Source organism: Metopolophium dirhodum, chromosome 1 (assembly GCF_019925205.1).
Source record: "Metopolophium dirhodum isolate CAU chromosome 1, ASM1992520v1, whole genome shotgun sequence".
In the NCBI taxonomy this organism is placed as follows: Eukaryota; Metazoa; Arthropoda; class Insecta; order Hemiptera; family Aphididae; genus Metopolophium; species Metopolophium dirhodum.
In genome coordinates, this window is record NC_083560.1 from 50,017,528 (window position 1) to 50,161,706 (window position 144,179).

Genomic DNA, 144,179 nt, shown 5'->3' on the forward strand with positions numbered 1-144,179 from the left:
CGAAATATACGCTTTGGTATTCGACGTAACACGACGGCATTAGGCTGCTATATTATTATAATTTATAACTGCAGTGCGCGGTGTGAATAGTGTTTGCGTTTTCTCGGAAACGTTTTGCTACAGCATCTCGTCACGACTACATATAATATAGCGTCATTCATATTACTATATACTTTACATTCATTAAAAAAAAGTAGTAGCATATTGCATATCTAGAATTTTTTCACATGGTGGGGGGGGGGGTTGATGTGAATTCAATAGACATGTTCAGTATACACATATATTGATATTATTATACACATTTTGTGTATAGTGCAGAAATTTTGGTCCCGGAAGGGGGAGGACATTACCCCAAACCTCCTCCCCCCACCATAGATACGCCACTGTGTACGTACAAATAATATGTTTGATACTATGCTAGTTCAGTAGTTGGTTTCTATAATATTATCATTATTATCTAAAATGATGAAAATACGTGGCACCAAAAACCGCAATGCACTATATAATAATTATAAAATATATAATATTATAATTACATAGTGGTTCGCGTGTACGTTTTATATCGTGTGTTATTATAATACCTAATAAAATATTATCATCACCCTCGCGAGAGTTTTGATTTCGCGGTCGCGTGCACGTGACTTCTCCGAGTCGCCAAACGCGTTGGTTTTTGGTTCCCGAAAAAAAAAAATAAATAAATAAAAAACCACTGCATAATATTATATACCACGCTCACGCGTACACACGAGTATACCGCATACCCGGTATCAGTATTGTAATACGTGTCGGCGGAGCTGAGCAGGAATAACGTCGTCGTCGCCGATAGCTTCCGCCGCCGATCACCTGCGTACCGGCGACGGCGGCGGAAATGCGCAAACCGCGCGCCGAGTCGGCGGCGAATGCGAGAGCGCGCCGGCGGCCTGTGGGCGGGTGGACTCGACGGTGTGGGACTGGCCGGCGGACACTCCGGCACGGCCGCCCCCCCGTTTCGGTTCGCGCGCGCATAACGCCTGGGCGAGCCGTCGCGACGAGGCGAGAGCGCGCGTGCGTGCGTCAGTGTAACATATTATACACGCCGCGGTGTAGTGGTCGCTGCCGCCGTCCGTCCACCGTCTGCTTCTCCGTCTCGCTACTCTCGTCCGCGTATCGCCGCGCCACGAGCGCTTTTCCGCTCGTCGACCGTCTCGCTCGCACACTACCGCCGCCCGTTTTACGCACACACGCACACGCACTACTACTACTTACTGCTCACCACTACTACTACGGTACTACTACTACAGTACTACTACTACTACTACTCTACTACACTACTACTATAATACTACCACTACAACAACTACTACTGCTGCCGCCGCCGCCGAAGCTGCTTACTACTACGACGACGACTCATTTCCGCGCGCGCGTTTCGTGATAACACGACGACGACCACCTCCGCCGCCGCCGATGCCGCCGTCGGCTATGCGCTCAGTACGCGTTTGATATCCGTCCCCGGTGCAACTGCAGCCGTTCCGTGTTCTCCACACGTGACCACGCGTTGCCGGCCCGGCCGTGCGAATAATATTGTACACTAATAATATTTTAATCAATATTAATAACAATAACAACAACAACAACAACAACACGACGGTGTACGTAGTATTTTACACATGCGAACCATACGTCGGCCCGGTGCCTTATCGTTTGGAATTTTTTTTAAAAAGAAAAAGACTACCACCGCCGACGGGACGGACACCGTAAAACCGCACGGCAGTGAAATATCATAATTTTATTACTGTTAGCGTTCATCAATTTTTTTTCAAATTTAAATCTTTATCAGATCGCGAATTCCCTGACGGGAAATCCCGAAACGGCTACACGCTGCAGCCGTTGTCGCCACCGACGTCGCCTACTCCGCCTTCACCATTTCAACGTAGTAGTTCACACGCCAAGGTAAAAAAATCGGTTAAAATTTGAAATTGAAACATTATTCGAATGATTTTTCAAGCGCGTTCGTTGCCTTTCTATAATATAATATTATACCTATCATAAATTAATAATAATAAATGAAATTACAATCTGAGCATTTCATGATTGGGATAAGCATATCGGCAAATATCAACTTCAAAGAAATAAAAAAAAATTTTGTTTAGCTTAGATAAAATTTCTTAATATTGTATCTAAATAAACAATTTTTCAGAAGTTACTTATACTTAAAGAAGATACTTTCTTAAGACTTAACAGTAGGTAACTAATTGCATTATGTTTTCAGGTATATAAATTGCTTAATTAGCTGTCTACAAGTTTTAGTTCTTTGGTATCTACCTACCTACAATAAAATAATACCTTTTTTTATTTTATTTGTTAATGACATTATCAATATCTAGTTTACCGTTTTATTGGGGTGATAAATATGTTTGAAGCTAATTCAAAGACAAAAATATTGTTACTGAAATACGTCGGTAATATGTATACAGTTATCGTAAGATTTTAATTTCTTATTAAGTATATTAAACAGTTGCACTTGCATATTTTGTTTAAAAAAAACTTATAGGTAGGTAGGTGGTATAACAATAATTGTAAAACAAAAATAAACTATAAATTCATTTTTGTATTATAATTTATGAAATTCACGTGATACGTAAAAACACACGTTTTTGTCTATAAAATCAAATTAAGGAGAAACACAAAATATCAAGTCACAATTATTAATATATTTATAACGTCTTATAAAAATAATTTATGGTAACATCACCCAAATATCATTTAGTACTTACTCAGATAATAATAATTGTGTTTATAATTTGTAATATAATATAATATGTGTATAACGTACTTAGGTATAGGTATAATTATTGTACAAAATAAATATTTGAGTTATTATTACAAACAAAATTACTATATAATTTAAAATTTAAGATTATAACCATTTTATAGAATTACTCACAACACATAAGTCACTATTTATCTTGTTTTAATGAGATAATAAGTTCCAAAACACCTAAGTAGGTTATAGACAGGTTATCAGTAATGATAATATTTGATATTTGAATCTGGAATTCATTTATTTTCTGAAACCACGAACAGCTACTGTAGGTTTCTAATTTTCTGTTTTAATTAATTTAATACTTCACTTGTTGTAACTAAACATAATGTCGACTTTAATACTTATTTCACTTTTAGGCCTTGTCATATTATATTGTTTACATTATTTTTAGATATAGTTTTTGTTTTTTTTCGTTCATACAAAACAGGATGATTGTATTTAAAAGTAGCTCTATTTTCAATAACTAAAATATTTGTTAACATGCTAATTTTATATTGAAAAGTGGTGGATAAAATAGTGTTATACATTATACTAATACTCTAAAATATCGTCTACCTACATACAATTAGATAAAAACTATAATAAGCTAAAATAAACTAAATATGTAGACTGATTTCTACTTGATTATTTGTTTAGTCTATATCTACCCTTGTTTATAATAATTATTTGTTCAAAACAAATTCATCTTTGTTAAAAGAAAAAACTATATTTTAAAACTGTCTTAAATATTACTCAAACGTCTTATAACAGTTAGTAGGTAGGTAAGCCTAATTTATTTTACGTGGTAATTTAGTTACTTTAATAGTACAATAAATTACCGGTGTTGGTACAAATTAAATGTATTAACGTATATTTTCATTTGGAATGCTAAATCTAGTAGATCTGACTCTAATCGTCAATTATAGATCATGGTATCTACTTTGCAGTATATTCACAAGTAATTAATAGACTATACAATCAACATAAAAATTGTCGTGTAAACAGTGTTATGAATACAGTTAAGAAATCAAAAATATGTAATGCTTTAACGCATTTAATAAGGTTAAAAATGATAAATTTAAGTTTTTGACATTATTAGTACACTTGATTTAAGTTCTAATTATGGTGGGCGGTGGCCAACCAGAGAATATATACAACTTGAGGGCCCACCGATTAAAAGTTGGTGGGCATAGATAGTTCGTTAAGAAAATCAAAAATTAACATCTGGATGGTCGGATGCATAAATGGAATTGTCTAATTGGCCATTTTACGAGTTATTTAGAAAACCTCGATTGGCAGTATACTTTCGTCTAACTCGTATAATATATTATACCTATATAGGTACTTCTACTCTCTAGATTGTAGTGGAAATAGTGCAATACGAGTTTAGGACATTTCTAGATATGGAAAGATATCGAAGTTATGAATTATTTAATCTATATCCGCTATAACTATACCTATACCTACCTAAGTGACTTTATTGGGCTCGTCCCGTTTCCTTCATAAATAAATATATTACTTATATATTGCTTTACCTCTTAACCGATGTGGCCTATTATTTGTAATTTAGTAATTATTTGGAATGGAACACTCATTTTAATTACCTAGCTATATTTCTTTTATCGAGTTACAACATGAACAATACTATATGCAACGACGGAGAGTTAATTTAACTTCAGAGAGTAAACAAACGTTGAAGTAAAAATTAGTCAAATATTGTATTATCTTATATGGCCGTTTGTCTTATATAGTTTGTCTCTTGCTTTTGGTTCACAACTCTTAATGACTCACAGTTGGCAATAATATATAAAATGTCGTGTTTCGGTTCTGATCCAGAAATAATGACCCTGAAACATTTATACACCTTGAAAAACATCATCACTTCCGTTTTTGGAATTAGAGCACTGAAAAAAAAATACACATGATATATTTATGAGTCAATGAAACCATAAACTGAGATTTTAACTACCACACGTCTATGTAGTGTTGATATGCTTATGCCTTATTCTGCTTTTCTTCATACTTCCATTATACTATTGTGCACACTTTACCATGCAAGGGACAAATAATGCGAATTACTGTTTATTATGGTGTAATAGTTACAGAACTATTCAATTCGTATCTACTTATTTAGGCAATTATTTTTTATAACTTTTTCAATATCTTAGACATTTCAATTTCAACGACGACTATCCGCGTTTTCAGATCATTAAATATGTATTGTTGCCTGCTTTATTCATACGATAAATTGTCGGTTATTGATAGTTTATAAAATTTACTTACAGTATTTTTATAATACTAAACAATTATATTCGTGTCAGGCATAAGTATAAGTAATGATAAAATAGGTACTAAATAATAACATTTCGATGATAAAACAATACGATAAATAGTAACAGGTAGGTATTAATATAACTTTGTATACCTATAATTAATAATATTAATTCTAAGTCTTTTCTGGTAATATCATGGCTGGTGGGATATATTAATATGATAAACAGTCTTCGCCCGATAATTTTCGCTAAGTCGATGGACTATTATTATCTATTAAACGATTAATACTCTAATATTATTTTCAGATGGAGCATTCACCGTATTCGCAAAGCCCGAGTCCATCATCGTCATTGGTAAACTTTCCAACACCGACAAACTTACCAGATATCAGATTACACAGACCATTTAGTCAGGTAAATATTATACAATTTTCACTATACACTAATTAACGATAACAAAAGCTCTCTAGTAATAAATTGTAGTTTGTACAATATGACTAAATTACAACACTACATAAGTGTACATAATATAGCTTATCTTTACTTTGAAGCTTAACAAATGGGAATGTCACCACTCTAAAATAAAGTACTTAAGAACTTCTCGAGTTCTAAATCGATTTAAAAATTATGTAATGTATTGATAACTAGTTAGATGTCATGTTTAAGAATCATAAAACATATTATTCAGTTACAAACATTTTTTTTTTTGTTTAATGGCATTATTACAACACGAAAAAATAAACATATTATTTTAAAACTCAAAAATTAACAAGATAACACTATGATAAAAATTTAAAATAGTCAGTTCAATATGTTATATTACGTTGTTATTATAATACTTTACAAACGTAGTTTATGATCTTACAACTACATATTTTCTATTCGAAACACGGTTACATAGAGAACCATGATTAGGAATCAACATAACATAGATATATTTAGGACTATTTTTTTTGTAAAATTAAGGTAAAACCACAAAATAAAGCATATTATACAGTATTTTACCGTTTTTCATTAAGCCAACACGAGAATACGAGTTATCCACTCTCCATGGTACCTACATAATTTGTCGTTGATTAGCTAACTTGTAATACCTATATTATATGTAAATATGAAATTCCTAATGTATTTTTATTAATGAAAATAAATATTAAATTATGTATAAAGGTACCAAGTAGGTATAATACATGTATTGAAAATAATACATTTAACAGTATTATATGAATACAAACTATATGGGCATTGAAGTTTTTTCAATATTTATTCAAAATAAACTTTTTATCAAATCATTCGTAATATTAAAATCTGATTAACAATTATTGAATAACTAACTGGTTTAAAACAATTTTGATGTTCTTATAATATTGTTTTTATAAAAAAAAGTATAAGTTTTCTTAGGTACCTAATTTTGTTTATGAATTACAATTTTTTGTTGTGTACATTTGTATAAATACATGACCATGTCAAGGATTTTTTGTTGAAAAATACCTAATATTACCGTCAAGAACTTCTCAAGTAGGTAGGTACTAGGTACCTAAATGTTGTTCAACCCATCAAATCACTAGAATTATTAGGGCCTTAACCTTTGATAAGATAATTTAATGTAACGAAAAGTATTATATTTTATGCTGTTAAACTACTTACTTTTTATGAACATGTAAAATGTTTTATTTGTTTTAATTTATATTTATAATACGAAAATATTAATATTTGATAAATAGCAATATACTAAGGTACTTAATTTTACAAAAATAGTATAATATAACTTATAAGTGGATAAATATTATAGAGTACCTATACATTAATACACATTATGAAACATTTTAGATTAGTGTTCACGATAAAAAGTATTTAAACAATGAATGGTGTTGAATCAATCATTACATAATTAGATAATGACTTGTTAGAAATACAATCGAATACGAGCAAGATAATGTTATGTAACTATATTTTGTGTACCAAATTTATACTACCAATAACAATAATTATTAATTTCTAACGATAATATAATTAGGTATTATGTTTTACGCCAAGTCGATGAATTCATTTCGGGTAAAAAGAGTTTTTTTTTTTTTAACAAATTATGACAGTATGATCTATAAAACTATTAGGCTTTCTGTAACTTTGAGCCAACCCTCTTAGGTATCCAGTAAACTGCTGTGCAAATCCACAAGGATTTATCCATTTGCGCAAGGCTACAATCATGTACATGTATGTTTTATGTAAACATTTGTGTTATTTCCATACAAATAGTATTTGGTTCGGTATGTGGCCATTTGTTCTGGCATTTTTATCTTGTCGACGATCCGTAAATCTTTCTAAAACTCCGTTCACTTTCGCCGTTGTTATCACTGGCACAACATCTTCCTTCTCGTTATCCTACACAATATTCGCTGTAATCAATCTTGTCCACTGCATATGACCCGCCACCCTTTTCGCGTTCAAATAAAGCAACTACTATATGTACGTTGATCGTTTCCTTGTAATAGGCACTGTAGGTATGACACTGCAGTGGTGCATTTGTCCAAATATAAACGTATTGGTTAAAAATTAAAATGTAAAATAGAAGGTAGATATTGTACGTGTTTCGCGCCAAATAAATTATGTCGAGAATTTGCATAAATTATTGTTTGAAAATTATACTAATAAATTATTGTATATGCTCGTTTGACGTCACGAAAGTGTCATTACGATAATTGCATTTTGTATTATACTTATAATAATAGTATTTTTATTTAAATTTACAATACACAATAATTGTTTTAGGTTTTGATTACAATAGTTGTATGGACAAATTACATTTATAAATTAATAATGAAAATAAAATTTTATAAGGTTGAGTTAGTGTCGATAAATAGTATAAGTAACATTAAATTTTATCTTTATAATTTAATATCATCGTAATTTGTAGCTGATTAATAAAACGCTTGCATAAAACATAGCTTGTATTTGCATGTTATAGTAGCTAATAATAGTTTTGTGGCTGATGGTCAGTATAATAAAGCTAGTAATAAAATTGTATACATGATGACAGAATTCAAATTTCAAATGTTCATTGTAATGAATCGATACTTCGGCAGAAGATATTTCAAAAGTATTACAATGCATACTATTGACATTAATAATGTATTGATACTAAATGTTAAATCCAATTTTGAACGCGTGTGTAGGTCAGTGGCAATAATCAACAAACACTATAAGTATAGCTGAATATCTGATCTGTGATTATTTGGATATTTGATTTGTGATGTATAGGTAGGTATAATATTATGAGTATACTGAGCTAATTAGTACTGTTGAAATTAAGTACTTTAAATTAATTGTGCTATGAGTAGGTATATAATATTATTATGTAGGTACCTAATACCTATACAATTATGTAACACTAAATAAATAAAAATCATATATAATTATGTATAATAAATATAGTAATATAATTATATATAACTATTCATGATTAATATACAATTAATTACAAACATTAAATCACGAATACGTCAATTTAATTTTAGAACACAATTTTTTGGTACAAATAATTGGTTTTTTGTGTGAACATTTTGACTTTAATACAACTTTAGACACACAAAAACTGTAAGTGTACACTTAATACTTTTTATTGTATTAAACTGAATTTAACGAATTATTAAAATATAGTAAATAATATAGGTACCTATGTTTATTTTATAGTTAAACTTAGCGTGTGATTCTTAGAAAACGATATGCAGTTTAACATAAATAATTAAAACTTTATAGTATACCTATACCATATATTATACTTGCTATAGTAGCATAATCAGTTATGTTTGTGGTTTGTCCTAGGTTATAGATCAGAACCTGATGCGTAAATGCACAAAATAGAATAATATTGTTTGTACATATAATTTTTATTTTTATTAAACGCATCGACAATAGCTACGGCCATTGTATAGATAACAAAATAGAGTGTTAGTTTAAGCAATTAGATGTAAATTGCGTTACATTTTGTATGTTATGGTAGGTACAGATTAGAAAGTTTGAGATATTTGAATAACTTGATTGTATAGCAGTGTGGTCTGGACTAATAGTTACTTTGAGTTGGGTAGAGGAAAGAGTTTCTTCCGATTCTTGCTAGAAAAAACGGCATTTTTGTTTACGAAAACTTTCGGCTTTACCGCGAGTTGTTCGCCACATGTGTTTTGGATGGCTGGATTGTCCCTTGAGATAAGGTACGGTGGGCGAGTTTGTGTGTTATTTTCTGAGTCGGTTGATTATTGTTTCTTTTTTTCTGGATAAGTCGTTGTTGGATGGCCAGGGGATGATTATGACCTTTAATTTGGTTTAGTTTCAACCAAATTTATCAAAAATTTGAGAGTATATAACTCATTTATAATTTTTGAACGTTTAAGTAAAATGATTAAGTATAATGAGAATACGTGAGCAAGTTTAGCAAATTGGTCGGCCAGCGATATCAGGATTCCTGTGTCCTGAAATCCACATAAGTTATTATGGACATTTCATGCAATATCGGTTGGGGGGTAAGTGTTGTGATTACTGGTAAACGCACCAAGAGAGTCACTGAGTAGGACTCGATTATCTTAAACTGATTTAATTGTACATTTGATGGCCTCAAGTATTGCTAAAAGTCTTCTGCAGTATATACTGAGCATTTATTTAATAATTTTAGTTGAATTTCAGTATCAAACAAATGATTGCTGCTCCGACTCTATATGGTCTACTATCGATGCATCTGTAAACATCTGAGTGAGAGGGCTTGAGCTCATCGTATAATAATCGTTATACAATTTTGGACAAGTAGATTTGATTAGTTATTAGATTCCTTAGGAAGCTGGTAAAGTTCGAGATAAATTTCTGGTGAAATGGACCCTGACGGGAAATTTCTAACTTCTAATGATATTACGTGTTTGAAGCTTAATTTTTTCACTAAGGTTTTTATAATTGCATTTAGGTGTTGAAAAAATTCGTAGCGGAGTACACGAAATTTTGGCAACAAGTATAGATATTTGTTCTAACCATCGTAGGGTTAGAGAGGGTATTACTGCAATATTCTGAATGGTGATTAAGAAAAGGGTTACGTACAATGTTTAACCTCGAGAACTCTATTTTCTTTTATAGGTAGATACGCCAAGGGTATCTTGACCTTTTTAATTGAAATGTGAGACCATGTAAAAAATTGTGTATAAAGTTAAACAATTCCTCTTTGGGTACTACATTATTTTGTTTGTGTATTATTCTAAATCTCCAGACAGGGTTATAATTTTTGGCAATGTCATAGCTGATCATACCTTTATTTTTTATTCTCCTTGGCTATTTCAATCTATGCATTTTTTATACTCATACGATTATTTGAGGTACTTATATTTTGGTGGAAGTAATTTTGTTCTATGGTGAAGAATTTTCTTATTTCAAGGAACCAAATTAGACAGCGATTAATCATTTTCTCAAGTAATTTGCATAAGATATTAAGGAGGGTAGTAGGGCAATATCGTTCTATTGTAAACCCGCTCTTGTTTGGTTTGAGAATAGGGGTGACATGTCCGTGTCCCCAAGCTTTTGGTTAGGTAAGTCCAAATATTTAACGTTTTGTTTTTGTTTTTAAGTTTTTAAGATTAATAAAATAAAAGAATCCATTCATTTAAAACACCTTTTAATTTAATTGATAAAAATAGAACTGTTCAACACAAAACACACTATTTTTTTTTTATTGATCAAAATAACATCGACAACAGAGGCCATTAGTTACACTATTTTAACTGTTTCTATAGTGCAATTTTTTCATTTTGCAAGTGTATACCTCACTATTGTAAAAAAGATTAGGTACAATATAAATTTAATATTAAATCATTTATTATATTGAGATTTTTTGATTATTTTTGCATGTTTTTCTAATTTTGAAGAGAGTATTTGTAAGTTTTTTTAGAAAACTTTAGCATTATATTTAAGGTGTATTAAGAGAAAAGATCTAGACTAAAGTTATTAGTTATTAGTTATTACTTTATACATAATCATTAACATTCTATATCACAATATCCAACTTTATATTTTAGATTCTGAGTGGAGCGATGAATGCATTGATTTTTTTCCTCTGTCATAATCTTTTGGCCTTTTGGGGCTTTAATTTTCTACTTTCTACTTCAGCATTTTTTCCGGTATAAAAGTGAATATAGTTAGTTAATACCTACTACGTTTAAGGGTCAAAATTAAAAATTCTTAGTGTATATAAGTGTAGAGAAAAACAATTAGAAAAAACGAGAATTTTTATGCAAAACCCTAATAACTTCATAATTTTAAAATATTTAGATTCTGAAAAAAAATCTAGATAAATCGGTGTAAAATCAAACAAATACAATCAGTTCGTGTAATATAAGATATATTTTGGAGCTGTCCAGTTTTTGATTTTATGGTTAAAACCAGGAGCTCCAGGTAGCTACAAAATTGATTCCTGTATATTATTTTTAAATATTGTTGTCTGGATTTTCCACAGAGCCCTTCAATTTTACAACAAAATTAATTTTGTTTTTTTTTTTGTGTAGCTCAACAACAACGAATAACCATAGATACTTAACTTACTAAATTCTCACCAAATGTTTATACCCCATTTTCCACAAACATTTTATAATTTTCAAAATGTTTTGACTCTTTTTGAGCTATATACAGGGTGATTCACTAAGCATTTTTCTTTAATAATGAATTTATTTAAATTCAGATTTTTTTAATTTTTAAAATACTCATTCACCATATTTTCAAATTCTTGATTTGTTTGTACTACTTAAGGAGTCACAGGGCACAGACTTCAGTTCTTGAAATGAAAACCATCCTTTTTTACTGTAAATTATTTAGTGGATATTTTTTTTTTAAATGTGGATGTACCTAATTCAAAATTTGAATGAGTAGTTTCTTAGTTATTAAAATGTAAAAGGATAATAGTCCCTAATAATGGTTTTACATAAATATAAAATAGACGTAAAACTGGATCTAGTATTTATTATACCTACTATTGGGCCATTTTTACGAATGATTAATACTGATAGATTAATATTAATGATTACAATTTTTAAATCACCATAACCTCCATATCTTATAAACCTATTACCATGGACCTTTTATCCGTAGAACACAAAGTTGAATATCTCAAAAACTACCCGTATGAATTTTGATTCTGATACGTAAAATATTTCAGAAAAAGTAACCACTGTATAATTTACAGTTAAAAAGTTGTGTTTTCATTTGAAAAACAAAAGTTTGTATCTCCATAGGACAGTTCTTGAGTAGCACAAAAAATCTTAAGAATATGAAATTATGGCCTTCAAGTAAATTTAAAATTTCCAAAAATCAGATTTTGAATAACTGCATTATTCAAGAAAAAAGGGGCGAGCATGATTGGTGAATCGCCCTGTATACTATTTATATCTATATAGACATGATAAATGTTTTTAAGTTTTTTTTACAATTATTGTCAACGAATAATTTTACTGTGCCAAAAAACTTGTATATTATATAATAAAAGGCTTATAATAATTTTTATTAGGAAAATACAAATAAAAATTAAGTGTGAATTTGCAATCATTTTTATGAGCTACTTTAGAGTTAAGATAGAATTTTGACAAAATTCATCAAAATCACGAACATTATCAAATTATTTTGAGTTAGAATTTCATCAAAATTGTCCTTTTTATGTCTAAGATTTGAAAAATTAATACACCTCATATAAATGTTTCTACTTTTAATGGAACAAAAAGTTTACCGGAAAATCACATCAAATTTTTATGAGTGTTTGAAGTGCATATTTTTACGATATTAGATATTCACTAGGTAAATTTATGATTTCTCATTGAATGGTTTTCTTATTTTTTTTGTAATTTAAAGACGAAAACCCGAAGATATTTAAAATTTTCACCAAATGTTTATAGGTATGACCATTTTCTATCATGGTTTAAACTCTTTTTGATTTATTTACTTTCATGTTCAATTTTTTCAATTTGTTTTGTATAAATATCTGTAAAAAAATATCTGGGGTTTTGGGGTCAAGAAAATGTAATACAAGGTTCCTCATAAGTTTTTATAATAGCAGTTCAAAACTATTAAAGATACATAAAATGCATGATTTTTTTTCATAATCAATTAATGTTCAAATTTTGACAAAATCTATAAAAATTATTAACATTTATAAAGTATTTTGTAGTAAAATATTTATAAGATATTTAATATTTAATATTTTAAAAAGTTGCTTAGATAATTAGGAAATAGTTTAGTTATATTCATTGGCCGAGAAGTTCATATTTGGAAAATATTTTATAAAAAAATTTTAATTTATTTTAATCATATATTTTCAAAAAACATTATCATCGAAACTTTATAAAAATATTTAGTCAACATTTTTATGCAATCATATAGTACAATGTTATCATGGAAGAAAATATTTATGCAATATTAACTGTCAAATTCATTATTCAAGCACTTCAAAATATTCACAAAATATTATTATTTCCCAAATGCTGCAGCGTTATTTTCCAAGACGAATAGAGAGATACGATGAGATATTTGCCTTTCAAAATTATTATCGTTCACTGGCAATATAATATTATCATCGCGTTAGTGTATGACGTGTCTTTATCGTAGGTACCTACCCCTAAACATAATTTTTTTGGCTATGTTGTTTTTCGCGACTTTGAAATAATATGCAAATGTAAAATCACTGTACCTGCCGTCACGATTACGTATTGTTGTTATGTGTGTCGACAGATGCACGACCTCAAGCACCTACACAGCCCGTTCAATCTGCGGTTCATGGAGAACTACCCGGCGCTGCCCGCGCACCTGCTGCACCATCTGCAGTCGCCGTTCTTGCACCCGGCGCTGGACCCGCGGGTGTCGTTTTCGCCGGCGGGCGTGTTCCAACCGCTCGGCCCGCCGAGTCCGCACCACCAACACCCGCACCACCAACACCATTCGCATCACGCGGCCGCTGCGGCCGCGGCCAGCCTCAAGGGGTTCACTTCAGCGTTCGCGCCGCCGTCCAAATGCTACAAGATGGACGACAAACAGGCGTCGCACGCCGAGGGAGCGGCGCAACAACAACAACAACAACAACAGCAGCAGCCGCCGGGTTCGCACCAACAGCATCATCAACAACAGCAGCATCAACTCCAGCAGCAGCAACAACAACAACCGGTACCGCCGTCGTTTCCGTATCCGCCCAGGAGGAGTCCTTGTTCGCCGGGCAACATGCCCGTGTCGCCGCCGTCGTCCAGCGCCGCTGCGACAATGCACCAGCAGCACAAGGACGAGTGCTCGGACAGGGACACGCCGAGTTCCGGTGCGGTATCCGAAGACGGCAGGATGATCAGAAGTAAGTGCATTTTATATATTAAGTACAGTCAAGAACTTCGGCAAGGCAGACAAATTGGACGGTCCCAAGCGATTCCGTCTTGGCGAGGTTTTATACTGCAGTTGGTTAGGTTCGTATCGCGCCGGAATCCGGGGGCCATAATTTTATTTGATAAACGTTGACTTAGGTGATATCGTTTGCGTGATATACGCGCGTATAATATAATATCGTGTCCGTCGCCCGTTTTGCACGCGAATTTCGTTTGTTTTTCGGTAAGTAAGTACCTATACCAAGTATAATCACGACAAGCGACCGCAGCGTATACCGTACCTACTTAAGAGGGGCTACACCCCTCGACAATATTATATTATGCCCCTGGATATGGGTTGTCGTCGTCATACGTCGTCTGCAGCAGACAGCAGTCGTACGCGCAGGTTAACGTATACTTAATAATAATAATAATAACAATAATAGTAGTAGGCACTCGAAGGGGGTGACCGAGAACTCGGAAGTGAACGTAGTATAATATTATTATGTGCGTTTATAGGCAGATAATAATATAATAGTCGCGGAGTGTATGATATAGACTCGACGGCGTAATGCTATATGTCTATATAATATAATAATAATATTATAACGACCGACCCCGCCCGCGAAATACTCGGGTAGAAAGCCGTTGTTGTCGGTCTCGGACGAGTAGTATTATTGTGGGCAATGGAAAAACGATCGATATAGTTTTACCGTTGAAAACCCGTATAACATACAATGGTATGTACCTAACGCATATTGCGGTATACCGGTAATTTTCGTCATACTGTCCCGCGTGGTCTTAGCGTAGATAGGTAATACTTGGGTATTAATGTTTCATAGTTCTGTAACGTATATATCATTATGTGCCGTATAGATAACTTACGGTTATCCGTCTATTTATGTATACTATGTAAGTAGGTACGTACTACGCGTGAATCTTGTTATTTTGCAATCACTTTTCGACAGTATCGGATCACATTACATCGGATTACAGTATCATGAATCATGGCATTATGATGTAGAAGTATTTTAACGTTTAGTGATTGCAAGACAATTGATATACCAAGTATAATATTATGCGTATTCCATACGGGGATTGAGTTATGATAATATGTTCTTGATTGCAAGTTAGCAGCGCAATGTAAAAATCCTTAGTAAACATTTCGAAAAACAAAATGTTTTGATTCGCTAAACAAACACATGTGGACCTATTTTTTTTATGACATGATAATGATTTAAGTACACAGATTCTTCCATTATATTTGCGTAGTTATTTAAAATTGTATTTACGTATACTGTTATAAGTTTAGAGCAAAAATGACTATAGCTATACAGCAAATATATGTTTAATAATATTATTATAACATTAAAATAAAATTATTCGTGATTATAATATTAATATAACGTTATTAAATTAATATTATAATATATATACATATATTTCTTTAAACACAAAATTCAGGTGTTGAATGTCTGACATGATTTATATTTATTCATTATTATCATAAACACATAATACAGTATTATACTGTTATTAGGATAATTATAAGCAATAAACATAATATACTCAACTGCAGACCAACTATAGGTATACCTATACGTTTTAATTTTTTAGTTATTACTTAAATATTAATGGTATAATACAATTATTATATATACATATATTATTTAGTAATATTTAACTTTATGTGAAAATCTATGAGCAATTTACAAATAATTATTAAATATTATTCAATAAAAAACGCATCCAAACAAAACTGCAGTATCTGCAGCAATACATCCATACTTAAATCAATATAATAACTAGAGATCTGCGATTATCAACGGTTTGAACGGTTCACACATCACACTGGGTTACGGGAAAATAAAAATATACAAATACGATGTACGGCGTGATATAAATTATATATAAACAACATTATAATAATATGCTCTCGGTTTGTGATCTTGTAGGTCTTGCACATTTTTTTTTTTCAGACATATTATAGTCTGTTGTACCTGTATAGAGTTTAATGGTTTGTCGGAGAAAACGCGTATATCGTAGGAATTCACAGATAATCTTGTTGTTTTGTGTAAAACTTTCCGGTAACGAGATTGAAGGGTGAACCGGTATATATAGCGACGTGAACGGTAGGGGAGGGGCGTACACTAACAAGCGTGACATTACGTGCCTCATCAATAGCACATGTGTCGCCGGAAAACTTTATTATAGGTTAACATCAACTTTTGAACGCAAACTATTACACGGGTACAATTTACCCCTTTCTCTGTACAAAACTTCCATGCAACTGACTTCCGGTGTCCCTTAACCGGTATACCGACACAAGTGGCTAATATTCCAGGTCGTTATGCATTGTAACAAACAAAAACCGCTGTCGGCCGTCTGTCTCTTGCAAACTGGACACGACAACGGCTTGTCGGTTTATAATGACCGTTTTGATAACCGCGTTCGAAATTGCACCGTGAACTACAACTACTGTGCCGCCGAGTCGGAGCCTTTCTTCGATATATCATACGGTCTACATTCTGTTCTTACACAGCAGTTGACGAAAACTTATGCTTGCGTTCAGCTGTTGCTGTTGCCGATGGGGAGGCTCATACCGTATTTCCAAAATGATTATTCGGGCGAGACCCGCGAGGCAATTTCTCATATCGAGGTATACCCATTCAGTCGAAAGGGTACCTACCTGACACGTTAATATATTATAGTATTCATAAAACGTCCGAGTGGAGAATTTGGCTAGATAATTATAAGTCCCGTTCTCTTTTCCGTTGGCAACAGCTTTCCGGATTATTATACAAGTCGAAGTCATATTATGCCATTATGGGATATACTTAATACATCGTCATTCGTGTACACTAATAGCTCCCCTCGTCGGCATGCAGTTATTAAGCTGTTTATGATACTTAACACCCTATTGATGCAGTACATAGAAGTGTACTTGAATATACTGTACGCCTAGTACTCTGCACTTTGCAGTGTACATCGATGCAATTGAAATACATGGTTAATATCTAGTAGTAGTAACCAGTAGTTATTGATCTCACTCCATATTCATCTTAATAGTATATAAAACAGTAAATAAGAAATAAAATAATGTAACTTTAAACTAATTCGATCACTAATACCATAATTGCAGTTTTTTATATTTGTATGATGCCCATGGGTATACTCAGTTTATCATCTGACGATCAAATAAATTGTACACGGATTAACGTATATAATATTTCTTAAATTATGCACAGCTTCTACAGTTCTACTTGAATAAACCAAACACTATTAAATATTTTTTCTTATAATATCGAAAAATTAAAATGAAATACATATTAATACATATATTATAATATATTTGAAACATATATACTATATAAATAAAACGATAATCAAATATAATATATAAATAAATATGCTTATAAAAATATTATGGCAACCAGTAAAGTAATGTAAAAAACTATGAAGTAGACTTTCAAGTTTTAATAAGAAATAAAATACCTATAATGATTATTAACAATATAAACCGGCAACCTGCATAATCTAAAACTGTGCAAACACTGTGTTTCGCAAAATAAAAATAAACTAATTCGGTGATTTTAATATTAACTCTGTGCAATGTGCATTACGAATGTCTAACTAAACGCAAGCATTAGGTACTATACCTACTTGATAAAATATATAGTAGGAATACAAGATTATCTAAAACAACAAGGAAAATCATAAATAACGTAATCCAGCTAACCCTGCTTCTTATTTGAATAAGAATCGAGTCTTATCTTTTATTTATACTATTTTCAGTAACTTGTAAATTAGTTACCTAGGTATAATATACTTAGACATAATATATACATCTTAAAATCAAATAATAGACATTTTCTATACAACGTCACTTAAAAATATAATCATGTAAAGCGAGTTACAAATTTGATGATTATATACAACAAGATTAACTGTTAGTGTTTGTTAACTAAATCTACTTGTATAGCATAAACACTTAACTGCGGATAATAAATATATTATGCAGTCATCAAATGTGTAGTTTTAGATATAGTACTTAAGATTTAGTGTTTAATAATTTTCTTGCAAAAAAAGGCTTTATTCATATATATTTAATCGTGTTAAGTTTTTATATTTTGAGTGACTATGAATATAGATTATTGTTTTCTAGAAAGCTATTTGTTTTACCGTGTGCAATTTATTCTACGACTTTGAATTTAAGACATGCTCTAAAAGTTTTATATCTATATAGAATAGATACATTTTACAAATTCCCAGTGGTTAACGAAAACATATATTTTAGCATCTGAAATTTTTCAATTAAATTATCTGGTATGGTTGTACTTTGGTTTTTTGTTTTGATAAAAAAATTTGTTTAGTTTGGACTGGAATGTTTGTTTGGTTAAGTGGTTCATCAAATTATAAATAATTAATACATTTGACAAGAATTTTCAAAAAATGCCGACTATTTGTGATTTTAAAATGATTTTAGTTATTATTGGAGTCTAATCAACGAAATTTAAAGCACATTCATTATTAGGGTTCGAAAGCGTAAGAAACTGTTATACTAACGACAGTATACATCGAGCTTCGAGTATAAAGTTTCTTTCGCAAAATTATGCGATGAAATTACTACCTACACCATAATAATGTCCTCTACGGGCTTTCAAAATTCATTTTAAGTCGTTATAATACAGCTATTAGTTATTACGACGTTCGCAGCAATTGGAGTGGCTGTTCCTATAATCAATAACAAAGGCAGGCATTAACCAGTTAACAAACCTACAAACCATAGCTCATTAATTAATTAGGTATTTATTTTGTTATTCATGCTGTACACGCTGTGGTTTAAATAAAAAACGAACAATTAAATATTAAATATTAAATAATAATAAAAATATTCCTTGATTTAGATACATAAACGCGTAATTTTCTAAACCAGTGTGGTTCAACCTTTTGTAGTTGGCGGGCCAATATTTACACTTCAAAATATACTGGGGGCTGCCAAAAGAAAAAAAATCTCCCACCACGAGAATTCTGATTTGCTGTGGCTGCTATACAAACACGATACCTACATACGTACGTAGAAAGACGAATTGAATCATGGGTTTAAACATTCTTTCATCCCCTAACGTTTTATAGTAATTTTTAGTATTTTTCGAAAAAAGTTAGTTTTTCAATACTAGCTTTCGAGGGTCGGGGGTTGAACAACCGTGGTCTAAACCATTACGTGTAACAGATGGGTTATACATGGGTACACATGCATTTCTTATAAAATTATTAAACAATTATTTTTTTTTTTTCAAACCGATGACATTTACGCATATTATTCATATAACAACCGAACTATTACACAAGTACCTACCTAACACAAAATAATCATTTTATAGTTTTTATACCCTAAGTAGGTACTTTATATTAATTATTATCATATGCTGTCAAATCACTGGTTTTACTGCAATCAGTAAAATCATTATACATTTAAAGGAATTGTAGTCAAAAATGTAAAATTGTATTAACTTATAATAGTTTACCCAACGGATTTTACTTTTCTGTTAGCTCGTCCAAATTTTGTCTGAAGTTTTTTATATTTATATTTGCACTGCCATCATGGTCAGATAAGGCAATAAGAAGGAGTAAGTAGTAGGTCAGCACGATGGAATTTCAATTATTATTGAAAAATTGTTAAAGTTGCACTATAGGTAAAGTAATAAAAAAAAAATGAACTAACTGGTTTTTAACTGAGTATCGGTAATTAAAGGTAACTTTTCTCTCCATATATATATTAATGCTACACTTTTAGAGTTGAACGCATTGTTTTATTAACTGTTAACTTAAAACTTGACGCTGCCCCAACTTCACTAAGTCAAATTAATTCCGTTTATAAACTTGGTCGTCTTTGCCCAACACCGCTAGGTTGAACGGCGTGCGTGTCGATGTCGCCCCCCGCCGATCATAATAATATAATAATTCTATATGTGCGAAGTGGCGGATCGATTAAAAACCAGTGCAGTGGCATACTATTATTATGTCCCTAAATGGGTCACAGGGAATATCGCTCTGCAGCGTAATAAACATAATAATAATATTATAACGGTGATTACAACATTATGTTAATATTATCATAAAATATTATGTTATTATGCGTAATACAATGATAACAATGATGGTAATAATAGTAATAATAATAGTAATAATAGTAATATAGTGTCGAGGGACTTGACACCTGGTGGAACGCCGCGACGGCCACTTGTAGCGCACGGCACACAAAATAATAATAATATTATATACCTACCTACTACATCATATTATTATTATTATTATTATTATTATAATACACGGTCGGTCGCCGGAGCGGCGGCGGCGGCGTTTGACGGACGGTCGTCGTCTTCGTCGGTCGGCGGCGGCCGAACACGTCGTCCTGTCATTTCGAACCTCGTCCGCACGGACCGGGACGGGAGTCGCGTTGATAATAATAATTATTACGTTGTTTCACGACGCGTTTTGCATAGCACTGCTCATGTACACGCGCGCGCGTGTGTGCGTGTGTGTGTGTGTGTGTGTGTGGGTGTGGGTGTGCGCGCGCGAGTTTGACGGCGGCGGAGCGTCCCAAAGGACTCGTGTGCGCAAAACATTAAATTGTCAAGCACGACGACGTATAGACGTATAGTGTACACGGCATCAGAGGTATATTTTGCGTATATATTATTATGTGTGGAGTGTGTGTGTGTGTGTGTGTGTCGTACTATAATGTAAGGCCGCTGCCGCAGTACCGTAGTCGTATATATATATATATATATATATATATACAATATACATATGTAAGTATATATGTATTATAATATATAAGTCGTATGTATGTATTATAATATATAAGTCGTATATATGTATTATAATATATAAGTCGTATATATGTATTATAATACGTAAGTCGTGCGCATAGTGTTGGCTTGTTTCCTATACGTATACACTCAATCGGGAGCAGCGTTTTATTCCACGTTTTGTTTTATTCACTGCGTTTGGTTTTCTTTTTTTTCGTCTTTTTATCCATTCGTTACGTTTGGTTTGGTTTTTTTTTTTTTTTTATTTTTTTTTTTTAATAGTATTCGCGGCTCTGGTCTTACAATGGTTTTTAACAAGCTGTGGGTGATGGAGAGTTCTCCGCATGTCGTGGAATGTCGTAGAATGCTAAACGCCGCCGCCGCCACCGCCACCGCCGCCGCCACCGCCGCCACCGCGACCACGGTCATGTGTGGTGTCGTCGTGTACTTTTATATATACCTACCTTGGTTTTATTATCGTGTATTCTGTTATTGAATCGTATGCCGCGCGCGTACATCTCGATTTTCTTCAATGTTTTTATTTTTTGACGTCTTAATATAATATCATTATATTGCCTTCCCCTATCCCCTCCCCTCGCCACTACTCTCTCACCATAGAATCGGTTTTATTGCGCGGCTGGAATAATATGTCAACGCTAAATAATTACTCCCTAGTCCCTATACAATACCTATTACCGACGTTTCATTTATTTTGGACTTGCGGTAATCTTAAACTCGGCTGGAATACGCGCTTTTGCTCCGTTTGAATTGTCCACGGCACGTTCGTAGGTATAATGATATTTTTAAAATTACAATCACACTAATTCTCTGTGACCTTTTATTTTGTGATTTTATTTGCACGATAAAGGTGCCTTTTTAACGGTATAAGGATTATAAGGTTATAAGGATATCAACCGTGGCATTATGCGTCCATTTCAATACAACTGCACGATCATAAAAACGTTTTACCGGTCATAATTATGTTGGTTTCCGTGAACGTTTTGAAGTTCTCTGTAATACGAAAGATGTGACCATCTGTAGCATGTGCGTTTTAAAATAAATACAAGGTTTGTGCCTTGTGGATATTCATTATTTTGATCAGCCCCAAAATTAAATACATGACTGGTGGTACTTACCCTTCGATTTCAATATATCATGACGTGGTTGTCTAATAATCTTCTCGCAAGACATATTTTGTGGTTTAAATAATTTATGATCAGCTATTATAAACATAACCTACCTTAACATTTTTATATTATCACCCACGTATTTTAATGATAAAAGTGTCATAATTAAAATGTATTAATAACTATATTAACAATAAAAAATTAAATTATTATTATAAGAGCTTTATGTTTATCAAACTCAAAGATTCAATGATAATTATTATGAAAACACTAATAATTAAAAATTTGAATCCATTAGAAAATATAACGCGAAACAACTATTACAAGTAGGTAACTACCTACCTATATATTGTTATCGTTTTATTGGTAGTTATACCATTATTGTGTACAGTTGAAAACTATTTTACATATTATATGATTTATATAACTTTATTTAAAAAAGGCTGGGCTTTTAACTTGTAAGAATTTAGTTAAAAATCAGTTAAATTATTTTTAATTGGATATTTAAAATCTATTACAAAGTACAATACACGAATTGATATGTTATACCCACAACAACAGAATTATACAGTAAAGATAATATATTATATATTTAGTAAATTACAGAAAAATAACACGAATGGAGGCCATCCAATGAGATCAAATGAGAACAGGTTAGAACTTTACTTACCAAAGTTATAAGTTATTTAGGTTAGTTTGTGGTCAGTTAATTTTTAAGATATCATGGCAACAACGTATCTTTAACCGTCAAACTAGGTTATCTGTTAGTGTATTTAGTTAATTTTAATCATCCATGGGCATTTATATGGTTCTATACTTGCATTCATAATTTATATATGACGTGCTTACGCTATTTTGATCCCTATGGCCTATCAACATTTAGAAATGCATTTAGAGTCTACAATTTATTATTTAAATTACATACAATATTATAATATATTGGCATATTTTTTTTCTGTAGAAAGAATAATTTACATAAAACAAAATGTATTTTAAACCTATGGCGTTTTTATTATAAGAAAAAAATAACTTAACTTGGCTATAAAATTAGTTAGTTGATATACATATTATCATCAATAAACACATAACTCGTAAAGTTAGAAGTTAGATACTTTAAAGAAAAAAATTCTTTTAGTTAAAACATTAACAGTAACTTGACTTTGGTTTTAGATTCTGAGTGGAGTGATGAATGTATTGATTTTACAATGATGTGTGTGTTTTTTTTTTGTGTCCCTTTTGGAAAGTAAGAATACTTTGAATCTTTTCAACAGCATATTTTCTGATAGGAAAGTGAATCTAGTTGGTACTTTGGTGGGTCGAAAGTAAAAAATTCAAAAAAGTTATCAAAACCATCAGGCAGAACATACAAAAAATTAACGATGAACTGAGATTTTTAAGCAAAACCAGTTTTAAAAAAAATTGATTTGGTTTTTTAGTGTAACTCTTAAAATAATTAGCGTCGATACATGACATTTTTACTGAATGTTAATATATTAGCAATTTCTATGCACCATAGAATTTTCGAAATATTGCAATAAATCTTTAAGAACTATTTATAGGCATAATCAAATTTTGAGTTTTATTAGTTTTTTCAAAACTATTTTGGATAAAAATTGTTTGCTCAGTAAAAATATTTAGAAATGTAATTTAACATCTCTCATAAGTTATTGTTAATGTAAATTTTAAAAAAAAAGGTGAGCGTAAATCCAGTTATTTTTGACGAGTGTTTGAAGTTAGACATTGGATATTGGACATTGGACCCGTAAAATAACAAATTAACAACAATTTTCTTATTTTGTAGTTATTCAAAAACTATTAACCGTAGGTACTTGCATTTTTTATCAATCGTTTATTTTATCATTTTATATAGATGATACAATTTCCAAATATTTTGACTCGTTTTAAGTTATTTATAGACATTTTTAATTGTTTCAGTTTTTTATTCTGTAAATTTCAATAAAATTGTGTTCGTTTGGTCAAAAAGCTTCAAAATTTGATACAAGGTTCGTTATAAGTTGTTATAATAGTTGTCGATAAATATTAAAGATCCAATTATGCATGATTTGTTTTATAAGTATTCAAAGTTCAAATGTTGACAAAACTACATAAATTAAAACCAAGAATAACGATTTTAGTTATTTTGTTGTGGTTTGAAATGATTAGGTATTTGTGGGTGTATGAAAATTTTAGAGTACATTATTATATTTTATGGTTAATTAGCTCAATGCCATTTTCAAAAGTAATTTTTTAGACAAAAATTATACAGTTGTAAATACTAATGCCTGATAGTAAAATAAATTACTTTAATCTCAATAATATTATACTTAGTAATACCATAGGCTCACTGATTGTCTTTGCTCAGAATCGTTTTTCGTATACAATGATTTTATATCATTGAATTCAAATTTAACACCATCACCCATTACCCTAATGTACAGCAGAGCGACAGCCACTTACCCGCTTTTTTAACTCATTTATGGCCTGCCTTGCAATATTATGCATTTATAATATGAGCAATGACAACAATTCGATTACATTTTACTATTTTAGTTTATGTTTTGTATCCAAATATAGGTATTACATAATGCATACGTTTAGGTATGTTTTAGATTATTTTTAAATGTTGAAACTTTTATTATACATTTACAACTGTGTTCATCTTAATTGGTGAAATGAGCCATTAAATTGCATGGCGTTTAATTAAGACCGGGGATCATGGGTTAAACGAAACGGATTACAGGCTCTTTATAAAACAGGATTTATTTAGTGTTACCCTCTTCCTACCTTTCATTGCAATTTGGAACACCGTGTTTTGTGGACCGAGTATATATGTCTTGTCATCGGTTGTCTGCCAACCCCATGAATTATGCAAGGCATGAAACACCATATAGTAGTTTATAAAACGAGGATTAATATGTGATGGTGGTAGTTGGTGTTCAACTACTGGTCATTTGGAGACCCGCAGTACCGCCGATAAGCGCCGTAATTCCTTGCGATTAACCGACCACAAGATTACTTCGACCCTTGTCGGGTAACGTCAAAAAGCTCCAATGATCTGTGCCAAAACGCCCTTATTCCCTCTTAGTAAAGTATTACCTTTTTTTTGGCATCCTGCGTCATCAAGGTCATCAATAAATTATATGTCCCTCGGATGAACACATGTATATGGTACATACTCACACGTGGATTATTAATGTGGCTTATTTATTTCTTCTATTGGATTTATAAAAACTTTGTTATTTGGCAAGTCATCCGTTCTCGCTCCATATTCGTAGTTGATTCATTTGATTTCAAAAATAGTTATACGGATCACTTTCAGCCATAGTAGGTATTTATTCTAAACCGTTAATTTTTTACAACTATACGGTTTTGGAGATTTAGGAAAAATAAAATACTATACGTATATAAAAAATATAGTAATACTTTATTGCGGCATATCGTATTTTATACAATATATTATTAATTCATTTTATTACCACTCATTCATGTGATCAAAACAATATTTCTTTTGCTCAAAAAAATCAATGATTTATGTCAAGCGATAATAGTCAATATTTTCACTTTTTAAATTTAAGTTGCTTATTAGTTGTTAATTATTATGTTTGATATTTATATCCTGCAACTATGTTGACTTAAATTCAATTCGAATAAAATATTAAATACCTTTATTATTAAAATTTAGAAATATTTAAATATTTATTCAGGTAGGTTTAATATACAATATATATTATGATACATCATAATATTATGCATTGTTGAAGTATAAAACATACTTGCATGTCAGCTGCATCTAAAAAATTTGAAATTTTCTTATTTGTTTGCTAAAAACTTGATGAGTTGACTCTATCTTTGAAGTTTAAAGTTTAAACTATAAATTATAAGTTATAACTAACAATTATGTAGGTAACACATTTGTTTGATATATATATATATTGTTATTATATAATATGTAACTTAACTATAACTACTATATAGTAATATTACGTTAGATGTTAATACATAAGTCATAAATTATCTTATTTTAAAATAGATACCTATAATACTATAGATATAATTGCTTATATTTTACCTTTGTAATATATATCAATTTTTCAGGTGATGTGATTTTTTAAATCATTCATCGTTTTTCTTCAACACCGAGTGACAATAATAGTGAACAATAAATTAAACTAGTCGCTGCACGAGTGAATTTTGTTACGTACGATATGTACCTATAATTACCTACTACAGATATAAAAAAAACCCGCACCTATATGTATGCACATTCGACAGGTATTCCCCTCTGCTAACCCCATAGAGCTTACCGAGAGATTATAAATTTTATAATATATTTTTTAGTATGACTATTAAAAGTTATAAACGTATTAAACTGTTAAAGTTAACTAATACAAAATACAAATAAATAATAATATAGTTAAAGTAATTGAAAATTACTTTTTATTATGTTTATTGACACATTAAAAATGTTTGAATTTAATTAAATGAACCTTCTCCATAAAAAATATAATATTATATTCTTTCAAAGTATTGAAATAACTTAAACTAAAACTAAATATAATCGAATGATTAAAAAATGCACAAACATGAAGCAAATAAACAATATAATAAATACTTATGTAGGTGCATAATTACATATTAAGTACTATGTGGTATAATTATAAACATTTAGTAACGTTTTAGCTGCATATATATATTATAATCTATAAACAGCTATATACGAAGTACAAATATTTAAGATGGTATAAAGAAAATTACAGTTGCAAAATATTAATAATATGTCATGATAAACATTTTTAATTTCGAAGACTTTCGTATGCGTTTAATTTGTATTTATATTTTGTGCAGTCCACGTTTTGATTTGTTTTGATTACGCAGATATAATTTGTTATGCACTTGAGTTGTTTTCCACTGCAGCGGCGCTTTTTCCGGCCCTCCGACCACATTCATAGAACACGACGGGGGAAAGGAAAGGGGCAACGGGCCTTTTATGGTTACTCGATATTAATATTGACGGGTCGGTTTGGCACTGTTTAGCGGAACACATCACCACCACCGCCACGCAGATTGCTGTGCACCAGAGGAGCTTTTTAGAGGCCACATTGATTACCCGACTGGAACGATATGCCGGGAATGTATCTGGGGGTGTTGCTATATTATTTTCATATTTCCAACAACGTTTTGTTATTATTCAATTTTCCAAACGCCGTCCCCATCGCGTTTTTACTCGTCGTCGTGCAAAGTGCATTCGACTGATAATTTCATCAAACGGTATACGTCACGATGTACATATTGCAGTGTACCTACAACCGTTCTCGGTTCAATACGTCGTATTTTCTAATAAGCCGGGGTTACCGAATTGGCTAACCAATTTCAACCATAACAACAGTATAACAATTGTATCGATATAATCTCCCGTGTTTTAATAATGTTATAGAGTCGAGAGTGACTCGGTGCGTTTGTAGGTTTGAAACGTCGTGCAGTCTGCACAATTTAATATTATGATGGACCTGCATCGCAGATTGGAGATGGACCTAACTGCGTGATTGACGTCCACAGTTCTGATTGTTTACAATAATAATTGCCCTCTTACTCGATAGTTATCGCGATGCGTATATAGGACGTTGGTACCTGTTATGTAATCTTCCCCGCTTTTTCTCGACGCAAATTAGGTGACAATTAATTATTGTTATCGACTATGCAGCTACTACGATCATCAAAGGGTTTCCTCGCTCGCCTCATAGAATAATATACATATTATATATATATATATACTATACACGCCATGTTTATATTATGTGTACACTGCGAGTGTGTAGGATGGCATTGTAATAATAATAACGACTATATACACACATATTGTGTTATGCAAAACACACCATCCCTACGGTGCACGCGTTGTTCACGCGTCGTTGACCCCGTATCGGCGAAATTTCCTGTCGACCGTGGTGCAAACAATCGTTATTACCTCCTTAATCACAATCCCGCTCCCACAGTTGATAATTAATAATAATTGGAGCTTAATCATATCAGAGTCTTTGATGCCCAATATAATATTATAACTGGTCACATAATATAATATTATGCCGTCACGTTGTACTCTAACATAATACGAACTGTGTCTGAAAACGTTCAACTGATAAAATAATTATATAATACAATAGGTACAACGCACTAGCCGTGTATTTTGGGCGTTAATTAACCGTCTTTGCAGCATATACCAGGGAGAAGTGTCTGAAATCCAATAAATAATAATATGGGTATATTAATACACCGCGATTTTATAGGTAATCACGATTTTACTGTAATTAACCATTTATAATTAATAGGGTTTCTTTATTGAAATAAAATATAATGTTCCACTTGAACATAATATTAAGATTATTATCAAATACTTATACTTATTATCTAATTATTATTTATTTTACTATTGGACATTTTAAAAAGCGATGACATTCATAATATGATGTAATAATAATTATATTACGTTAAAAAAAAGAAGTGAATTAATGAATGGTTGACACAGAATTTCTTCATGGTGTTCTCATCTTATATTAGTACAGGTATACGTAATGTTTAATGACTGGTTTTTATCACTGTTAATGATATAAAAATATATTATATTATCATTAATATTTTATTGTTTTGCCTATATAGTTTAAATTGGTGTCTGTATTTTCGTCCAAGGCTATTATTTCGGAATAAAATAAAATAAAAATGTGTACGTAAATAATATTAAACACGGTTGTTTATATTATGCGGACAACAATGTTTTATTTTAAATACCTACTTATTAAATGTTAACACTGTTGTTTGTATTTGTTTGGTTACGTGTTATTTACTTATTCATTAATGGTTAAAGACTTGAAGATATTAGGCCTATATCATGTCTGTCATTTGCAAATACCTGTGTCATATTATATTCTAATTGTATGCTTGTTTAAGTGATAACTGATAAGTTAATAAGTTCTGCACATACCTCAAATATCGTTTTATAATAAATAAATGTAACAAATAAAAACTTTTAATTCACTTAAAATATTATTAGTGTATCATTTAGCATGGTTAGTGGTAGTCTCAAAATATTTCTTTTGTAGTTATCTAAAATAGCTTTACGTAGATAACTATACAAAACGACGAATTACAGGACATTTGTATGATTGATGACATTGTTATTATATTTTCTATTAATATCGTTTCATGAAATAATCATTCATCGAATTATTCCTAAGGTATATTCTATTAAATTAAAATTTTTAAAAATATTTATATTAATGATATTGATAAATTGATTTAATGTACAGGTAGGTACTACAAGATCACACACATAGTGAACTAAAAAGCATCCTCATCGATATTGCTTATTTAAAGTTTTAATTTAGAAATGTATTTATTAGTACAAATATTAAGTACAAAATCACATAAAAAAAAATTACGATAAATATAGAAAACATGTTTTATGTCTTATGTTTCATACAGTGTTATACTGTTTATTGTAATTTGTATAATATGGTATAGCACAATTCAATTTAGTTACATTTTAATTGTTCTAAATCAATGTAGATGATAATATTATATTGTGTGTAAACAGCCAGTTAATTTTATTAAAATATTTTCTATTTTATTTTACACGATGTGATAACCTATGTGTGATCTTTTAAAATTAAATTAGTAAATCTTGATGTTCACAAATTTAGACTTATTTTTAATAGACCACCTACGAAGTATATTACTTTACGTCTATTACTTCTAATAAAAACGTAATTTACCACTAAGTAATTCGCATTAAATAAAATCAATAAAAAACGCGATTATAAAAATCCTGTTTTTTTTTATCAGTTACAGAACAGGTTTTTAGGTACAACAAAAAGGAAATAAAATACTCAAAATTTAATTGTTTTATTCATATATAAACTTTAACAGTCATATGCATGGTCCGACATAGAATTGAAAAAATTACATAGGGCATAACTTAAAATCAGTATATTCTACTCTAAATATAGTATACTCAAACATGGTTTACGTTCCCATTAAATTTGGTCTATTTGAAAATTAAGCTAGGAATTATAATTTACAGTAACAATGACCATAATATAATAATATTATTTTAGATAATTGCTGGATTTGAAGACTAAATCATTATAATATCTAAATGTTTATTAGAAATGTAAGGGAGAGGATCCGGGTACCTATTCTTAAATATTAAATTCTGATTTCAAAAATACAATTAATATTCTATACCTCCACGATTTGATAACAAACATTTTTTTCTCATATAGGTTGCAATTTATTTAAAAAAAACTACATTGTATTATATTTTCTAAAATGAATTGTTTCTGAACACGCAAATGTGCACATTATGTATAATTTCCATTGGACGTATCCAAATTCAAATTAAAAAAAAAAAATAATAATAATAAACAAATAAAATATATTACCATAGATTTTCTATTAGCTGTTACAATAATTGTTTTTTTCTCTTGCTTTTCGTATTGTAACCGTTGCGCGCCACAGTACCATAATAATATTACCCCTATATACTGTTATAATAAAATGTTAGCATGTGCAGTTAGTATAGGCTTACCGATTATTACGCGTAAAAAAAAAAAAAAGTCCAACGCGCTTGTATCTCCGTCGTGTGAAATCCGCACTTGTTTACACATTGATTGGCGATAAATCCTCGGGACTTTCAAGACCGCATGAAGGGGGAGTGCGAAAAATAAAAATAAAATAAAACACATCAAATTATACGCATAATACGAACGAATGGGCTTTACAGGGCGGATGTGTTGCACCACTCGAGCGGGCGAGAGAAGACAAGATTTATTAACGGGCGACCGCTAAAGTTTAATAACGTGTGAAAACAGTGTTCCAACAGCGGACCCTTATTAAAAACCGAAATTTATAAGCGTATTATGCTAACGATTTATCGGAAACCAATAACTGACTGGGACGAGTGGTCGGAGTGTAAGCCCGGCGAAACGTGCGGGGAAAAGGAAAACGTATACATATATTATTATATATTATATATATAAGCGCAACGTGCGTGCACAGTTTTTAGTTTCCCGTTTTGTTGATGCAACTTATATTATTTGGCTGCATCCCAAAACCGTGTGTTGCACTGTCTTGTTATAATTTAACGATCAAAACGCGCGAACGGCAATATGCAGTAATAATAATAATAATAATAATAATAATAATAATAATAATAATAATATGTAATAATATAATACGCGATGACAAAACAAAGGTATCTCTATATTATAATATGTCTACAGTACAGATATATCGCAGGTGGCTCGATCACGTACCAGCAGCAATAAGATAATAATTTTAGAAATATTGAAGTAAATAACTATACTGAAATACTATAATATGATATCTCCGAGAGCTGTAAAAAACATTTTGGATTTTATATGAATTTAATATATATAATTGTATTATTTATGATACTATAACATTTTATAACCACCGAGCATATTATTCTACGATGTTTTAAATACGATTAATTGAAATATTTCACGTTTGATACATACATGCACGTGGGGTTTAAATTTGAAATATTTAATTATATATTTTAAGTGTTTTTATTTTGTGGTAAAAAGCTCTGTTCTGTAATTTGTTTTTGAATATTTTCCGGGTATATATCATTAGTATCTACATAACTGTCAATACTGTTTTGATTCGACATTTTATTTTAGATACAACTAAAGGCAAATCAAAATATATTTTATGATTAACAATATTTATAATCCCATATCAATAAATATTGAAACTTTTAATACCTAGTCTTATTCAAGTATAATCAAATTTAAATCACTCAATTAAATAAAAGCTGAATAGATGATAAATATTATTTAAACCTCAAAAGAATAGTCTTTTACACATAAGGCTATAACTATTTAGGTATACTAAAATGTATTCAGTCATTAGTGCCCGACAACTTTTTATTAAAGTATTTTAAGAAAACAATTTTAATTATTATAATATTTCTTAATAATTGAACTTTAGTTTAGGTTTTGTAATTTTACTAAATTTAAAATATATTGTTGGCATACAACTATCAGTTATTTATAAAATAAAAATCGTTGAACTTTTCCAAAGAATGTTTTGATTCATCGTTATTCTCGTTTAATTGTATGCATCTTTACTCGTGTTGGTTCATAGTATTTATTATGAACACAATATTATAATACTTATATTATGTAGGTACAGGATGACACGGCTGACGACACCTTAAATCTCTACAACGTCGATATGGTAGGCATTTCAACGTTTGATTTGTAAGAGAAACCCGTTTCTGCGTCCTGTGATTGGTTAGATTACACTGTTACAGGATGAATGCTCGTCGCCACAATTTTACGGCTCAACAGACACATTGGATAGCTTGGCAGTGACCGATGGTAAAAATGTATAAACCGCGTACGAATCATATAAATGCATTATTATTATTTTCTTTTTGTTACTTATAAGTTCGGAATTTCGTCTGCGCACAGGTCGCTCAGCCAATTAGACAGACCTCCGTCACCCCAGCACGTGCTGCAATAAACTATATTATTATTGAGAAATATCAAAAGCATCGTACCCACACCATATTGCGTCTAATGTATAATAAGAGTGGGAGACTTACTATAGAGCTACGTTAATTTTCTCGAGTTGATATATGCGCACGTAATACGTGTAAGCTATAAACCCGCCTTGTTGTGCACGTTAATCTTTTTAATCGTCATTGATAATCGTTAAAGTAAATAATCTTGTACCTACTGAAAATCGAGACGAATTACGTTTTTATTCTATTCAAGTTGAAACTTATTTGATTAACTAATAAAGATAATACAATATTGTAATTTATAACTGTACTGAACTAAAATAATTTTAATAAGTAAAATAAAATATTTTATATAAATGCGATGTGGAAAGTGCTGTATATGCGCACGCATATAATATACGCAGGTACATTATCACAGTTTTATATTTTATGTTGTATTTAACTGAAATTAGACGCAAATAATGAATGCGCGTGAAAGTGCGAATAATAATAATAATAATAAGTGAGTGAGTGAGGGGTAGTTGTCATCATCGGTTTTTTCGACATCACAGGTTCCGACATTTTTTCACCCTATTCATGTTGTACTCGCATGTAATAAAAATGTTAATTAATTTTGTACGAATGGACGTAAAATCGTCTACCGATTTAATGTTTCTATAATTGCATGGCAGTCTGCGGTCCATAAACGAAATGGAAGTGTCACAAACACTAAACAAACGCATCGGAATTGATGGGACATTTGTATCTAAATGAGTCGAGAGAAACTCAATATAAGGGGGAAGAATGTTTTGATTTTGTTACTTTATGAATAATTAATGTAACGCATGTACAATCGGTTTATAATACTGTTATTTCAAACCACTGATTAACATATTAATAATATATAACGTTACAATCTGTAAAGATAATTGAATTGACATCATAGATGGAAAATTATTTGTTTCAATGAAACGGTTTCATCAAGATTTCAAAATCACGTCAGTTCAATATCAACGATTAGGGTCTCTTAACAACCATGTTTTGAGTAAATTGCATACCTAGAAAGCTCCTTACTCTTATAATGTAACGTGTACGTAAATTATATTTTATATCTGAGAACAAAATTATAAATTCCTATTACGAATCTTAATTTCTACAATATTGGAGAAAAAAAATGAGGCAAACGCGATGTGGACAAATGATTTTTAGATATAATTACATATTGTAACTCATACAATAATACGAATTATTGTTTTTCAAACCAACCAAAGTAATTCATTATTATAGTAAATATATTTTTATTTTATTTTTTGGAGGGGGGGGGGGAACATAATTGTAGATATAGTTTTTAATTTTTAATTGCAGATATTTTATGAAAGTGAAAAAAAAGAGATGGGCCAGTGGGTGTCGCTCTGCTGTAAATTTAAGTATTCAACCTTAATGTTATACAAATCATGGTTATAATAGTACTCAAATCGCGTTACAATAATTAATTTGAATTAGTTTTGACATTATTTACATAAAAGATGCAAGAGTTTTTATCTTGAAAACAAGAAACGCAAGCATTTTCATTATTTTATTTTTTAACAATTCAAAAAACTCACATCGATATTCAATTGCATAGTGCAGTAATGCAGTAGTACTTACACCTTGTAAGGAATAAATAATACCTACTGCGTTTTACTTATTATAAGTTTTCAATATTTTAATTGAATAATTTTAGTTGAAAAATTCTCGTTTACGACTGGGTATATGGTGAAACGAATATCATTGTATCGTAAACGAAAAATTCCATTTTAGCCATTCGACTATGATCGTAAAGCGCGAGAAGAGTCGCCTGCAGTAATGGCGTTAGATAGATAGATAATATGAACATTATTTCTTCTTAAAAAGCTCTCGTGACGACAATGCACGCACACGCACACGCACACGAACACACATACACACGCACACGCACACACACACACACACACACACACACACACACACACACACACACACACACACACACACAGCAAGTATCACAATTCGTTACAATGTTTTTAACGTTCGACATAAACGAAATTTGCATGGCCTTTGAGCTATTAAAGCGTCGCGCGCGGAGACGTAAAAAAAATATAATAAATATATATATGTGTGTGTGTGTATATATGCGTTTATATTAAAAGTGTTATGTTTGGCGTTTTAGTGGCGGCGCGTAGGGGTTGAAATGGAAATGGTCCCGTTTAAGTATTTATATACGACGCATAGCGTCTCGCTCGGAGCCGTAACCGCGTGTCGTGCGGACGCTGCAGCGGAGAAACGGTCGTTTTCAATTGGCCGACCGAGGTGGTTGCCGGTCCTCAAACGGATGTATTTATTATATATACGGCGTGTCGGGCTCGACAGTATTTAACATTGTCTGTGAACGAGAAGGGAAGAAAAACGCGTAGAAGGGTCACGATAACGGAGCATACGGAATGAGGACGAGTGAGGTATGTAGTAGGTGTGTAATATATCTATATATGTGTAAGTGTATATACGCGTATAATATTATATATGTGTGTGTGTGTGTGTGTGCGGTGACGAGCGGGGGAGGGTGTTTATGACTCGTAAAACTAAGCTCTATAAAAGTGAAAACATCTTGTCGCCGTCGTCTTCTTCTTCTTCTTCTTCCTTCCTCTTCTTCTCCTCCTCCTGCTCCTGCTCCTCGTCCGCCATCGCCGCCGCCTTCCGTGCTTGCGCCGTGGAGATATGTGCGTTTGAAGGTTGTGTCGGAAAAGTTTTATGTATATATATATACCTATACGCGTACTGCACCGCGGTACCGGTATATAACGCTGGGCCGGCGGCTGTATATATATATATATAGGTGCACGCGGGTAGGAGGAATTCGCCTAGGGTTTCGGGTCAGCGAGAAAAACGATAATAATTTTGCCCGGAAGCCCCGGCGAGAAATAACGAAATACCCCAAACATATACACTCCGCAGCATCCGATCGTCATCGTGTCTGCGTGCGTGGACGTCGTGCACACGCCACGTGTATATCATAACCGTACGACTGCATACGACGTCGGCATCAACCCGATAAGAATATATTTTATATTACGCTGTGGTACATATTGTTATAGATGCAGTGTAAACACGATTCCGTGTTGTATATAGATATAATATACTGTCGAAAAAAAAAAAAATTAATAATATTAAATTCTGTTCGTATAATATCGTATTACTGCATATAAAGTCGAATTGCCGTTTCTTCTTATGCACTATACGCGTGATGCATACGCATATACCTGTACAATAATATTATGGCGAAATGATCGCCACTTTTTTTTTTTTGTAAATTTTTTTATCGCGATTTCGTCGCAGTTCTGATTTGTATATGTGTACGGAACCGATGGAATACCTACCTACCTACCTCGGTATACGGCGTACGGATGTTTTTATTATAGACGAGTTGTCGTCGTCGTAAGAAAACGGAATATCGCCGCATTGAACGCGTAACGCCGTCGACACGTACTTGTATAAGTGTATTTTGTCGTCTGTAATAATAACTCAATCATCGGTATAAATATCATATTATAGTTTTCCCGACAGTTACGACGATTATTAAGTTATTACGTCAGATGTATACATGGTAAACGGTGCGGACTCGAGATCCACTGGATTTCAGGACGTTATTGTACTGATGGATTCAATGTCGGCAGTGGACGTACCTATTCATGTGCGCCGATTTTCGTTTTTATCCACTCGATATCATCAGAAATTTTAATTTATAATTCATAAATCATAACATTATTATTGTATCATTTTTTTGTCGCTGCGGTTATATTTTTCTACACAAATATCTATCTGATATTTAGATACTATAGTTATCTCGGGGATTGATCAACAACAATATATGCTTATGAAAATGTTTTTGTAAAAAAAAAAAAAGATGATTCATGACTTCACGTTTAGGAGCGGTGTGGATCAAACGGGTTATCGAAACACATTAAACATAACACCAAAATCGTACGTTGCTGTTCGATATAGTTGCAATGACGTGTAATTGGTGTTGTGGTATTATTACGAAACTGCTGTGAGATATTTTTTTATGAACGACTGGTGTTTTCTTCAACAATATTTTCTCTTGTCTTATTAGAAGCGTAGTTGTTTCAAAGGAATTCTAAATGTGATGTTTCTTTTATAAAATGTTTTCGTGACATAGAAGTATGTTGAAAAAAAAATGTATTTTCTATACGAGTACCAAATGTGTTTCAATAGAATACTTTGATTGAGTAATGGTCCCAATTATAATGAATAATGATTATCATTAGTGTAGTTTTACACTTTTTTTATAATATATATAACAAAACGCAATTTAATAATACATACACACGTGCATACGCACTTTTTCGCGGTTTCTAACGTCAAAATTCATGAGTTTAACGATTTTTATATGGTACGTGATATAAAAAACACTTTACGAGTTTGAAAAATTATTTTTTCGTTAGTCATACGTAACTAGTTCCAACAGTTATAATAATATAAATAACAATATTATAATATGGACACAAATTTAATAGGTACTTTCAATAGATTATGTACATATTATTATTACATAGTTATTAAATATTATGATAATTATAGTTAATTTATACTTCAATATAATAACTAGTTTTACAAAGGATTCAGTAGTTATAGACGCCATGTTATTGAACAAAAAGAAATCTTATCAAATTGTGTACACAGTATAGTAAATTAATAACAATAATAAATTAATAACCCATATGGCCATATTGAATATATAACAATAACACTTCTGTAATTCGGTTCCAACATCTTATTGAACGTAATAATTAAGTGTCCGTGATCTATACACCAAAATGTTATATGGGATTAATAACAGAGGTTTAGATAACTTGACCCCTTCACGATAATTAATGTATATAATAATCTTTAGTTCTTCTGTTTATGGATTAATAACCACCGTCGCGCCCTATGCGTATAGGTGCTCCTTCCGTATATTATCATATCTGACAATAGTTATTCGTTTAAGAGATCATAAATCCATAACTAATAGACGTTAACAACCGTTATGGTGTATACAATATAAATACAGATAAAATATATCGTGTTAATATGCTATGGAATCGCACCCGCGCGTGACGTTTCGATCTCCACGACCGTCGTATTATTGTTCAATAATGCCGTAGGTAGTTGTTTATCCCGAGATTATAATATTTATAGATTAGTACGAACGACAGGCTGTGGCTGGGGGAGGGGAGGGCACAGTCAAATTGACACGATAAAATAATTACTAAACTGTACAAACACACCTTGTATACGCTTCATATAATATTATGAATATTGTATAATATAATATATATATCATATGGGTGTGTGTTTAGACGGCGGCGCATCCGTATCGGATATCTTGAAATTTAGCGCTATCAATGTCGTCGATGTTATGAAACGCAATCGCGTGGCTGGCCGGGTGCAGTGAAAGCTTTATTTGTTTCTCAAATCTAAAGTATCATTGTGTGTGTGTGTGTGTGTGTGTGTTAGTGGGTGACTGAGGAATATGTGTGTGTCGCGCGCACGAGGGGCCTACGGTGTTTGTGTACAGCGCGCAGGTATATAAGTTTTCGGTTAGTGGCCAACCGGTGTTGGTTGCACCGCACGGTGTTGCGGTTATTAAGCCTTGTAACCGATACAACCAGGACGAGTAGTCCAAACGCACACAGGTGGATGTGGTATGTTATGGCGCCGCCGCCGCGTATTCCTGCAGGTCGCATTGTGCTGCTGCTGCTGCTGCTGCAGGAAGTCTCTCCTCGGCGTACACATAGAAACACGAACGGCCTGGGAAACCGAACCGACGACGACGACGCCACTGCCAAACGGTAGGTAGGCAGGTCGTTTTTCGATACATGGCGAGGCGAAAAATAAGTGTCTCGGCCGAACACGATATGTCGGAGCAATCGTAAGGATTCGAAATGACACAATGGGTTTTATGACTGTATAAATCGAGTCGTGTACAGCCGATGGCCGAAATGTTGACGCGTAACAGTGTAATAATAATAATAATATATATATATACAGTATATACCTACTGTATAATGTTCTCGGGCGTTTTTAAACCCATTACACATTCAATTTCACGTGCAGTGTAAAATATATGTCATATAATATTCGATTCCGAACCGGTGTGGAAATGTTCAGTACGTACCACGGTCGACAGACGACTTAGTTATAGGTAGGCCTCTCAGGTTTTGAGCCAATGTTATGGGTACGAGACTGCGCGGGAACGTGATGCATTTATGTGCCCGAAATAATATAATGTTTCATTGGTACGTAGCGACGAATTAGACAAAATATTAATACAATAATACCGACATAACTATTCGGGTGTAGGTACCGAAACAAATCAAGTAAATATTTCAACTCCAAACGAAGTGGAACGCAATTTTACAACTATTTTTTTTAACACAAATACAATGAAAATAAAATATCTGTTCTTGTACTTTATTCGTATACCTACTGATTATAGATAATCACTGTTCGCTATTATAGAAATCATTGATCTCTATATTGTAATTGTATTACCTTAAATATTTTAATTTGCTTGTTTTTAATTTACCAATACAATATACTGACAGTAATCTGCACACTTTGCCACATTGTAATATTAGTTTAGGTACATATGAGGAAGGATGTTGAAAACTTATGTTTTGTTTAGTAAAACTTTCATATCAATCAAGATACTGAAACAAAATTACTAAATTAATTTAGGAAACTTATATAGGTACTACTTCAGAGTCCACACTAACTCCAACAAGATTTCAAACCACGTTCAAATACGATTTTTATGTTATATGAATAATAAAACATTTATAAATAAAGTAAGTACAAACAACTATTATATACGTATACGTACGTTAAAACGTCAGAAATTAATATTTTTCTGACTTATCGAGATGGTAATTCGAAATAATTTCTAATTTAGTTGATGATTCGTTGACTGCCATGTATATTGTAAAATTTAACGATACGGCGCCTTTCCCCCGATAAAATCTTAGCCTTCTTTGAAAAAAATTTTTAATTATATTATTATTTCAATATTTTGTTTCGTTGGCATTATAAAAAATAAAACTAGACAGATTAATCGTGACGTGTGTGCATTAAAATAAAATATAGGTAGCGGTTACAAAACGAAAAAAAGGAAAAATGATTTTATCCTCGCGAACTCGATCGGACATTTGTATCGTGTATAATATTATGTTAGAATATTATTATTATCTTAATACCTACTTTTTATTACTATTTTCATTAGTGCGGGATTTTATCACTTATTATCTCTTATATAGGTAGGCACTTGGTTAGATATGTTTTTTTTATTGTCTCGAGTGAATTATATTGCATGTACACATTTGTGAAAAAAAAAAAAAAAAAAAAAAAAACTAAAAACACCAACACGCTGTTAAGTTATTTGCATGGTAAAATACCGATGACTGTCGGTGTGTGCAGGAAGACAATAAAATGTATTATAATAGCCGGTGGACAAACTCTCGACTCCCAACTCCCGTGGAACATGTGTAAAACCCGCTACTACTATCTTCAAACGACCACATAAATTGTGTGCCCATTGTTAGTCCGTTGAATTGGAAGCCGACAGTAACAAAAGGTAGTTTCAATTATTTCGTTTGTTGTCGTTTTATTCTGCTCTCGTTTTTTTATTTATTTATTTTTTTTTTTTTCGCTTCTCTCTTTTGCTTTTTTGCCCTCGCGGACTTCAACCGATTTATTTTCAGTCCCGTGACCGTTTCTTTTATTATTTTTGTTCCTGCCACAATAACGTGGCTATCCAATAAAACGTTGTCGAGACAAACCTCGTGCGATAATTGTACTAATACCCACCGACCAACGTCATTCGATCGATGAACATAATTATTACTATATATTATAATTTATATTAGGTGTATTAGGTCGATTTTTATGCGCCGTGGTCGAGATAGGTCGATTGGGTATTATACTGTAGTGTATAACGTGATAATAACCTTATGTAGGTACCTACCTAACCTACCCATATAATATGTGAATTACAAGCAATGGCGCATTTAACGGTAGATTTATCGTTACCAGTACCCAGGGCCACCCAGGGGGGGGGGTAATGGCGACAACTGCCCCGAGTGCTATAATTTTGGGGGCGCTTACATTTTGTGATCAAACATTTTTTCACTTGTGAATTCGATCTGTCCCCCTCCCCCCCCCCCCCTCCCCATACATGTATAGTTTACTTCATAACCAACATATTACATACAAGCATGTTTTATTAAAGGTAAAAAGCTAGCTGTTAATATAATATGTGTAATAAATGCAAACTTATTCAAAAAACATGTAATACTTGAGTAAGTACCTAACTAGAATATTAAAATATCGGTAAATTAGTAGGTAAATACTTGGTACATACTTACTTACCAAAAAAGTATGATTAATCAAAATATATATTACAGCACTGATGACCAGTGGTGAGATATTATGCTATGACCAAGATAGGTATTAGAGTTTAAATTTTTTATGAATTTAAACTCTGTAAATAAATACATTATGATAAACTAATATATTATAATATATTATTATTTTAAAACATTAAACTTCTATAATTATTGTTATTAAGTCCCTCAATTACATCTTCAAGATCTTATATTTCATTAACAAAATCAAACTAAAAAACATTAGCCAATCCAGACTATATTCAGATAAAGTACTTCTTAAAATGTATATACGTTAAAATCGGAACGCGGGATCCCGAACTCGAATGCCCCCTTGTCGATACTTGTCTAAAACATAGATAATATAAGAATGGATAGGACATAAGAACTTATCACATGAAACTTAAGTGATACTATTTTTAAGGTTATATGGGGCAAATATTGATATGATAATTGATAAATAATAATAAATATTTTAAATATTTTAAATATTTAACAAAGTTTAGAGTGGAAGCACAACAATCAAAATACAAACTGACAAATATCTAAATATAACTGACTATCATGTTATCATTATTATTTAATAAAATAGTTTTGCACATAACCTTAAAAAGTCCCATATCGTCTTTATCTCTTTACGTTCTCTCTTCCCCAAAAAAGCACACAGCCCCATATGGAACTGGTATAGGCATGTCCTATCCATTCTTATATTATCTATGGTCTAAAACCCTATATCGTTAATTACATATTATCACGAATATTGTTCGTCGAATAATATAATATGTTTATTAACATGTTATTAAACGCGTAACTTTGATGTACCTGTCGTAGGTATGCGAGCGACATTTATGGCCACAATTTTCATAATTATTATAATTTTTTTATATGTTGGACGAGAAAATTGTAAACGTGTTTGCTTTTAGGTATCACATATTGTATATTTGTACTATATGCAGCATAGAAACGTGGTTTAAAAAACCGTTATAAAAACATGAACAATCAATCGACCCAACCGACCCGACAAACGCTTGCATATAATATTAAAATATGACATCTTAAATAATTAAATAAGTATAAGCTGATGATTTCCGACAATCTTTTTTCATCTGTATTATATACAGACTTATTCAGGGAAAATAGAGCAAGTGGTGTCGTAGACCGTCGAAGTCCATTGTATATATTATATTATAAATATTCTGTTACTGCAGTTGTAAGTGTGAAATGTGAATCGAATTTAAAGCGAATTGATAACGCTTTTGAATCAACCACGTGTTCTTATATGACCGTTGAAAACGTTAAACAACAAATAAGATGACTGCAGACCATATTAATATTAATTATTATTTATAAAATACAATGTACCGCGATGATTTGTATAATAAGCTCTTATAGCAGTGGACACTATAATATCTCTCTATACATTATACACGCATAGTTGTTAATTTTAATACGCACACGTCCAGAATAATATTATAGTTCCAGTAATAAACAGTTGCATTGTGAAGTTGACGAAAATAAAATCGGAATATCAAAATATTATGTTTGAAATGTGTCAATATTATTATATCAGCCACTAACTCGTACAACGACGGGTGCTGTTACATTACTTTATGAACAATATACGGTCGCATCGTCCGCATAATAATACGAACGTTGGACCACGAGCCGGAGACTGCGGGAGACGAAAAATAATTCGATTTTTAAAACGTAGATACCTACCTATGGTCACATTATACGATCTCGTTCGGTGGAAACGCGCTGCACATTAAGAGACTGTTTTGTATTGCATTATATAGTAGTTTATTTATGTGTACACCGCAAAGGGCATGTACGACGGTCGTAATATCCGGACGGTGACGTCGTTATATACAGTGTACTGCGATGTGCTGACTTCTTTGGCGCGCGTTAATTTAATTTATCACACCGCATCTAAGCATGTTATTATGTGGGTATATATATATACGATTTTTATTTTACATATTTTTATGAGATTACCTTATGCGTGGAATCGCATTTTCCTGCCGTCGTCGGAACGGCACTCACTCGGGCGCCCGCGTAACACGTCGTCGTATTTTATTATAATGTAATCATTATTCTATATTAATATAATAATATAATAATGCCGTATACAATTTTATACATTTTACTTTCAGATTATTGCTATATACCTAATAACCGATAAGTCGTGGGGTGTGTGTGTGTGTGTGTGTGTGTGTGTGTGTGTGTGTGTGTGTGTGTGTGTATGTGTGTGTGTGTGCACGCATGCACACGTGTAGTATACTTCCTTCCATAATATTAATGTCTGGTCAGATATTGTTTTAATGATTATTATAACGCTGACAGTATTTTATCGCGTGTTCCATTTATGGGGATTTTAAATGTGCATTTAATGTCACAACGTATAAAAAATCTCATATAATATAAAGAAATTCCGATATTAGCGACGCATCATCAATATAGTTCGTTGTGACTAAGAAAACGCGTACGTATCGTAAATTTGTTAGTATAGGTACAATATGTGGGTAGTAGTTTTGTGTTAGTCGACACTTCTTGTACTTTACAACACCACTGTTACGTTTTAAACGCCATAAAAGATAAAACTACTCGATAAATCCAACGTGTGGAAATATGAATAAATGAATCAATATCCGGACATAATAATAATAATAATAATAAAAAAAAACCATTTCCAATATACAATTTTCTAATTGAAATATTCTGCGTTCACGTGTGTAACGGAATGGGTAAAATCGAAATCAATAGAGTTGTATTTCGAACTTTCAGACGCGATCAGAGCCAATATAATATAATATAATGCATTTTTTTTGGGGGGGGGGAGTTGAATTCCATACAATATATAGACGACGTCATATACGAATAATAATTTATACTACGAGACAAAAGAAAACCCGTAGGTACCTTATAGTTCTAAAGTCACGATGCTGCGCTACCGACCGTGGTAATGTTGACGTGTGGTCAGCTATATAGGACTGTCAGTGTTCGGACTTATCTAGATGAATATCTAGATAATTATTTGTTTATCTTTTGTCTTATCTAGATAAATAGTTACAAAGTATCTAAACGTTCATCTTAGATAATTTTTTTACTAATCTAAAATAAATTCATCTACATACATTTTTTATTGATAAAAATCGCGAAATTGTACAAACGCATTTTAAATATTTATTCAGATTCTCAAACCAAGTTTATGGTTTATAAATAATGTAATTATTTTTTATTTATATCATTATTATTATTATGTTCCTATAGTGCCCAACTAAAATATACCTAAATTTAAAACCCATTTTAATAAAAAATTGTATCTTTTTTTATCTAGATAAAAAAGTATTTATCTTTATCTAGATAAAAATGAGTTATGATATATTTTATATCTATCTAGACACATTTGAGTTGCATTATCTTTATCTTTATAATCTAATACTTATCTAATCCGAACGCTGCCTATACCGCGGTATTCGCGAGAGCTGGTAACCGCGAATTTTCCGCTGCAGGACAGTATCAGGAAACAGTCACCGATGCCGTTTTTTCCGCATCCGTTTCAAACAGTTTTCGACGATTACTCCGGACCTTCTGAAAGCTTACCTATAATATTCATCACGGGTTTCATTAATAGACAGTTTTGTTATATACGTCACCTTCTAGAAACCTAGACCGTTATTTAGAAAATTTTAATAATTGTATTTGCATGAAATTCGTGTGCGTAATATAATAATAATATATAGGATTGTAAAACCATTTGGTAAAAAATGCACGTAACGCAGTGTTTGCGCAACTGAACACAATTTATTATTTGTTATTGTCAAACGAAAAAAATTATACTTAGTAATTTATAATTACAATAATCACCATGTATTTCCGTGGCGAACTAATCCTAGGTGGTAAGAGGAGGAGGGATAGTTCAATATTATAAGCATCACATGAAATAAAAAAGCACCGTAAAAAAAATACGGAAAGATGCTCCTGCTGGTTGCAAGAATGTATATTAGCACCAATTTTTCACGAAGTAATAATTGTATAGAAAAAAAGTTTGTAAGAACGACATATATTTAAAGCATTACAACATTTTGAAAATAAGGCCATCGCTTCTGGAATAAAATGGTATTTTAAAAAGTCTTTTCTGTCGGCAAATAGGGGTAAAACAGAAAATGTAATGAATTGACAACTTATTTTCCCTTCAACGGTCATTGAGAAACGAGATTACAACGTTATTGCGTTGCTTAAAAAAAAAATATCACCGTAAATAAAATAAAAGTAATTTGAAATCATTATAACACCATAGTTTTTTTTTTGTACAAGCCATTTTTGTACAAACGATATCAATTTCGCGAAAGTATAAAATTAGTTTTACAAAACTTAAATTATGTAAAGTATATTTGTGTAACTACTAGGTAAAATCAGATATAAAATGGACTTCTACAATAGTTTTGTCACGGGGTATTATTTTAGCAAACTAAAACTTAACATAATAATATTGCCAGTTTATTGTAGTTATTTATTTTACAATTAGACTTTTTAAAAAAATAAGAAATTACATAGATAATAATGTTCAAGTACAAAATAATTAACAACTATAGATAATAATAATTGTATTTTAATTATGTTATTATAGTAAACGACTATAAAAGTTGAATAATTATAATAGTATCAAGTGAAAAGCCATCGAAACAATATTAATTGTTATTCAAATAATCATATTTAATCAGACACCTCACAACACAAACAGCTTTATATAATAATAGGATTAGTGTATAAGTTTATATAAATATTATAAGTCTTTTATGTAGAAAATAGTGTTTCTACGGTCATTGGTAATAGGATTTTTATCAACGCATCAATTACTTTAATGAGTTTAACATACCCATCGATTTATTTGCTCAACGAAAACTTGGTAAAAAGAGAAAATCCGACCTGATCAAATGTTTAATATAAATTTATTGTGAAATTATTGTACGCTTTATCAGTAGTTCACTTAAACCATCATCTGATCGTACATTGTTTGTGTATTTATATGTTGCACAGCGCTGTTGGACAACATGTTATAGTAACTGAATTTTCATTGTCCCGGTAGGTATTGAAATATCGTCATATAAATGCCATGCCTCCAGCGGCGTTCTTTATACCTGACTTTATTTTAGTACAGAGATTCAGAAAAATACTTAATTTATTGGGTACAAAATTGAATGGCTGGCGTTCATCTCCAATGATTTACGAGCATGCGATTTTTGGACCGTCTGTCCGTTTACGGGTTACAGTAAAAGTCACTTATAAAACTTGAACGATGACTTTTTTTAGTATTTCATCGTTATGGGGAATAAAAACCAAAATGATTAAGTGCAGAACTGTAATCAGTTTATGTGTTGTGTTTTTTTTCCTTTTGTAGAGTTAGCGAACTGCTAAGCTGCTAGCATGGAAAGGGGGGGGGACACTTTCGTTATTGCCAGTGAGTTATCATTCTCGCAATTTTTACAGACTTTTGTCAGTTTTTATGAAGGTATTTGGATAATAAATAATAGCGGAGACCTTATTGCGTGCGCGGCGAACGACAAAATAAAAGGCCTTTTTACAAATGTCTCTCCCCTATAGAGTCGCCTGGATATGGTGGCAGGCAGGGCGGTAGGCAGGCAGGCAGGCAGGCAGGCAGGTAGGCATATTTATGGGCGCCCCCGTTTCTTGGACCAAAGGATTTTCCACTCCTCTCGTCGTTACTCATTTTCGGTTAATTTATGTGGTCTCTAACCCGGCAAATATTAGGTACAGCGGGCTGTTATTAAAATCTCGACTTGATGGATGATGACACACGGGCCCACGTTATGAGTGTATATATGTGTGTGTGTGTGTGTGTGTGTGTGTGTATGTGTGTGCTCGTGAGGCTTTGAGTGCGGGTTGTAGTTAGTAGTGGTAGTGCGGGCGGTGGCGAAAAGCGTAGGGGGACTTTGGGAAAAACTCCCCTACGCCGTGTGACCCCGGGTCCGCTATTTTTATGGCCTATTTACCGTTTATTATTATTGGCCCTGTGTTATTATTGTTACCAAGTACTTTTTACCCCCCCCCCTCTCCGGAGTTCGCCACCGCCACCGCCGCCGCTACTGTGCCGCCGCCGTCGCCCTTTTCGCCTAATCGCCAACAATGTCGAGCTTTTTATTGCTCGCCAACTATGTGTGTGGAACATTCCATCGGCAGTACTCTGCCGCACTACACTCCCCGTGGTTGGTTATCAATACGACCGGGTTTTATGGCGGCCTACAGTACACTATAATAATATACGGTATTTTATTCATTTTTCATCATTTCATCAACCTATATTATACTATAAATGATACATAATATTATTAGGTATGTACGCAATTTGTTTTTATCATCAATTTAATTATATTTTTCGTTTGTTGTTCAATAAATTGAATTTATTAGGCCATACGCACATTACAATGTATAATCATTTTTTCAAACCACCACAGGTGTTCAACTAGTATTGATCTTTTTAAATCCGTTATACATTTATACCTTTCGTTCTATTGCGCAGTTGTGTCGAATTCTGCGGAGTGATGTTATAATTACTATATTATATCATCACTCAATCACAATATGTTATCGATGATACCTAATCCACGAAAATGATCAGTAGGATTTACCTCGGCACAGAGAACCAGCTTCGTCGTAAAAAATAAAAATAATAAGATGTGTGATATACCACAATATATTATTTTGATTTAAATCCTGTTTATATAATATGTCGTATGTACTTATGGTTGCATAACTCACGCCGGTTAAAATTAAAAACGTTGATTTATATGTATGCTAATTTTATGAGTCGAATATTTATTACATTTATTACAATTGTTTAAAAAATAACAGATTTTATCAGCATTCAAGCCAAATACATAATTCAATATAATTACAATTAGTGACTCTAAAAAAAAATTACTATAAGAATGCAATTTGATTATCCATTATCCTCACATTTTTCGACATATTGTTTCAATTATACTGAAGTCAATAATAAGTGATTATGTAGCACAATAGTTTCTATGGTTATCGTATTTCAATTCAAAATGTCAAAGTTTATGTAATAATTTGACTGTAGTCTTACATAATTCATGTTTCTATAAGTAGTATAAGTACCATCTCGTCTTTTATTAATTTTACGAAGTTTTAATTTTTAAATTTATTTTAACAGAATTTGTATAATTAGGGCCAACAAAGGTAGATTAAAACTTGACGTTTAAAATTTTTAACACAATGTAACCCACCGTATTATAATTTATAACTAATGTTGAACAATCTTCACTACTCATTCATTTCTTAAATGAGGTGCTTTAGTTTTTTTTAAATATCCTATAAATCTGATCAAAGGCGTTTCTTGCGAATCGCTTTTGAACTAATAATCATAATAATTAATATTAATAATTACTATTCATATAATACCAGGTCGGACCAAATATATTGACCCTTCTCCCCACATCGAACGTCAAGTATAATAATTACTGTCGTCAGATACAATAGTTGTTTATTCTCGTAGAAAACGATAATATTATGAAATTATATAATACATACGATACACCTACATCGATTACCATTCGTGTGCACAACGTCATATTTGAACAAGTGATTCCCAAACTATTTTCCTCGCAACACATTATTATTAGCTACTAAAAGTTGTGGCACACTTTCGATAAACATATTTTCGTGCCTATTTCTCAATAATAATTATTTCTTATGTATAGTAGGTATACCTGCCGGGAAAACAAACATTAATATTCACAGTAAAATATTGAAATACATAATGATATTCATTATTCGTTGTATTTTAATAGTTATTATTTCTTTTCTAAAAAAGTTATACCGCGAGTAAAAATGTTTTTTTGTTTTTCGCAAATATTTGTTGATAATATTTGTATGGGTCTAAACAAAAGGAGTTCTAATGTTCACGGCATACCAGTTAAACGAACGAATGATATCGCCGCCACGGTGCCAAGTAAACTGTGGGCCCCTACAATGTATAATATATTACGTGTGGCGTCGGCGGTGACTCGCTTTTGTATAATAATATATACTGACAAACACCAATCAATATAATATTATTATTACACTGTTATGACGATTACATGATACTACACTGTACACACACACACACACACACACACACATACACACACACACTACATACTATGTATCCGCTAATGCATGTAATTCAATATTCGGCTAGTGCGCCACAATGCATGCCGCAGCAGTCTTAATAAACGTTATGAATACTTGTCAGAGTGCACACTCACTCACACACTCGCATACACTCTTACACTATCTCTGTCTCTCTCTCTCTCACACACACACACACACACACACACCTACACACATACACAGATACAGACGTGTATATATATATTATAAACTAGCGTTTAGGAGGGACTCTGTGGGCGTACGATCCCTCGGGATTTCGGGTAATGTTTATATGCTCAATATTAAATCCGAACCCACCGGTGACGTAATGCGTAACGTTTCGATTTTTATTATTATTATTATTATTATTATTATTATTATTATTATTATTATACGATGATGTGAAGCGGAGAAGAGGCGGAAAGAGAAGTTTTTGGGGAGCGAAAAGTGAGTGCGGCCATACGCGAAAGATGCCGCGGCGTTATGCGTTTTAATATCACAATAACACCGCGTACGGCGCTGAATGTAAGATAAAAAAAAAAAAAAATTCCGAGTTTAACCGCGTTTGAACCGTCAAATTAGTTTTCGAACACACAATTCTTTGTGACATGAACCACGCGAGAGTTCGACTACACCCTTATAATATAATATAATATCGTGATTTCTTATTTTGTTGTTCGTTTTTTACACGGCGTGGGCACTTTAAGTAGCTGTTCGTGTTGATTAAATTATATTATATAGTTTTAAAAACCTGTCAATTCATATCTAATAATATTATTATAGTGTACACCGCGGTCAGTTTTGTTCGGTGAAACGCCGAGAACTCTGAACCCTTCTAACTCTATAATACATCAATGTTATTCTTTTAATATAAAATAAAAAAACATAATCATAATATTGGCAAAAGTAAAATGTGTTGCGTGTGTGTGCCACTGCAGCGCTTGTTTTCCAACTGATATTTAACAGCCCTCGAAAAAACATCACCGCTAGGTATAATATTATTGCCGTGTAGCTTATAGTTTATCTAAAATCAGTTTAAAAACATGACATATAATCTATGCGATACGTTATATTTTATACAATTTGTTTAGGATTTATATTTTTTTTTTTTTTAGAAACTCGTGTGAAAACGCAACGCGTAAATCAAGGAGTATATACGAACATATAATATTATAGCATACCTATAGTTATAATTAAAACACGTTGTCCCCGAAAAATTATTCATAACTCATGCACGATGTATTAATCGTTTCCGCATTCCCCGATATTATTTATGTCCATTTGTTTGAACAAATCTTAAAACAAGATAATATTTAGACGGACGGCCCCGCAAAGAACAAGGCACGTAAAACATGGTATATGTGTTGGACATGATACTCCAGTAAACATTATATTATAATATAATTTAAACCAAAACTTGTTAATGAAATTTTACTTTTTTCACCGCATAAAACAATAACTTTTGTTACGACTGTTGTGCAGAGGTTTTTTTTTCTTACATTTTCAATTATTAATATCGTCCGATGTACAAATGTAACATAAATTAATATATTTATAAAACCATATTTTTTTAATTTATGCACAAACAACCAAAAAGTCCGGATGAACTAAATAGGCATTGTGTTCGAGTTTTAGACGGTCTGAACTCTGTTTTGAGTGATTGCAGTTGGTTAACCGGATAATGGTGTGCAATTTGTTTAACAAATGTGAAAAGGAAAAGGGTAAGGAGATGACGGGTTTTGGGGTGTTTATAAGGGTCGTTAAAAACTGGACCCAGACGGTTTTTTTTTTTTGTGTTTTATTGTTATGATTTTAATTATTCGGTTAACGTTATCCTGTTGCCAGGATTTCCCAAACCGCTTCCCTCCTCCGGCCGCGCTCGGCGCTTGATTAATGGCTCCTCTCCGTCTGACCGGTGTGGTGACAAATTATTACCAGCAAAACACATCAATTACCGCGGAACCGAGGTCATCTTTCATTTTACAAACCTTTTAAACACGGACGATTTATACAGTTTTACACCTAAACCCTCTTCCCCCGGTCGAGTGGGTTTTAACGCGTTTTTGAGCTGCGAATGTCCACTGTCTGTAGCTCGGACGGAGGACATGGCGAACAAAAATAAATACACATAACTCTCAAACAATAATATAATGTATACATTCATGACTTTTGCATCGTTTTAAAAGATACATTCCCAAACATAGATGTCAATATTTATGGCACCTGCCAGTAATAGTTGGTAACCTAACCTAACCTAACCAGTGTACCACGTTATATCCGCATATATCCGAATAGTGAGTGTTTAAACCAGAACACACACACTACTCTTGATAGTACTGTAGGTTATCTACAAAAATAACACACAGTGGTGGATTTTAGGATTTTATCATGGAGGGGGAGGTGTACAATTATTGGTATGTATAACATACGTTTAGTGTAGGTATACCATACGTCTTGTTTTATTAAAGATTTTCATTTTAATTTATAAAACAAAATGTGATTTCTTTGACTGTTTTGCCATTTTTTTTTTTGGCCCACCGGGAACAATCCCGCTCTGTAGACAGACCCTGAGCTGTGGTATCAACCATGTGATTTAAACATGCATATACTATAATATATAAATAATAAATATATTGTATAGGTTGCCATAAATGATAAATCCAAAAACGTCGTAAATTCGTGATATTCTGGATTTAATGCCGGAATGTCTAACCATCTAACTGTTTGACATTTTCCGGTCTTCGCATACGTTTGAGATTATAATCAAATAAGGTTTGCGGTTGGTTTCAAACAAGATTGGTAGTTGGTACAAGTGCATATAATACTCGAAAGCACCGTCGTCCATCTGTATACATAATAAAAATTTAACAATCGAGAAAACTCGACGGTTTTCGGTATAAATAGTATCGGCCTCTAAATGTGTACTGCGTATATAGAGTCATCAATACACCATACGGTCGCGCACTTTCGTTCGATTTACAGTAATATATCGAACATGTTAACGGAACAGTAATGATATAATAGCTATGACTACCACACACGATCGTATCGCCGATTTTACGATGACAGCGAACGTACAAAATAATATAAATACCTATGGCTATACGTCTAATAATAATTGTCTACCCATACGAAGTAACAATAATATCCATCGAGACCGCTCCCGCGGCCGCATCCGGCTTTTCACGAAAGAAAATCGGCGTACGATTGTGAGAGAACTGCCGAAATGCATGCAACCGCATACAACGACGGGAATCACAATATCCCCGAGGCATTGTCGGGGGGTTTGTTTTTTTAGGCCAGGCGGAGACGGCGCTCGGGGGGTGTATCTATCCGGTCGGTCGTATACGACGGGATTACGCGACGTATGTGGTGAGTGGCGGCGGGAAATAAAATAAAATAAATAAATATAACGGGACGCGAAAAAATAACATTCCGCTAATGTCGCGCGCGTGTGCGTAAAATGATTTATCGGTGTGTATCCGTGGTACATTATGGTATATAATATATATATATATATATAGGTATACAGTCGACTTGCGGGGGAGGCGGCGGTAGTGTGACACGAGGGCCGGGGTCACTGTGCGGCGCTGAGGAGGGGAGGATAACGCGCGACGGTATTGAGCTCCATTGCGGGATGATCGTGTTTTTAACCGCATACTGTTTGGAATTCTGAAAATGTCCCGCAGAAGCAGCGACAGAGAGATAGGCCTCGGACCGGTCAATATACAATATATGTATGTATACGTGTGTGGTGGACGCACGCGACTTTAGGGTAGGGTATTAGGTCACAGACGTAGTCGGCTCTTCGGTTAACACCTCCGACAATATCCGATATGTGTGCGGCGATACTCGTAGAATTTTTCAGCCAGAGTGCCGCGTGCTCGCCTCCTCGGACCCTATTTACGCTGCAAATCCACCGGCCCGCAAATATTATTCCATCCCTTGCCGCCGACACCTCCCCACGCGCGCGGTACACTGCGCGATATTAGTTTCGCTATTTTTTTGCTACTTCAATAGTTCGACGCACACGCGCCTTATTATATGGACAACTGTACACCAATCGTAATATTATTTATCGTTTATATTATACCACAATCAGACGCCATAAATATATAATATATATACGCTGTCTATAATAGCGATGGTCTGTACACATATATATATATATCATATAACACTGTTTTTATTCCGGCATTTCGTATATTGGTTTATTTGTGGTTGTTTTTTTTTTTTTTTTTGTATCAACGTTTCGTTTTGAAGTCGTCCAGAACACGATAAATAATAATAATATAACATAGTAGAGTTATACCTACACCTATTAAATTTTAATTTTCAACAAAATATATATTCAAATTAAATTATTGTTTCGTCGATGACTATATTGACTATAATAATATGCTCGAATTGATCGAACGTTAATTATTGTTTTCAAAAATATGCGCTCCGCGTGTTTTTGAAATGGTTTGAATACATTCGCTTGGGAGTTAAATTCAAATTTATGTTTTTTAATCATTATATGAACACCCAGTTATTTTTGTCGGAGTCGGACATACCCGCGGAGTAAACACGCGATCACTTAATAGCAGTCGCAAAACCGTCGGGCCACCTTAGAGAAAACAAATATAATACGAGTAAGTATATATATTATGTGCTTATTGCTTTCTCACGACGATTAAGTGCTTCGTCCGTTACCTCCCTCCTCGGGTGAAAACAAATATATTGTATGCTTTCTCGTTAATTCGTGTCGCTGTATAGTCGTTCTATTATTTATCGCCTCGGCATGCAAAAAAACAAAGCAACGCAGAGGATTAAAATCTCGAAGGGGGTAAGTAGTACAGTGCGTATACCTATTATACACTGATCGCGAGCGGTGGTAAGCTGTATAGTGCGCCCGCTCTCCTCCACCCCCCCCCCCCCGGAGGGGCTGCTGCAGTAGTTTAGAAAACAGTTTTCGCAGTTAGGTGTGAACTGTGCAGCGTTGTACGGTAAACGTCAAACGCAATTAAACACGGTGTCCCGGCGAAACGGGTCGCTTAATTAAATTTTCGCCTTTTTATGTCTGACAACCTTATCGCAGTATCCGTCTCCGTGCACCTCCCCCCACGCCACCGTCCGAGAAGGACCCTCTGTTGTGTCTGTCCTCTTCAAAGTTAAATGGCAAAAAAAAAATGAACTTATATATATATAATATGTACGTATATACTACGCGAGGTCGTTTACATGACGGGTATAGGGTCTATACAGTTGACTGCACATGACTAGAGAACACGCATAAGATACACTTTTAATTTCATTTCGTCGACGTTTTTATTTATATATATATTTTTTTTCACTACTACTTCTCCCGCTTACAGGGTTTGTATGCGTGTGTGTGCCGCCCAGAGTTCCGCCGCCAATAAAACGTTATGAGTGAGAGTCAACTGCCTTAAAATCCTTGTTACGTATTTTTTTTTTCACCCCCGACCCTACGTTCTCGCCGGGTAGCGCGGGAATTCGAGAAATTCCGCTGGCTTTTCCCTTACCTTTTCCCTATACTTTTATCCATTATGCAGAGCAGTCTGGCGGGGGAGGTCGGTTAGGTTAGGTAGGTTAAGGGGGGGGGGGGGGGAGCAAGATGATAAAGAAAAAAAAAAAAGCCGTTTTTCGTGCGCGCGTTTTATGTATAGGTACACACAATATTATTATATACCTTTTGATCCGCTGTGGCGATGTACGGCAGGTGGGTAATAAAAACGCGACGGTATGGCGCGCGTCTTGCCCGATATTTTTATTATTATATCAATTTATCACGACGTCGTTTCACTGGACTGTGAACGGAACGATCCGCGTCGGTAACGCGCGAGGCCAATATTTGAAGAGACCATCGTGACGGACCGTCTCGCCACGACTAAGCACATTAGTATTTAATACCTCGGGGTCGGGTCCGGCGGCGTTATTTTCGGTAATTACTGCCATCAATTAATCACGAGCTTCCTGAATTTTTGGTGTTTGAGAATACCTGAAATATATACCGTGTTCGGTTAGATTGCCGTACCGCACCATACCGACAGTATTGTTGCGTTAAATCTCATGACAAGGACAACAGAACAAAAGAAATTTAAATGACATTTATTTATTTAAAGTTTGACTATTTTAAAATTGGAATTTCGTTTGAGAAACACTTGTCTAGCTTTCCATATAGATTCACCGAAAATACCGTATCTTAGAAACACCGTTGATACCAATATAGTAAACAAATATACCAGATACCAGTTTCAACATTAGAAACACCACCAGCACAGGTATATCTGTATAATATGATAATAATATTGTATGTCACGCTGATTAAATTTATTATTACAGCGGGGTTTTCGTTTTCATTCGACTCGACACCGCAGCCATCTGTTGTACGACGAGTTCGTTTGGTTAGTTTATATTATTACGATATTCATATTGTATCGTCGTATTATCGATACGGTTAGCAGCGTCAAAAGGAAATACAAAAAAACATGCTGACGATTGAAATAGTTTTATTTATTATAATTTTTTTTTTTTTAATAATAATAATCAATATATTATTTCGTTATTTTATATTCATCACAAAAATAATAATATAAACCGCTTAAGCGACACGATGACTGTATATTGTTGTCCCTGGCACCCCAAGTTAAAATATAATACCAGCGTATCTTATTCGGCCATCAAAATATTTCACTCCCCATTTTTTCCCTTCCGAATTAGTTGGCAGCCCAAGAGAAGTCTGATTAAAATAATATTGCAATAATACTGCTTTTAAGATTAAGTCACTGTGATATAATGGGTGAGAAAAAAAACCCGGAAAATTCCGTCCATTTCACACGCCCCGAAAGCAAAAGAAATCTTTTTAACTGCTCATTATTACTTAAATACAGTTTTTATTCATTGCCTGACTTTTTTTCTTATTCATAATTAACAGAAGAAAAAAACGTTTTTTTCAGTCGTTTAATCGAATAACTTTTTCAATTATTGAAATCATTTAAACTTGCTGTTTTTAGTTGAAACTTTTGACTCCCGTGTTAAAAAAAAAAAACTAAATGCAACATTATTTTCGTATGATGCTTGTACATTTATTTAGATATTTAATGCTGTGTACAACATCGTTTGTCAATGGCTGTTTTTTCAATAATTGACGATGACATGTAAATCGTGTAATTCTATAAAATCCCTTCTATGAAATGTTGTAGTTTTTTTTTATATAGGTATACCTATATTATACAATTTTATGTGGAATTTTAAAACGAAAAACTATAATTAATCATACAAACAGCGATTTAATTACCTTATAGGTCTACATTTCTATTTGACAGAATATTTATTTGTAATAGGTACCTACCTATACAGCTAACATAATTATATCCATTCCATTAACTCTTTTTGTTTACTTTAATTAAGGTCCTTAATTATTATCCCTGAGATTTTTAATCAAGATTTCCCACTAAGCAGACATTTAGGAAAGAAACTAGAGTTAATTAAACGGAGCGGTGGTGATAATAAATACACAAGTACTTAATTTTTATTAATTTGACGGAAAACAGCAATATAATACAGTCATTGTGTATATATGTCGTCCGTTGGCAAATATTTGTTTTGTAATATCCACAAAGTGTTAATCACATAATAAGGTACTACAACACTCTTCCGCCTAAACGTTGTTGAAATCAGAAGTACATCTATCACTGTAAATCAGCCATGTCGAACTCAAAGTATTATGTATGGGTCAAAAATTCTTCCCCGTGTGCGCAGCAAAAATAGCTATTTTTTACAACCTCTAAAGCGTTTGCATTGTTATTTTTCATTGGATATCATAGCTTTTAATTATTTTTACCACCATCTTAATCTTGATAGTTATTTCGGTTTTAAATTCACAACCATTCCAATTTTATCGTTAGTCAAACGAAGTACTACAATATTAGGTCACGTGTCAACGATCTTGGTTGACCATTATTTTATCTTATTATTATTATATTATCTGTACAAATCTGTTGCGCCTGAGATTAGGCATTTCTCATTGTGCCCCATATAAATATAATGTATAATGTCTAGAAGACTTCGCACATTTCTCTCGTTTGCAGCGAACTAGCGCACTTGTCATATAGATTGCGTATGCAATTAATTTCTCAACACTTATACGGACATGAAACAAATAAAGACACATACTATTAATAAAACACGTTTTAATTATTATTATAATTGGCAGTGGGCTGCGCAAAAGTGTGACGGCTGGTGAGGTTTCGGTTTTCCTGCTGCTTAGCGCTCACCCTCACCTATTATAATTGCGCGTAAAAACAAGCTAAAAAATAGTAGTAATAATATAATGAATCGGACTCAATTCAAAACATTTACGTCGGTCACCCCCTTGAGGATTTAGCGTTCAAAAGCCGAACGACATATGTGCGGGTGCCGTGCACTTGTGCAAAACTACCATTGCGGAAACGTGTCGACATTTACGTCTACACATATATATATATATATTCGCAACGAGTCAGTAAGTTTGTATTAACTATTGTGGGGATAAACTAAACTGACATAAACGAGAGCCCGCGATGTCTTTGAGAGTTTTTCTTTTTTCCTATTATCGCGCTGCAGAAAACGAGAACTCCGAGTGCTTCAGTTATTAGGGATACTGCCGTTAAACGAGAAAAGCAAAACGGCTGCCGGGCGGAAAATTATACGCTATCGCTTTGCGTTCAAACAAAATTATATTATGTAAACAAACTAAAAATTAAATAAGAAATCAACGCACGCGTGTGTAATAATATTATATCATAGTTAACAAAACAAAATATAACAAGAAAGACTAGGTACTCCTTCGTGTTATTTTAAAGGTATTTTATAGTATGGAAAAGTGTTATGCCGACGTCGTTCGAATTTATGTTTACATCGCGCTAACGTACGTCGTTGATTTCGATGATTTTCGATGTACGTACAACAAAATAATATGTGATAAAAATCATATTATATCTAGTTGATGCACGATCAACTATGGATACCCTTTTGATATCATCTCTCCAAACTCTAGATGGATGATAATATGATATTTAGATGTATCGCCCGCGAGAATCGATATTAAATACATTTTAAGCTTTTTGAACAATGAGCCTTATAGGAGTTAGGAGGGCTCTTTCCTCTTCAAATCACTAAACTATGGCTCGATCATCGTCGTCTCTATTTTTAATTAATTTTAGTATTATAAAGTTTAGAAATTACCGTCTAATAAAAATGTTGTTCAACTTCACTTTTAACTTGATATGTATTGTACTCCACCAGCCTTTTCTAAGAATACAATGTATAATATGTACTGCATCATACTAATAATTGTAATATCAAATAGTACCTAAAATTCGTCTTTGTTCAATATATTTAGGAGCATAATTTACTTTTTTTGTGATTTCTGATCGTTTTATATTTTACCCGCTTGGCATTATGATGAGTGGTAGAACTGCTAATATATCGATGATATTGTGATAATGTGATAATTTATTTTGGCCCATCCACCTGTGCCAGAGAGTCTCCGCACCTGGTCACCGTTTAGTAAAGACGTTAAATTAATTACTGGCCATTTTGTATTGAGCTAACGACTTAAATACGGTAATTGGACGAGTTGTTTTTCAAAAAAACGTTGAATATTTATGCAAATCGTGTAATTAATGTTTTCTTAAACGGCATTGGAAACCTGCATTACCCGTATACGCACCAAAATAATGGCGTTCAGCGGGTGTACAGTGCGACGGTTAGTGAGTGGTTTGTTGTACCATTTTTTTTTTTTAAGTAGGTAATATTAATTTTTTTTCTTATTAAACGTAGAACATGATTGGACCTCTAAAACAACACTATATGTATTATATATAGGTAAATGTGATTGAGTATAAAGCCCGTATATTTTCCAAAAACTATTAAAAATATTTTATTTTTTAATAACCACCGGGTCACACATAATATAATGATAATCGTGTAACTTTCAATTTTTTAAAAATAATAACTAAATATTTTGTTTAAAAAAGTATCATATTCCTATTTATCTATATACCATATATCTATTCCTCGTGTCAACTGAATTATTAAATCGAGAAAAATGTATTTGTATTTGAAATATTTGTATATAATTTAATATTATAATATATAGCGTGATGTATAGAGTGATTAAACATAAAAATAATTAATTAGTTAGTCTTTACTACAGTTATACATTTTAAGGTATTATTTTTTAAATGTATTAGAAAAAGCTAAGTCATTACAATAGATCCTTAAACTAGCAAATGAAAAAAGTTTTAAGAAAAAATTATCTTTTAACCTAACAATGCTCACGTTTTTCTACAAGATTAGACAAAAATGTAAGTACCTCCCTTTAATAATAATTTATTTGAATGAATTAAAAAACTAAAATATATCTCTTCTGATTTTGATTGATACTTGTTTGCTCTAAATTATCACAGATGAAAATGCATTTGATAGAAGGGACAGGTACCTAGGCGTATATAGCTATATTGAAGTGGCGAGTGCGGGACGGCGACCCAAGAGAATATTACACACGATATTATGATGTGCATTCACAATACGGTATTTCGGCAAAGCTAGTTTTGAGTTTAGAGTGTCTATTTACGAGTATATAGGGCGCGGCGCAGAGAGAAGATTACTACCCATAGATTACTAAGATTATTATTACTATATTATATTGAGCGATGTCTTATCATATCGACGAGCATATAGGATATTACGTTAGGCTGGATGAGGCAAAATCACGACGTAAATTCTTAATTGAAACGCGCTTATATGTATACGTGTTATGTGATGTCGTAATATCGTCGGAGGAACCTATATACGGAGTATAATTACTCCGACGAGTATAAAGTGTGTGGCCGAACGCTGCTCGATAAACTTAAGAAACTCAATGTCGTGCAAATAGAAACCGACTCGTATAATATTAATAATATTGTCGATCGGACGACCAACGGTTTCCGAGCGAAACATTATAATATTATTGTCCCCGGGCGATGTGTTACACACAAATAGATAGCCGCGGCCTTAGCCCTAACCCGATGTGTCCAATCGGTCGTACGCACAGCAATCATAATTTAATGTTACAAAAATAATTAATAACACGGTGTAAGCGTCGTCCGGCGGGCCGTACGCAACCGGACTCGTTGGACCGTAGGTTATGGTAATAGCTGTGAGTAATTTGTTTTTACGAGTAAAACTGTTTTCGCGGTTATCCTCCATATTAAATTCGTATTGCGATGGGGTAACGCGTTGATTAAAAAAAAAAAAAAATAAATAAATATTTAATTATACACATTTTGCGTGTAGTTATTATGTTCGTTGCGATTCGTCGATGTAATAACATGGTAAAATTATATATTATTAATATAGGTATTATTATAATATTATAGGACTCCGCCCCGGGTCGCAGCTCACAATGTATAGTTATGTATTCATTATATTCACCACTCGATCTCTTGAATATCACAATTTAACTATCGTCAAAGAATGTGCGTGTCGTATGTGTACAGTGTAGTTCCGGGGGGGGGGGGGGGGTCCCTAGCCCCAATTTAGGACGATTTCTAAGATTCCCTTAAAAAAAATCCATTTGGAATTGTGTGTTAGAAAGATTATATACATAGGATTAGTGCCTACCATTCCTAAAATGTTTTTCTTTATGAAATTTCAATAGTACAATTTTGTTTCGTTTCTGTTGTTTGTACCTAATCATATCGAGTACAAAACGTATCCAAATTTTTTCGTCGAAATTTGTTGTATATATCGACGTGGTTTAGCAGAGTCAGGCGGTGGTGACTATATAGTTTAAGTGTCGTAATATTGTAATATAGTATCAAACTTTATTTGTCCATTTTTGCCCGAAAAGCTTTGAAACGTGTGTTGTCCGTGTGCCGATAACCGAGTGGCAAGGACTCATTCTAGACGTACATTTTATTTTATTTTTCTCGTTAAAAATGCCAAACCTGATATGTTTTCATTGGTTAACCGAAAAGAAAACGGAAAAATAAACATTGCGACCCGGTATTGAATCGATTTCATTAAAAACTACTTTTGCAATATGATAATATAGTACATACTTACTTAGAAGTACGTATATATTTTGTATAATTTGTGCAGGTACAAAAAAAATTTGATCTACATATTTCTATTTATTACATTATAAGTACAAATCATATAGTTCGTAGTTCGTACCCATCAAAAATTTAGAGACCATAAGCAACGATCGTCGACTACTTATTTATCTTATGATAATCGAAACAAACAAATCATTTTAACTCAATTTTAATCGTATATTATACCTATAGAGCTGATATTGTAGTTGTGTCACACGTTTAACTGTGACGATCGTTGGTTGTTTGTTTTGTTTTCTACCCATAAAGGTGTAATTTTATAGCAGTTCAAATTATATACTGTAAACAGCTATGAGCTATCTACTTTTGCGATGAAGTATTATTGTAACGTTTAACTGTACCTACACTATTACCAATATAGCCGGTAGATTTCTCATGTGTAGTTATTGCTGTCACATTGGGTACTGGTAAGTTAATATTATATAAATTATTGACAGCAATTATTTTCATTGCACTATAGACAGATTTTAATGAGCATTTATTATTCGGCTTCAGAAATGTTAAATACCAAGAAGTAATAATTATGAGTTATAACCCTAAATTATGGGATATGAAAATACCCACATCACTCGTTTATCATTAACGTTAGTTACAATTAAGTCGTTAAATGAATGTTTAACGAAATATTATTTTTTAATTTTTTTACACTTATAATTTAATACTCAATGCGCATGAACATTTGCATACAAATAATATTTGTTTATATCAGCTAAATTATAATTCACTATATAATATATTAATATATTATAATAGTTAATAACTCTCCAAATAGTTGTGGATACTCTTACTTAAATATAACACACAGTATTGACGCAAACTATCAGGAGTTTAACTACTGTATACATTATGTTGCATATTCAATAATGTACGACTTGGAATATAGGAAAGGAAATTAAAAAAATTGATTCGGCTTCATTCGACCTCAAAATTGTATAAAATTATCTTTTTGTCTTAATGCCACACATTCTATATATCATACACGCTAAATAATATAGAAAACTAATACAGTAATACTAACAATGTTCAATCGATTATATTATGTAAAATGTATACTAATACATATACAATTACGTAAGGATTAATTATTAATAGCTTAGCGATGAGTTTTTTGAACGTCAGAAAAAATTCTAATTTCTTTGAAAACGAGAATCAAAATAACCCTTCCAAACGTTAGCACACAGAAGTCATCCACTCATTTGATATAGTTAGATGAATCATTGATATATGTTTAATATTGACCTTGTGTGCCCGCTGTGTCGGTCTTATGAAAAGTAAATATGCCATATAAATTATAATATGCAGCACATAAAATTATAGAAAATCCTTATATTCTTCGTTGCGACCGTCCGACCGTCATTACAATTCATTGCCGATAGGTAATTTGGAATTTCGTCCTTATTAGTAGGTACATAGTAGGTACACAATTTAAGTACCTATAATAGTAGAATGTTTCAAGTTTCTATCATCAATATTTTATTAATTAATACAAAATATTAAAAAGCGTATGAGGAGAAACTGTTATTTTACGTTAAAAATTTAAATACTCAATTTTGTCAAAATTTAAATTTTTAACGCTCATAAAAAATTATTTTGGTATTACAAATGTCGTATCTTTTATTCCAAAACGACTAATATTATGAGGAGAATTGTGAAATCTATGTTTTACATTTTCAAACATTAAATAGGTATTATAAATATAAATTTAAACTACGACATAATTTGCAAATTTTCGATATTTTAACGACATTTGACCAAGTTTGAACTGCTGTCGCGTAAAAATTAAATCGCGACTAGGTATTTTGATATTTTTTAACTGCTGTAAGAACGTCTTATATAACTTCGTTTAATATTTTCAAGCTTTTTGATTTATAGACGAAAGCTTAGCAGTAATATTTTTTAATTTATACCGTGTATATATAAAATAAAAATATAAATATTTGGTGAAATGTCAAGGATCTATTATCCATCACTTATTAACTTTTTGAATTGCAATAAAAGAACATCATCGATTTTGACGAAAACTGGCGTTGCTTAAATAAAACAACTTTCTGTATTTTTACCTATATATTTTGAAAAGCACTGAGAATTTTCTACTTTTGACTTTCACTCCACCCTTACAAAGTACCAACAAGATCCAACAGTGGCAATTCAGGGATTCTACCCTCATAGTTGGAGGGGTCTGCTCCAAAACGTGAGAATTTCCGAAATCATATTCTATGCTACACAAGTTGTGCAGTTAAATAGTGATGTGACCCACTCGACCGATGCAAAAGAAAAGAGTTCTCCGATAGTGTGCGCACGAAAATTCCAAAAATCAGAATTTGAAATAATTTTAACTCAATAATATTGGGCGCGTAAACGCATAGCGTTCATTTACTGCAGTTTCTCCGAGCCTGTAATGCGCAGTACAATATTATGATAATATGATACGACGTGCATCTCGGCTATTAATTCGCCGACCGTTGTATCATGGCGCCCCACATCGTATATAATAATAATAATAATATCACGAAAAATTGATTATGCTGTAGGCGATTCGCGGAATAACTGCCTGCGCCGACCCTCTCCGGCCAAAGTCTCGTCGCGCTGCAACGCACGTCCGGCGGCGGGCGCGCGCCCGGAAGTTTACGATACTTTGATGTTTCGCGGTTACTTAGGGTTTTGTTTACTATGTATCGCAGACCGCACTTTTGTTGACTGGTCGAGCACGTATAGATTTGTTAATAAAGAACGGACGGACCCTTCTTGGGATTTGTATGCGCAGCGGATTATGTACGGCGTCGGCCGACATGACGCTTCTAGTCGCGCGAGCCACCGAGTTCCGGGGACGTGTATATAGTTTCGAAACGAATATCAGCTGACGGCGAGCGGTGGCGGCCGAGGGATAACGAGTATATAATTCGTCCGAAACTAAAAATAACATCATAATTCACAATAATGCCTTGGACACGCGTTCGACCGCTGGCTCTAAGATTATATCATTGTGGTTATATGTATAGGTTCTTATGGTGAGGCACGTCCCGGCGGTGTCAAAATATTTGAGTAAAATTGGTGTGGGAAACGCGTAGGTATACCTAAATATAATATTTTAAAAGTACGATTTAAACGATAAATATTTCTTGTATAATTTGATACGGACATATTATTATTATGTCGTCTGGACGATTTTACCTAACCCAAACAAACAAAACTTGGTATTTCTTGGATGTCGTGCACGATGAAATAATAATAAAAATTGTCTGCGATTCAAATCGTCTAAATTCAGTTTATAACTAACAACCCACTGTCATAATTATTTAAAACTATTTTTTGAAAAATAATTATACCGGCGTTAACGATAGTATACCTAACGAGTAAATAGCGTTGTCAATCAGAATTTAACAGCAGAGGTCGTTAACAAAAGTCATATATTTTAAATATTTACCTTTCGGCGGCGGTGGTGACGTGTAATGATGGCGCTTATCATTATATTGAACCGTTGAAATCATTTCACAATAAAGTTGTCCAAATGTCCAATGTATAATATATTATTGTCATATTATGAACGATAGGTACAGCGTATCTTGTTTCCAATTACACGGACGAATTAATTATTGTGGATGAGTATTGTAGGATCGGTCAATGTCGAATTTTTGATGTATACCTACGATACAACAATATCCGCATACATTTTGCCCGATCGTAGTGTGTTTATAGTACATCATCCCTAGTTTTAAACTGTAACAATAATATTAATTTTAAGTTTAGGTACCTCCTACGGAATATTATATTATGATTAATTATACTCTGTAGATATCGGTATGATAATTATTGTTGACGGGTCTCCAACAATTTCACCAAAATATTAATAAAAATAAATATTTACTGACGTGGAACAAACGCGGTTAGACACCGACACCCTAACATATACAATATTGTGTAATGTGTATACCTAAACATGTAAAGAGAGAGAGAGAGAAAGACATAATAATATAATATACGGAGCGAGAAGGACATTTGAATATGTTGAATTCGTCGCGTCCTCTCCGCCCGCCCGAGCTGTACTAAATCTCTAAACGAAAACAAAAACGTCGGTCCAGCTGTCGGTTATTGCGTGTTTACGCGCATAATGTTTAGTCGGCTGGCATTACCATCATCGACACGGTCGTATACTCGTCGAGCCTGTATCGGCGATTGGGCGAATCGACCGTGTGTGCGCGTAAACCGTAGTCGGATTTACGACTCTCGCGGGTAACTGGTCGCGATCGACGACGACGACGCCACCCTGGCCTACTGCGATGCCACACTTAAACTTAATACGAATGTTAGTATGTGTGTGTGTGTGTGTGTGTGTGTGTGTGTGTGTGTGAAACAATATTATTATCAGACGAGCTGCGTGTTTGGCGTGAGATCCGACTACAACCGAGTTTTATTTTCTTCTCATCGTTTTGAAACTGTATAATATATATTATTCTACATCGCCGCCGCCGTTGTCGGTAATAAACACCCGACGACGCTGCAGCTCTGCTGGCCTCGATCTTAAAAATAAGATTATGTGTATACGTTGTTCGCTCGCAGGTGACGTTACACGTATAATAGTCGCATACGATCTGTAAGATCGAACAATAAATCCGGAATAGGATTCTCCGGTGCGATTACGAGTGCGTATTTCACGGGTCGCCTCGTGGATAGGTTTTAGTAGATAACTATAATAATATTACATCGAAAATGTTTGGTAATATTATCTGCAGTGTTAGTAGCTCCGTTCGAAACAATCATATTATACATATCGCGTATAAAAGCGATAATTTTTCAACCGGCTAGAACCACCTTAATGCATGTCGCCGAAAATGTTCATTTGAACGTACCTATTGTACAATATAAATTATAAAATATACAACCAACCCTGCAAACATTTAAAAAAATTAAAAATCTTTATGTTGATACTTAATTAATGCCATTTATATTTAATGTTTTCATTTCTTTCACATGAGTCATGACTACATTTGACATTAAGTTATCACAATAAATGGTAAAAAAAATAATATGATTAAATGTACCTAACTATAAATTCGAATAGTTTGTATAAACATCATCACGTTATAGTTATTACGCCTAGTTATAATATTTTATACGATGGTATCTGATTTTCAATCTTTTTGATCGTACACAGTAATTTAAATCATTTCACAACCCTATCCAATATTTATATATACATGTATAAATTAAAATGTACTCTCGAACTGTTCTCTGATTAATATTAAGTTAGATATTATTACATATTGGTGAAAATCAATTTTATGTTGTAAATATATCATGAACGGTAAATATGCCTTTATTCTACATACCCATGCCATCGTATATTATATACTCAATATAGTGTTAGGAATCTTGTAGCTTATAATATAGTATGGAAGTTCATAATATATACCAATACTTGGAGACGATGGGGATGAACATATAGCTGCAATCAAAAATAGTGTACCGAGTAATATAGTTTATCCAGGTACAACAAATTGATGACGATCCAGTCGCCATTTTCCGCGTTGAACTATGTAAAACACGACCACGAAATAGTGCTGGTTGGACGGTTTTCGTAGAGGCAGACCGATTACTTGGAGGCAGATTGCAAATCACACCAATCATGTAGAACACTCTGTACCTTCAACTATTTAACTATCTTTCGGTATTTCTATAATTGTATTTTGACGTTTTTAATGTATTCATAACGTATTGACATAACACAAACAACGTTCGCATATTATAACGTTGTTGACCGCTGATCAAGTCCGATCGATTTGGCATGCTGCAGCGATAGCGACGATTTTCTGCAGTTGTTTCATGCTAGCACGCGTTTTGTGATTCACGAGCATATTCGAATATGAAAGAAAATTTAAAAATGTTCACTCCGCCTGATATTATATACCACGTGTCCGCGAAAACAGGGCATTATAACTGTTTAACTAACTATAATTTACCCGCGGGGGGATCATGGGGCTTAACCCCGCATTGAACCTTCCCGAGAACGCCACTGGGTATATAATATCATAACATGTATGCTCAGTGTGATGGTAGTCCGCGACGACGTCGATTTAAACTTTCTGTGCAGCTGCGAGTTCGCCAGTGTATGTATGTATATATATATATAATATATGTGTGTATGTGTGTGTTTTGCCGGGAAAAAAGTTGAAACGTTTCGCCGTAATCATCTCGTCCCTCGCGGTGGGTGCGGTGGGTTTAATAACACCGAATCGCATCGGCCGTCGACAAAGTGATTTTCCACATCCGACTATTATATTATATACAGACGGTGCAGTAGGCACCTATACACTGCGCACCTTTTGAAACACATCAAGGAAGTTTGGTAATAAGTTTGGGCCCGTCCTGTGCAACGGTCAATCGCGACGTAGTAGCAGTGGTTATTATGGCTGCAGTACAGTAAGAACCGTATAATATTGTCATATCGATCACCGGTCTCCAACGACATTTATTATATACACTGTAAACGGCGGAGGACCGCAAATGTCGAAATCATACTTAGGATTTCGATTTACACGTCGGGCGCGTGTCAAAGCGATCAGAGCCGTACGACGCATATAGCGGTATAGATGATATAGTATTACGTCCCATACGCTTTGACTTTCGATGCCTTTGCCAATTATAAAATGGTCCGATAAAAAATATCATTTCAACCCCACGAAAAACACCAGGCGCCCCAGTTTACCTTTACAACTTTCATTATATTATTATAATGCTGATACTTTTTTCGTGATTTTCGGCACAGAGCACCTATAATACTGTATTACTGCAGTCTTGGCAAAAAGATATACCGAAATATTATACTTTTGTGCCCAATTCGCAACTCTTGGCTGGTCGTATTTTCCGCAGCTATCTGTACATAATATATTAAAATGTTTGAATACAATTTTCTTTATTTTAACTTTGTAGAAAAGCAGGAGTATTATATTAATAAAATGATTTACAATTTAACTTTTACTTCAATACTGTTACTTCAATATTTATTTAATATATTTATATTGTATACCTAATTTATATCGGACTCCGCGATCAATTTGTATACCCTAAGTCTAAAACGGCTAATACAAGTTGAAATCACACCAAACAAGCCAGGATGGTGAAACTGTCAGTGAGGACTGTACTTTATTATAATAACAATAGTTATTTTATTTTATTTCAACCCCCCTCTATCGCGTGGAGTTAGCCTGAATAGCACACACACAGCATCCTTCACCACGTAGTGTCAACGATATTATAAATGCATATAACAATATATTTATACACCTACTTTATATATATATATATATATGGTACATGGTAAAATAATTAGTTATTATGGTGGCGTGAAACATGTGTAGCCACTACATAAATTGTATATGTTTTACAAGGTTATAAAGGCAAAGTTACACGGCATTTGTAGTGAGCGTTGTGTAGGATACTGCGTACGATTACACATATTTATGGTTATTTAACGACGCAGCCCGTTTATCAGCTATGTCGAAGTTAAGGCGGTTTGTTAAGATAATAGGTACCTATAGTTGTAAAAAAAAATTTAAACACTTGATACGTTGTAAAATGAGTACAATCATTTTTTTTTTTTTTACTATTAATAAACAAGCCATATACCGCTCAGGTTGTTAGCCTACGTTTGATAGTAACTAGATTAACAAGATAAGTAGATTAGTATACCTATAAGAAAAGATATCATAAGCATAAATACATTAATATTAGATATTTGCAATTTGGCAACGGCTGTATACAATTGTACAGTTTACTTATTAAATTGCATTTATTGATAAAAATCGATTATTTTTTAAATTATTCCTTGAGGGATTCTTTGGTATCACTATTCAGTGGTAGGTTGAGATTTGAGCGTGTCGTTTTATATTTCGGCATTCCTCAAAAATATGATTGATTGAGGAACGGCAGGGATATGCAACTCGATGTAGGGTCTTTTTGCTGATGAGATGGGTTAGGATGAAACGAATGGGTTAGGAAGGTGTGTCCAATTCTAGTGCAGGTGATGGCATTTATTATTGTGGTGAAGTACTGAATGTTAAGTGGCATGTTTTGGAATAGTAGTCACATTCGGAAAATACTTCATTTTAATTATATGAATATAAATTAAACTTAATAAATAAACAAAAATTAATATTAAATTTTCATTGAGAATGACTTAGGCCCGCAGCAATGTTAGCAATTAACAGGCTAAAAATAACATTATAGTAGTATAAAGTGGCGATAGTATTAATGGAGGTTCGCAATTTTTCGTTTTTACCCCCCCCCCCCCCTCCCTCCTCAAAAGATTTTAAAGTAATTTATATAAAAAATAATGGAATTTTTTTTATTTCTATTAACATTTTACTGTTTTACTTAAAATATAATATGATATCTATATATACATATAATATAATACCTACATATACATATAATATATATTATATTAGGTATTGTTTTGATTTATTTAGTATTTTATACACAACTATTAATCCGGTTTTGTAAACAACTAAAAAATCGTTACGAAAAATAAATCTACCAAGTGGTCTACTCGTAATTATACGAGTCCTAGCAATGCCATAATAATACAATATGATAAGTTAAGTTGTTTTGGACTATTATCACGAACAATAATACGGTATACGTATACATTTAAATATACACTATTTATTAATGTAAATGATAAACAATATTAGATTTTTTTGGAAAATATTGTACGAGGCCTATTTTATTTATTCTTATAATATATTAAGTTGATTTATGCTGAGCAGTGATATTATGTTACTGTCGAGAAAACTGTGTGTTCTAACCTTTATAGAATTATACACCTGATAATAACTATTACAATTGAGTAGATACCTATTTATTGTACAATATATTATACTCAATGGTATTATGTACACCGCCAGCTATTGCCTAATATCGATATTTGAGGTTACTAAACTTTGTCATTTACATAAAATCGATTGCGCATATTATATAGATAAGATATGGGAAAAATACTCAAATAGATTCACCATGAATAACACCATCGGCTGTCGTACACGTCTTGTACATTATATTTACCGTCGACGATTGAACGATAACGCCAACGCCCGCAAATCAATATGAATAGAAACAAATTATAATTTTTAATTTCATTATCCGCGAGTTTCGTAACTTCACGCGGTGTTGCCGGCTGCCGCTGTCGATCCGATTAGAATGGTTCTTCAAGTCGTGTCCGTTTCGATTTAAATCGGTCGTCGTATTATTTTCACGACGATTGTTGTGACAAGTAGTTAAGTCGTCGCCAGCAGTCGTTCGTCGAATTCGGAAGTCGCAACTCCGAACCCTTTTCATCGCGAACGATCCGTCGTCGGCTCCGACGAGGTCTTCGGCCTAGAAAATCATCAACGAAGCCGCCCTCGCCGAAAAATGTATGTCTTTTGTTGTTCTTTTGACATTTGATGGTGTACGGACGTGTGTGTAATAATGTTAAAATGGTTTGTGTCACTATGTTGATATTTATTGGGGATTAGTGATTAAAACTTTAGACGAGTGGTTTTGGGTATCATCTAGATTTTACAACTAGGAATATAATATTCGTACGTGAAAATGATTATTTCATTAAATGATTATTATAGGTAGGTTGCATACTAGCATACTGTTTTGTTTTCTTCGAGCAAAATATAATGATATTTTGATGGAAACGCTCGACTATAGTGGATGTCTAGACATACAGATACAACTTTACTATAGGCGTCTAATACATGATTAATTGTTTTATTTTGTCATCGTTGCATTTTCTCTATAGTTTTGTCTATTGGCATAATAATATATCAATAATGTGTTTCGATAATGTTAGGTTTTGAACAAAACAATTAACGTATCATTGGTATTTTTTTTTAAATCGTGTTCTTTTTCACTAATTATGTTATATAGACCATTATTCTCGCCATTTCTTTGGTATATAATATAATATATTATGGAGAACAACAATAGCTGTTAATTGACATTTTTAGTAACACCTGTTGTTAATATCGGTGTAGTTAAATAAATCATACATCAGAAATAAGTTGAATGTAAACGTTCAAACCAAAATAGATATAAAAAATAAATTACGTCTTAATGTTACGCTTGTTAACATTTTTAAAATTTGAATATATTAATCCTAGCAATTCAATTTGACCAACAATTGAAGAATATTACGAACAATGTATGTTTATTACCTCAAAATGTCGACTGTATTTTCTGTAAATATTGAGTCTTTAGATGAGATTTAATGTTTTCTAGAATTATAGGGTATTATAACTTCACTTTTTTCTCATTTATTCAATTAATTTTCAAATAAAACCATTATTCGATCTCAGTTCGGGTGGCTCTGAATCGTTTTATCGATTTATCATTATTTTTTATTTATAAGTGGACACTTGACCGAATCGTCCGTTATTCGTCCGGCGTTTTGTTTTCTTGTATTACCGCATGCAATATTTAAACGTACTTGGGCGCTTTTGAGATATTAAATTTTATCAAACACACGCTTATTTGCTTCCTCGATTGTATTTTAATAGTAATGTTCATTGTTTGCGATCGTAAATCGAAATCGGTCCTGTGCAGTATATCACGCGTACATTATTATGACGACGGTCAGCAGTAAACGAAAAACTAAACACAAACCTAATCTGTACGGCCGAGGGGAGTACCGCACGGGCGGCCATCTACATCAGATCTATATACACGTACATTATGCGCTCTTGTCATCGGAGTTGGACTTTGTAGGTGGCGGTGGCGATAACGGCGCAGCGCTTTTGCCACGTCACCGGCACTCGCATAACAGACACACAGTACACACTAACACACAGACAGCAGTATTATGTTTATAATATAAACGAGTGCTGTGCCCACACACACACAAACGTATTGCATATGAATAGGACAATAGTGTAGTCAGCGGTGGAGATAAAACGCGCACAGCCGATCGCGACGGGTCGCACTTGTCCGTCCGGCAAAGGTCTCTCGCGCGCTCGCAAACTGCTCGCTCGGTATTACGGTCCGGAGTATCATGGCGTGTCTATATGATGAATGCGAAGATACCGGCGGCGGCGGGACGCACAAGGGCTTTGGGTTCCGGTCACGCGGTATAACCTTACCCTGGCCGCGCGTCCTTTCCCTTCTAAACCGCTTTGACCCCTTTATCGCCCACCAACTACACGACTATATACACTATTATACTCTGATCTGCAAGCCGTCGTCGTTTTCTTCTCCAGAAAGGACAAATACGGACTCACGCACACACACACACACACACACACACACACACCCACACAAACATACGCACTCACCCGCGCGCGCCCACACAGCCACAGAAACTGTCGCCGCCGCTCCGTTGTTTTCATCCCTCGGGCGACATGGCAAAAATATGTTCCACGGTCGTACTTACGACAATAATAATAGTAGTAATCATTTTCCCCTTTTCAGACAACCGCAACAAATACTAAACTCCATACCGCCACCGCCGCCGACCCGTCACCCATAAATAATTTAACGCATCCTCGCCCTGGTATAATCGTGTCGACGTTACATTGTATGTATATATGCAAGTTATATAATATATACGCGAGTATTATGTGTATGTGTATAAATCGTATTTGTACGTAAATATATTATATATATACATTTTATGTGTACACTGCGTCACCCTCGCCAAGTGCCTAAACACGACGTTTGGACATTTAAAACGGATATAGTGGGCCAAACAGATGTTTGAATTTTTTTTTTCCGTCACCCTAATAGCTGTTAGTTTTATCTCAATACACGCGTATACCATTATATATAACGTATACATTATATTATATACACATCGAAACTGAACGCAGAACAGATATTCAACAAGTCATATAATATCGCGGTATTGTTTTTAAGATGGTTAACTATCGTATGTATGGGACGATATCGCGTATGCATATAATATTATACATAGAAGTCGGCTAATCCACGTTCAACCCACCTATATACTGTTTACACAGACATAATATTATGTGTGTTGTATACTAAATATATAATTTCTGTTTTTCGATCGTGTGCCCAGCGCGACATGAACCCGTGGCCAGAGGGTTCAATATAATATAATATAATATATATATCGCAATAATTGTTCACACTACATAGTCGTTTAACATAAAATCATTTTATTCTTAAAAATCTTACGCAACTTAACCTTGACTGTCGAGCGACTGACCGGTACACGACGGAACTATAATATCTGATTTATATTCTTGACATTTTACATACGAAATATATCGATCTGTCAATCTATACCAATCGCATGCGTACAGTGATCTAAATATTTGTCAACATCAAAACGATCACTTGTACATATTATATAATTTTTTTTTTTATGTTTTTAAATAAGTATTCATAACTATGTATAGGTACTTGGAATACATATATACCTATATGTATATATATAGGTGGCGAGGAGTATTAATATCACGTCTATTGTATGGTAAATAGTGAATAACATTTATGCCGTCCCGTGAAAATAAACAAGAGGAAAATAAATTGTAGAACCCAAGCAGGTGAATAAACCGCTGACGAATGCGTTACGGTAAAAGTGTATTATGTACAGACAGGGCGCGATGGTGTATATCAATTGTCGCGCAATTTAAGTTGTAAATAAGGCCGCAGACATTCATTTAGAAAATACCGTGTACCGTAAATATCACTGGGGCTAATCAAATTCTTTTACGCATCTTTGCACACTTTTGCCGCGTTCGCTGCTGCGTTTGCATAAATAGTTTCCGAGGAGAACGGTTTCTTCTGTAGCAAGTCCAGGCTTTCAAAAATAAGAGGGCGTGAAAAAAAATATATAGAATAATAATAATAATAATAACAATAATGGTAATAATAAAAAGGGGTGTTCCTCGACCGTCGTGACTCCTGCTCCTCTTGTATGTTGATTGTTGCGAGCAGTATATATTATTTCATTTAAATGATTCTCTCTCCGTTGCAAAAGACTTTTCATCCGTGAAAAATATAGAAAGCTGTAGCAACCCTCTAACGCAAAAATAACAAACGGTCGCCTTAGTAATTGAAACCGAAAATCTTTCAGTGACTTGACTAAGCCGACCTCGAGCGTAAAAACTCTAAATGATATATAAATGAAAAAAAAATCCAACAGACAAGTTTTGTGGCAATTTTTCCCCGCTAGACTGATGATAAGCCAGACGGGAAAAGACATCGAGAAGTATTTTTTATGTTGGATATATATAAATTACTTTAACCCTTCGAAAAGTCCCTAAAGGATGAGGAAATACTGACAGTTAGAAAAATATTTAATTGGTTCCAATTTCAACTGTTTTTGACATTTTTTATTTTTGTTTCTTAACTTTCTGTATAATATGTCTATTTCAACAAAGTCCATCTAACACAGTATCTAAAATCTATAAAAGCTTTTATCAGACATTTTTCAACTTCTTTTTTTTTCAATATTAAAAATTAAAAAAAAACACCATGAAGGCGCCTTGCTGTATAATAATAGGTTTTGAGTGTACCTTGTCAGTTGTCACTGAGTAGGACACTGTAATGGATGTGTTGAATTTGAATTCAATGATAAATCATTACATACGAAAAACGATTCTGAGCGGAGAGTGGGAGACCGTGTGTCACCCTCTATTATTTCTAAGGATATTTTATAATTAATTTGGTTTTTTTTTTGTAGAAAGGGGCGTACCTGTTGTGGTATGACAACAGGGGCATTTTCCCCGCTCCTCGAGTATTTTTATTCTAATATGTTTGTTTTTATTCTTGGACGTTATCGCAGTTACACATTTTTTATTTATATTGCCTATCAAATTTTATAAGTGAATTGCTGTAATCCATAATCATGAGCATTTATAAGTATACCTTGGATGTTGTAAGTCTTGAGTCTTCTCTAGAAGCCCGTAATCTAATCATTGCATAGTTGCAAATATCTTTATATGGCCAAGTTAATAATATTACAAGTTGTAGTTACATTGCAATTATTTGTTCATAATATTGCATAATATATATCACTTTTGTAGTTTTGTGAATTATGCCATATAATATATTAGTGATTCCCAACCTGGCGGAAGGGTTGTGGCAAACATAGTCATCACGGAGGGAAAACAATAAAGGTCGGTTATTGTAGCGTATCGCTAAACACTTGTAATATCCGACGAGGTACGAACCCAATCGAGACAATAGCAGAAGTTTTGGGGTTTTTATTAAAATTGTATAATTTTTATTATCAGTATTATTATAGGTAAGTTTTTATTTATTAATACGAAAAAAAAGGGTTTTTATAAGTTTATTTTCACCTATTAAAACCAAAAAAACTTTTTTTAAATGGTATATTGGCTTTCAAAGGGAGGAGGGGGACGTGACATTTTTGAAAATCTACAGGGCGTGGAATTAAAATATTTGGGAAACACTGAATTAAATGAATTAGTAATATTTTGCATTTTCAAATATATTTTTTGTATGTTAAAAACTTAAAAACAGTTAACAACTGTTAGTTGGCTTATAGTTGGTTAATATTCACAGGTACAGTCAGCAGTCGCACAGAAGTATTCAAGTTAGGTTAATAAATATTTAATTATTATTATTATTCAATACTATCAATAGGTATGTATTTAATATAAAAGTCAACTAGTATGTTACTATATATTTGTTTAGAGCCTTAAGCTTTTTCCTCATAAAATATTGTGTTGTTACGATTGTGATTGGTTATTTTTTATAATTTTATAATAAGTTGGGTATTTAATATTTTGCGCATTATTAATATCGCACGGCCTTGGTCATTTCGCATAATATCGTGTTCGTATAGCGATCGCGATATACCTACAAATTTATGGTGGACAGATAAAATTCTAGCATAGACGAATAACGTAATAATATTGTGTTTGCTTATCTACCTACTGTGCAAAGTTTGTAGTGCCATACAGCTGACGTTCGGCGCGGTGCTGCGATATTGTTGTTACAGTGATTAACAAAGTGCGATTATATGCGAGTAGTATTTTTCGAGGTCTTTTCCTCCTGCCCGCCCGCTATATTTACGACTGGCGTAATTTACGCGTTAATCGTGATGGTCCGGAAAAGAGACCATTAGGAGGCGTTAAAGGAGGTGATTTGAAAAAAAAAAAAAAACACCCGCCCGGAGCCGCGCGGTAAACTGCCGTCTCGGGTTAGGGAAAAAAAAAAACCAAATAAACCACCTAAATATTATATATATTATTATATCGCGTCGTCCGTCGTCCTCCGTCCTTCGTCGTCATCGTTTATACTACCCTTGTAAAAATGCGCGCGTATAATATATATAGCACCGATGATCGCGGGCACAGTTGCCAGTTATAAATCACGGTAATCCTATATTTAAATAAAGCACTGGCGCGCGCGGTGAGAGACGAAAAATAATAAATAAAAATAATGTCGTCGTCGCGGAGTCGGGCCGGCCGGGTCGGGTCGGCGGCGGGTCGTTATACCGCCGGAGAGGGCGCGAGAGCGAAATGAACGGATTTCGGCGCCGCCCGGGGGACGTGGGTGGGCGGGTGGGTGGGGTGGCGTTAAGGTTGCCGAAAGTATAAGTCCGGCTATAATTGGTTCAGCTGGCGCGCGAAAAACTCCACTTATCAATACCTCATCACGGGCTCTAGACAACCTGCGGCCCCGCACAGCCGACCAAATCCCGATTCCGCGTGCGTGCGTGTGTACGTGTGTTGTGCTTTCCACGTCGGTTATCATACGGTAAGCCGCGAATGGTCCAGTGGTCTCCAAACTGTTTTTTTTTTTTTGGTCAGTAGAAGGAGGAGACGCCGACATTGCACCTACGAGCAAAAATTACCCTTGTACATCTTTTTTACGCGTTTTAACTGCGCCGCCTACCAGCTATCACAGCCTGCCTATGGACACTTTTTTCTTGTTTTTTTGTCACACTTATTACTTTTCCCCATACGTACTCATAAAAATATAACAATATGTTTAGCCGATGCCAGACAGCTTAGAGTCGTATCGATTCAGTGCGTACCTGTAATAATTATTATTCTATTGGAACGTTCGCAATCTCGTTAAACGGCCGTACATCATATGATACACTCTTAAAAGCTATAGTTTGGATACCCCTGCGTCGTATAACAACACTGTACACGGATACTTCGGAAGAGACTCTGTCACCCCTGCTATAATATTGCGTTATATTTCATATTGTCGTCGGGCCAAGCTCGGCCACCGTATTGTCGTTTATTGTACACACACGAACAGCTATAGAATATACAATTTAAACTTTTCTAATATGCCATCTCGTACGCACACGGGCGCACACACGTTGCATCGGGGCACGGCTCAAAGGCCGCGTCGCCGAGAGCAAATTCTTCGGTTCGATGTACAAAAATATATAATACATAATGTGTAGGTATAGGTAATTATTATGAACACATACATAATATAATATGTCACGAATTGAACCCTCGGAAAACTGCGTCCCTGAGGTGGTTCATTTTTTTCGAGTTACCTCTGCAGCTCCGGATTTCTCGCCTGCAGTCATCGCGTCATACAGCGTGCACGATGATAATATATATTTTTATCACCGTGACACGATTTCGCGAGAGAAAAATAAATATTTTATCGAATTATCGCCGCGGTCGTTGCGCGCGATAGGATTTACTTGTAAAACAAAATTCTACTTACGGTACGAGCGAATCTCGACGAATAAAAAGGCATGTATATTTTTCTAACTCGTAAACGATTTCATCACCCGTATGTACCTAACCTATACACAGATAATATTTTATTATATTGAACGATTTTTGATTTCCGCCGCGTATTCGCGGCGATGTCATCGACAATGTCGAATAATATATATTTTATTCAATTCCGAACACAACTTAAATATTTTGTAGTACCTACCTACGTATATTGCCGGCGATGAATATGTATTTATAATGACGTGTATATGATGGTTATATTATTATGTGCGTGTCACTGTATTTTGACGCGTCAATCGTGCATATTAAATATTTAGTGCGGGGAGTCGAATGCCGAGCAACGATAAAGGGGCCACTTATCGACCCTAGATCGTAGGAAACTCGGTTTCGAAATGGGATCAGTGCGAATTCACCCACACATGTGCAATATAAGTATACGTCATACGTGCGGATGTCTGTTTTTCATATATTATTACGCCGTATTGGTTTGCGGACGGCCACCGAATCGGCGCCGCGGGGAGCGGTGGAAATGCAATATTGTCGCCTCATCCCCCCCACCCCAAAAAAAAAAATTCTGGCTGATGTCGAATGTCTTGCACAACAGGGCTTTTCGATGACAAAATAAGATGGTAAGATGGTTGCCGAGTGAGGTGTTAGTGTCATATTTGTTTTTTTTTCCTCTTTTTCTTTTCCCTTCTTTATTATTATTACTATTATTATTATCATGTCTGGGCATGGCTTGTGGATATTATGCATATATATGAAAGGAACACTCTGTGTAACGCTGCAGACAACAAGAGATACCCGCCCTTCTTCGGCTAAAAGGCTTGGGAAAAGCCCGGATATCGTATTCTTATGCATGCGAAAAGAGCGAAATACGTTTTTATACTCGAGCAAACATAATAAAACGAGTGTGTATCCATCGGAAAAGTGAATTTTTTTTATCTCTTGCAAATGTGTGTGGTTTTTCTTCTTCTTCTTTTGGTTTATGTCATACGCGAGCATATGGGCGGGCCATGGGTCACTGCCAAGCGCTATTTTCAATAACATAAATGGTCTCTTTTCCACAAGGGGCTGACGTCTTTTACCGGATTTAATTTTATACGCCGGATGTAAATTGAAACAAAACCCTCTCGGCTTTTGTCGTTCAAATGTTTTGTGAATCCAAATGCAATCAGCCATTGTGTGTTCGCCACATAATCATGTCAACAGCTTTTATGGGAAACATGGGACTTTCAAAATTATTTTCCGTTCGGCTAAAGCCGCATATACAGAGGATTCGAAAATATACAATATACATTTACATATCTTAATAAAGGAATATTTGATATTCATATTATATATTATATACATATTACGTACATATACATGTCCTGAGCTTATTCCAGACAAGGATTTTACAAAGTTAAAAGGAAAATAGCGTAAAAGAAAAACACTATCGAAAATATATTTTGTAGACGGACATGCACCCAAACAAACGTCAGTTACGGCTAATTTTTGGTACTACGTTATTTTTTATTTCATCAAAGTTATAATAGTTAGTTGTTCGTGCGATTCCCCGTGTTTGTCTATATTATGTTAAGCGCCACTTTACTCGGCCGGTCACATATTAATATATCATAATATGACAACGTCGTGGGTACTTATTTTTATTATTATAAGTGTATATGGTATATAGATGAGTGTGTGTGTGTATTTGTGTAAATATACGTTAACGGTGATACGCTATCCCCTCGACTCTTTTGTACCGACAAACAAAAACCCTCCGTCGCGCGCCGGCAGGTACTTGCTGCCTGCTCTGTTCGCCCGAAAAGATGAATCTGAAGTTGTTTAAACACGTGGATGTTTAGTATTACCCAGTGATAAGAAGGGGAGGCGAGTGCGGGGAGCGACGGATTATAATTCTTTTTATGACTCGGCTAATAAAGTATTTCAAAGCCTCTTTCAGCACCACCACCCGATATCATTACCATACCCCCCATCCCCGGATCCAACATCGCCGGAAGAAATTTCCTGTGTGTATACTTATATATACATAATGCTTCCGACAAAGCCGGGCGCAGTCGCCTTTTATATATACACACACACACACAACGGGGAAAACGATAATATCGAGTGAAAAGTAGCTTTAGCGGGGTATAGTGGAAAAGAAAAAAACCTATTCCGGTCGAGTTTCGTCGTCGTGATGTCAGACAAAGGATGTCGTCCACCCCCTTCCCACGATCGACGACCCTCCCCTCCGTCCGGTGCCACCACACGGCATATAAAACATGTAATCAAGTGTATATTATTATATTATATAGAAAGTTTCTCTCGTGTGTCTGAAGGGTCTTGGGGCGGCGGGCGAAACGATAAGGGGGAAAGAACAGCTCGCCCCGGCGACAATATTATAACCGCTTAAGCCAGACCCTCCTCTCGCGAGTTATGAAAATTTTTCCATCCTAAACACGTAGAGCCCCGGTTTGACGACAACGCGCGCGTCGAGACAACGATATCGCGTGTATGTGTGTGTGGGTTGTTGGTGTATGTGTAAGTGAGTGTGTGTCGCAGTCGCCGCCGCCGCTTGATCGAATCACGTAACAATCATGTTTTAAGTCGACGACCGTTCGGCGGCGACGCGCCACTGTAATATAGGCAGCTTGTCGGGTGTATAATATAATAACAATATTATTATAGGTCGTTGCGAATAACTGAGGGTTACGCGATGTATACAAGGTGATTTTTTTATCACGAACCACTCATTATTTCAAAAGTATTAATGTTTTTGAAAATATTTTTTTACATACCTAGTTTCAAGTGGTTAGCAATACAGCGGTTTTATTAAAAAATCATATTTTTTTAAGTTTTTACTTTTTTGAATGACAACATAGAGTTTTAATTTCATATTCCAAAAGCAGAATATTTTTCTAAGTATTTTAATACACAAAAATCGAATTTAGGACGAGTAGCTTATGAGTTATAAGTATTTAAAGTTTAGACAAGCTGAGTAGGTAGTAGACAAACATTTTGCGGGTATCTACTATCTAACCCCTTACCACTCCACTCCGCCGATCAAAACTTTAAATACTTATAACTCATAAACTACTCGTCCTAAATTCGATTTTTATGAATCGAAATACTTAGAAAAATATTCTGTTTTTGAATATGAAATTAAAGTCGTCATTCAAAAAAGTAAAAAAAACTTAAAAAATTATAAGGATAAAAAATATAATTTTTTAATAAAAACATGATTTACAACTTGAAACGATTTAAAAAAAAAATTTGCAAAAACATTAATACTTTTTGAAATAATGAGTGTTTCGTCATAAAAGAATCACCCTGTATAGTTTACCCCGTAAAAAAAAATCGAATATATATTGTATTATATCGGAGTATCCGTAGTTAACGCGGAAGTCAATTTGCCTTGAGTATATCATCGTCATGACATATATAATGTGCCCACAGGCGCAAATTGCTCAAATTATCTGAGGGGGCTTGAACTTGAGCACCGCGTAATACCAACAAAACGTGTAAGAGTAATAAGTAATAACAAATATGGTTTATTTGAACGGGTTTTTTTTAGCGTGAAGGAGAGGGAAGTCTTAGTAACACACCTACTTAAATATCGAACTGTTCGATAATGAATTCTCGTGTCTCTGACTTCAGAATATGTAATCAAATGTTCAATTTTCCACAAAGAATTGTTTTCAATAAATATTTACCTAAATTTATTGAAAATGTCCAACATGAGTACAGTTTTTACTTTTCTAGGAACGAAAAATTTAAATTTACAATTAACTGTAAATGTATAATAATTTATTATTCTTATTATTATATTATCATATAAAATTCATCTATTATAGGCTAAAGCTTTCAACCAGTGATCACAGTCAGAACAGTTGCCTATAGTTAATAAATCACATAATAATAACGTTTTCAAACGACAATATGCATATTATTGTAAATTGTAATTTTATATAATCCATATATACTATACAAATCTTGCATTTTAAAAAAATATTGTACTTATTTTTATATTACCTACAGTCTTTTAAATATATATACCTATTATAACAATCTATGGGTTCAGTTATTTGGCAATTGGTTATTTGTTGTGTCATCGTTTTAATATTTAAATTCAATTGACATTTTAGAATAATTATACAAATGCTATTTATTTTTTTTCACCGACGATTTCTGTGATACTGCTATTGAACAGAACATTAAATTTTAAAATTTATGATTTCAATATCAAGATGATATTAGGTTATAAATGTAAATATTAAAATATTTCACTTGGTGATCACAACGTAATTCTAACGTAACAAAATAACAATTGCAATACGCAAACGACAAGATCAAAAAGATTTCAATTCTGCAGACTATTCGGGTTTTATATCGGTTCGTCATCATATTATCAATTATATATATACATATATAGTATTGTAGATGATATCTATAGACTAGGCCGCGTTGTATAAAGTTGCTTTGTTGTCGTACATGACGTATTATCCAATTATTTCGTATCATTATAATATAAATTGCAATATTATATTGCCGGTAACACATTATGAACTATGTCGTACCTATACAATATTAAACCGATGTCAAAGACCACGACGTGTCTGTCGAGTATAGAAAAAGTCGATAATATAACGAATGTTAACACGGAAACCGAACATGACGTATCCTTTTGCAGGGCTGCCTATAGTGCCTATATGTATTGTAAGCATAAGTATTACGTACATGCATACGAGCACATTGCACACTATGTACGCATCCGATTGACATTATATTGTATTACAAAGTCAGCTGGGGTGTTAACGCCATAACAAATCTAAAATAAATTACATACATTGAACGCGAAAATTGTATAAAACGCAATTCTTCAATAATATGCAATGCGTTTTGCTTTGAAATTTATTGACTTAAAAAATAATTATGTCACAAAAACGTTTATTTATTTTGTTTTGAGATTTTGAGTGGAACAATGAATGTATATTCATTTTACAATGTGATATTATTTTTTTGTCTACGGTCATCACCAGCAGAAAAGATGTTTAAATTTTCCATTTTGAAGGTGGTTATTGCTACAAATCGGATCTAGTTGGTACTTTCTTTATTATTTTGAGAGAGGGCCAAAATTAAAAAAAAAATCTAGTTCTTTTATAATTTATATGAACTTGCAAAAAACGACAGATAGATGGGAATATTTCAGCAATACCTACTAATAGTTTTTAACAACATTTTTATCAAACAGATTTTGATTTTATGTTGTATTTCAAAAATATAAATAACCGTACACATTTTTTACCAATTATATTATATGGTGTAATTTTAATTTTTAAACATGGTTTGATTCCTGTTGTGCTATTTATAGATGTGTGAAATATTTTTTGTTTGAAAGTCAAAATACAAGATTTCTCATGAGTAGTTTTTAGTTTCTTGCAGTTGCAAAAAAATATCAAAACTCGTTGGTATCATTTCATTTGTGTAGACATTTTAAGTTCAAAATTTGATGGAAGTGTACGTTTAAAATCATTCTTATTATGATCGTTTCGACTTGAAACATTTTGAAATTACTTATATGTTATAATTTTTAGACACTGCGTGAAATTCTAAAAATATTTTGATTAATTTTAAACTGTATATACCATGAACCTATTCACACTGTTCTGCTGTAGGCGTAAAAAAAATGATGACTTCGTCAAAGTCCCACCCCTTTTCATTACCTATTAATAAGAGTAGGAAACAACTAGTATATCATTGTAATCGTCGTTCTCTCGTTTTGGAACTTATCTCTCAAGTCCGTGCGCAAAACGACCGTTAAGTTGAAATCCCACTCAGCACGTCAATATGTTACACTGCAGTAGTGGAAATCCCGTTTTTGACCAGTTGCAGTGTCCGGTGTGCACAGTGTGCCTCTCGACCGAATGACCTCGTATTTTAGACATTTTACTTTAATATAATATCATGATCGACGACCTAACGCGAATTAAAAATATACGCCGTCGTCCATCACAGGTGCAGGAACTAGGGATGAAAAAATGATTTCTATAATTTCGTCGGGCTTAACGCTGGCACGAGGGTGCGAGACGCGCCGCGGCCGAGTAATTTAATGGTTTTGCGCCGGAGAAATCCGGATGAATAACGGCGGCGGCGGAGGAGGATTCAAAAACTTTGGCGGAGCCCATTAAACGTGACAAACTCGACGAGATATTTCAAGCTCAAAAGCTCGGGCTCTCGAACGACGAGTCCGATGAATTGTTATTATATAGGTACCTATTATATATTATACAATGCGTACAGTATATACGCGAGGCCTGGCACTGCAGCAGCAGCACGCTATAGGTGCGACGTCCCTAGCTATTACCACCTACGTATAATAATATTATGTATATTACATATTATCATCAGGGCTCGTGTATACGATATAATATATTATTTAAACCGTACTCGACGACAATCCTCAAAAACTTGTTAATTGCCGGCTAAGATATTATGCGCGCGCCATGACAGGCATACCTACACCTACTGCAGCGACCCTGTAAATCAGGACCGAGGATTACGCGCGTAAGCTTTCGGTATTGTGTGCACGACGCGTTTATTATACGCTCGACCCCGCGTGGCAAGGCTTTATCACGCGCGTGCACATTTATTATAATACCGTCCAAAAATTAACGTATCGCCCACTACACCCTCCCCCCTCCCCGCCCCCCAAGTCCCTAAGTGTCCCTCGAGCACGCACCCCGCGTCGACCGCACGCACTCCATCGCCGCCGAACCGCTCTATCCCGTATAATATTATAATATGTATAGGTGAGACGCGCGCCGAAAGTATAACCCCGGACCGACCTCGGTAAACACCAGCGACTTCCGATATTATTATGGTGTGTGTGTGTGTGTGTGTGTGTGTGTGTGTGTGTGCATTCGCGAAACCCGGATGGGACTTAACCAGAGAGACGCGGGTATTAGACGTATATTATTATATTACGGTAAACGAGGTGTGCCTCCCGAAAAAAAAAACATTCCGTAAACCGTAATTACCGCTGCAGCAGTTATGGGTCACTATATATTATATATGTGTGTTAATAATATTATGTACTGCGGCGCAGTATTATGGCAATAATATTTTACACTTATTTGACTTTCGGTTTTTTTCACATTAAAATAGATGTGCGCGTAAGTAATATAATATGAATAACCTATACCTAATAATGTGGTTTTTTACTAAAACGGACAGTTATTGATGTTTGATATTATCACCGTACTCGTGCCTACCGCCAGCCGTCTCGCGTATAGCTGACGGCTTTCTTGAACGGTTTTTTTTTTACACGTAAATGGGTTTACGAAAATGTATTAAATACAATACTATGTTTCTCTAAAAGTGTGAAATGCCTATAGGTACGTCCAATAATTATTAGCACTGTTGAAAACGAAAGATAACGACGACATTCTTGCGACCAAAAAAATATAATAATATATTAGCATTGACTATATGCTGTAATAATTATAGGCAGATACGATGTAATATATTCAATGATATTAGGCAGGATTAAATAAAAATGTCCGTTTTCTACCGCAATCTAGGTCAGTGCGGACTCCAGCGACGCATATAGGTATACCTACTGCCGCTGAACGCTATTGTGCCGCTGAAAATATTGTATTGTGAAGCGTATAGTCTCCATCGTCGTTCGGACGAATAGCTGTAAAATAACTCGCCTCTTATAATTATATATATATAAGATCACGTGGCCGTTTTTATTATAATATGCGGATTTATTTTTATGGACGTTGCAGCGTTGCAATTACTTCAATTACTTACAGTATACAGCAGAATGCATGCTGACGCGCCGATTAAGTCCCGTGACAAATCGTTATGGGTATATACCGACTACAGTCTGACACACATACACAGAAGCGCACCAGCGAGGGGCGGCGGTCGGCGGCGAGGTGGAAACAGCAGAGATAATCTTATTCATTGCCGCCGCCGCCGAGACGTCGTCTCCCTCCAGCCGAAAAGAGGCCCTTTGATCTTAGGTTCATTTTAATATGAATTAATTTGAATTTAAATCGCGATCTTTCTATAAAAGACAATATTATTATGGAGGTAGTATAACGATACCTAAATATCTACCCACCTACCATATTATATTATACATAGTGAGTTTACGTGTTCTGCATTATTGTGCAGCGGGCGATCTTTGATTTACATAAATATACAAGGCTCACAACACTTACGTTTTAGAAATCGTCAATCGTATTAATTAACAATATTTATATAGTATGCTTACTGCAAGTCGTTTTGTACAAACTCTATTATATTATACGCATGTCAAATGTATATTTTTTCACCTAACCAAATATTTTATTCTATTCTAATTACAAAATAATTATCGGCATCGTTAAATTGGATTTTTTTAGTAATTTAAATTTCTCAACTTTTACCCGTATTTTTAAAAGGCATTTAAAAAATAATTAAATGTCTGATTGCTAATCACATTTTAATTCAAATAAAACATACTTCAAAAGTTATTACTACTTACCCGTATTTTAATTAAAAAAACAAAACAAACGGCAATCGAGCAATCGACGTGACATAATATTTTGTTTTAAAGTACAAATGTTATTATATATTTTATTGTTCGTGAAATCGACATATCTTTTAATATTATAACTTTCGTATACCGGCTCAGTTAATTCAATAACGACTCGATTTGTATTTGTGCATTTATGCCCGCGCAACAATAAGTTAGGCATCCGACGTCTAAGCATTAGTTTTATTTTTTAGTTGCACATTATACAGCCATATAGATACATTTATGCGTTACCTTTAATGACCGTAATTAGGTGAAGGTGACATTTGAAAACGATAATAATAATGTCTAGACTGGAGACATTATATTTTTTTTATGCCTGACGAAGGCGAATAATGTTTGTAAAATATTAAAACTGACTGTTTTTATTTTTATTTTTGTATTATTGACTGCCTAAGTGATATATTTTAGTACCTACTATACCTATATACAGAAGTATTTCTGTTATGTTATCGAAATACTTACCATACGGAATGACAAGATCTTGTAAGTATGTTATTGTATATTTATTATTTTTATTGAATAATTTAGGTAGGTATACTATATTAATTTGACTAATTTTGACGAGACAAATTGTGATGGCATTTAGAAATGCATCATCCGCCTCTGCACACAATACTGGACATCATAATATATTAATAATATGTGTTGTAACTTATAACCAGAGTTCGGATTCGTATGCATTTGCATATTATTACTGGCCGATCGAATTGCATGCTATTATGCTAACCAGACAAGCAATATTTTTCATAAAAGTTTGTGATTAAAAAAGGTGGGTAAGTGGATTTCGCTCTGCTGTACAGTAGGTTACAAGTGGGTCATTGTACAATGGATGGTATTAAATTTGAATTTAATAATATAATATCATTGTATACGAAAGGCGGAGATGGTTTGTCGGTGTGGATATTTTATATTACCTATATTTATATTGTTATTAGGTACTTATTATTAATAAACGGTAGCCGGTGAGTTGAATCAATATTATAAAATTACAACAAAATAATTAAAATCGTAATTCTTGGTTATTTCATATGTAATTTCGTTCAAATTTGAACATAAAATAACTATGAATAAAAACTATTTTTGAGATATTTTGATAACAGAATAACCTACTTACGAGGGACCTTATTTTAAATTTTCAATCCTTACTGTTTTGCTATAAAAGTTGAACATTTTATAAATCTTAACTACAAAATCATTTTGTCAAAATTTAAACTTTAAATGATTTTAAAAAAAATTTGTGCATATGTATTTTTAATATTTTTACACTCTATTGTAAGAATATATCAGAAGCCTTGTATTAATATTAAATAATACTACTGGGCATTTTAAATTTTGACCTCCTCAATGCACCAACTAGGTTCATTTTCCCATCGAACAATAAACTAAAGTTGAAAATTGAAGTATTATTTCGACTACTTATCGTGTATACGGACACAACAAATTAAAAAAAAAAAATTTTAAAAACACATCATTGTAAAATCAATGCATTCATCGCTCCGCTCAGAATCTAAAATACAAATTCTCGTAGAGCACATTTAAACATTTAACATTTAGATCCATATATTTTACAATTTTAAGGTCATTATTTAGTTTTTTATCGCACGTTAATGTATCATAATATTTTTAAACTTAAGTAAAAACATTAACGTACAATTTTGTGAAAATAAATATGAAGATTTCAATAAAAACGGATAATTTTAATAGAAGCAAAAAAAAAAATTCAAAGTGTACCTACCATATTATTTTGTTTTTGCATTTCACCTTAATTTGCATAGGTATTATTTTTTTTTTTTTTTTGGAAATAATATATGAATAAATAATTATTTCCGCAATTTATATTTAAAACCAAAATCATATTTTTTTTATAACCATTTTTTGTGTACAAGGGGGGCATTTTATTAAGAACATATGTGTCGTGATTTTTTTATAAACTTGGGTACTAGTTATAACTTATTAGGTGGAGAATATAATATAGCGTTGGAAATCGGGATGAAAACGAGGCACATGTCTCGTCACAAATACATTTCATATAAGTATATAACCGGTGACGATTCGAAAGGGGAACGTTCAAAAATCACGTGATTGGCAACAAAAAAAATGGGGCGAGTGGGTGTCCCGTGTCAGTGTATAGGTGATAAACCCAATTAATTATTTTAATATCTGCATGATAAAATAGTTATTGACAGTTGATTAAATTGAGTATAGCAATCAACTGCACGGCACGGTTGTATAGGTATAACTGTAGGCTATATACTGCTACAGCAATAGCCGTGAAAGGGAACGTCAAACGTGCACACAATATAATACTAAAACAGAATAAACTATGGTCCGTTAGCCATAAAATTACAAACGATTAAACCAACTACCGTCACAATAATATTAACAATATTTTAATTGTAAATTATTATAAAATGTTATCGAATTATTATTATATTTTACATTTGGACTATACTTATGTTAACCAAAAAAGCATAACAATATTATAAACACTTCTTAGTTCTTGGCTTGCTATATATTCAAAGAGTAAAGCAAGAACTGTACATATAAGACACATACTGTTGTGTAGGTACATAATGATATTCATTATGAGATTTGCAAGACATTCTTTGAATTTCGAGCTAAGCGAAAGAAACTATTGATAATATAACTAACAAATACGTGAGTTGGTGAGTTTGGGCAAAAAGTAGAGACACCATTGATTATACATAGGTACTAGGAAGGTAGTATATTTTATAACCAACAACGAGGGTCTGCAGACGAGCCCCGATTAAGGACGGCCAGGGGTGCACGGCCCATTGATTTTCGGGGCCCATATTAACCCCAGATTATATTTTTTTAACGCGTTAAAAACAATAACATTTTTTTCAGTAGGTAGCAATATTATAAAATAAACATTTTTCAAGTTACATTTTTTTAGTTTATAAAATGGGATCAGTTGTGAACCACGTTGTGCGCATGGATGGTGGTCTTTATTATCTATGATATTACATGTCAAATAGTAGGTAAACTAGTGGTAATATAGTAGTAAACTAGGTATACAACTATATTATACAGTCATAAAAATGAAGTGATAAAATGTTAAAGTTGAAAGGGAGTCCACTAAGTATACGGTGTCCCGAGGCCCCATTGATCCTTAATCCGGGCTTACAGCAAAAGGACATATTACCACATTTAAGGTATGTATTTACATTATTTTACCACCAATCAAAATAATAATAATAATAATAGTAAATATTAAAATAAATGACGAAGAAAAACAACAACTGACCTCAATCCCAGCCAAGTTTTTACGTGTAACACAACAGACAAGTGCGCTCTCTCTCTCTCTCTCTCTCTCTCTCTCACTCACTCACTCACACACACACACACACACACACACATACGATAATATGTATACCTAATATATTATGTGCACGGAAATCGTTTTATACCCTTTTTGTTCGCCGAAAACCGCAACGTACTCATCTATACCATATAATATTATTATATAGGTAGGCACTATTGCCGTCGTATAATCTTCGATCGTCGTCTGTGCACTAGGCACATGAAATAAATTAAAATCGACATTTTACTGGTAAACTCGGAGATAGTAAAACGCTGTGCAGTTGTTCGCAGAATTGCAAATCTGCTTCGAGCAGGCCTACTACTACCGTACGTGTTTTTGACAGGCCTCTCGCTGATAAAAGTTTGCCGCATTATTATTATTATTGCCACCACACGAGTGCGTTATATTTTGATGTGCACAATACCTTATGTTATTAGTGGTTGAAGTATTATAGTTGTACAATAGTAATGGTTGTGTAGTATATTATATTATAATAATATTATTGTACGGTTCGGTTCCCGGACGGTTTGCACATATACATGGGTCGAGGTATAAGATAATAGACCGTTTGCGGAATGCAGACATTATTATTGTGTTAATTATTGCGATGTTGATGTTTCATATTGAGTAAAAACTATATTTTTGTCACCGCTAAAAGCTTTCTTTTTTTTTTTAAATACGTTTTGTAGTTTAATAATTGGTTTAACTTGCAATATATAGTGTCGCTGACCGCTGTGTTCTAGTATTTCCTTCGCCAATCGCCGTGTATAACGACACCGCTCGTGCCCTTTAGTATCTACCACGTGAAATCACATAGTTTTATGCTATAGACCGTTTTCTACCAATCGGTTTTTTTTTTTTATTTCGTAGGCACAGAAACTACCAAGCTGTATCACCGACGTACAATATTTGTACAGCTGTGAATATTGGAGTAATTTCGCTGATTATCTCGATACGATAACGACATGACTGCAGTATAATTGAAATCGAATAGTTTTAGCAACAAAATATATTTATTTTGTGAAAACAGTATGAAACTGGAATAAAACTTTCGGAGTACTATATATAATTTAATCATCTAGGGGGTCCAGATGATTAAATTATATATAGTCCGCGTATAATGTTTTTTTTTTTTATAGAAATTTAATAATAAACTATAATATTCAAATTGACCATGTACCTGTATCGACCATTTACGTGTATGTATATAACTCAACATACTTAATTATATAATATGTCATTTTGTACATATTGTGTATATATTATATTTAAGCGTGTACCTAACTTATACGAATGCTATGCCGCGTCTTATAAGAACAACACAATAATATTAATCTGAAATAAGACAACTATAGTTAAGTACTTTAGTACCTACCTACGACGTGGTAAATGGTAATATTATATCACACTCTTTTTTTCTTACCTTGTGGTTTTGTGTATAAAATATCACCATCGCGTTATTTTAAATTTATATTATTATTACGATTATTGTATAAGATTGTACATTCTATATATGTATACAGGGTGATTTTGTTAATAGTTAACACAAAATATTGATCTCAAAAATTATTAAAGTTTTTGATAATATTGTTATAGTTATAGATTATTGTAAAACAAAATGTTGGTAAGAAAATACATTTTATTTTTATTATTTTTTAAGATTTTTACTTTTTGAACAACTAGATACATTTTGAATATCATAATCCAAAGGAAAAAATTTTCCTGAAAATTATGATGTACACAAATCGAATTTTTAACGTATAGCTTATTAGTAGTTATAAGTAGTTACTTATTTAAAGTTTTGATAACTGTATGTGTGATGAACTGACATTTTAAAGTTATAGGTAACTATTAGCTAGGTACTCGTTTTATTCAGCTTCAGAATATCGAAATTAAAAAGAGAAAAACTTAAAAATGTTATAGGATTTATATAATCAATGGCTATAGCGATAAAATATTTTATAGAAAAATACAACTTTTTTAGTTTTTTCAAAAATGTTGTTTTGTAAATGATATCAAATTAGTATAATATTGTAAATTATTAAGAGGAAAAAATATTTCCAGAAATGTCGTTACTTTTCGAGATAATGAGCGCGTTTACTGTTGAAAGAATCACCCTGTATAGGTATAAAAATATTATTTTTTTTCGTTAAATTATAACGGTGTGCTTAAAGTTTAAACGCTAATATCCGTGACGTTATTACGTTAATGGTGAATGTGCCCGTGTTTTTGCCTGCAAAGACAGATGTACTTAAAACCCCTCGACGGCATCGGCATCGGCACAGGCGACGGTGGCGGTGGTGGCAAAGGGATGAAAATAAAACATAAACTTTCCCTCCCACCGTTTCACTTCGCGGTAAATGAATTAATAATTGCCAAACCGGGTGCAAGTTATATATACGCGGGTATAAAAGTTGTTGAATAATTAGCGTGGTTTTTGATTTTTCTTTTCGCGTGCAATATCATCGGGTAAAATAAAATATACGTGTATATATATATATTAAATAAGCAATAAATATGAGAGGGAAAAAATGTCAGCAGAGAGTTCTTTTTTTTTAAAAAATATAATCGCAGTATAATAGCTATCCCAAGACGTGTTTTTCGGGATATTTTTACACTTTTTTTTTTTTTTTACAAATGAACAAAAACTCATTTGTCCGGAAACAGCTTTTAATGGGATCGTTAAACGGAAAAAAAATATGTTCTCGATAACTGCGGGGCGTAATAGTAAACCGATTAGTCCGATTAACATATTTTAATCGTATTGTAATTTGTTTGTACCTACCTGTCTACGATACACGAAACGATGGCAAACGCAAAAACTTGAGTAAAATCATGTTATAACAAAGTCCTCGGCTATAACGCCTCAACGCAAGTGCAGACATGATAATATATAGTATATTTTGAGTGGTGTCTTTCGATAAACCATCATCAACAATTCATAATCAGTTATTTGGGATCCAACAAGTGAGTCTAACATTTTGGAAATAGCCTAACGGAAATTCCTACGGTTTTCCTCCTATACGCTTAGTTTTAACTTGGTTCGGTTTCGACTGCCCTCCACATGACTACACTCCTGTCCAACGAGCATTAAATTTGTCTTCCCTCTAAGACCGCAGACAAGCTGCTGGTCTGAACCTTTTAACAAAGTTTCTTGTCCATGAGATTGATTCCTTTGCACTGCTTTTCAAAATTAATTTTAGAGTCTCCCCATCACCGGACCAGAACCAATTTTCCAATCGATATTCCTTTTTTTCTCCTCTACAGCTATATATCATATTATGCTCTCCCATTTAACACGTATTATGCATTTGACTGTCTTGTTTATCATAATATATGTGGTATACGTCAAGCTTTCAATTATTACCCTTCATATTTTACTTATACTTGCCAATTTCGTATTGAGTATCATAAATTATGATACCTACATATTATTGTTTCGTTAGGTTTCGGCTTGTGCAGTAATAATAAATAAATAATAATATTCATGTAATCTATTTGTAGTGCTGAAATTTCGTCACTGGATCACCAAATATAACATAATCTCACGTATACGCTATGTGAGGTGCATATATATATACATTGAAATGTCAGAACAGTTTTACCTGCAATAAAAATGATTTTTTAAAACCAAAGTTGTCCAACCCTCTAAAAAATTAGATTATAGCACAATATACTCGTATTTTGTTTCGACACTGCCTTCGATCATCAATCATCAATCGACTTCAGTGTTGATATAATATATTATGCTACAGTTGCCCGTAGAAACAAAATTAAATGATTCATAAAATCAATTAATCACAAATTACCTAATTGCGGGTTAAAAGCTGTTCCGGGGGCAATGATAAAATCAATTTATACATTATATTACGCACTCATATAATAAAAATATATAATATTATTAAGGTATAACAGTTGTATATAGGTATAGGATTCGTTTGGCTTTCTCGATCGAGTCGAATAATAGGTATAATATATTTCGTATATGCGTCTGCAGCGTTCCGTCAAGCCGTTGTTATAATGATATGTATATAATATGTTGTAGGTACCCACAGACACATATATATATATATATTATGATACACGCGACATTATACGACTGTTGTCGGATTTATTTCTTGTATTTCTCTTATTTTTACCAGTTCATATTTAATTTTTCTACACCGATATTTACAGGCGCGTAAACTTATCGTATCATCTCAGTCAACGTCAACGCGTGTCGCGCACGCCGCAGTGCGCATTAATCGCGTGCGCGCATGTTATATTATGTGTTTTTTTTTTATAATATCGTATGGGTATCCAGTTTTGTCTTGGTGCCGCGCGTGCGCGTGTGTGTCTTACTCGCAATTTTTTACCGGATTAAATTACTCATATTTTTTATTTCGTTCTCTCCTTAACGTGTATATTACGATATTCGTATAAGGGAATAATAAATATAAACTGATGGCATACACGATTAGGCGAGTCCGTTTTTTTACGCGTGTGCGCCCGACGACGGTGCTGCAGCGCACATATTATTATTATTATTATTATTACTATACTCGCAAACCTGCGTATATATATGATATTTGTGTGTTGTAGGTATACGTGTGTATAAATATACTTTTTTTGAATCTATAAATATATTACGTCTGAGAAGACATTGTGCAACGATAACATGATGATAATAATAATAATAATAATAATATTGTACCGGAGGATAGTGACAACGATGAGATCCGTTAAAAAAAAAAAAATCAGTCGACGACCGCCGCCACAGCGTTAGAAGACAATAATAATAACAACAATAATTTACCGTCTTGTAATTTAGAAAGCGACCGTTGCGTAGGTTTTTTTTTTTGCTTTTAATTTTGGTATTTTTTCGACCGACCCATTTCTCCGTACTGCTCTGCACGTGCGCCCTTCGCGCGAAAAATCCTCAAACGGAGGCGTTGCGTAACCGCTTCCCAGCAACAAGTCGTCGTTAATGAGACGGTGTCTGTCCGTCTGCGGCGGCGGCGGACCGATTGGAATGAAAAAATAAATACGAATACGCATTCTTCGGCAGACGAGACAGGTGTGGTGTGCAGTGAGTGACATCACTCTATTAGCGGTTAAACACGGCCGCGGCCGGTCACCACAGATCGATGACGCCGCGGTATTGGTCACGACGATGACGACGATGATGATGATAGGCAATAACAATAACATGGGTACATAACGCTGGCGACGGAAAAGGAGTGGATAAAAAATCGGAAAATTACGAAAAGAAAAAACCGAATTACAGCCTGCTATGTAGTGCAGAAGCTTAAGGAAAACACAACACGAACTCGTCGCATAAAGACGGCTATTAGGTATAATACACTATGCCTATAATCTTTATATGTATATATATATATTAGATGCATACAAATACGTGTCGATAGCATCTCGAAAACCAGTCGGGTTGTTTGTCCGTTCGATTTTTAATGTGGTCTACTGCTCTCCTCCACCAATTGCCACTGCTGTATTACTATAATATAACACATCATAATATTAGGTATGGCGTGTACGTGACTGTCAACTGATGATTGTACCAATGTACCTTTATCTTAATTGTCGTGCACAGCGTTATTATAAATAATATTAATAATATATAGGAAGCATTTCTGCGGTCTCGGAGTTGGCCATTTCGATAGTTTATGGCTCCTTGTGAAAAATATTATCACTCGTGGGTATTTATAAACATACCTTGTAATCAGACATAGTATAGTAAAATAATTGTATAATAGGTAATAATATTATGTATTGCATTGAAATACAATGTATATTTTTAACATACGATTTTAACACACTTTTTAGTAAATGGATGTGGTAGAAATCAGAATTGATTTTTCTCTTGATTTGATCCCTACAAGCAGTATTATTCACTTGTTATGTTATTAATTTAAATGTAAGGATTTTTGAAAATAAAAACAATTAGGTATTGCCGTCGTCTGTAGATTTACAGTTCAAAACGTATTGCAACTGTAATAATAATTACACAGTTTCATCGGTGTTATAATATTCTATGGGCATAGGTATTATTATTTATTATAGTATAGGACTTGTTGGCAAAATGAGCAATTACAGGCCGGATATCATGCGTACCGGGGGCGCCAACATCCCAAACACGTCCCTGTCAGTAATGATGCCTACACACACACCCCGAAAAAACGATACGACGCGTTTAACTACAATATTTTATGAATCGGAGGTACTACATTATTATAATATACATCTTATACGTGTTTGTTAATATTAAATATTTTTATCGTTTTTATTAGAAATGTATTTTAATATATTGTTCAACGATTGCATTTCGACAATCACCGTATGATAAATTTATTATTACAGCATAACACGCGCGCGCATCATGAGGGTTCGTTGATTGCAATTTATTGTCTACAACAGCATTGTAAATCAACATAGTACCTAATAACTAATAACTATCATTTAAAAGCTTGACGCGTGCTGGAAGGAGATCGCGACGTCATCCCAGCGTAATATTGAAAATGTCACTATATAAATTGTATATTTCTGCGGATTGAAACTTTTTACACGAGGTGATGCGCGGTTGAAGAATCCGCAGAGGTCATTGTAGAGTCGACAACCGAGTGATGGTGGGCGACTGCACCCACCGACAATATGCACGTTAGGCTTTCGGCCGCGTTATTATAAGGTTTATTTTTTAAGTATTCGCAGAACTCGAGATTCTCCGAATTCGGATTCATAATATTATAGTTTGTATACTGCACGTATATACGTTCGTAATTTATTATGCATATGAGACGAGTCGATGACGAATATATCACATGCAGGACCATACACTGCAGCCTATTGTTATTGCGATGACGACGATAAACACAATAATAATAATAATAATAATATATTTTATCGATTATAATTATTGTCATTTTCGTAATATTATTATTGTGTGATAGATAATAGTATACAGGGTGTTATAGAAAGATTAGGAAAAAATTTATGCTAGTTGAACGTAAGACGAAATTGGGACAATTATATAGATAGATAAATAATTTAAATAATATTCTCATATTAGGAAATTCCCCAAAATAATAATTTGACAAAAATTATTACGTTTTAAATTAATTTACTCCAAAATAATTGATATTTTAAAAAAATCTAAAAAATAAGCTACTTGACTTAGATAAATGTGTTTACGATCAAAATTGTTCGTATAATCAGATTTACAAATTGGCTAGTTTGAATTTTCCAAAAAATTTTATTTTCAGATTCAAGAAACAAAAATTAAAAAATGTATACTAAAATATAGCGGAAGTGTTTATAAATAATATAAAAGAAAAAAATGTGTGATTATTGATTATGAGAAAATGCGTATTGCATTAGTCAGTTCTTTCTGTTATACACTTATGCCCTATATATATCAGTAAATTATCGGCGCGAAGAAATTTTTATCGACAAACACTGACTATCTGTGATTACTGATTTAAAATTTAAAATTTAATTTATTTATTTTTGGATATGAACGCGGAAGTGGTGGAACACAAACACGAGTTGCATATTCTATTATACGGTACCTACGACCTACCCAATATTCGACAGAGTTTGATTTTTCAAATATCCTAGTATTATATAGTTACATTGAGAAGAACTGTCAAATGTAAGCTGCAAGCTCCGTTACCCCACCACCTCAGTGCCATTTGGAATTTACTATACCTATTAAAATATGTATATCAAAATTGTAAATGCTTAGATATTTATCAAAGCCGTTATATTTTCGTATAACAACCAATCTACGTCTGTTGTTTTGTTTCATTAACATTTTTATAGAGCAAATGTTGTAAAGGTCAGACACGGGATTCTTCGTTAATAAATCTACGCACTAAATACAAACGATATACAAACAATTACCGGCCTGTTCTATGATTCGTTCCATAGTTACTATGATGCAGGCATACATGTAAAAATGTTATATACACTGTCTAGGTACCTATATTCAAACAAACGCCGTGAAGCGAAGAGCCAATTGATTTGTTTATCTAACCATGAGAAACACCGTTTGAACGTATTGAAATTATTCGTCCACGCGTACCCAATTTTCCGAGTAGAACACCTACACACGGTGGAAAACCTATATTTATACAACACTATTATACGCTTGAATGTTTCATTATTGGTATTTCGATGATATTTAATAAACAAAAAAACAATGCCCAAGAACATAAAATAAATGTAAAAATCTTTTATATTACATACATATATACCCAGACAGCATTTTGTAATGATAATATTATTATATTATTATAATAACATTATACTAATATTATTCGTTATTATAATGTTATAATAATATTTTTAAATAAAAATTGCTGTCTGGGTACGTAATATATAAACGGTCACCCTAATGCAAATAGGTATGCAACTCGACAGAATTTTGTGCGTTGTCTTTTACTCACTAATCACTTCTAGATGATTTTAAAAATATAAAATCTATACTAAACACTGTTTCGTTTGTTACCATGTAAAATCCTATAATATTATCATAATAATATAGTAAGATTTCATTAATTGTCTGCAGCTCAAATGTACTAGTGAAATTTTTTCTTCGGCTAATTTTAGCTATATAGGTATAGTATATATACAGTAGATATTTTATTCTGTAGTTCATTGCGATTCCTCCAGTTCTCGTCAATGAATAAATTTGGCCGCACTAAATCGGTACGTTTATGCAAATCGGGCATATTGTCAATGATAAATAATTCCGTATTCACCAATTCTACATGGCATTTATAATTTATGAGATGCGGATTTATAGATTGTATGGTTATATTATATTAGACGTACAAATATCTATATAATAATTATTAATAAATGTAGGTACATGAAAATTTAAATTTTTTTCTGGTTGCTATTAATTATAATTCACAAAACTCTTGTCATCATTTAATAATGAAAAATTTTAAATAAAAAGCTCTTAGACGTGTTTATAATATGATATAAATTAGTACATTAGTACATTATGTATTAGATTTTTTAGTTGCTTTGAAGTTCAGTTGTATGAATTTATTTATGAGAAACATTATAATATCAAAATATATTCTAGCCATAACTATGAAAATCAAACATTTAGTATATTTTTAAATACAAAATAATTTGCAAATCTGACGGTATATTATAATTTGGTCAAAACTTTAACTCCAAATGATTACGAAAAAAAATTATGCCTAGGTATATGTATCTTTAATATTTTAAATAGTTATAATAAAAACTTATAGCAAACCTTGTATTAAAAATGTTTCCCATCTATAAAAAAAACTAAAAACAATCGAAAATGTATGTATGAGAAATGCTAATAATATAAACATTATGTGAAAGTTTCAATTTAACCAAAATTGATTTCGTCAAATCTGGTTTTGCGTAAAAATTCTCGATTTTCCTTAATTTTTTTCTTTATTTTTTCCGATTATTTTGAAAAACACAGGGAGCTTTTACTTACGTTACCCTCTTCCCCTCCTCCAACTACCCAAAGTCACCCTCAAAGTTGAAAATCCGAGCATTTTTTCTACTGAAAGTCACTGTTTTCAGACACAAATAAAGAAAAAAAGACTTTATTGTAAAATCAATACATTCGATATCGCTCTATTCAGAATCCAAAATCAAAATAAACATCTTTAAATTCAATTCGTTAATTTGTATTGGTCGGTTGACTTTTAATTGACGAATGTTCATACACAATAATAAGAACCAATGATAGTTTTCGTATTATATTTTGTTAAACGAAAAATATACTTTCAATCAGTTTCGATGTGTATAATATTTGTATAAGTATACGCGTCATATATTTATATTTTATATAATATTATATACATTATATTGGCGCTGTTTATGAATCCTCCTCTACGGCCGATGTTTTTTTTTTTATTGTAAATTATAGTAACAATCGTCATCGTCGTTGTATAATAGTCGTAGTTGTTTGCCTACCGACGTCGGCAGTTATAATAATAATAATAATTGATTAACGGGACAAAATATTGTGTTGGGTTATTGCGTCGTCCCCGTCTCTACACACCCGTCGCCGCGAACGTTTGTTCCTGGCACAAAATGATTTAATAAAAACAATAATAATAAAACGAACGAACGAATACTATACCGAAAACATAGGTGCGGGTGATAATATATTACCTACCTAATAATGTTATTATTATTATGACAACAATCCCGCTGACGGCCGCAACACTCTCCAGCGACGCCAAGTCAAACTAATTGCGACTTCTTCACATTCGTAACATCATCATCATCGTTATCATCATAATCATTATTTTTTATTACATATTATATTATATTATATTGCATGCGATTCGCCCCGTTCGGTAGTACCACGAAACGGCAATAAAGGTGTGTCGGCGGCCTATGGCTGCGGTCGTCATATCGTTTAATAATGTATTATTATTATTATTATTATTATTATTATGTTGTGCTCGTCCCTCGTGCAATGCGAATAATAAAATGCGAATAAATCGCTCGACTGATTTTAAACGCGCGCGAGTGTGTGTGTGTGTGTGAGAGACGACATTATAATAATATAATAATATTGTAATCAATTTCGTGTACACGGGCATAATAATAATTTATTGTTTTATCGTCGAGGCGTCGGCTAACAATATGTTATTTATTTTTTTTTTTAATAATATATTATAATATTCTAGCCCCTCGAGACTTCAATCCGATGGACTCTGGTGTGCGCGTTTGTGATGCGTTTACGAAGAGCTATTATTATTATTATTATTACCATCATCGTCCCGGTTGTTCGCCCCTCGCCGAAAAAAACAATCGTAAGTTCGTATCATTTTGTTCGTTTCTTGCCGTCGCGAATCCCTCTCCGTTCGCTTTGATGTGCCACCTAACTTTAATAAAAATAAATTCGTCAATCCACATGTTATAAAACCATAATAATATACATACATAGAATGTGCGTATTTAGCGTGTTATGTGTCGTGCATTTCACGGCTTCGTTTATCCCCCACCACGATCTTTGCGGACGAAAAATGAAGAAAAAGTTTAAATTTTCTGCTCTCATCCCGACGCCGCCGGCCGTACGACCTACGAAGGCTTTATCTTTCGTAATAATATATCAGCTGAGCTATATTATATAGACATAATATCATATAAACTTCCAAGGTTTATCAACATTATTCGTTCGTATGTTAACCCAACATTGATGTACAGAATAGGCTCACATTAAGTCCCCGTGAGCAAATTATAATTTATAATGTCCCACGTCTTTATGCACTCGCGAACAGCGTTTCTTCCGGTTTTAAGGTGATCGTGTATCATGCACTGTACATAATATTATACGTTCTGTAACAGACCAGTGCTATATTATGCGATTATTTAGAAAAACACGACCCACACCGTGCGCTGCACAATCCGACGGATACCTTACACCGGTTTATCTTTATCGGTTATCCGGGTCTCTATACTATATAATGTACAAAATATGTACAATGTGCCTACATAATAATATAATAGGTATATTATATACTGGATGCTGCAATGCGGATCGCGTAATTGTTATCGAACCGTTTTTAATTCGGATAACGCATAATATTGTAATTTTCTTAAAATGTCCATTTTACTCTTTTCTGCACCGTCGGGTGTGCCTATAAGGCTTCGCCGGAGAAATGACCTGCAAATATATTTCATGACACAAAAGAGTGAAAATCGAATCATTCGACGGCGGCGGTGGCGGCGGCGGCACCAATCTATTTCGTTTTATATTATTTATTATTGCGTGACCGCCGAACGACGACTGACGTGCAGTTATGCGGTGGTATACTGGCTGTACCTATATACATTTTATACATATATTATGTGCATATAACGATATAACACACTATATATACCACTGCAACCTGCACTGCGCGTCGAGAGTATTATTGTAAATTGCGTATAGGTATATACTCGTAAAAAACGGCGGGCCGGCCCAAGGTGAAACGCGATATTATAAACGGATGAATTTTTTTTCTTTAATTTTATTATCACCGTCGTCACTCGCCGAAGCTTTGTGCGGCGGTATTACCCTCCCCTAGCATGACGACAATACGCCCGACGACGACCTACGACGTAGGTATACACGAAGTAGGTATATGCGGTATAGGTATGTATAGGTAACCATCATATACCTACGATATTCATTTGATATAAATGCGCTTCTGCAGCACTATATTATTATGATAAACATAATATATTATATATTATTGGGCATGAGACCAACATGCATGGTGCAAATAGGGTGATATTGGCACCATCAAAAATACGATCGTTTAGGTCTTAATTATAGGTGTTTATATATTATATTTTAAATGATAGGTATATCAAAATAACTCTTGGGATTGCAGGCTATCGTTATTTATGCGATCCACGTGAAGAACGCTGATAATATAGATACATATCCTTGTTAATTGCTTTGACATTTTTATTATGGTTCTGAAAGCGGTTACAATAAAATTATTTTATTGTTGTCTATAATGAGTGTAAAAAATGTAAAAATAATGAGTGACGACCTTCAATAACTTTTGATAAAATTATGTGCAGCGTCGAGTAGAGTGCTCTATACTCGACGCTGCACATAATTTTATCAAAAGTATTAAAGGTCGTCACTTATAATTTTTACATTTTTGAATGCCGACTTACAAACGTTAATTTCATGTTCCGAAGCACAGTATTTTTCTGGGAATTTCAATACTTAGAAATCGAGTGAGTCGAATTTTGAACGAGTATAACTATTAGGTATAAAGTTTAGATGTGCGGAGCATAGTGAACGAACATTTTTCAGGGTACAAAGCGTACTTCCACTGCGCTCACCAAACTTGAAATACTCATAAATACAACTAGACATTTGATACTGGCATTCAAAAAATTTAAATTGAAAAGTGATAAGGTTAAAAAATAGGAATCAAAAATATTATTGTCTTGTAATAACTCAAAATTATTCAGATTTAAAGGCGATCAGCGGCGGTACGTTTTACAGCAATTATTATTATTATTATTTGCCACGATATCTGTGTATATGTGCAGCGTATATGATGTGTAGTTTGCTGGAAAGTCTCGGACTCGGTTAAGGTTTTCGGGGGGGGACCGACCGAGAGCGGTTATAAGGTCGGGCACGGGCGTGGGGCCGCGGTCGTAACTCAATTCATAAACAATGGGTTTCCGTATACACACATATTATATATATATATATTTGCGTGTGAGTTCGAGTGCGTGCTCCCTCGACCGCGCGCGCCGTCCCTCTCGCGTTCCAAATGACATACCACGCGCAGCTTCTGGTTACGATGATGATAATAATAATAATAATAATAATAATAACAACAACAATAATAATAGTAGTAGTAATAGTAATAATAATATATATGTTTTCACCGATCGTTTGCGCAGATTTATAGCGCGAATTTCGAGTAAAAGGTTTTTGTTATTGATATATATATATATATACAACACACACACACACATTTAGGTGTATATGTATAGTATATAGGTATTGTACATACCTATATAACACTGCACGACGCATTGTTTTCCGTGTAACGATTAGTGCACTACTACGCGGACAATACACCTACGTTTACAATATATAATATCATACACACCTATACACACGCATGCCGATCGAATAATATACACAGGCACGTGTGTCGCATATTTTGGTGTATGCCTATTATAATACCTATACGTATTATTGTACTGTACGCGGTTATACGCGGTATAACAAATATTACTATTGTCCAATCGCAATATTTCTCCGTCGACGACCGCCGTCCGCAGGAGTGGAACGTGTGCGACAAGTTCTGATAGTGGAGACAATATATTATAGAGTGTACCATATTATATCCAACGAAAAGTATAAAAAGAAAAATGCGCCTTAAAATACACGTAATTTAATAGGTAGGTATCTAAGTCTTTGAACTATAGATATCATATAATATGCTAAAATGATCAGCTAAAAAATTAACTTACCTTGATTTTATTATAGATTTTAGTAGATTACTTTAGCATAAATGATCTCTATAGTTCAAAGATTTAGCTACCTATAAAATGAAATCACAACTTTTAGAGCATTTTTTTTACACGGAGTATGGTGGAGTGTTTTTGTTGGGATATAATATATACAGATCGAACTTATAATAATATATACTATATAGGTCATTGCAGGCGATTCGTGTTAGAATTATCGTGCGTTTGCTTCCAAAAACAAAATGTATTGACTTATATTATGTATATAGACCTGAGCACAATATAATATAATATATTTTGTACTCTATCCTAGAGTCTAGGATGTTTGCCAAGTACATAATATGAGAGCCCTCGAGTGCCAGTTGTGGTCCTAACCACAGGGGTACTGGACCCCCTTGAACAAAAAAAAAAGATTACTTAAGATATTATACTGCATAAATATAACCCAAGATATTATGTAGTAGATAATATATATGTAGGTAATAGGTACACAAGATAATTCCCGTATATATAGTAGTTAGTACAAGAGTACAAAATAATAAAGCCCATAGGGTATATTATAATACTGTACAGCCATAATATAGGTAGACACTAAACTGTTAAATACGATGGTAATAATTGATAATACGTCACTGAACTGTTGCACACTCATATTATATACTTATGCATACATATATATATATATATATCACAGCGTTTTCCCGGAGTGGAAATACTGCTGTCTGACTTCGGAGCTGCACTCTCTACTGCAGAGGGTGGATTAAAACCGTATTACTTATCGACCGAAAATCACGCCGTTCGGAAAGTATGTGGTGGGGGGGGGGAGGGGGAGGGTCAGAAAACGGCCGTATATAAAATGCGAGGAGCGTCGAAGCGAAGACGACAAACGAGACGGTGATGGGACTCTTACAAAGCCATCAGAGCCAATTACGTAAGTACATTTGTCGCCGTCGAAAAGCATGAAATGGCGACGGAGGAGGTGACGGCGGCGGCGGCGGCGACGACGACGCTCGCAGACCGTAACCCGACTTGACAAGTTCCGCCCGAATTCATTGTCCACCGCCGCCGCCGACTCGGCCGAGACGATAATATCGTCGGCACCCCACTGCCCCACCGTTGCCCACCCGCATTTGCCGCTCGCCGCAGTACAGACTCGTGGGCCAGTTGGTCGTTTCGATCCGATACGACGCGATGCGACGCGACGACGATAGTAATGATAATATTATTATGATGCCGACAACGCAGACGACGACGATGATGACATAACGGACTCGAAAGAGTACGTCGCTGATGGAAATTAATTCGCGTTCACTATATTATTATCATGTATGTACAGTGTGTTCTGCGATATATCGTGTACACGCATCACTCGCGGGTCTCGACCATTTTGCGCCCTGTTGAACTCTGCGTCGTACGTATATAATAATATATTATTATTATTATTATAGTGTTCGACGTCGTTTCGATTAAGGCGAGACTGACGGGGCAAACTATATTCACGCGACGATGCGTAATGCAAGTGACTTTCCTCGTACACTTTATACACAGCAACCGATTATTCCGATCAGTGCAGGCACACGGGCATACGCAGAAATGTCCAACGGCGGGGGAGGGGGTATATTAAAAACATAATAATATTATGCGTGTAACATACAATGTATTTACGCATACGATTATGAATGTATTTTATATAAAAACTCAATCATAAAATAAATAGCGTAGAAATCCTTGGAGTGGGAGTTAAACGCACCCCCGATCCGTGTTACGGCGCCCATTTCAATCCGAATATTAACGAAATTCGAATACATCGCAATAATATACTTATATATATATAGGTATACATCAGTATCGATTATAGGTTGATCACTGAATCGTATATTATATATTATGCATTATGTTTAGATATACGTTGGTATAATATTTTATTGTATATTATAATCTCGTAAAAAGTACGAATATCTCAACTCGTTGGCATACAAGAAAATTAACAACGGGCCAAAAGCCTAATACTCCTACACGCTGCGGTTTACATTGTATTATGGTCGTATTATATTATGTACATTCTATTATTACCTATATCATAAAGGTACAATTGTGCACAATTAATCATTTGTAATGAAATATTATATGCATAACCATTGACTCTGCGGGCCGTATTATTGGTAGGTACTTGCATTGATGCGTTATACAACGTTTATACAATCAAACACTATATACTCGTAGTGCATCCCTACAACTCTACTGCATAGAAATACGCATATATTTTACGTAGCGCATTATAATATTATGAAGATTAATTTGAATTTATACCCTGATTATTCCACGTTTACGTCTACGAGTCAAAATTTCGTCGAAATCATACCGTACCGCAGTTCAAAGTAAATCACCTGTAGGGAATTGGCATTGGCATCAGTACATACGTGGTTCGCAGTATTCTATATCCGTTATAATTATACAGTAACTCCATTACTATAAATCTATAAAGGCGATTCCAAATCAAATCGGTCTTACAAAGGATGCGACTTTAAAATATCAATACGTAATCAAAGCACACCCGTTACGTCGGTACGTAAATAAAATAGGGTCAGCCGAATACGTAATTATCCAAACAAACTTATGAACAGTGCAAAATTATAACTGCGCTACGATGATCGCCAATAAGGACGTGATAGCGAGGCTACGGTAAACATAACATAATATTATTATAAGGATATCATTCGAACCTGCGATTGAATTACACGCGTGTGTAATAATAATATTTTAGTCCATATTATCCATATTATCAGTTATGATCTCGGAATCGGATCCTTTGACGTCGCCATCGAAATTATACACTTTGTGCGTGGTTGTGTGAGCCGGAAGCTGCCGACCACTAATTTGCTTTCATCGTAAATATACATCCGCATTCTGAGTTCGGCCGGTTACTTATTGATTTAATTCGTACTTATTACTTACACAATCCAGACTGGACGAGCTTACATATTTTAAGGCCCAAACCAGTACATTTGCTGTGAATTTCAATGTTTTTTTTTAGAGGTAGATAATAAAATAACTGATGAGTTAATATCACCAATATACCGTGTGTCCGTAAAAAAATGGCTACACTCTATAACTCAGTTATCTACATTACGTCATTACTCGGTAGTTCGGTACGACTGGACCCTATAAATATTTTAGAATTCTGTTTACTGGAGATCGATGATCCAATTGTTCATGTCCCACGAACAGAATTCAAAAATATGTATAGGGTACTGAGTAATATTGGTAATTTAATTATATCGTGTACCCTGTTTTTGCGGACACAGGGTGTATGTATAAAATACATATAAAATATACTTGACAAATATAAAATAAAAATATGAACACTAAAAAGAACAAACATACATAATATCATACTATTTAATAACAAACTATATAAATCTATATTATAATATTACATCAAATTGTTTATAATATATTATAACTTACTATTAAATATAGTATAATATATTAATATGCATGTGTTATTCTTACCAATGTTCCAAAAGTTTGTTTTCCCAACTAAACCACGGGAAAGATGTTAGGAAAATTTGCACTTGGGCTGACTCAATGTTTTCAGGCTAGATCCGACGCTGTTTATATTGTATAGCGATTTTGTACGCGGCGTATATAATATTATGCAGTTCAATGCATTGTTAGCTAACTGTTGCTGTGGTTTAGTGAAATCTGCGAATGGTTTGTACCGTCGAACAAAATAATATTATTGTATTATACGTAATTAATATTTATAATAAGCAATACAGACGCGGTTTGCAGGTTCTTAATTATTGTACAAAAACAAAATAATATTATAATTTGTTATGTATATTACAACAGCACTCGGGAAAAAAAAAAACTCAGCGGTGAAAAGAATATTATATCATATTATGATTTAGGTAAACGTAATAATTATACCGCGACATTGTAATATGACAGCGCGTCGGTTGTTGCCGCAGCGACGACGAGTGGCCGACAAAGGGATCCCCCCCTCCCCCCTCCCACCGCAAACGTTTCATTATAGACGCGTGTCCGCCGCGGAAAATGCTCACTGCATATACATATACAATTACTGATAATATTAATAATAATATTATGATCGTAATCATAATAATTATTATTACTGCGCGCCCTGTTATAATATAATAATAAGGCGACGACGACGCCGCGGTGCACTTTTAGAGGAGACGGTTTTTGAAGTGTTTAAAGTGCGTTTGTGTAATACCGATACCGTTCGACAGTTAGCTGCAGCGCAGCAGCCGTTCCTATAATGTATAATAATATAATGTATATCGAGCACGGACGAAGAAAAGTTATGCTCGGAGGCGGCGGGCGGCGGCGGCGGCAAACCGCTTTTGTGCGGCGTATATTTAATTTAATAATTTAATCCTTCGGCGCTGTCTGCAATTACCCCCATTGTTCGCGGCGAGCCCCGTCCACCCCCGACCGTCGTCCGCGAACCCCCTCCATCCCCTGGCCTAACTAACCGCGAAACTTTCTAATAATAACAACACCATAACGACCCTATATATCTCTTTAACAGTGGCCGCCGCGAAAGTGACTTGATACCTACCGCCGCCCGCCACTGTTCTATAAGGGCAGGCGGCCGAAAAATAAGGAGGAGAGGCGGGTGACCCTCCCCTAACCACTACATACCATTCACCCCGAAGCCAATTCGGCAGCCGTCGAAACGATATTACGTATTTCGTTTTTATTTGAATATATTATATATATATAGGTACTTGATGAAAATTAATGAATCTATATACTTTTAAAATATCTCCAGTTTCCACAAGTCAACTCTATACAAATTGGCCATTTAAAATTTATCTCGAAGTAAGTTCGAAAACAAATTCTAAAATTATCTGAGTAATACCAATTCCACAATGAACGATACAATAATTGTGAACCCTCTCTAATACAGTACCTAATAATAGGAATAAGTAATAACTGTATCCAAAAGCAATGAATTCCAAAAATATCAAGTTCAAAAAAGTTATTGACGCAGTAGACGTATATCAACGCGTAATTACGTGCAGAATAATCACGCGCCGACGGTTCGTAACAATTTCCAGTAATATTTTCTTAGAATTTATATTACATCGATTCACATTTTTTTGTGCCAAAATCGTGATTTATTTTTCCGCGACCACCAACCTCGGAGACGTGAAGCAGACTTTTGAACGCGTGACTTGCAGTGATCGGCGACGGGAAGTTTTTGGGGAACAGATTTTGACACACGGCGAGATGGGATGGGAGGCCGCGTCTCGCCACGCCGTTTGGCCGCCGCGACTTGTTGCTATATAAGTTTCGCTTTTTTGCCTGCACTGTCTGTAATAATATATATTATTAATATTATAATACGCGTATCGTTGCGAGCAATTGACCGTGGAACCTACCCCCTTGTTAGGGGGTTTTTCGCTGTTCGCTGTCCGTGGCCGATCACTCAGAGATAGGTTTTTTGTTACCAATATTTTTTTCCCGCGGAGGGATGAATGATTTGACCCCGGACAACCCCTACAACCTTTTCCCTTGGATTCGACGTCTCACGACACAATTACCACAACTCTACATTATGTACGTCTATAGTTGTACAGTATTATTTATGATTTAAAATTTAAAACGATTTATTTGATGAAATCGATTGTAACACAGGTATTAACGACATATAGTAATAACCTTTAGTAATACCGATGATAGATAATAATAATTTATTATTATTTATGATTCAAATATATATCTATAGGTATATAAATTATATAATATATTATAATATTAAAATTCATATAATTTATATTTAGCTATATACTATGTACAGAGTGAAATTTTTTTTTTTTTAATTTGTTCTATATTTTAAATCTTTTATGTTATTGCGGTACCTATGGAGTTAGCAGTTAACACCGTAAATAAGCCGTGTTGTGCGCTATGTGTGGTAGCTAACATAGACGCGATGTGAGTGCACTCGTGCACCACAAAGGATCCGTACGATTGTTATTAATAGTGTTTCGATATTATTTATTTACTATCACATTGGTATACGTTCAAAACAATATTTTACTTAAACAAAATTTTTATAATAACAAAAATGGAATGTACGAAAATAATAATTATTAGTACCTATATGTTTAATGTATATTATATACTATATAGGTAGTGTTTTAAATGTTTAAAATAACTTTGCATAGCGGGGAGCAATTGTGTCAACTGTTTAACGTCCCTTTATACCTCCACCCCCGAAAACTGCTCCTCATACTTATATACGATAACCGTCAATAATTTTTTGTGCGGGTTGCAGTACTCACCTATATATACTGACGTGTATACACAGAGTACCCCTCACCCCTAGGATCTGGCGAGCGAGCGAAACACATTAAAAAAAAACACATATTTTCGGCCATATATATAGAGCGCCCTCGCCGTCGCCGATTTCCTCGCCTGAACAATGGACGAGATTGAGGCAGGAGAGATGGGCTCGCGGTGAGTGTGTGTGCCTTTTTTCCCACTGAAGAGTAGGGAAAAAAATATGACCGTTTCATCCCCGTGTGCAGCGTCTATGTATATGCATACGCGTATATTATAATTTTACACTTCATCTATTTATTTGAAAAAGGGACGTTGCGCGCCCTTTTTTTGCGTACCATCAGTAGCATTGTCGTTTGTCGCCGCCCGTGTACTCGCGTGCACTATACACACCCTTTGCCCGCCTATACTGTCACACGCTGTAAAAACGTCAACGGTCGGCCGCCGTGTAAGGATAATTACGTAATAAAAAATACAAATATAAACTACAAAAAAAAAAACCAACACGTCATATTATACCATAAATAACAATAACAATGTAAGTTATATTATATTCATAATGTTAATAATATTCGACTCGGTGCTCGTCGATAGTGCCTATATATATTATGCTCTACGGCTGCGGGTAAAACGCGCGTTTCACCGCGAATACTATATCTTTGGTCCCGGGTAAAAAGGGCTTAAGTACATTTTACCAACTTTTTGCGACAGCAGTATCAAAGTTTGAAAATTCCTACTTGTAAGTTCATTATATCCATATATATTTAAAGTATTTTTATATTATATATACCTATTACATTCTTAATGCATGTAACCGTTAAAATTCTTGTTACTTTGAATATTTAACGAGATAACTGTAGTTATGCCCTTTTGATTTCACTTGTTCTGACTTATGCCCTTTTGATTTTACTTGTTCTGACTTAAGCCCTATTTGTCCACGACTTATGTCTTTTTGATTTCACTTATTTTGATTTATGTCTTTTTGTCCAGGCATAAGTCATCATACGCCTTTTCTACCAAACGTAGAAACGGTTATGTTTAGATTTGCCAAAATTATTTCTTCAATGATAATTGAGTAATATTCGTCACTGACTTATGCCAAATGTACCAAAAAAATCATCAAAAATTAAGTTTTACATCTGCGGAATAAAATTTTTTTGTCAAAAATTGACTCAAGCCGTTTTCTACCCGGGAGCAAAGATTTAATGGTTACAATATTATCATCTTGCTGTCCGAGATCGCGGTCATTAGATACGTTTATGCATAATGCATATACGGTACCTATTATAGACATATTATTTTTTTTTTGTTTTAATCGTTCGGCTTATTTATTAAATGTATTTATTATTCCAATTTAGTATTTACGCCCTAAGCCTATATAGGCTATAATACATTTTATAGATTTTAAATAATAAAACGATTGAAACGATTTTCAATTTATTACTGAAAGTTAAATTACAAACTGACACAAATTAAATATTGTACTTTATACTATAGAATATCAATCATCGACGAGCTTAAATCCCCTTGGATACAATGTAAATAATTCAAATACTTATACTACCTACCTACTATATATATATAGCCTGTAGTCCGTAGCAGACGACTGCACTTTTGCGAAAAGGTGTCACTTCAAAAGTAGACGGCATTAATAATAGTGGAAACAGTGAAATTGTACTTTCCGAGCAATTATATGGGAAATCGATATTAACGTCAGACAATTAATAAACATTTCACAATACAAACCTCCGGCTTACCGTCATCTGAAAAATGTTTACCAGTCTGAAATTTCCAAACTTACTTTTCGTAGACAATTATATATAATTTTGTATTAGGTATTCAAATTTCAAGTAGATGTCGTTTGATGTAATTTTTTTTAAGGCTATACGTAAAATATAATATGACAGTGGCGGTCGCAGCGTGTTAAAATATTAAATAATCAGATAACCAACCGTGCGAGTGCGATTCTGAAGTTCTGAACACCCACCGAATAAAACAGAAATATTGTAGGGTTCTAGTGCTTTATACGTATTACGTATTACTCAATTAGTGTACAATACAATTTTTTTTTTTTTTATTTATTTGAGTAATTTACAATCTATACAACATTATGTACAATGAGCAAATAAGTTATTTAATAATATAAAGTAACAGAATTTAACATTTGTGGGCTGGCACTCAGCAACACCACCCGATACAATATAATTAAATTTGTATTACACAACAAGCAATGCGCCAATGCTACAAATATGTGTAGGTATAGAACCATTCCGTCATACAAGTACCTATGATTTATAATAAATCCAACGACACGGCAGGGTCACGCTAAGTATAAAAAGAAAAGTGTGCCTTAAAATACATATATAGGGAAAATACTCACTAATCTGGTGGGCCATAATTACAGAAAGCAACACGATTCACGAAAAAAATGTCTTGAGAAAGCATATAAAATTTGTAGTTAAATAATGAAGTTTGAAAATACAATAATCTAATTTGAAATTTTACGTAGACGTGCACTATTACGTGGTTTACAAATCATTTTGAACAATATCAACAAAGTTATAGCCAATTTAACTAGAAATTATTGTAGCGTATTTTCAACATTTTAGTAGATAATATTCCCCGCGGCCCGAATTACATAATGCACATTCAACACCTATGGCAACCAATAATCAAAAAAAAAAAAACATCATTGTAAAACCAATATGCTCTCGAAATAATAAGGTATCAACAAAAAATGAGTGATATCCCGACAAAAGCACTCCACCATATTCCGAGTAAAAAAAACGCTAAGTATAAAAAAAAACGGCTCTAAAAGTCGTGATATAATTTTATAGGTAGCCAAGTCATTGAATTTTAGATAAAATAATAAAATAATCTGCTAAAAATTGAACTTGGTTGGATTTTATTATCAATAGTTTAGCAAATTATATTTTTAACATAATATCTAAAGTTCAAAGACGGCTACCTACAAAATTATATATCACAATATTATTTTTAGAGCCGTTTTTTTTTTTTTTTTGGCGGAGCGTTTTTGTTTCTATAATATTATTACCTATAGGAACCTATCTGATTTTAACTATTGTAATGTACGTATTTTTTGTCGATCGCCCGTTTCCGGTTAGGTATAATATGAACAATAAATTAGAATATAATTTTTTAGACCCGGTATACCTACTAATATTGTAGCTTCCGGCGGCGGCATTAAAGGTCGCGTGAATCGTCGCTGCTCCTCATCATTGGACTCGAAAACGAATTCGGTCGTGCGACAACGACGACGACGACCTCGCGGGGTGCCCGTGAAACCTTCGACGGTGATGTACGCGTAAACATAACACACGCGCCCGGTTCTCTGCACGACGCTGTTACGGAAACACGTTGTATATCATAACGCGTACTATATATTGCATGTATCATACCTATATATATATACTATAGCATTACGAAAAAGCAGCGCCCCGAGGTAAAATATGACGTTATAATTTCGTATGCGTTACCGCGATAACCATCTGATATAATATGATAATAATAATAATAATAAGACGTACACGGGTGAGAGACGCGTACGACGACGACGACGATATTATAATGTGGCGATTCAAACGTATCCGATTCTTATGTGATTTTATTACTCGTAACCACGCACACACACATCATAATGTTTCGGCCGACCAGTGCGACGACGACGACCAAGTCGTCTACTATATTATTATTATTATATATTATATTATTGTACAACGCGCGCGGCGTTTCCGAATCTCGTCTCGAGTTGTGCGCGATAAATCACGTTTACTGCGCTTCCCGCTACATTATAATAGATCTCGACGAGTATACAAAAACCGTGTACAGATCGGAGATTGGGCTGTGTTCTACGACTGCGTGGACCGCGATGGACGACCGGGTATACGGTCCGAAAACCCGCAGCAGCAGATGGTATCATAATAATAATAATAATACGTACGGCGGATTATGATAATGTGTGGAAACGGCGTAAAATCGTTTTCGGAACCGGCGACGATTGTCCGCTCGTCGTCACGTCGCGTTTTAATATTATTATCATAACGTTATATTACATATAGGTGCGTGGCTGCAGTGATTTATCCGCCCGAGTCGGTCACGTGCTCAACTCGGGGACGGCACGCGCGGTTCAGTATATTATTATAATATATTTTAATGACGCTATATACATATGATGAAATAATATGTGCGCCGCTGTATGTTGAGCAGCACGAGCCGCAGTAGCCATGTATAGTAAATATTATTATTATATGGCCGCGGTAGTCGGTGACCGATTCACGGAGTGTCGGCCAGTCCACCAGCCTGCACTATCGCGGTGGTTACCGTATAATATAGGTAGGAGTAGAGCGGCGTGTAGGTACCTATATTATAATAATTCATAGTCGACCAATAATAACTGAAAAGAATACATTTTTGGAAATTTATCACAAATTTCCGACGCGTACTGTCGTGTGTTCTTATGCATAAACATTATAGACCACTTTAACTACTATCGCAATCGTAATTTTCACCCCCACTCCGCTTGAGTAAAGTATTAGAATATGACTACAGTTTTGCATATTTTACATACCTGTTTCTCGTGTTTTAATCATTCGAAATATAACTGTACCTATGATTTTTAAAATACCTAAGTACATTAAATGAATCAACATTATAATTATAATAACATTTTAATTCGTCTTATTATAGCTGCAGGTATATTTTATTTTTATTTTCTTGAAAATAGTTTTTAGATTTTATGCTGATAAAAAGTATTCTTTCGGAAATCGAAGAATTACGCGACAATGAGACAGTACATTTTGCATAAAATAACTAGCCGACAATCGCAGTGAATGTAAAATGATATATATGATTACTTACAGAAGTGGGCCTAATATTAAATATTTTAAGATAATATCGTATATTGTATATTATTATATATTGTGTGGACAATAAATTGACATGTAGTTGAGATCTCTGAACTATTAGTTTTCGGAATAATCGTAGGACAATAGAAAACCATGACAAAATGAAAAATGCCGCTTGACGAAATCTATATTTTGAATTTGTATTCTTTATGTTTTTGCCAGTGAAACAGCAATCGTATGGACGTCATGGTAAACGACGACAATACTTTTCCCCGCTCCAGCATTAACAGTTCGCAGGTTTACGCCGTGTCGGAAGTGTCGGAACAAATGATGAGCTATTATACGTGATTTATGTGTGCGCGTGTTCGGCGGTATATGCAGAACGAGAATACAAACATGCGCGCAGGTTTTACGGAAAAAATTGAATAAAATCACTCACAGTGGTTAGTGGTATATGTCATAATAGAAGGGGGAGACGAAAACGAAAACACATAATCCGACGACGACGTGGGACAGCGATGAGAAACGATACAATCATTTTTCACCAATATCCGTCACCGAAGCTTTAGTTTTCACGTTATGATTATTATTAGTATTTTTTTTTTCATCCCCAAAGTTTGATATATATCATACCTCTCATACCATCCATTGCCAAAGTCGTCATCACATCAACCCTTTCTGCAAACGTTTTCACCGTGTATACCGGCGACGGGCGAAATCGTTCGAAAATTGATGAGTGCGTATATATAAACACATTATATTATATACTATATACACTTATTGGTAATTCCAAAATCGACAAAACGTGTCCGGTGTAAGTTTTTCGCTATCAAATTGTCTGTCGATCGATCTATATTTGTATCCGAAAAATCTGTATACGATCACTACGACATACGACAACAAAATATATATTATATTATTCTGGCCGCATTATAGTATAAATGGTATCTAGTAATTTATAGGGATGAACGAGATCAAATGAGTTCGTTTGCATTTGTTCAACATTTTAAATGTTTAAGCTAAAATATATTATGTTTTGATGAACTTGAACTTTATTTTGGTATTTTCAAGATAATTTTGATTCAAAGTATATAATATTATGCTCCACAATAGGAATGTATAAATTCAAAATATGAATATCAAATATCAACAATTTGTAGAAAAAATATTTTTTGGCACATTCACTATATGTGGACTAAAAGTCTACAAAGGGTTAATAAAAAAAATAATACATTACAATTTGATACTTAAATATATTTAATCATAACAATTAAATATACAATAGTGTTTAAAATTAATTAGTTGATGCTAAGTTGTATTTCCTTATTATTGCAGTATGAGTTTTTAATTAAAACTATTTGATTAGTATATAAGCACATACTTTATAACAGTACGACGTTTGTCAGAATCATTGAAACGAGGAAAAGGTATAGTTAATTTGATTTGGAAAAAATAAAATAAAATAAAAATATTACACTTCCCATACTATAAAATATACAAATAGGTAACGAAAAAAGTAGTCCGCTGTAGTACCTATTATATCGGAGGATTGGGCGGGACAGATTTAGGCCACTTGTGCACACGTCATAATATTCGTACTCATGTCGTGGCACGTGTACCGATTACGTAGTTGTAATTATTATTCCTTGAAGTCATAGTTTTTCTCTCTTCGAAAAGCGAAACGTCCCTTAATTATATAATACTCGCTTCGACTTACCACGGACACGGCGGCGTCGTACACATAATATTATAATCGTTTTTGACCACTTCTGTCGATAGTAAAGTTGTCGTCGTCGTCGTCGTCGTCGTCGTCTGCGCACCGAGTGCACATTTTCCACACGAATTTTGGGGTGGACCAATTCGGAACAACTTACGGGTGTGTAGGACATAACGTCATAACGAACGTATTCGACTCGATTTCACAACGTCGTTACCCTCGCCGCACCCCCTCGTACACACGACAATAATTACACTGACGTAAGCGATATTTGCAAATTACTTTGTTCTCCATCGTATAATACATCGTTTCCTTATCCGCATAATATTAATAATGGAAATTAACGTCCCGATGACGTTTTGCTGCAGGTATTCTACCGTACAATATAATATAGGTAATAATAAGCAATATTGTTATAATATAGCATTATAGCCATAAACAGGCGTACGCGCCTACTTTCGCAATTTATTTTTTTATTTATTTTATTAATTTATTATTATCTATACGTTTAATGTTAATGTTAATATAGGCACGTCTCAGATCCATGCCCTCATAAGTGTTTACCAGGGCTGGGATTTTATCGGCCTAAAAAAATGTAAAAAAATTTTTTAGGGCTTAAAAAGTTTAAAACAATTATAATAATAATATCTTCTTACCCATTACCAGTTTCGTGAACATAATATTAATTTTTGTCATTAAAGCAAGAAAACATATAATCGTGATGTGACGTAACGACTGCAGCAAACGTCGGCGTCGAGGGTTGTTTATGGAGTGTGTGAGTACGAGGTGTGATAATGATATGAATACGATATGTAGTGATGTACTGACAATATAATATAGGTACCTTTACTGTCAATTAGTTGGGTTTCAAATTTCGAATTACGACTGTATACTATCAACCCCTGCAAGGTACCTATATGCAGCTTTAGATAACAATATAAATTAGGATATAAGACATAAGTTATAATTAAACACTAATAATACATTGACATTATCATCATAAATATTATATAAACAAAACCACAAGCAGTTGATAGATATACGATACCCACGGCAACAATTTCAAACATTTCAAATATCAACAAACAATTTTCTTTTGAATTTAGAAAACTAAAAGTTCCGAATAAAATTCGTTTGATTTTATCGAATATTGTTTATCATAACAGCACTAAAACAGTATGAATGCAAAATAAAGAGCAATGTTTTAATTATTTGATAAGACGATAGTTGAAAAACTGTATTTCCAAATAATACGTTGGTATGTTTTTAAATAGCTTCAAAATTAAAGCCGATCAGATCGATCCTTCTCCCCCTCCCCTCTAGACACAAACATAACTCGACATTTTCAATACATCGCTTTATACATTTTTTCTAAACCTTTTAACTTGACTAAATTGTATTTATTTTTTAATCGACTAATGAACTCGACCTTTCTCAGTTGTTTCGAAAAATAATCCATAAGGTCGTGATTTTTTCGAAATTATTTTACCCAACCTGTGTTATGTATTATTTTATACCCGTAGCTGGTATATACGCTGCAGCGATCGAGGAGTATAATGTACCCATATCATAATATTAGGTGTATATACCTACCTATACCTGCCTACACTAGTGGTCGCCGCGGTTTTATGCGATATTATAATATTACGTATTGTGTACACGGCTGGAATCAGCGGCGGGCGAGATAAAATAATAATAATAATATTATTTTAATATACGCGCGCAAACGTATCATATAATACTCGAGCGAATGATGTTTGGGTTTCGCGGCCCCGACGTGTTAATAACTCACGCGGCGGGAAGTACATAATAATAATAATAATAATAATAATAATAATAATATAATATTATAATGAAATATATTATATTATTATATACGTGCGTGCGTATTTATTCGATTACACCGCTCGTATATTTATTCTGGTGCGGTAATTTTTCTCTTCCTCGGTCGGGGGGAGAGGTATCGAATACGAGTTTTGCGCGGACGTCTGCGGTGGAGAAAACGTCCGGAAAGTATATTATACAACGCCGCGAACGCATGTACATGATATAATAATAATATAATATATTAATATACGTATTATTATTATTATTATTATTTAGGCGCATCAAGTATGTCGTACATAATAATAATAATAATAATAATAATAATACGATATAATATATAAATATTATTATAATATACAGGATGTTTCACGAGCATTTGACAGTTTCGCGTATGTATAGTGCATGCGCCTACATTTTACGACCTCGAAAATGTCAAATCCCCGAGTGATACACTTCCTCGCTGCATCGTAACGATATTGTATCCCGCGCGTGACGTTTCGCACTTTCACGACCAACTAGATTATAATATTTTTGTGCAGTTTCGACACCATAATATTATTATTATTATTCAGGCGTTTTTAATAACCTACTACGTCATGTACCTACTCAACGACTATCCGCTCTACGACCACTTATATTATATACTGAACGACATGAACATAATATCCGTACAGTGTAGGTATACACTGTCGTCTTGAAATAAAGCTAGGGGTCCGATTTTTTAAAAATTTGAATTTCGATATGCTTTTTATTGATTTGCGACCATTTGTCCTGTTTACTCCTGTTTACTGTTCACATAAACACGCAAAAGTGTGCGATGCTTTAACATTTTTCAGTTCGTTCGATAAAACAGTCGAACGATATAATATCGTCTACATCTAGGATATCTGCAGCAGTTAGCACTCCACTTTCTCCTTTCTAGTACCTACTTCTAGATCGGTGTACAGAACATCAGTGTTATTTATAAAACCGTACAAAATATACGCACTGCGTGTATACTTACAACTTGTTTTCAAACATAATATACGACTTTTTGATATAGGTACCACCCCGTATACCCAGGGAAATCGTCCGGAACCTATAACATCCTATAAATACGCTTTACGCATAATAGGTGCCTAGGTACACTTGCTCTCGGACAACTGACTATACCACGCGACATAATTCGGCGTTCGGAACATTTTTAGCGGCGAGTCGACGGGCAGCAGGGGTGAAGACAATTTAAGACCGAAAACGAAAAACGTGTAGACGGGGATGAAAAAAAACCAAAATAAAAACCCCCGCAGCCCCAACATGGTTCGACCTTTAGCCGAGTGCGCGCGATTTCGGTGGTTTTAATTTGCCCGACGCGACCACCTGACCCGACGCACTCTGCACGGATCGCGGGGCCGCACATACCGCGTGCGTGGCATTTTATTTACAATATTGTGGGCATACGAAACGTCGGTCGGCAAGCACAACAATAACGTTTGGAATAAAATAATATTACATGACATTAGTATGCGCGTACGCGACGACGTAATTCCGTGTGTATACATCTGCGGCCGGCCCTCGCGGATTTTAATCCCGAGACCTTTTTCCCGTCCTCCGGTATACACATATACTCATCCTCCTCCTCCTCCTCCTCCTCCTCTTCCTCCTCCTCCTCTTCCTCTTCGTCCTCGCCGTCGTCCTTCTACAGCACGCGGCGCCCGAGTTTCTCCGTCGGCACGCGGTGGATTTTAAATCTGACGGCCCCGGAAACCATTAAAGCAGCCATCACGTATATACGATGCGTTTAATAATAATACGCGCACACCGACAAATGTCTCCGTGTATATAGCTGCCGGGGACGACGACTACTGCTGCAGTGGGGGGGGGGGGGGGGGGGGTGCGTGTGTCTGTGGTGTGCGGTGTGTCGTGTGGGTGTGTGTGGGTGTGTGCGTGTGTGTCTGTGTGGCGTGTGGTGTGTACGCCGAGCCGCGCAAACCCTTTCGCTAATTGCGACCGTTACGCGCGACGGTTTTTCGTTCGGCATCCGTTTAATGATGTCGTATCATAATTATTATATAACGCGTCCCGTCCGTCGCCCGACGTTCCTCCTCGTCCTTCGGGAACATCTGTGACGCGGACGCCTATTTAAACCCGACGCGGTCGTCGCAGTCGTCGTATGCCAGTCGTCGGTCCCGTTCAAATCCGCATTAGCCGGCGCAAGCAGCTACCGCGCCCGGCACCAAACTTCGGCCCTATACGTGCGACTCCGGCAAATTACACCGCCGCCGCTGATATTGAGATTATGCGTCCTCGAAATTATTATTATTATTATTATTATTATTATTATTATTATTGTTATTATTGTCGTTGTTGTGTACGTATAGTAGTGTCGTGTATATACGTTACGCTATACATAACATTATTATAGTGTGATACAGTTGAATGACGTTTCAGGTTTTTTACGCGATTAATATTTTCCGAATTACATCGAAATAATGAAATTCCTTTGAGAAGAAATCTCTGTTTTACATTCCAATAGGTATCCAATTTTGTCAACCTTTGAACTTCAAACGCTCTAAAAAAACGATTTTGACGTGGGGCTATTTTTTTTATTTTAAATGCTAGTTAAAAAATCTTATGACTTATGAGTACCTAATCTTATATCATCTACATATTTTTCAAGCCGTATACTTTCGTAACTATCAAATATCTTTCAAACTTTTGTGATATTGTCAACTTTCTTCGTAATTTCAACACCAATAAAAATAAATTGAAACTACATATGTACTTTCGTTATTTATATTACACCGATAACTTCTGTAGGCACAACTAATGAGGAATATTGTTTTACATTTTCAAGGTTTTCGGCTTATTTAAATGCCTGTAAAAGTGTATATAGCCATAATATATTTTGAAAACTCTAACAAGTCTATAAAACAGAAATTAAAATATTAGGAATTTCAGTATTTTTAGTTACTCCTTTTAGAATTACAAAAAAAGATAAAATCGATTTTGTCGAAAACTGGTTAGTATATTTTCCGATTATTCTCAATAGTTATGTGGAATGATCTTTTTTCATTCTTCAAAGTGCTGATTTGAACTAATTCTCTACTATGAACTACCCTCAATGATGACCCATCTTACGCACGGCTCCAACACGTGATGACGGGCACAAAAAAAAATAATTAAAAAACACACATTGTAAATGAATATAATATTCATATGCCTCCGCAAATCCACTCTGAATTTCCAGATTACTATTTAAAACAGTGCGCAGACGCCAGACATTGTATCTTCAACCAGGGAAACGAATACAAATTATAAATACATTTTTATGAAAAAATATTAAATCCAGCGGTTGCACAACGGTGATATTAAAAAATCCCGATGAAATAAACAACACTCGCAACGTCAAAAAAAACGGTAACCTCACCGTGCAAAGTTTATATTATAATATATATTACTATACCTGGGTATACATTGTATAATAATATAATAATGGTAGGTATGTACAATACGTCGTGTGAGTACATATTGTCCACGTATATGTATAATACGATATCCGTTGTGCCACCGTCGTCGCCCGGGAAATTACGACGTTACCGCAACTTTCAGCTTGCCGGGGGGCGGCGGCGGCGGTGGGTCGGAGCAGGCGCCCCCGACCGATGACGCCCACGTAAAACAAAAGCCGTTGGCACATTGGTCGACGCGGCGCGGGAGGGGAGGAACCCGACGCCTCCGCCGCTCGTCGCGGGCCGGACGGGCCCGGGTGGCGGCGGAGGAGAGTCCCCATGCGGGTCGCCGCCGAAAACGAATTCGTTTCGATTCGGTCCCCCGCATGGGTGTGGGTGGGAGGGTGACCCGCGGTATAGCGACGCGCTGTGTTCACTTCCGTTCGCGGCGGTCGAAACGCACCTGCACCGCGCGCGGAAGTCCCAGCAGCGACTATATAGGAACTTATATATCTTTGTTTTACGCCGCGTTTATATATTCTAGTATTATATATATATATGTATTTGATATTGCCCAAATACACCCCATTCCTCACCGCCAACCACCCTTGACGCATCATACGCGCCTACACTCCTACCCCCCGACCGTCTATATAGATTTACGGAAAACATTTGAAACTGTTCCACGTCTCCTCCCCCCCCCCCTCATGCCGGTGTAAACGGCAATGACGTGTAACACAAATGTAAGAACACATGTATGTGTGTATATATAATATATATATTCGGTCCCCCGAAGACGTGACGGCCGCGGCCGTAATATACGTATATAATAATATGTATATATACGTGAGCGAATTTGTTTTTCCGCGATCGGTGCCCGCCGAGCGGGGAAAGTAGACCGGATAAAAGTATAAGACCACATTTTTCCCCATTCCGACACCCACGGTGACGTGTAAATCCCTTACTCGCAATAGTTATATGAGGGAGGAAACTTACAGCGCCGCTTCGTCGTCCTATACGTCTTGTCCGCACACACGTTGGTGGGTGTGCATGTGTATATAAGAATGGAATAAATTGAAATGCACTCGCCCCCGACCTTATCCACGGCCGCCGTCAGAAAATCCCTTTTGCGGTGGCGGCAGTGGTGGGCATCCCAAATCACCGCAGCCACATCGATTCAAAAGCTATTTCGGAGTACCACGAGTGCACGGCGTGATCGTCGATCCCAGGTTGAGACGCTGCGGTAAACCCAAATCCGATCATTGTTTAATAGTTTCTAAAATTTATAATATTGTAACGAGTCACGACTATTTTAAGCAAAAGTTTTATGATTTATCCGTTGAACGCTTTTCAAGATTAGAAGCCTAGAGAGATCGGTATTTATAAAGACAAATGGTTTTATTGTTTATTTGGTATCTACTGAAAAGCTCACTGGAAGTGATTTGAAGTAATTTGTCGCTTCTAGAAAATCGAGAAAACTAACGTGAAACAATTTGAACGAGCGCCCGCTTTTAACAACACTTTCGCCACTTATGGAAAAAACGAAACTGCTCATATGGTTGACAACAACCAGGCAACAACCAACATTTGCGATTGTCCAATACGGATATAGAACCATAAACTGTATAATAGTGAGAAGGCCTTTAGAGGTAGGGCTAACTTGGGACTCTGTACGACGAGACTATAATTCAGCGTGGCCAGCTGTCCGTCCTGTCCGCGCGCTATGGATGCAGCTATTTGCAAGAAAGGAGCACTTGGTCGATTTCCCGCGCAATGTTACCCACACATTTGCGACGACACTACTAATAAAACACAACGGCTTTCCGCTGCACGTCCATTCCATCGGGGACAACGCTAAGCGCGTTCTTTCGAAGCAGCTGCTTCGTTCCAAAATTGGGGTTCTAGGGGGTAGTTACCCTTTGGGGCAAACTACTGCGTACGTTGAGTCATTACAATTTATTTTCACAATTTTATTCATTCATTTATTTGTTTATTTTTTTTTAGAACAGAATATTTACATAATGTGGGGGTATACATCATGTAGACGGTATCCCCAGTCAAAAAATAATAATCACTTATCATAATTCACGTCACCACGATGACCACGGTTACAATAGTATTAGGTACATCGTGCATGGCATACTCGCTTATACAACATATTTCCAACTCCAGTATATAGCTTCGTCAACGATTCTGGGATTGCCGGAGGAGCAGGAATAACCTGAAATTGTTGTGTGGTTTGTAAAAATGAACAATATAATATGCAGTCACTGTGTATATTATTAAATATTCACGAGAATAATTATTATAACAATAGAGTATCGTTAAAATAAAGTCTGATTCGCATTCATATCGCATTCATAGTAATAAATGCCAGGGCTTCCACTGAAACAGTTCGCTCTATAGCCCATATACTATTGTAAATTATCTGCAGTGATGACGAACCCATGGCAGGCGTGCATTGGCCAAATAATGACGGCACGTGAAAATATATTTATTTCATTGTTTAAACTTGCATTTAATGAAACAAAAAAAATAATATGGTGAAAAACATTATTTATTAATTCTAAAAATAACAGTTGCCATACAATTTTGGAACACGTGCTTCCAGACATAATATTTTGTAATTTGAAAAAAATGGTTCATTCCAAATAACCCAATGTTCACATCAGCATAAACGCGTGCATGTTTATTTTCCACAGTGAATTATTTCAAATCAAAACAGTGTAATAATATGTTGTTGGATGAAGCTAATGCTGCTTGTATTAAAACTGCACTTGTCAAAAATCTAGCATTAAAACATTTTACATTTACGTATAACAAAGTACACGAATCGTATTCAAAATTAATTGTAGTGATATTTTTTCGAAATCGTTATTTACAAAGTATATACAAGTTGAGCTATTATAATATATAAAAAATCTTCACGACGTCGTACATCGAAAACCCAGCTTTACTGCGTACTCATCTGCATCGGACTACCAATGTTTATATTTTATAAGTTATAACAATATGATAACACGCTTAATCTATTATTATAATATGCGTTTATAGTAGTATATACCATGGTTTGGATTATACACATAGTCGGTTGATTATATTATTATATGTGAGTGGACTTGGGATTTAATTTTTGGAGGGGCTCTAGTCCAATACAAATGTTAAACATTAAAAATGTCCCCGTGGGCTTAATATACAACGCGTATATTCTACTATACATAATAATATTAACTTTTAAATATTTCGCGTCTTCCTTTTTTGAGCCTTATGGGGGGTAAATCTGCGGACAAGGTAGAAGCTGGTACTTAACTAGAAATAAATTGTCCAACTGAAAACTCGTTGGGAAACTGGAGGGTTAATTCGCATAATAAAATATTGGGGGACTTTACCCTATCACCCTATTACCTCCGAGTCCACCTAATACGATGTTATACCTGCTTGGATATATAAATATGTCATGCGTATACGTGTGTGTCATAGAATCGTGTACGGCGTATGTGAAACTGCGGCGACAAATGAGATTTGCTACTCGAAAAAAAAAAAATAAAATAAAAACACTCCCCAACAGTTAGGTATATACCGCGTTTAGAGCCGACGAGTCGGTGTGACATGGCGGGCCGAGTCGCGTCGGCTATTGTACGATGATATAGTATGGGCCCGATCGAAAAGGTCGTTCGAACATTAGTGTCACTGCATCGACTACAACTCCCCTAGTTAACGCACAAAACACCTTTGCTCGCCGGTATATATTATATTATTATCTATATACGTTGTTCGCGCGCGTGCGTTTCGACGACTCTGTGCGACGGGGTGCGAGCCTTACGGGCGGCGACTGCAGCATCGTACCGGCGACCGGTTCCGTGTACAGGGTGCGTGTTTGCAGGATTTGACGATATTATTATTTGAATAACAATCCAACCGAACAGCGATTGTCGAATTCTCCAGATATACCACGACCCTATACACACCGCCTGCAATCTGTATACGATGTATCATATACACCGTATGAACACCATGATAATATACAGTACGTATAAAGACGATGATAATGCGATAATGTGGTTACAGGCATCTGCACAATTATATACCGCGCGTGTACCGCGGTATTTCTACCGAACTGCAGTAAGTCAGGTCTCGGGTGTGATATAACGAACTGGCCTTTATGAACGACGACTACGACTTACAAAGCGGCGAGAGAATTCACTGAGTCACGTCACTGTTGAAGGCTGCGAATTAAATAATTGTAAACTGTATAATATCATATTTCGATAATAGCAAATCCGGCGCACGTCGACTTTGAGGGGAAAATAGGTGATTTTATATCAATATGTATTGAGTCCCTTTTTTGGGTAACGTTTTTCGGCGCTTTTTGCAATGTTTCGAGACATTTTGTCTTCGTTTTACTTTTATACAAAGTATAACAATAATAATGTTCGTTTTAATAAGAATTATTGTCTTCTCCTCCACGGTATTGCGTTCAGTCGTGTACATATAGTCTGTACATACTAGGTGCGTTGTATTCGAGGGGGGGGGGGGGCTGATGAAAATATATAAATATAAATACCATTAAGCGTAAAATATCAGTAAAATGTTTCCTCTTGTATAGTTGTATTATATATTATATTACAAACAAAAAATGTATTGCTAAATGCTAAACCAATATATAATATAAATAATAAATTGAAGGCGCCTAGCTCTTTCACTGTTGGCAAGCTTATTTAAAACGACATCGTCTGTATATAAACCGATAATACAAACAAAAAAAGTCGCATAACCTAAGCTGACATGTATTTAACCTAACCATACAAAGTTACAGGCATTTCGTGAAATAAACGAACTGTATAAAAATGTCTGTAAGGACTCGCTTAATGATAATATAGGCCATTATTTTATACATAATATAATACAGTTGGCCTTTAAAAAAATATATCCCCACTGCAGTGCATTATGTTTTTATCCTAAATCGTTAGCAACAGTAAGTCTGGAATCTGCAATATTTCCGATTGTATACATATAGTCTCACAAAATATACATTGAATTGCCTGCAACAGAGCTGAATGCCTACGTCCTTCACAATATCCCAATCAAATATTCTCAACCATGCTAAAAATGTTTGTAAGGGCTCGTTTAATGATAATATAGGCCATTATTTTATACATAATATAGTACAGTTGGCCTTTAAAAAAATATATCACCACTGCAGTGTATTATGTTTTTATGCGAAATCGTCAGCAACAGCAAATCTGCAATCTGCAATATTTCCGACTGTATACATATAGTCTCACAAAATATACATTGAATTGCCTGCAACAGAGCTGAATGCCTACGTCCTTCACAATATCCCAATAGGATATTCTCAATCATGCCACCATTGCCACTGCCACCGTGGACTCCTTCTGACAATTTCAAATGTTTCACGTCCGTTCGTTTTTTTTCATTATGTTCCATATTTTTGTCACGATTTGCGGACCGCGACCTTATAGGTGCTCGCTCCACATGCAGTGCCCACGTGCAGGTGCATACGTCATATAATAATAATACGATATATGTATTGATATTGTGTAATATAATAGATACCTTTATTGTGTATGGGTACGCGGTGCGTATAGTCGACGGCGAAAGTAATAATCCCTTTTCGGAATGCGTCGACGCGACGGACAATCGTGTGGGGGGTCCTTGTGCGAAGTTCGTGCGACCCGACGACCGCTGGGACAATATATTTTTACAACTGCCCGCGGATGTAATCTAAATATATATAAAAGGACAAAATATGTAAACTGAGCCCGCTATTACCTTTTCTTTTGTGGACTCAGCCCGATAATTTTCACCGATAAAATATGAAAAGCACGACATAAACAATGCATTTAATGTAGAAACCTATAATATAATAATAAATTATGTACATTTATATAATTTAATTCTGCTATAACGAATTTGCCAATTTTTAATGATATGAAAATGAAAATAAAACTAGAATCGCCTCCTCGCGGTGTCCTCTGATTAATGCTACACGGATCTCAAAAATATTATAAGATAATTGTTAATTAGATAAGAGAAGATCCGGGCTTGTTATTTTATTCCGACCGAGCTTACACGGCGGATCACGTTTGCTTGAATAAACCCGGGCCGAGTTTCCAATAGACCTTTTGGACCTTTTTCTAGTGCAGAGTTTACAATCGGCCATATGAAAATCGTTAGATTTTTTCGAAAAGTTTTCGCGTCGTGGAACGCAGTCGAACAGCGACGTCGAAGATCCTCTGCCACGGCCAACAAGCCTATGACGGCCTTTACTCTATATATGAAATAATACTGTAACTATATATGTACATTGGCGACACTATATTATTATATATATATACAATTACAATTTACGATGCATATATATTTACGTATACAGTGTAAAGGTGTACACCTGGTCGGTTGGCGTCACACCGGCTGGGACGAGGGTTCGGCGGCGGCGGCGGAATTTCCTCTCGCGCCGAATGTGCCCGCGGGTATTGTCCTCCTCCATACAACCCGTCGAATATACATTTATGTGTGAGTGTGTGTCTACCGTATACATACTTCGGGATCGTCCTTTGTCGTCATTCATTTCTTGTATAAACTGTGTGCGTGCGTTTGTAAAAATACGTATTCCACGACCCACCGCCTAAATATATATAGGTGTATATGTATATATATATATATGATAATATTGTATACACATAAAAGGTACTATATATATATATTTATATATGCGCGTGTTGTATATAATACGCGGGCAAACGCGTATAAGAGCGTGTGCGTTAGTATAGTAATATGGTGCAGTATGTATATGATATAATGTTATATTACACTATACAGGACGATAATCGCGCGCGTACACGACGGGGGGAAGATAAAAACCCAGGATGGAGTTTGACGGCGGACAACAATGGGGATGACGCTGTGTGACTTTCCGACGGGACCACTGCCACCGCCGACGATCCCGCGCGAGGGGGGTAGTTGTGGCGAGGGGGTGGCGGTGAGGTAGGTTAGGTCACCGGGCACATTGTCGCGAGCATATAATAATATATATACTATATACTGTCGTCCAGAGCGTTTAATACCCGTCCTCGTAACACATGTATATATCGTCATCGTATATTATATGCCTACAGGGTGGTTACACTGAGCGCGCGTATAGGTACACACCTATCTATATACAGTGCGTTAAAATCTCGTTTCACGATCGGGCGCGCGTCTCCGTTGCCGTATAGAACAAAGTCGTAAGAGTAAACATTCATATTTGACTATGCCTGCGTACAATATATAGTTTACATGAGATTTGCGAACCTCGCAGGTGAACTTTTATTCGACGTGTAGAATATTATAGTGTATTATGTTATGTATTTTGTTATATGATATTATATACCTACGCGGTATCTATGTTATGCCTTTTCGACTGGTTCCGCATCAATGTCGGATATTACCATCGAATATTTGAACCGTTCACGCACCCCTTTAAACGCACAATATACGATACACTGTATAGCGACGGACGGGATATTATGGTGGCGATCTAGAACAGTAGGTAGATATATATGTAGGTACTTATAATATCATATAAATCTGTGCCACCACCCCTGCAGCAACTGATCTGCCACTGTACACGCGCCGACAAGCACTCTGTAGATACGATCGTCGTCGTCAGAGGGTTGTGCTTGATGAGGGTAGGGTGGTGGAGGGTGCGTGGCATGCGTGCGTGCGTGCGTGCGTGCCCGCGTTACCGCGTATTGTCGTCGGCGCGCGTCCAGAGTCAGTTAGTCGCCGTCAGTGTCCGCCGCGCGATGACCGATTTCACTAGCGCTCGACAGCAGCAGCCGCAACAGCCGCAACCGCAGCCGCAACAGCTGCGGGTGGTGCCGGCCACTTCGGCCAGACCACCGTATTTCGATTTTAACGACATTTTTGGGTGTTCCGCAGGGAAAAAAACTGTCGCCGCCCATGACGACGGCTCCGACGACGACGCCTGCGGCCAACGGAAGTGGCTCCACGACGGCCACCGCGACGACGGCCACCGTCAACAACAACAACAACCACAGCAACAACAACAACAACGGGTCGTCGATCAAGCAGCAGCAGCAGCAGCAGCAGCAGCAATCCTCGGCCGGCGGCCAACAGCTCATGTCCGCAGCCGCGGCGGGTTGCTGTCCCGTGTGCGGGACGGCGCTCCGCACGGCCCACGAGCTCGAGTCCCACTTTATATGGGAACTGGAACGGCTGTACAAGCAGGCGGCCGCGGCAGGACGACGGCACCGAAGGGGCACTCCCGACAAGCTGGGCGACGGCCACCACATGCACGGTCTCATGGTGTGTCCCAGGGACGGCGGCCGCTTGTCGCCAGTCGCCGGTGGCAGCAGCAGGGACGCGACGCTGCACGGCCGATGGGAGGTACGTGCATTGCCATTAATCATTATGTTAATTAAATATTTTAATTTATTATATAACACTATATAGCTGATCATGCATGGCGTTGCTCGTGACAAATTAAATAATGCCCTTCCTTAAATTCCTCTAAATATCAACTACACAGATTTTTTTTTTTTTGGGGGGGGGGGGGGGTGTGGTTTTGACCAAATTATAAAATACAGGTCCGAAATGGTATCCAATCATAATAACCAGTCTATTTTCTGTACCTACCTAATAACTTATATAAGCAAAAAAAAATTCGTTTTTCGTGAGCCATCAAATCCCTGGGTGAGCCCCTCTTGAAAATGCGAATTTCACAAAATCGTTCCTCATTACATTCCCTCAAAGTCTCAAATATAATACATAGGTACCTGCAGTGTACCATACCAAATGAATTCTAGAGATTTTGCTCATATTAGTTTTGAATTTGTCTTTTACTTCGACCATTTGAAAATGTCCAACTATTTTCACTACACCCCTGTACCGCTTGTATCTACAAGTAGAGAAGTCCGGTTTGCCCGATATCTATTTTTTGAAACATGCTAATCCTGTAAGTACGTTCGCGTTACGTCATCGCATCATGATTTCGTCGGAACGTCGATAATATTATTCACCATAATCTTCGTTATTAAATGCGCGCATGCTCAACACCCCGTAAAAAATATCAGTCATCTGCTTAGCTAGCCCTCCCTCTCCCTTCTGTCACTAAATTTAAAATTCGAAACTGCCGAAATCCGTTATTGCAGCGTGATCGGCGGAAGTGGTTACCGGTGATATTTTTTCATTGTCTGCCAAGCTCCGTCGACTGTTTATCATATATCATTTGATATGAGTACGCAGAGTGGCTCTATAATAGCTATGCCTATGACAACAATATAATAATTATTCGCACTATTTGTTTCTATCCGCACACAGACATATCAAAAAGTCAAGGCCAATCGACACAACCGGTTGAGGATCAAAAACCGGAAACGGAAACCCGACGAGATGCTGTTGACGCCGACACCAACGACCTGCTGCTGTCCCGTTTGCAGCGAGCCCGTGGCCGCGGCCACCCAGGAACAGATGAACGCTCACGTGGAGATGTGCCTGAGGAACAAAGTACGTAAAAACATTATATTGGTGCACAGAGTTTTATTTGCGAGTCGTGTTATTTGTGAGTAGTGACCTGAGAACTTCCGGTTCGGAAAGTGATCACGAGTCAAAAATGCATTAAATCGTAACTTCCGATGACACGTGGTTATTTATTTCCGAAACATAATTGTTTTGTCCGGGATTTATTTTAGTCCAATTTATTTAATATTTAAACTTCAAAAACCTAAAAACTTAATGCTGCAATACCAACACCATTATGGGTACAGTAATATTAATTATGTTGGTGCCTATATACTACGTATTATTATTAAATTCAATATTGTTTTAAAGTTATTAATTATTTTATAAAAGAAAAGAGGTCGTTGGTCGAATTAATGTTGTTTGTGAGTTAAATATTTGACAAACGTTCCCTCCCTATGAACGGTTGTGTTGTGCCTTGATGTATATTCGGTCTGAATCATAGGAAAGTTGAAAAGCGTACATGAACGAATACAACGAATTTAATTTATGTAACAAAACTATTTTACTTTATGTCATACGACTCATACAAATATTGAGCTCCGCGTGTTCGGGTTTCCATATGATGACTTTCAAATTTAAAAAATGTCCTGGAATCGGCTTCGGCTACACTCCGAGTACCGTCCAGTCGTATTTTCAACCATATTTTCGGGATACCACATTAAACCCTGTCACGACGCCATACTACGGTTGCTCGCTGCGGCGGTTTTCTCGGATGTTTTTACTTATATGTTCCGCACGCCGACGCTATTTTCCAGGGACACCCAGCAGTGGCGACCGCGGGTAACGACGACGAAGACGAGAACGTGGACGTGGAAGGTGACGCCGAGACGACGATGTACGACATCGTATACGGCGGCGGAAGTAGCGGATGGCACGGCCAACAGCCACACAACAGGATGAGACAGCAGCAGATGCTCATACATGGCGGAGGATACAACAGAGGTGAGACCCGATCAGTATTTGTAGGCTCACACTATCAGATTTTCTATAAATTTAATTCTTCTCTCTCTCTCTCTCTCTCTCTCTCTCTGTCTGTATGTGTTACGACTTACGAGTCGTAAATAATATTATACAGTTCCATATTTAGCTCCTACGAGGGTCCTATATGGTATTTATAAATAGTCAGTACATAACTATACAATAATTATGAGTAGGTATATAAAATATTATACACCTACTGCAGGCATATATTATACTTTACCACGATCGTGTACCATTTGAGGAAGAATTAATATTTTATAATCGATCGGCAATTCTTCCTTGAAACGTGTTTACATTCCATAGGATCGCCATCACATTTTTAAAATTATTTTTTTTTTCTATTAAAAACGTTGTTTTATAGCTATGTCGTTGGACTTAAAATTGGTCGTTACAATCGCATAGTTCTTTTGGTTTCAACAACACTTTTAATGAAATATTACAATTAATTAATTTTAAATACGTATATGTATTTTATGGTGTATCCCCATCACTATACAAACCAAATTGTAATTTACCCGTATTATTACCCATTCATACTACATTGAAGACAATTGTAATTCAAAGCTTAGTATTTAATTGCAATAGAAAATATACATTCAAATGTACAATTTTTCATAACTTTTATCGTTCAATTTTAAGATGGTAATAATATTCATTATTTTGATACGACTATAATATTTTTTTATTCAGAGATGGTAAAATATTATTTTGACTATTTTGTTTCTAATATCACATTAACAGTTGCTCAAAACAATTTTTTTATTGTTTCATATATAATATTATATGAACGCAATCAGTTAAATACTTAAATTGATTGGATAATTTATTAATCTTTGATAGGTATCTAGTATCTACCCTACTTACAATTGATTGTATTCTTAATTTATATTTAAAATAAGTTGTTTATGTATCTATACTTATAAGTTATTTTAACCAAACCTAGTACATTTATGCAAATAAGCTTTGAATGCTCAATTACATAAAGTCCATTAATCATAATCTGTTTACTTCTATAGTTCAATTCTAACCGTAAATTGTCTGCAAAATATAACTTACAAAATAAGACCAGAAAAATATTCTATGTAATATTTTGTTTATTATTTTAGTCAACAATTTACTATAAATGAATAGTTTCAATCAAATAATCCACAAGAGTGATCAAATACCAACTTTTTACTTTACTTCCGATACTTTTAATTATAATACCTATAGGATATAAGTATAATCTTTACGTAACATGAACAATTATTCATTGATGGCATTAAATTTTAAACCAAAATATAAATCATACGTTTTTGTAGAACGCGTATTTTTGCAGATCCCGCAGAATTATCCCGGTTTATAAACGTATTAAATTCCAAATCCTAGATCATATCGTAGGCTAACTTAAAATATTTCAACAACTGTAGATATAAATCGGTTGGCGACGGTGGCGATATCGCTTTTAGAAACCACTTAACTGCCACAACATAAACCTTTGCTAGCAGCTACAACCCGCCAGCCACCCGCCACAGTTTTACGCGAAATCCTCTGGATAATTTATTCATAGAAAATAAAGCAACGGATAGACGACAAGAGTATAAATAAGGGAAGGCCCTCGGAGCGAAACATAAAATAAATATCGTATAGATCGTGCGATTATATATACACTATTATACACATTATGTTATACGAGTGTATACTTATTTATTCTTTTTAGTAGCCACGTGAATTTTCCTATCAAATATAATAATGTGAATTATTCACAAAAACATAATCAGCTAGACGGCCTTTGTGTTTGACAATTATAATATATTAGATTATTATGTATTATGTATGTGATAAATTGGGCTGGGATTTTGATGCCCTAAAAAATCTCAAAAAATGCACTATAAAAATGCATTTAAATCATATTTATTATAGCTTAAAAATTGGAAAAAAAATTTTAAATGATACTGCAGTAATGTATTTTTTTTTAATAGTATTTGCACATTGTTACTTGTTTAGTTCTGTTGTATTGCTGTTGTATTAATCATTCATTCTAAAATAATAATTTAAGATATTTCGAGCGTAAAAGCCTAGCTATGATACAATTGTTATTGACGATAACTTGTCGTGCTATATAATTTATTATTTGTACCATCGGCAGTTTGCCGAAAGTCTCTTGTTAATCACAACAATTCTCATTAATTTTATGAATAAATTGTGAAATTGTACTTGTACAACGTTTAACTGTAAATGACGATAAACGCAAAAATTGTGTAACGTTTTGATTGTAAAAACATAAAACGGAATTTTTTTTTCAAATGTAAGCCCTGCCTATAATACCCATATACTATTATTCATAATATGCAATATACGTATTATATATTTCATCGATTCAGTGCTCGAAAACAGTGAAATCAGAACAACCAACTATAAAATGTTACGACACATAGGTACCTACCTATCTTATAATTATATAATCACATACATTTAAAACTGTAGTACCTATATACATAATACATCGTTACTAAACAGTGCAAAATAAGCTAGTAAAATATTTTTCCTCATAACTATGCATGTTAAATAGTATGATGAACAGATCATACTGCCATTTGGTGAATATTATTTCGCGGAGGTGTGAGGAATGCTTGGTGAGTCGTCCTGTTAAGATTATTATTATGCGGATGATCTATCACCACCCCCGAAACCGTTATTAGGGCTTTTGTTTTTATTAGATCTTTTTTTTATTTTCATAACCTTAACTATATTTTAATTTTATCATAATCAGGTGACACGTCCCGTGAAAAAAAATTAATTTTCTAAAAAACCGTCCGTTTCCTTTATTTGCGTAATATCCAGGTGCCGCAGCCGTGGCGATGAACTGTACCGGCCCCGGGAATCCGGCCCAGCAGCCGCCGCCCAGACAGTCGGCGACCGGCGGCGAAGACTCGGCCGGTGGTGCCGAAGACGCCGTGTTGGTGGTCGACGACAACGACAACGAAAACGGCGGCAGCAGCGGCAGCTTATACAACAAGTACGGCCCTAACCAGTACGCCGAACGGGACGTAATCGTCCCGTCACGTCCTCCTACCGCTTCTTCGGAGAGCCGCCGACTTACACCCGCCGAGTAAGCGTCGTCGCTCGAAATTTCCCGACACCTCCAACGAGAACTACACCCCGTTTAGGTTTTCGTTTTTATAATTTTTTTTTTTCTACTTTTGTTTTCCATTCTCGACCTCCTCCCCCCCCCCCCCCCGATCCTAGCCCACACCCCCAACTAATGACTGGCCATTCACTGACACGGCGGCCACCGTACCGACACCCGCCGACTAGTAATATGTTTTGCCCGGCGCGGCGTCATCACTGCGCCGATTTTATGTACTTATTTCCGATTTTTTTTATTATTATTATTACTTTAATTTTAACTTATACTTTTCTATTAGGCACTACCCTTTGAGCACACCCCCACAACTTGTATATATTAATATTATTACGTTTACGGTACCAACACATTTGTGACGACGCGTCTCGACAATATAATGTACCCATAAATTATAAACATAATAACAATAATAATAATAATTAATAATATTGTTTGGTGTTCAGGCTGAACGATCCGAGCGCGATGGAGGCGATGGACTCGTGCGAAAACGTCGGGCCGCTGGACGTGTCGATCAAAAAGGAAAACACACAAGACGAAGGGACAGTGAAACCCAAAATGGACGTCGACAAGTACTGCGCACAGTTCAACAACAACGGCCAGGTCGTCGAAGCGCTAAAAGCTCGGATCCGGGAACTTGAGTCGGTGTCCAAGGCCGGTAGCGACAAGTTTACTTGTCTATTGTGCAAAGTAAGTACAGCCACTGTACCGATGAAATCCTTCTTTTCGTGACACTACTTAGGTAGTATAATATCCGATATCCGCGCACAAGCCCGGATTAAGATAATTTTGGGCCTGGGGCCAAACAATTTTAGGGGCCCATATCCATAATCAAAATTTTGGTGACCCACAAATAAAAATATTTCAGAAAAAAAAATATATTCATCAATTTATTTCTTATTTTTTTTTTAAATACAAAAATAAAAATTTTATTAAAAATATTTTTTTCTAGATTTTTGGGCAGCAAACTCTTTAATTATATCATCGGTATTAATTACCTCCAAAACATCACTCTCTGAACACAAAACCATAAAACTATTTAAATTTTCTTGAGAAGAGCTTGTTCTATACTTGTTTTTTATTCGAGCTAATTTGGAGAATGCTCTTTCAGCCGAACAATTTGCAATAGGTATGGTTAGATATATTTTAATTGCAGTATACAAATTAGGAAAAGAAAGTAATAGATTTTTTTCATTGAAATGCTTCCAAATATCTAGCAGATAATCTTGTGTGTCATCATATGAAGGTTTACTGATAGACCAATATTTTTTGAATTGTATAATTTCATTTTGTATAGTATTATCAACATCTTTTTTATACAATAAAATAAAATTTTCAAGACTTTTATTAACTTCTTCTTCTTCATCAGTATCTTGTGGTAAAACAACATGTAATTTTGTGATGAACAAAAAATTGTTTTTTAGAAAACTATAAGCTTCAATTCGTTTTTCTAATTGTGAACAAAAACTATCTATAATAACATAATAAGTCTCTACTCTAAACTTGTCATGACCACTTAAAGATACCTGATTACAACCAGAGTCATTTGGAAATTTCTTTTTTTTTATTCTCTCTTGTTCATCGGAGTATTTCTCTTTTATTTTAGGACTAAGTTGATTTATTTTATTTTCATATAATGTACTGCACTTCCTCAAATTTGATACATAATGCTTTAATGATATAAGTAAATTAAGAGCTTTTAAAGGATCACAATTTATTGTTTGCAACTGTATTGAGGTCTTGTTGGATCTTTCTAAAATGTCATTCCATAAAAGTGCCATGTATCCAGTTTCTTTTTTTAAAATTTTTTTTAATAATGGTCTAGCATTTCTTTTAGTATCTTCATTTTCTTTACTATTAGGACTTATTATAGTTTAAATATGGATCTTTAACGGTTAATTCATCAAAGCTGTTATCATCAATATCTGCATGATGTATTGTACCAATATTCGTAGTATCCTTAACAGCTTTAATAATAACAAATATTGAAAATAAAACATTAACCACCAAATATTGTGAAAAAAATTAATTTTTATACTTACAAGTAGAATTAGTATTTTCAAGACCATTATTACTTTGATTTTGTTTGGCCGGTGATAAACCTACAAATAAATAATTTAAAATTTAAACTATAGATACCTATAATTAATTTATATTTGATAGGTACTTACAATGAGTATTGTTTAAGTGATCAGTCTGAACAGTTTCTTTTAAGTCAACATGCAAATTAATTTTATCTTTTAAATTACTGGAAACATTTTTGGCATTATCATCTAAAAAAAATTAATATTTAAATTTAAAATGTATTATATTATTTATATTATAGTCCAGTCTTGTTAAGTATTTGAGTAAATGTATTTAAATATTTTTATTGTATTTAGAATACTTTTTAAATACTTCTCGAATAAAGTATTTGGAAAGTATTTTAAATACGGTCTTGGATGTGTTTGTATTTAAGAATCAAATACTTTTATTTAAATACTTTACCTATTTTAAACTGTATTATACTAATTACTTATTAATATATTATTTTATATACTTACATGACATACATGCAATACTAATAGCATTAACTTCTTCTGGTATATTATAATGATTATTTATATCAATAGTGTCATCAAGTATACCATCCACAATACCATCCACAGTACCATCCACAATACCTAACATAATTATTGAAAATGTTTATTATATTGATATATTATATTTAATTATTTAAATACATTTATTTTTTAACTTAAGTGTTTGAACAATGAACATAACATGGGTTATATAATATGATAAATTATAAATATTATTGTTTGAATGCGTTCATTATTCTAGTTAAAATTCAAAGGTACTTACAATTGATATTAGTTTCATTGTTTATATTTTCCTTTGAGATACTATGATCTATTTCTATAACATTTGAAACTAGTTTATCGTCACTTTCATTAGTTAAAGAAAAAAATCCAGTTATTTTATTGCACTTAACAGCAGATGTCATTAAAAGATCTTCTTTCTTCTTTTTTCTCTTCTGAGCACCGCTTAAATATTTTTTACAGCCACTCATATTCGACTTTTACTTCAAATTTCAATAATATAAGTTATAAGTTGTATTTGTAAAACAAAACACTAACACTAACCACTGTTAAACGTTAAACGTTATTATGACTTCGACTGAAGACTATACAAGAGACAAGACTTGTTTCAGTATTGTTATCGTAGAAAAATAACATAAATAGAATTCGTCTGGTTAATAAATAATAATTATTGAGGAATATGTTTTATCATCAAAAACAGTTTGATAACTAAATCTATTATTAGTAATGATGTTTCAACCGTCGTAAATCGTAATCGACGGTATTCACTGTAGTACAGACTGTACTCGTGATTCCTATAATTCCATTGCATTATCATTATCATCCTGCTAAAAATAGACGATAGTCGATAGCATAATAATAACATAGGTGATATCCATATTCCATATCCATTATCAATATAGTATTTAGCCCACCACAGAGTACTCTATGTATAGGCGTATAGCTTATAGGAAACGTTAATGTATAATAATAATAATGATATAAGTTTATATTATTATTTATTATCATTGCAAATCTTTGTATTTTATCGCATTTAATATATTATATTTTACATGTTTCTTTTGAGTTTTGATTTACGAAATATACTATTATTACTATATCCAAATATTTCTGATTTAATAAAAAAAGTACTATTCGCCAAGGGCCCACTTTTGTTTAATATCCGTGGGCCCAGGGCCATGGCCCCTCCTGGCCCCCCCCTTAATCCGGGCTTGTCCGCGCATCAAGAGTGTTATGACGTTTTTCAAGTGATACGACCGACTACCGTCGTAATATTATGTACAATAAATTCGTGTCCAATTCGCGAAGTAATTACCCATTTCTATATCAAAACGCAAAGCCGATGACGCACCGCAAAACTATACCATATAAGACCACGGTGGTATAGGCATCGGTTAACGCGCGTTTCTTGACCCTTCAGTGCAGTGGGCGGAGTTTGTGCATTCCAAAATTAATCTCACAAAACTTATATAATATGCATACTCAGTATGCGGTGCACTGAATCGACATAGGGTTAGTCAAGTGTTCAAATTTAAGATATTATTTCCATTGTTATTTTATGTTTCCACATGGCTATTGTAATTAGGCTCGCCCGTTTAATCAAAATTAAATAAATAAGAAATTTAGACATCAATATATTTTATATTGTATACTGTAGTTAAATATTATAATACTATTTCCCGCCAATGATAGGTACTATATTATAATATTATTAAATAACACAAACATATTATAGTGTAAAATATTATTAATATATTATATTATTACAAATTATATTATTACAAATTACAGTCTAGATTGTCTTATTCATCTACTTAAATAATATATTTTACTATTTAGTTAATAATTGCATTGGATATACATATTATTATACATACAGTATTATAGTTAAAAATCTATTTGTATTTAATGAATATTTAAATATGATAAACAGTAATAAATACAATAATAATTGTACCCAGGTATGTGATGTGTACACGGACAGAGTCGTTTTTATTTTTTAAATAAATATAGAGGTACATGATTTTTACTTATACATTTGAATATTTAGTAAAATAATAATAAATCTAGTAATATAGGTAGTCTTAATATCAATAGTCTCATAATTTAAAAACTTTTACTTCACTATCCAAAATAATAAATTACATTTCGTTTTAAATAAATATTTGTTTGCTTGATTATGTTAAAACATAATAAATTAAGTACCTATTATATTGTCAATATGATTCGTTCGACCATAATTATTTTAAAATGTACCCGAATATCTTAAATTATACCTAGACAATTTGACATTATTTAGTAGGTATACGTAAATAATATTAGGTATTACAATATACTTAAGTATAATATAATATCCGATGAGTTATAGGCACTATAACCCGCTGGTAATAATAATATCTAAAGTCTCAACGCATTACTAACCCTATCCGCACTGATCGTACAAATTCCGTTCACTGCAGCTGCACTGTATCGTGATGGGATGGAAATAAACGTCTTCGGTAAACTCTCGTCATCCGACGTAGCTCCACGACTGGCGAAACTGTCCACGCGTGTCCCGCGTCTGTATAATATATCATGGCCATTCTTAAAAGCAACTTATCATTTTTCCAGGGAAATTTCAAAGATCCCGTCGTGTCGACGTCGTGCTGGCACGTGTACTGCGAAGTGTGCTGGCTACAGATACTGGTGAGTGTTGCTGATTGTTATTTTAACAGTACAGATCCGACCATAGGCGCCGACTTTTCGATTTTAACACGTGGGCAAATAAAAAACTGTACCTACTGCTCGTGAATATTATTCCAATTCTCTTTATTGGCTTAAGTTAAAAATTTAAAATTGAAAAAAAGAAAAACATTTTTATACGAACATAATATTCATCTGAGTGCAAAAGTATGTTTTCTTGTCAAGCTCTAGTTGATAAACATATTTCCTATCTGGCACAAGTCCAAGGGTTCTACAGTCGTTTCGTGACAATTTAGAACTGCCAAATCATCCGGTTCTGTTTCATCTTCAAGTACTTCTCGTATATTTCTTCGTCTTTCGTTTAATTTTCTTAACGCGGAAAAAGATCTTTCAGAAGTGCAGGTACCTATATAATATATCCTGTTAATGTGGATCCCTGAAGTCGGTGCCTGTGGGTCGACCGACTGCTTGCACGTCGGTACCCAGCAGAATACGTGGCTTTATCGCGACATTAATGTCTCCTCTCCATTTCAGGGTGCTAAAAAGCTGTGTCCGCAGTGTTACGTGATAACGCTTCCGTCCAACTTGCGTCGCGTTTACCTGTAAAGCGGCCCAGGAGGAGCCGCAGGACTCGCCGCCGGCGAAGAATGCGGCCGAAAATATCATGTCTCCGGCGGTCGGCTCGTCTCCGTCACCACCGCGTCGCCGCATATAATATTATAATATTTATTTGTAAATTATTTCATTGTAATTTTTATTTTTCCCGGTTTGCCGCGTGTTCGCTTTCCGATTTCATATCCAAATTATTGTACAAACATTATCGCAACGATGTATATGTACCCTACGCATCGTCATATATATTATTATAGTGTACCTATATACTATATAGATAATACATCCACATCATATCCTATGTATTATGTACGCTCGGCCTTAGGTCGTACGTCGTCGTCGTCGTCGTCGTCGTCGCTGCACAGCGTAGGTACGAGTTGCCTTTGTATAATATACGTATATAATATTATAATATGTGTTGGTGACATTTACGCGTTTTCCGTTTACCGCAAGTCGGTCGTGCCCTCCAAACCCACCGCTCCTCCCCCCCCCCCCGGCCCACCGACGACACTGGCGTCCCGTGCACCCTCTCTCGGGCCGTCAAATCCATATACGCCACGCAATAATATCGACATATCAATATATGCTATATATATCGTACAAGACAATAGTCGGTCTGCCAAAACCAAATATACATACATAAATGTATATTATTTGTATTTGTACATAGGCAACCTAACCTTTATATATGACCTATATAATATATTATGCTCACGCACAACCATTACCGATGTGTAGGTACACACCACGCACGCAAATAGACGTACCACACGCACGATCGCGACTATAACGGCTTGCATAGATTGGTTTTCTGACTATAATATTATATACTTTGGCTGGTATATGTAGTCCGATGTCAGTGTGGTTTGAGACCGTAACAAAGATATTATATTTGATCGACCTGCTGCGTGCAGAGTTTGGAGCTGGATATCGTAGGACACAGGGTCCTGGTCAGGGCAGGGTAGCTGCCGCACTGGACTTTAGACCCGCCTCGACATAATACAAACTTAGGGCATTATATCAGAAAGTCTCAAACGCCTCTCACCCACATCGTTCGACCCCAATCATCAGTTTTATCGCCGAGTGGCCGTTTGTAGCACCCCGAAATACATAAATATATGCGGACGCGCGTGTGTATGTGTGTGTGTGTGTATGCGTGAGTGTATAGTTATATTCACTGACTCGAGTGTTAAAAATTATGTACATTAATATTATATAATATTATTATAACAATGATATACTTATACGTTATGTTTTTTTTTCTTCTTAGTGAAAGTAGTTGTTTAATATTATCATATACTATAATATAGGGGTAACCGCTTTGTCGTTTGACGTTAGCAAAAAAAAAAGTAAAGAAAAAAACGTCATCATATTATGTGCTATGACTGCGAATCTTCATTAGTCTTATTAGAAATAATAAGTATATATATATATATAAAATACAATATTACATTATAGTTTAAATTTAAAAATAATATTAATAATTATATAGGTACTGTTAATCTAACGATAATGTTAAATATTATACCTAAGCCTAATATGATGTTACTAAAAATCATACTGGAACCGGTGCATTTTGTGAAAATTGCCAAAACGTTGGCGTGCCGCGTATTGCGAACATAAAAAATAAACATTTTAAAATACTGAAATTATTAGGTAGTTCCCTGAGTGTAGAAGTATATAGAAAAACGCGCGCGTTAAAGTCACAACCGGAAAGTTTTTCAATAAAGCATGATAAATAATGATAAAAAAAAAAACTGGCAGAAATACGCGGAAATAAACTGTCCAAAACGCGAGTGCGGACATGTGGAACATAGCCGGGGCGTAAAAAACACTAAGATCTGACAAAATGTATAAAAAAATAAAACTGTGATGCTCCAAGAACAACAATGTAATCGCGATTGTAGAATTTAATATAATATGCGGAATTTACGGCCAATCATAATAATATATGACGCGAATTATTCCGGATTTTTTTTTCCTTAAATTTTTTTCACGACCAAGTTTTCCCGAAATTTGATACCCCGTTGCCGGCCGTAACAGTACGTTTTGTCAGTTCAATGCGATGGGCAAAAGTTATTAGTTATTACTTATTACTGTTGAAATTCCACCTGTAGATGAGTCTATGGTGTAGACGACTTAATCTTCGTCACGCCGCGTTGTGATGCCAAGACAAATTTTTATCAAAAACCTATCTAACTATACCACAAGCTACCTACATATTATTATAACCGATACATTTATAAATCTTTTATTATA

At 34.3% G+C, this 144,179-nt stretch overlaps 3 protein-coding genes across 4 annotated transcripts in view; 2 read left to right on the forward strand and 1 right to left on the reverse strand.

Annotated features, from left to right (window-relative positions):
• The first annotated feature begins 1,047 nt into the window (after positions 1-1,047).
• On the forward strand, positions 1,048-91,211 carry LOC132935533 (myb-like protein AA). The gene is made up of 4 exons (XM_061002125.1): positions 1,048-1,929; positions 5,362-5,469; positions 13,795-14,401; positions 91,120-91,211. Exons 2-4 carry the CDS (start codon positions 5,362-5,364, stop codon positions 91,170-91,172), a joined length of 768 nt encoding a protein of 255 aa, XP_060858108.1. The 5' UTR covers positions 1,048-1,929; the 3' UTR covers positions 91,173-91,211.
• A 38,959-nt stretch (positions 91,212-130,170) lies between these two features.
• The window catches only part of LOC132935021 (E3 ubiquitin-protein ligase RNF220-like), a 14,486-nt gene continuing 477 nt past the window's right edge, over positions 130,171-144,179 (forward strand). Inside the window, exons 1-7 of one of the 2 annotated variants that reach the window (XM_061001456.1) lie at positions 130,171-130,805; positions 131,739-131,924; positions 132,695-132,881; positions 135,744-136,011; positions 136,491-136,734; positions 141,237-141,311; positions 141,843-144,179. The exon at positions 141,843-144,179 is cut by the window's right edge and continues 477 nt beyond it. In XM_061001456.1, the coding sequence (XP_060857439.1) occupies positions 130,359-130,805; positions 131,739-131,924; positions 132,695-132,881; positions 135,744-136,011; positions 136,491-136,734; positions 141,237-141,311; positions 141,843-141,914 (1,479 nt within the window). In that variant the 5' untranslated portion in view covers positions 130,171-130,358 and the 3' untranslated portion in view covers positions 141,915-144,179. The remainder of the gene's footprint in view (positions 130,806-131,738; positions 131,925-132,694; positions 132,882-135,743; positions 136,012-136,490; positions 136,735-141,236; positions 141,312-141,842) is intronic. The other variant, XM_061001457.1, reaches the window with a different exon arrangement.
• LOC132935022 (uncharacterized) lies at positions 136,805-139,283 on the reverse strand. Its single transcript, XM_061001458.1, has 5 exons — positions 138,889-139,283; positions 138,588-138,707; positions 138,216-138,317; positions 138,087-138,146; positions 136,805-138,011 (listed from the first exon to the last, which is right to left on the reverse strand). The coding sequence occupies exons 1-5, from the start codon at positions 139,094-139,096 to the stop codon at positions 137,902-137,904; spliced, it is 600 nt and encodes a 199-aa protein (XP_060857441.1). The 5' UTR covers positions 139,097-139,283; the 3' UTR covers positions 136,805-137,901.

What these genes read in the sequence shown, in the direction of transcription:
- LOC132935533 (XM_061002125.1), top strand. Translation starts at nt 5,362, where the DNA reads ATGGAGCATTCACCGTATTCGCAAAGCCCGAGTCCATCATCGTCATTG. An exon ending in TACACAGACCATTTAGTCAG is followed by an intron (nt 5,470 to 13,794) that starts GTAAATATTATA and finishes GTGTGTCGACAG; the next exon opens with ATGCACGACCTCAAGCACCT. An exon ending in AGACGGCAGGATGATCAGAA is followed by an intron (nt 14,402 to 91,119) that starts GTAAGTGCATTT and finishes TTTATTTCGTAG; the next exon opens with GCACAGAAACTACCAAGCTG.
- LOC132935022 (XM_061001458.1), bottom strand. Translation starts at nt 139,096, where the DNA reads ATGAGTGGCTGTAAAAAATATTTAAGCGGTGCTCAGAAGAGAAAAAAG. An exon ending in TAGTATTGCATGTATGTCAT is followed by an intron (nt 138,318 to 138,587) that starts GTAAGTATATAA and finishes AATTTTTTTTAG; the next exon opens with ATGATAATGCCAAAAATGTT. An exon ending in TGAAAATACTAATTCTACTT is followed by an intron (nt 138,012 to 138,086) that starts GTAAGTATAAAA and finishes TTATTATTAAAG; the next exon opens with CTGTTAAGGATACTACGAAT.